Genomic DNA, 144179 nt, shown 5'->3' on the forward strand with positions numbered 1-144179 from the left:
ATATAAGGTGGGTGAGACAGAAGATGCAGCAGTAGGGCAGGTCCTTTGGAGGACTGCAACAATCATACATTTGCCACGGTTCAGAGGATGTGAGGAGATGGTGGACAGAAAAAACCTTTCTGAAGCTCTGGAATGAAAAGTAATGCCTATACATCCTGGAAAACGACAAAGACGCATCACCGGCTTTATTGCCAATGCAATATGTGTACGCAACATTTTCAAAGATTTGGTGCAAAAGCCCAGATGCCCACTGTGCCGATATCTCCTCACATACAAGCTCAACCTGGATCACCTGCAGCTTTTCTTTTCAAAACACGAGATGGAATCAACAACAACCCCACTGCAAAACAGCTCACAGCTGCATACAAAGTGGAAATGCATCAGGTAAAGACTGGAACAGGCAACCGCCTCCTCGGGGAGAAGAGACGTCTTGGGGGCAGTCAGAGCATTGTTTTCAAAGGATTTTGAGAACAACCTCTGGCAGGCTTCTCTTGGGACATGGCTTTGCATCAGCTGCTACGAATGAAGTGCTAAAAAGTCTGTTCCCAGGGCTGCACATGTTAAAAACTACTGTTGGGGACTACCTTTTACACTTCTTTTAGAAAATGGCATCCTCCATTTATTGCAGCATCAAAAGGCACCGTTTAGCGAAACTGCTTATTATAATGGTAATCTTTTCTTTTTTTTAAAGTTGTGTTTATTTGCCAGCAAAGTAAAATCAAGGTTGACGTGTATTTATTCTTAATTTTGTCCATGTAATGGTTATGTGTAGTCTTGTGGGGCTTTGTTTTGTCGGCACCCTGTTGTGGTGAGTGGGACATGCAGCAGACTCGCTCCCTGTGTGAACAACAGACGCCTGTGGGATGCAACAGATCAGCAGCGCAGCCATCGCGAGCTGCACACACACACACCCAGTGTGGCCCAGGCCAAAGACCTTTATATAGCATTTCTGTTCTGTGTGTGTCTGCTCACTTCTGATGACCAATTTTTAACTTCTGCAACACAGGCATGTTATAGATGTGTCATAGGTGCAACATAGTCATGACTTAGCCACATACCAAGGACATACTTTGGCATGTAGCTGGGGAAGACTGGGATCAAACAGCCGATCCTCTGGTTAGAGAATGACCGTTCTACCCCCTCCGCCACAGCCGGCCCTAATAGTGAATAATTCAGAGGGAAATTTTAAAATTAAGAGTGCCTCACTATTCACATAAAATATTGTGATTTAGCGATTAATCGTGATGCATAATTCGATCTTGTGTGCAAAAGCCAATTTTGCCAAGTGGCCAATTTTGGTATTATGCAGTTATAAACATAGTCAATTATAATTTTATCGTTAGTTTTCTAGCCATGGGGATTTATGATGATACAACTTTACCAATTAAATTTGAATAAAGTGACAGCACCATGAACATAGCACATGATTCATACATAACATAGAGCATGACACAATCAACCTGGTTAACTGCCTGTGAGAGAAGGCTGTTAGAAGTAAAGCAAATACTCCTGCAACGAGGAAAAACATTTAAAAATCTGAGTGTTCCTGAATAAAAGGTAATGGCCCATCAGCAGATTATTTATTATGATTGATTGGTGATTAACAGTGTTTCCTGTACAGGTGCCTGGAGTCTATGAGCCTACCAAAGCTGATATTATATTTGTTTATTGGCAGTCTTACAGAGAGCCAATTAGAGCTTTGTGCAAAGAAATGTTAACTTCCCCCTAAAATACTAACGAAGCTCAGAAGCTGAACACACAAAAGCCCCAGGTCAGATATTATTATTCAACACCAGCAGACTACCCAGAGACATATGGGACGTGATGTCATATGAATTATTTAATCTGTTTCTTCAAACCCTCCTCCAGAAGAGCATCCAGACATCCTCACAAAGTGGGAGTTCAGAGGCATTGTCAGGTTTGGTGATAACAATCTCAGACACCTGACACGTCCGCCGCCAGATCCCTCTGTCCGACATTCCTGCGTGTCTCTTTCTCTGTTTGTATCATCAAAGAGCAGCTGGTGGCAGGCGGCGCCCCTTTGAAAGGTGCGTCCGTCCAGCAAAGCCATTTGACAGATGACAGGGAGCAGAGCACACGGTGGCCCGGCCAGCTTGTACCAATTTAATGCTGGCTGCTCCTATATGCAAGTCTCAGTGGTGACCCAGTGACCCAGGCGCTACAGGGCGGGGGGGGATGTTAATAGCTAGGGAGACACAGGTAATGAGGTTATCAATTAGAGGGAAACTTGCTCTCATTTGTCGCTATGTTGTCGTGTTTTTCGAAAAAGGCCTTCTGAGGAAGGGCTAGGTGAGAATTAGTAATTGTCATTTCACTAAAACACCCAGACACCAGCATTCCATTACGGGGCTGTTTTGTTGTGAGCAGATGTTTCCTATGCAGAGAAGGAAGATGGGATTTGCACAATAAATTACCCTGAAAAGACTACAAGTGATGATGGCCCATTATCCTGACAAAGATAAAAAACCTGTATCATAACCACACAGCAGGTCGTTAGGTTTGTACCTTTTATTTTTCATTTGGGTTTTGCGCACAAAGAGCGTTCCTAAACATTTGTAGATGTGTGTCTGCATACGCTTGTGGGTGCGCTGCCAGTGATGTGGTGACTATGAGCTGTGGGGGGGGGGGTCACTCAGTATTCCTCTCAGCAGCTGGCCAGACGCTGTGAGCGTGAGGGTCCCAGGAGTTGAGGAGACAGAAAAACAGGCCAGGTATCTTATTCTCCATCCACATCCCGAGCCTCGGGGCCAATGCATGTATTATTCACGTGGGGAGATGAGGGATACACCCTCGCGTGAGGGATGGCGACGGAGAGGAGAGGAGAGGAGAGGAGAGGACGGAGGGAGGGAGGGGACGGCAGCGAGCCGGGATGAGAGGATGACAGCACTTGAGGGACAAGAGCATGTGAGGAGGCAAATTGATACAAAGGCAGACATTAAGTAACAAGATCAAAAGTGAGCAGACCGACTGTGTGCCGGTGAGCGCCACGCGTCTGTTGCAAACACTTCAGCGTTTGATTTCGCTGATTAACACACCGTCAGTCAGAGGGGAGGAACTAATCAGTGAAACCACCTGCTGTTATGTTTGGCTGCAACATAACTCTCCACGAACACGACTTCAATGCAGGGCTGCAGACTGCGGAGCACAACAACTAAATGCTCTTTTGATTGATAAGAGCGGCTTCTGGAAGAAGTTCACACAATCCTGAGGCTAACATGTCACCTTTTGAAGCAGCTGAAATCAGATCAGCGATGCAGCCGTCACACGCTGCACATCATGCACCCAGTGTGGCCCAGGCATTACCGGAAGTTCAAGTTTCAGACAGGCCAAGCAAACAGCCCATTCTAAACAGACAGGTTTAGTTCGGACACTACACTTGTTACAAAACATTAAACCCAGTAAGTGGTTTTCATATTATGGCTGATTTGTGTGTTCACTTCTAACTGATGTGTCCCGACTGAACTGATGAGTTTTCATTGTTTTCCACCTTCTGCCATTGCAAACAAGTCTAGAGGCTTTTAGCTCCCTCTGGAAGACAGTGTCTTCTTTTAGCACAGTGAAGTAAAGCAGCCTCTCTCTGTTTTCTTAAAGCTTTCCAACTGATTTGCTGTGAATTTCAGCCCAGCGGGTTGTTATTTAAAATGCTTCGTCGGGATTTGTAGATATTACAGATCAACTCTGCTTTGATTGTTCACACCAAATATATTAATGTCTCCAAATTTGTGCTAATGATTTTTTGATGGTAAAAGCCGCACACGGCCCATTAAAATTCTGTCAGGGTTTCAACCATGTGTCTTCCCTCTTGCCCACACTAGCTTCACCCATTCCCACTGTGTCATCTCTTCATCCTCAGGCTAAGCAACAGTGGAGGTCAGTGAGGATTTCTCTCTCTCTCTCTCTCACACACACACACACAACCTCCTTCTTTCTCACTCCACGTCTCTGCCACACACACACAGCCACACAGCTCTCCTAATTGTGAGCACCACACACACCTATCAAATTAAATTAGTACACTAAACCCTCTTATGCTATCGCTCGGGTGACTATTCACCCACTTAATTAATCCAATTCATCAGTAAAGGTATATACACCTAATCAAAACATGTGTGTGGTATCTGGCAGCATCATCAGTATCCTCCCACCACTGCTCAGCAAAGTGTGAAGGGTGAGGCGGGGGGGATGATGAAACATTAATTTGGGTTTTCCTCCTCATTTCATTATCCTCAGTCATCTTGAAACATGACACGCTCTTAAGCCCTGACACTACGGTTATAGATTATATACCTTGTTTTGATCTGAACATGACGACTGACACGCACATCACTGGCTTGGATTCCAGCGGCGACATCATGTTTGTTTAACTACGTGCCGTAGCTGTGCCTCGAGGACGACTAATACAAACCTCGTTAAATATGTGTAATTTGCTGTCTGTGTGGAACCTGCTGCCGAGGATTGTTTCATGGGACAGTTTTAGGAAACCCGTGTGCAGCACAGTTGAATACAATGAATAATTTGGCTTGATTGAAAACCACACACTCCGCACAGAGACTGCTAATGTGCCCGTCACTGTGCTGTGTCTGAATTAAGTCAGGCCCACACCTGGCCTGGAAGGGCAGCTCCAACGACTGCTCGGCATTAATCGATACTGTGAGCGCTGCGAGCCGATGTTGAATATTTAACATTCAAAGCTCATCCCGCCGATGTACTAAAGAAAGGTCTCGGTAAATGGAGGCCTGTTGGTCGAGGCCTCCTCCAGGGTGTCAGCTACCATGCCTGCCTCTTTTTGTCCTCCTCCGCAGCGTGACTTTGCTCAAGGACTTCTGTAACTCCAGTCAACTTCTTCCCCCCGTATACACATAGCAGACGTCCCTCCGTCTCTTTCTGCCCCCTCCGTCTCACTTCCTCCTCCTCTCTCGTCAGGCTCCGTTGGCCGTACAGATGACAGTATAGACTATGGCACCAGTGTATCGGAACCGAGAGCTGAGGAGAGCGATGAAGGAAGGCAGAGGCGATATGAGACAAAATGAGATGGATGGAGAGGAGGAGAGAAAAGAGAGTCAGTCTTTCCCAGAGCCTGTCAGCTTTTTTATTACTGTGATGTCTGAGCTTTTATCACCGTGCACGCCAACGAAAAAACTCTTAAAGCCAACGGGGCGGCAGCTGCAGAGCCGTCGCTGGGTGGCGAGCAGGCCGGAACGCGCACTTGATCTGCGAGGCACTTGTGCATTGCAGGTGAATCAGTGAGACCTCAGGAGGGGTCGGGGGGGTGCTGCAGGGAGGATGGTTCACCCTGCTGACCCCGTTCTGGATGGAGAGGAGGGGAAAGGACAGCTAGTGGCCATGGTCAGTGTCACACAGTGTTCAAGGAGAGATTTATGGACAGGCAGAGGATGAGAAGTCTGTTCGAACCCGGCTACTCCTGCGAAGAAAGCACTGAGGCTCACGCAGGGAAGTAGATGTGTTTCAGATGTTAGTGCTCATACGTTTGGGTAAAAATGGGGGGAGGGAAGAAAGAAAAAAGCTGTGTAAAAGTGTATAACTTGCAAAAAAAACTTTAAAGAATTAAGACTAAAGTTTGACCTTTAATTTACATGGTTTAACATAATGGATTAAATGTATCAGCTGGAACTGTGTGTCTTCAAGAAGTGCTATGATGTGAATTCAAATTTAGCCTGATTTACATACATATAGTAAAGATATGCAGTCATTCAGGGGCAGACCCAGGGGTGTGACCAGTGGGACACTGGCCCCAGCTCAATTCTGATTGGCCCTGAAGTGCCCCTGTCCTGTCAGTAGTCTTGTTTTCTAATAAACTAGTCACTTACGAACAACATTAACAATAAATGTGACAGTTTGTTAAGAATTTTTTTTTCCCAAGCTTTTTTGAAGAACACAGCTGAACAAGGGACAATTTCCCAAATAGCAGGGTGGGTGCAGCCTCTCAGGCAACCTCCACGACTCCTAACGCCCCTACAGGTTAAATACCTGGGACTCGTCAGTTAGAACTGAAGAAGCCTCTTGGATGAGAGGTGAAACGTCTTCAAGAAACTCGACCACGGCCAGCTGACCAGTTTTTTAGCACTTGGATATACTACGACCTGGATAGTGAGAATCTCCACAGATAATTTCAATAAATATAATCAATGAGATGGGGCTTTTCTCAAAGCTATACAGCAAACAAGAAATGCCTTAAATGGTCACCTAACTGAATCAGGAACTGTGCATGGATGTTGGACGTATAATCCGCCTGCAGCTCAACGCGTTCCCCTTCTCTCTTTCACCTCCTCTCAGGTCATCTCTCCAGTGTCAAACATATAATAAATGCTCTTCAAAATAGTCCTTAAAAGAGAGATGTTTGATTTAGTTACCTGAAGCTGCACTTGTCTCATCTCACTGAAGAGGTGCTAAATCTTCCCAAACAATAGAGTGTGAAGCAAATTGATTATTGATTATGATATTGATGTCGAGGAGCCGCTGTAACATTACTAAGTGATGGGGGCCCACTTTTCAAAGTAGCTGTTGCTCAGTCTTTTTACTACCTGAGGGAAGCAGAAACAAGCTGTTAACACACTGCTGACACACATATGTATGTTATTACATTTTAACGATGCAGTTGTATGAAGCAATGCTTTCAGCCCCTCATTGGGTTTAGTCTCATGCACAGAGCTCCACACCATTCCACTGATTTACAGGTGCCAAGAAACGCAGCAATGTGCAGGAATGATAAATATGGATGGCTAACTATGAGATTTGTTTTTTAGATTTATTTTTTTAATGAAAAAGGCTGTGTGCTGTGACTGGAAACAATGCTGATGAGAGCGCTGACAGTGAACCAAAACATTTCAGTTGTGGGCCAGAAAACCAAAGTAAAGTCACAGAGAAAGCCTTTTATGCTCCAGATAAGGTGAAGGGAACTGCAGAACAACTTTCACATACATGTAGTCATGTTGTGTTTACACATTTAACACGAGGGAAAATATTCATCCAGCCCACAGGTAAAGCAGGTTTATATAGAATGAGATGTGCGTCACAGCTGATATAATACCGTACTTCAGTGAGGGCTGTCTGTGTTTAGATCCCCTCCGAGGCCATCGGGGTCAACACTGTCTGCAGTTGATGAAAAGCATTGAAAACTTTGCATGTAAGAGTTCACCAAAGTTGAACCCTTTGTGCTGGCTCTCTAAACATTGCCCACATTTCGTTGGAGTCGATGCTGCGTTCACACCACACGCGAAGCGATTTGTCGCATTGCGTTTCTCGAGCCAGTTTACGCTAATTGGTTGCTGAAGGTCTAATATTTCAACTGGAGCGAGAGAAGCGGATTTCGCGTCTTTGAATCTTTGCATTAGATTTATGTAATGTAACTTTATGATGTAATTTCATCGCGTGAAAATTTGCTTTTGGTGTCAACGCACCAAGCGAGTGCAATAATCACAGCAGTTGGTTTGTAATACACTGCGTTTGCCATTATTAGCGCTGGTGTGACTGAGGCCTATTCCTATTCGCAGAGTGTGTTTTTAAAGTATGAATGATATGAGACTCTGGCTCTCTGTGATTACATTAGTGGGGACGCAGCCCTCTCAGCTTTCATCACATCCAGGATACAGTAAGCAGGCATTCGGTTTCATAAAAAGGTTGACATGACACACCTCGTGTTCTGATAGAAACTGGCACTTAGAGTCTGTCACACACACTCACACACACACACACACACACACACACACACACACACACACACACACACACACACACACACACACACACACACACACACACACACACACACACACACACACACACACACACACACACTTTGGCTCCCACAAAAAAGCAGCCAGTAGATACTATAACACATCATCCTCATCGCAGCCCAACTTGTCATCATCCCCAATGAATATTTAATTCCTCTCCCCCTCGCCGGCCTTCTCATCAAATGTCTGCTATTAATGCACTGCAGACGGCGTGTGCACTGCACCTCCCTCCGCCTCCTCCCTCCTCTGCTCCACAATGACTTGTGTCCTGGCCAATGCATTTTGACTGGTAGGGGTGACTCAGGCCGGGCTGCATGCCACTGGAGTTTGGGGGTGACATGAACGGAGAGGGGTTATATCAGGTGACACACTAAAGCAGCAGAACCCGTCATGATACAGCCACAGATCATTGGTACGATTTACCCAAATCATTCGCATTAAAGAAACTCTGAATAAATTCACTTATGCGCATTTACACATGAACACGTTGGAGGCTTCGAGGAAATGCTACTCATTCACTTTGAATGGGCTGACCTCGTGCAATGGAGAACTGCATTGAGGTTAGCAAAGCTCCATTTTCAAGTGACAGTGCAGCCAGTAGCCAATCAAATCCTGTTTAAATCACACACTATATATAAGGATGGAAGATGCTTCACTTCCTTCCGCTATGAAGAAATGAAGGCAAAATATCATAGATACCAACAGGGACATCTTGCACATTTGGAACAAGAGTCTGTGCAGTAAAGCAATCGGAGGATGGAGATGCGGTCTTGAAGTCCAATCACAAGTCAGTCCCGGCTGTCCATCATGATGTTTCACACCATTTAATTAGCCTCAAATGAGCAATTCAAACCTAATTAATCTGAAAATTGAACAAACATCAGTGTGATAAGAACTACCTTAAGTGACACAAACCATCTTTGAGAAAAATCGTCTGATGTGTACTTTGACTTTTTATTTTGTCCCATCTCCCATCTATTAAAATGGAGGATGCAGGATTTCTGAGCTATAGTACAGTCGGCCACCAGGTAATGATCGAGACACTTTGGCTTCACTTTTGGGGAACCATCATGTCGTCCATCTTTATATAATGTCTATGAAATACTCAAGCCAATCAGATCACATTATGAACAAACAGGTCCCGGACAGGGGGCAGAGTGTGTGTAGGTTTTTTTCTCTTGTGTAATTCTTTAGCATTGCATTAACAACTAGGATGGCACTTCAGAACAAAAGTCGGCAATAGTGTGTGTCACGAGCGGGAAAATGTGATTGGTTGTTATTATGATGTTGCATGATGTGCATCAGGTTCTCCCACCATCAAGCGTTGATGTAACAGGTACATGTGATTTCTGTGTTACAGTGGGACAACAGAACTCAATTAAAAATATTGTGTGTGATATTGATTTTGCTGTTTAATAAAGGTGTGGAAGCTTCTCATGGGACGATTATTCTACACACCAACTGGTTTTAAAAACCTTCCACAATTCAACATTTTGTTGGGGACCTGTTCTTATCCCTCACGGATCCTGATGGGTCCCTGGAATACAATTTGGGAGTCACTGAGCTGCTGTGTGAAGCACACAGGTTGTGTTTTGAAAGCATCAGTGAAGGCAGTCAGTGATACATGTTGAGAAACAGCTGTTCACATAAAACCATAGTAGCATATTAGGAAATTGTATGATAATGATTCCTGTGGGAAAAGTGGTTGCAAAAGAAAAAAACAACAGTTTAGTCAAGAAATGTAAATGAGGTGAAGAAAGACTGGGATGCAGGTCTCCAACATGCAGCCATGTGTTCTGAAGCTGAACGACGAGGTGATTTGATGGAGCCGTTGACCCCGGTGTGCTGCTGTTTGCTTCAGACAGATGCTGAGCCGAGTGGCTCACACTAATTGGCTGCATCTCATCCAGACTAAATGCCAGCAGATGAGCACAGTGCGGAGCAGCCTCAGCTGCCATTAAAAAGCTGTGCATTGAGTATAACTATAGCTCTAAGACAATGGCTCTCATTCACCCCGGAGTGGAGAGTATATGGAGGCACAGCCCTTCCTGTGTATGAGGAACATGCAGCAGGACGGCACTGTCTCAAACTGTGCAGGGGGAAGGGGAGACAGGCGAATGCTAACAGTGCTGAGGGGAGAGGAGAGAAATAATGATGCACAAAGAACCAACAGTTCACCTTTTAAAGCTTCAACTGGAAAGAGGAGACAAAGTGAGAACAATGAACAGCAGAGGAGCAGAGAAGAGTCATATCAAGATTAAATTAGAGGTGATTAAAGTCTTGGTGTGGTTTCCTAAAATCAACACAAAATATCAGCAGCCGACAACACTCAAGTAAATTATTACCTCCACCAACCAGGTTAGGTCTTTCATCTGCATGTGTGTTTGTTTGTTTGTTTGTTAGCAGGATTATGCAACAACTGGACAGATAACCAGGGAACTGGGTGGAGGGATGGGGTGTGTGTGGGTGGTGGAAGAATCAACTCCAGGATGTTTCACTTTCTTTAAAGCAACACTATGTATCTTACTGAGCAACAGCGCCCTCTGGTGATAGATTGTGTTCACCAGCATTGGTCACCGACCGACCAAATGGTTTTCATTTTAAAGAAAAAAACAAAGCTTGAATAATGTGATGACTGCATCGTCCCACTCACTGAACTGACACACAACTGAATGGTGGATATTATGATCAGCGGCCTTCTTTAAGCTGAGGAGCTGCCGCTATAACAAAAAAAAGTGGCGATTTAGTAGCTCTTAGACGGCACTTACCTATAGCACTTTGTAGTTTGGCTTTCTTGAAGAAAATTGTACCTTTCTTGATTGTTGTTGTTCTGGGTTTGTACCCTCATGGTTGAATGCACTGATTGTAAGTCGCTTAGGATAAAAGCGTCAGCTAAATGAAATGTAATGTATAACAAAACCACCAAACTCTGTCGAAATTCTTGATAGTTTAAAAGTTCCCTCACTGAATATCAGACATAAACACATGGTTTTTAATGACTTCAGTCTTTTTAACTGATCTTCAGTTCAGCATTACTCCTGAACTTGCTGGACCTGATTCTGCCAGTTTAAGCTGCGACGATGAGCAAGAACAAGCATTAGGGGATGAAGAGCAGAACAGTTTTCCATTCTCCAAGTCAATGCACCATCACACTACTTTGAAGCTGCTGTTTTGACATAATGGTGCATAGTGTTGCTTTAATATTTAACAAGACGTTTTTTAACATTTTCGTTGATTTCTCAGAAAATAATTCATGGATCTACCGGACTGACATTTATGAGTGTGTGCTATTTGGTGCAGATCCAAATAAAAATCCAGATCTAGTGAATTTATAAATGGTTTAAAAAGGGCAGAAGGAATTATTTTATGATTGAAAAGCGTTTCCTGATGCCATCAACTGATTTTTTTGATTTCATACTCTCCCCCTCTCAGTTCTTTATCTCTTACACACATGCGTTCATAATACATTGCACTTTAACTATTTGGATATAAAACTGATCAGAGAGAACATATCATATGCTGCCAAATGTGAATTTGTGCACTCTGTACAGGCTCCAGTAATTGTAAAAATATCAGCTTGTGGTGTAAACACTGTATTTCATAATAGCCATTGTGGTATAAATTTATCTTGATGAAGATTCACTGGGCCCACACACACACACACACACACACACACACATAAGCGTGTGTCCACCAGCAGTAAACAATATCATTGTGCCTCATGAGTCTTCAGTCATTGTCACAGCCTCATGGGAGGTGTTGCAGTTGGACAAAAACTAAATTGGCTCCTTTTTCCTGCCTTTGTTAAAGTGTTTACATTTTTTATTCCAGAAGCTCAGAATAAGGACAGAGAATTACAGTAATATAGAGACCAACAATCTGATGGAATTAAGTTCTCAGACGCTTGTGTACCACACCACAACTAAAATGTAAATAATAGACTTGTATAACCTGGTACTGGAAACACAAGTCAGGAGCTAATCTGCTCTTTCTGGGTGTTAACGTTAGTCATTAGTTATAAACATGAAGAGTTGATGGCATGTCAAGGATGTTTCTGAATATTTTACTATCTTTCTGCCCCTACTGGTCAAAGTAGACCTTTTTCCACAGCAGACAGAGAAGCAGGTGTAGTTACTGGCATTACAAAGTTCGTGTCCCAATAAGTCATGTTAGTGGAGCTACACGCTTATTTGAACAGAGCTGAGTTTCATGCACTGAAGCCACTGCTGACGTTTTAAGTATCACTTGTGAAAACGTCAGGTATTTATTTCAAACACAAACATCTGGGTTGCTGTGGCTTCTGCTGCCAATCAGGATTTTTCCCATCCCTTTTAACTCTTGAAAACTGAACTGTTCTTTCACATAAGCTGTTTTTGTCCATACACTCTGGTATTCACCTGTGTCTCTTATGTTATCTTCTAACACCAGTGACCCAACAATGAGGTGGAAAGAGTTTTGTGAGGTTTGTTTCCTCCCAGGCATCTCTGGATGTGGGTATTTAAGATATTTATAAGATTCAAGCTCCTTAAGACACTAATTTTTAACCTCTCTGAGCCCAATATCATTAATATTGTTGATGCTCTAATGTGAACTACATTTTATAACATGCTGCTAATTTGACGAGAAGGAAGGTTAAGGAAACTTATTGATCCCTAATTAAAATACCACAATATAACTTTTGTTCTTAAACACTTAAAGAATGAGGAGATGTGCAGAACCTGGCATCTTGATGAAAATATGAATGTCTAGCATCACACTGCCCCCTGGAGCCAAAATCATTAAACTATCAACTTTTCTTCAAGTCAAACTTTATTCATTATCTCAAAAAAAGAAAGAAAAAGGAGTAGATTCTGATTCTGAGCGAATGACAATCCCACCCCGCCCTCCCCATCCCATCCCCACCAAACTAATTAACTCCCCCTAAATGTGGACTAATTGGAATATCTTTTAACTCAGTAAACAGTCGGTGGCCTTTTCATCTTTCACTGAGTGTCGGCCACAACACTGAGCACACGAATTGAATGCAGGGAAATAATTGGGCTCCACAGCATCCGACAGCTGAGCGGTGAGACAGTGAGCTTCGGAAAAATTAAGATTCTGCCTTAACGCTCAGGGTTTAACTCAAGGTCGCGACCGTCGCTTTGTAGATGTTCTCACTCATTTTTTACTTCTGTGGGGATTTTAAATGTTACTTTACCGTGTCGTCCATCACACACTTCATCTGAGAGAATATCATAAAAAAACAAAAACACACACACACACTCTGTAAGACATTCACATCTGATTAGACTTCTGTTAATAAATTAATCAATGTCAGTAAGCCCCCATAGCTCCTCACCCCCCCCCCCCCGTTACCCACAATTCCAGCATCTTATCCACCGTCACCTTCCTGAGCCAACAGAGAAACAAGTCAATCTTGCATCGCACTGAACAGCTTATAAATTACCATCAGGAGTGGATGGAGCGCATTTCAGTGACCTGTGGGTGTTTTACATTGAAGTGATACGGCGGCCAATGGTAGATGGTACATCTTTGGCCGTCCTTCCCACACAGATAGCAGTCATACAGTCGCTTGTTGGTGATGGCATTATAGCAGTCAATGCAGTTTAAGATCAATGGTTCACATTTGGGACAAAAAAGGTTTTGAGCTTGTGAAATGTTGTTTTAGGGCCTGGTCACATCCATGCAGTTTCAAAGGGAACATCACAACGCTGAGATTTGATTCGTATGTGTGACCAGGCCCTAAAATCTTAAGGTTGTATATCAGCTTTTGTCAACCTGTTGAACGTTTTCAAATCCCTGGTAGTTCTGATTAAATCTTATTGAATTTCAGCCGTGTTCTGGACATGGTTATCCACAGTAACTGATCCTAAACCAGGTTAGGACAAACATCAAAAGGAAGTGCTTTCAAAACACTAAAGATTTTTAGCAGATCTAGATAAATTACAAATGTATAAAAATGACTCATATTGTATCAAATATTCTCAAAACTTCTTCGACAATGAGTGTTGTGGGGGAAAAAAAAGGTTCAAAAAGGAAAAAAAAAAAAAAACCTGTAAAATGTCAGCTTTCAGTTCAGCGAACCTGATTGGCTGATGAGGTGTGGTAATGCGCGTCGAGTGGTTTATGTTGAGCTTCAACTTGGGGCCAAATCACATCTTTCATCAGCTAAACAGTTTACTAGCGCCCATAATTAGCCACAGATACTGAGGAAGTTGAACCTCGGCTGACCCAGTGTTTGCTGAGCATAATGGGAGCTGGCGTGTTGTTTAGCAGACAAAGGTGTGGTCTGAAGTGAGTCCTCATGTGCGCCGCGCTTTCTGTCTCTTGGCCTGGCGTTTGGCTTCATCCAGAGCCGCGCTGTCTGTGCTGGCTTGGCTCATGCTCCTCACTCCCTGAATACGATTCACGAACTGCAGCAGGAGCGGGATCACCTGCGAGAGAGAGGAGGCAAAGGGCATCAAACTAAAGATCTCCATGCAGTTTGCAAGTTTGAAATATTAATATATAAATCCCTGAATAATAATGATTCATTTCAATGAATGAATAAATAAGAACTGATTATATTACATGAAAACTAAATGATGCTCAATCTCATTGTTAATTTTAGGATTTGCCATAATAAGGCCAAAGTCCAGTGAATTTTATACCAACTACATGGAATCAGAAACTCAATAGGCGAGTAGGAAAGAGCTCTATGCACATTGAGTGTGGAGCAGGTTTTTACCTTCTCGTGGTTGTATCCTGCCAACAGGAGCAGCAGAGTGAGGGGCAGAGCTAGGTAGGAGCCTTGGGCAATATCCTGGTCAGGCACTTTACGCTGTGGGAAAACACACAGAGGCATTTATATATAAACACAATGAGAGATGAGACAACAACCCAATCAATACTGTTTCTCTCCTCGTCGTGACTCCTGTTGTTCTTTGTCTTTGCAAGAGAAACAGAGGCTGCTACAGAGAACAGCAGATATAACTCAGTTTGGTTTTTATAAAAAAAACATCCGTTTCTTACAGTGGGGTTGAAGGTGAGCGTGATGTGCTTGTGGTATCCGGTGGAGGTGAAGGAGACCTGGGGCAGCGTGAAGTCATACTGGGAGCGGGACAGTGTGGAGTACAGCATCAGAACGTAGGTCTGGAGGAGACGGGGGGAGAGACGTCTTTAGATCTAACAGCAGCATGTCCTGGGTCACAGTTAATTCTAAAGCCATCGACAGATTTAGTGAAACATAAAAGCGCATTAAGATATGAATCAGAGTCCTGCAGGGGTCCATTTTTGCAAACCCGCCTGCACCTGGGCCCGACCCGCAATTATCTTCCAGTCAAACCCAAACCCGTCCCGTGACTCGACCTCTAACCCGTGATTAAACACACGTTCTGTTCTCGGAAAGGTTTCTCACAACTGTTGCAGCACCTGCGCTGCTGCAGCTGACAATGTACTTCCTCCCCGACAACGTGCTGAGCTAGCTTGTGACTATGAAAAGCTAAAACTTTTATTAACAAGCAGCAAAGCCATCAAGGACGTATTCATCACAGGCTAATTTTGTTTTTTATGTCATCCATTGATGTACTGGATGAGTTGTTTTCAGTTTCACTCACATAACTCTTAATACTGAAAGGGCCTAAGGTGGTGTCATAGGCTTTCGCAATGAATCGAATCCTTGCACCTGACTAGGCTTCATATAAGCTGATTCAGATGTTAAGAAAATTGTTTTATTTCTGAATTCTCCAGACAAAAAATATACTTGAGCTCTGACCCGCTGGACGCCCATGTGTATTTAATTTTAACCTGTGAAATCATAGAAACATATTTTATACCCTTTTCGCAATATTTTTGGGGGGGTTACCCACCACGACCCTGCCGTGAATAACCGGTGAATAATGTCGATTAGAAAAATCTGACTTTTGGATTAATGACTACAAGCTGATACCTCTCCGTCCCTGTCCAGAGGAGGGAAGTGGAAGAAGAGTGACTGTCCCAAAGAGACACTGTTGATCGGATTGTCCATATTGTCACTCTTATACAGCTTCACCTGCACAGACCAAACGAAGAGAAAATGGGAAGAAAAAAAGTGAGTAAAACTTCAACCATGTGACCACTGCAGGGAAGATTCAGAGATTTATAAAAATGTAACATAAGGAGAATCAGTCGTACCGACAGTGTTGGGAGGTGTTCAGGTGACGTGATGACGTTCCCACTGAGGTCAAACTGATTGATCTGTCTGAAGGCGATGATGTTCACCCCTTCAATGTCATTGCTGCCGACCTGAGAGTGAACACACGGAGCTGAGTGTACAGATACAACCTTGAACTCCTAATAATGTCGGGATAAAGCTCCGTACAAGTCACACAGTGTGATAATAACAGAGAATTAAGTGGAATTAAGGCATTTCCAGTCTTGCCGGAGAGATTAGGGGGCCTGCACTATTCAGACAAACTCAAATTATGAACTGAGAGGTTTTAACTTGCAACAGGATTATCGCTGCTTTTGTTCTGCCTATAGAAAAGGGCCCATGTGATAAGGCTGCTGATAAGACACAATCACAGGGTTCCCACAGTCATTTTAACAATTCAATTACTAAAGTTTTCATGACTGCGTTACTGCAGTTCAAAACATAAAGGAAAGGACTACGGAATTTACAATATGTTATTGTTCGGGCTGGATATCTGCTCTTTATATTAAAGTGGAGGTTCAAAGTTCGGTCTTGACTGTGGAAACATCAGCTTAGGAAACAATTTCACATTCAGGTGCATTAAGTGGCAGTTCTGGAGCTTTCTGATCGTAACACAGTCATCAAAGTCAAGAATGAACTCTGACCTTGAGCTTTAAGGGTCACATGGATGAGACATTGTTAAAGTGCTCAGACCATATTTACGATTCTGTGACATCTAAGCAAAAAAAAAAGGCTTCTATAGTTTATCTTGTACAACATGCATTTTAGGGCAGCAACTAATAAATATCTTCATTATCGATGCTTCTATCCGTTGTTTTATTACTTGCTCATTCAATTAAATGTGAAAAACCATTCGGCCCTCACAATTTCGTGAGTGACTTCGTGACTTTTTGACATAAAAAACAGCTCATCCGAACATTCCAGAGACTCAAACCAGCAACTATTTACAGAACAGAACAGAAACAATTAACAATAATCAAAATATCTGCTTTTTTTATTTGCCTTTCACTTATCACATGTGAGATTCCAAACTTTTCATTCCATTTTTGCTAAATCCAATTGAACACTGAGTAAACATAAGAATGACTAAATACAAATATCTGTATCATCAACATTTTGCCTTGTTAGCTGAATGATGCTTTAACATGTTCTCCAGTACATTTAAACAGATAGTGAGGTTAGACTCTTTCTAGAATTGCTCCTCCTAATATTAAATTTGTAGCAAATTATTAAAAGTTTATTGAATTCTCTAAAAGCTGAAGGACTGTTTGCACATCTGGACAGCTGTGTGGATCTTTTGTTTCTTACCTCTACAGCTCTGTGTTGAGGTAGCGCCCTCTCGATGTGGTCGTTGCCTTCAGCGCGGAGCTGAATCAGGTACTTGCAACCCGGCTGCAGAGAAACATTAAGATTTACAGTAAAAGGACCCAGGACGACAGAGCACCAATTATTCATGCAATGCCAAATGCCGATTAGACAAGGTAGTGCACCAGCCCAGTCACCGGCCTCTTTCACCAGACACAGGTTGGTGACCACACCAGTGTGATACAGTTTTTGAAAATCAGATTTGAACAGTTTTAAGCGTCCTCACCAGCAGACCCCTGAGTCTGAAGCGTCCCTCCTCATCAGTGACCGTGTCCTCGTTGTAAAGGCTGCACTCTCCCTGACCCACCGCCTCCACGGAAATGTCCCGCTCCGCATCCCCACTCAGAGACTGCACTGCTCCGTAGCAACTGGGGACAAAGGTGCAAGACGATGATAAGACACGTGTGGAGAGGACGTTTCTGGATTCAACAAACAGCAACAGCTAGCAGGTAAGAAAACACTACTGTGTAGAAGTTTTAGGAACTAACGACATTTAGATTCTACTCCAGCTCATTAGGGACGTTTGTTATCAGACCAAAATCTCTTCTGTACCATGACATTAAGCCTGAGACAGAGGGTCAGGCCGTTCAACCTCAAGGAGTCAGTGTGGGATTACAAGAAGATACTGAGGCAGACTAAATACTGAAGAACTGGGACTAGTTCTCCAAGATGATTTCTCTTTGCTTTTAAAGGCAGATACAGGTTCAATTAAGGCCTTTATCTGTTTCCTGTGTTTAGTTAATTATGTCATCATAACATGGCACCGTTCTTTAAAGCATCCCTTGAACGTGTATTTCCTAAAACTTTTGCATAATACTTTACAATAGAGTGACAAAGTAAAAATGGTTACCCCAACTAAACAGGAAATAGCCATTTATGGTACATTTGTATACCTGTACGCCGTCTTAATGCCGGTTATATCGATGCTGAGGTTTTGACCTTCCTCCACAGAGATCATCTGAGATGCCGGCTCAAAGCGGAACTCCTTCATCATGGGTTTGAAATAGTACTGGCCGGGGCTCTGAGGATACAAGAGCAGTGAGCAAGTCATTAGCTAGAGCACAACACAGATCAACACACCCCACGGTCAGCTTTACAGCTTGGTGGACTGATATCTTACACCACAGAAAGAAAAGTACAAAGGTGAAAGCAAAAGAACAAACTGCTGGATCCCTACCAGGTTATTGAAAGTGAGCAGGCCAGTGTCCTGGGTCTGAAGGTTGGACCGAAACTGTCCACCACTCAGAGACAGAAGGACCCCGGAGAGGGGCTGAGCGTCCTCTGATTTGATCTAATGAAGAAGTGAAAGAGAAGAAGAGAATGTGTTATAGCTCGCATCATGATTTGACAAATACTTGACTATCTATCGACCATCATCTATCATCTGAATTTGCCTCTGGGGGCAACGGCCAATATTTTGGGGCTTCTGGTGTAGACAGTGGATATCTTCCATTCCTCGTACACTGTTTACAGTCTAACTCAGGGTTTCCCATTGATTATCTTGACAGTGGGGACCTGCCATATTCTCATTTGTCCTGCCACAGTTTCATAATGAACAAAAGCATTTTTCACAAAACATTTAAAAGATAAGATAACTTGGTGTGTGCAGCGCTATTTGCCGCGTGCTCATGCTATGGTCCATTACGTTTTCATCATCCACGCAGAGTCAGACCTCATACTTTCAGCTGAAATTGTGGCATGCAATGAAGTTCTTTCTCAAAGGGGAGAAAATATCTTTCACTCTGTAGTTTGTGTACCCTTCACTCGGAATCTGTTGCATTCCAGAGTGACCTTCATGCAAATGCAAGTGCGTCCCCATTACTGCCATTCATTGAATTCAGTCTGAGGAAAACGCTGCTGTTTAGTTTCTTTTATCCATGAGTTGAACGTTTCTCAAAGCAAAACACAAACAGTGATACTTTTTTTGTAGGTGTTTTAGTTCAGGACAACATTTTGGCTAATCTCTATAAACAGCCATCTGTATATGAATGAAGCTGATGCATTTCAGTCAATGTGTTTAGGCTCTTTTGCTCTACACACAGACAAATCCTGCTCAAACATGAAACTGGTTTACGGCCCCCAAATCACATCCCTTACCTACAGATTCTGCAAATTCACATGAAGAATATGTTTATAGAGATTAAATGAAGGAAAACTCGCGCAGACAAATCTTGAAAATCATTAAATATCTCAGTCATGGCTCAAGTGTGAGACGCAGATTGTAGAGTCGTGGGCATAATCAGGCTGACAGGTGAGTTTAGTGTCTCTGATGTTCTGTTTCAGATAGGATTTACAAAAGAAGGATAAACAAGGACACACAACTCTTTATAAATGCTACACAGACGAGTTCAAAGCAGTTTGTGACACAGAGGCTGAAAGGGAAACAGACACTGATCATTTGTGCCAGGATCTCATGGTCGCTGCAGATAATTGCAGACGCTTTTAACAAAGGCAGTACAAAGGCGAGGCACTGACACACAGCAAAGCAGGAACCGATTCAACTATCATCAGTGGTATTTTCGCCTAATTATATTTTACGAAAACATTCAGCGGGAACTAACAGGGGCTTTTCGTCATGTCATTCCTCATTCGCTCTAAACCAGATTATCAGAGAGAGCAGCAAATGGGAACAAAGAGCTTTAATTGTAAAGATGGTGAAGGTGAAAGCATCAGCTGACTAGTGTGGGTGTTAAAGTGGCTGGTGATTACTGGGATGCGATACCTATGTGAGTGAGGAGTGTGGTCACATGTACCTTGAAGGTGACACCAGCCAGAGCGAACGCCTTGAAATCTCCCTGAGTTCCCTCCACAGGACTCAGAACGAATCCCTCTTTGCTGGCACTAATGTTGTACTGCCGGTCGCTGTGAAGTGGACCCACACTGGAGCAAAGACAGGAGAAATGTAGTGGTTATCGCTACATGTCTATGAATAAAGTTATTATAAAGCGTAACTGTGACCACCCCCACTTTTAGCACAGAAGTACATTCCCATTCATTTTCTCCATGTTTCTCTATGATGTTTCAGAAAATCCTCATTAAAAGAGTTTTAAGCCAGGCCAACCAGCTACGAGATGAATCGTGACTATGAAACATTTGATTCAGAGACAAAAAATTATTGGAGAATTGAAAAAAAAACATAAAGGTACCAGACTGTACACAATTTTAAGTTAATAGAGCATTAAATCCCAAATAAATGAGAATAACCTCTGATAATGAAATGACAGAAAACAACTCTCATCAAGATCCAAACATTATTCTCTGGGAAAATGGTGAAAAACACCCTGTCTCACAATGTTAAACGGAGTGAAAAAAAAATTCTGGATCCGCACCAAAATTTAATGGGAAGTAAAATGGAACTAAAATAGTGGTATGCAGCATATAATAGTATTTTGTGACTTTTACTTTGTTAACAGTGAATAACTGTTGGCATAAAATCAGAAAGTCAGGTAAGGTTTGATTTTTCCGGCCTTTTCTAACACCAAACGATGTTTGTATTAATTGGATGTGACGTTCCATCCATTACATTCAGCTCACATTTACAACATATTGTCTGGAACGTTACGAACAGCTGGAGGTCAAAGAACATATTTATCTTAATCCTGTTGCCTTATGGGTTAGAATGATATTTACAGTGATGAGTGAATTTTTAAATTTTTCATAGAAACAATGGCAGTAGAATAATCTTTATAATATGTTTAAACTGGATAACAGCCATTGCACTGCCATGCATCCCAAACACAGCTTTATTTCCAATACTTAGCATTTATTGACATGTTGTATTGCATCTGATTTATTTGGCTAAATCAATCAGAACAACAGAAGATACGTAATAATAAGCGGAGATATAAAGTTTATAATATAGATTTCATGATGCAGTTCTCAGCCTCGTTACTCTTGTGTTGCAGTGTTTAGCATCAGGCTCTTTTTAACCAGGCTGCAAGATCCCGTTGGTTTCTCTGGCACAAACTGAGATTTAATTATCTCTTTGGCTGACCTCCTTTAACAGAGCCGTTTAAAACCCATCTCAACTCTCTGGGCCTGAACAGCAAATTATTTTAGGACCAGAGCTTTAACTAGAGCCCACACGTCACTGCTGTGTCTACACTTGCTCTGGCCCTAATGTATTAATGGATTCACCATTTAGTGTATAATGACCTGCTAAGCACTTTTACTCATAGCAGAACTCAAAGATAGCCATTACTGTCAGATAAAGGCATCAACCCAGTAGCTTTACACACTTTTCATCTCCTATTTTAAGGACTAGGTTCTCCTACCTGTATGATCCCTTCTCGTTAGTGGCCACAGTAATGAGAGGAGCAGAGGCTCCTCTTTCAGTGATGGAGATCTCAACACCCTGAAGCTCCGGTGAGACTTTGCCCTCCAGGAACAGACCTGCACGTCCTGCGATGTCCACCAGTCGGCCTGGACAGGACTCTGTCAGAGAAGAGAGTGTGATGAGTCCTCAGGTTGCTTGTTTTTCATGAAACAGAATATCTGGGATTTTATGGTTTCAGTTGATTTTTCTCCACTTTCGCTGTGTAACCAATGATGGTAGAGATACAATATTATAACCATAAGAACAAAATACCTAAAAAGCTGCTATAACAAAAACAAGTACACAGACAAACTTGATAGATTTGTTAGAATGTTACAATGTGTGTGAAGGATTTTACCTCCGGTGATAGTGGCCTCTACTTCAGGTGGGTAGAACAGCAGTTCCTTGGAGGAGGGAGTCACAGTGATCTTCTCTCCGGCCCTGCACAGTCATGTACAGTCAATATTAACTCACTGTATCGTTACATTAATTCAAGACTGAATGAGCCTCTCAGACTTGGGGTGCCATCAACAACATGACAAACTGAAACTGGAAAAATAACACGATTACCCACAAATTACGTTACAAGGATTAAAACAGATTTTCCTTAAACTAATGGGATTGTTACATTATCTGTGAGAACTCAGATTTTCTGTGATAAGGAACACTGCAGGTATCATTAAAACAAAAACCAATGAGAAGTTCAAGTTGTTCAGGCATGACCTCCAGAGGAACTCTGGAGAATTAGGTCTGGACTTTCTCCAGAGGTTTCCATTCACCTATGAACAATGCAGCAGGAGGTTCTCTGCTCAGACACAATCACAACAATCCTTGGGAGGATTCAGGTGGGGGGGGGGAGGTGCAGCAGGCAGAGGGTCTTGCAGAGCTCAACCTTGTTAATTCGATAAGAGTAAAGATGATAAACTGCAGTGAAAACCCTGAGTAACTGACCTGGCCCAGTAGGAAAAATCATAGTGGAATGGGCCTGTCAGCTCATCAGCCTTCTCCTGGATTGGCGGGCTGTCATCCCTCGCACCTCCCTCCTCTTCGGCGGCACGTCGCTCCCGCTCCTGGCGGCGGAGCTGAATCTCTTGCAGCTGCTGCTCCTGCCGCTGCTCCTCCAGGCTCCGCAGGGGACCCAGCACCAGCGCCGGCTCGCTCTCGATGGACGACCTGACAGAGGAAGGGCAGATGCAAAATAAAAAAACATTCAAGCCAGTCATTTAGATTTATGCTCAGCAGTGAATGTTAGTGAATGTCAGAGAAATGTGAGCGCAGCCATGACGAGTCTCACTTGATGGTCACTGTGACGTCCAGAATCTTGTCAGTGGTGATGAGCCCGGTCATGTGATGCCGCACTGCAGTGAGGGTCAGGATGCTGGGAGCCGAGCTGTTAGACACAGGTCAACATTCATTACTTTACATAAATGTATGGAGGGAGGATGACTCCTTTAACCCAGAAATAAATGGACAGAGCATGTGGCTACTTACGTATCATAGGTGTAGAAGTCCTGTTCAAACTGATGGCAGGAGCGAGGGGTGACTTTGTAAACACCTGCACAAACCATTTTTAGTTGATTAATTACTTTGCTCCAGTTTTATATTTAGGTAAGTCTGACACAGACCCTTTGGCTCAAAGCCCTGTGCTCTAACTATACTCAGGGGAACAGTTGGTACCCTGATGTTTTCTTTTCTCAATATGCTAATTCACACTATGTTTAACTAATGAGAGGTGAGGAGAGGGAACCTCACCGGGCTTGGAGAGACAGAAGCGGTTCACGCCCTTAGAAAGGTTGTACATGCCGACGTTCTCAGGTTTGCTGCCATCTTGGAAGAATTCCTGTGCAGAAAAACACTCTTTTTTAGATTAGATTTACAAAAATAACACACACCAGGTACTGGTTCTGTGGTCAAGTTACTGATTACTAACCAAAGTGATGGCATGGGAGAGGGAGCAGCGCAGGATGTAGCCAATCTGTCTGAACTCAACCCCCAAGACGTCAGAATCCAGAATCTCCACTTCAATGGACTTGTGTTTCCAGCACCATTCCTCATGAGAAATACTCACTGAGAGGAGAGAAAGTAAAAGGAAAATAAAAGTGTTAATATTTGTTGTAAAGGATTAAACCTGTCAGACTCGCACCAGAGGAAAAACCTGCCTCAATCAGTGGAAGTTGAGTCTTTCCTCAGGATCCTAATTATTTCCTTTAAGCAAATGCCGAAGGAAGTACACTTCTTGCACAACTCTGGCCTGACAACACAACAAGCTGAGTAAATGTGCCCCAAAGATGCTGTGTGTGCAGTTAACTTGTAGTCACACACATAGATCGTGTGTATTGAACAGTGAGGGAGATAGATGTGGCACAATAAAGTGCAGAAACAACAGCTAAATAATATGAGCTTCCAAATAGCTGCTGCTAAAAACCCAATTATGATCGAAGGACGGTAATTACTAATTGATTTTCCCACAGTCGTTAAGGGAATAATTACTGTGATTTCTTCATGGATTCTGAAACGGTGGAGGAATCAGTTTATTTACTCTGCCTGCTCTGACTTCTTCCAGTCCAAACCTGTGTGCTGACTATGCATTCGAGCTCCACATAAATGATGAGGCACTTCTAGAACAAGAAAAAAAAAAAGAATGCTTACAACTTCTTATCTCTGATTTGTAATGGCTCTACTGAGTCATAGATATTACTGACAGGGCTGTACATTCTTTGCACTGGTGCTACAGATGTTGACAGTTTTGCAGCACAGGTTACAAAGTTTTAGCACGAGTAAACATCTGTTACCATCTCTGAAAACAATCACAGGTATAGTTAAACCCAAACAGGTCTTTGACAATCAAACAAATACCAACCATCAGCTACCAACCCTCTCAGAAGAGAACAACCTTGTGGGGTCATTTGTTGGGGGTTTGATTTATGATGTGAAAATACAGCTTCATTTTCCTGCATTAACTGTTTATAACCAAGTTATGTCGGAGCTCACTAATTCAACGTGCTGAGAAACAAAGGGATAGATCAGTAGGAATCGTGGGATTTAGTGTCTGACTCTTCGCAGACCGGACATGGTTATTACATGACACACTACAACTACCAGTTCGAATAGCAATTTGTCATTCAACTCACACACAAGCAAGTACACACACCCTTAATATCGGTACACACACCCTTAATATCGGTCCACGCACACAAGCAGCTTTGTTTAAAACACACAAAAAACTGTATCGCACAGGTACAACAATGAAAAGTATTAATCAAGTCCTGACCTTTGTATTTCCCAGGAAGAACGTTGTCGAATGAGAAGTTGAGGATGTCATTGCTGCCAGACAGAGCCACCGCCTTTCTCTCTCCCTGACGACTCACTGGCTGCAGGGTTACTGAGAGGTCATCACAGGACGCTAGAGGTCAACAAGAAGACATAAGGTTAGCTTGTGTAAATGCAAAACCATAGATTTAAATTTTCTTCTGGGCTGAATCTGAGTCAAATCCCACATCTTATACTACATCATCTAACATAATTAAAAAACCCACAAGTCTGTTGTATTAATACAGGCGATATGTAACTATGCCCTTACCTAGACAGTAGACTTTTCCAGAGACTGAAGCCATGAATTGGGTGAAGAGGAGGTCAGTGAGGGGCCGGTCCACGAGGGAGACCTCCAGGGCCTGAGGCTGCAGAGCCAGACCTGCTTTCACCTCCGCCTCAGGGAGAGATACCTTAACCCACGGAAGTGGAGGCAAAGTTATATTGTAGAAAACCAAGTGTTTCTAATACTACTTCATACACACTGGAATCAGTTACTTCTCTGCCAATGCAGCCTTAAAACCATATAGCATAATATTTAAATTATTCTAGAGCATTTCTGAATATACAAAGAGCTACAGCTCAGCCTCTTGTCCATTTCATCAGTGTCTACAGATGTAGCCTAATTTGAAATGATATGTTATTTAAGGTTTTAATTCAGAGAATGTCATCCTAGAATCTCAGCAACAATCAGTACTGTTAACTGTAGCTGGTATTAGAGTCTTACATGGACGCTGTAGTCTCCAGGTTTGGCCTGGAAGCAGAAAGCCCCCTGAGGGTCGGACTCGATGGTCCGGCTGGACGTCTTGTCCTGGTCCTGCTGTGTCAGCGTGACCTTGTAGCGACCCTGCTGCTTCATGCCCTCAGGCAGGCGGCTGATGGAGATCTGGCCACACACACTGAACCTGGTGTGGGACAAAACACGGCTTGTTTAGCAATGTGGCAAACTGACAGCACTGAAGCTTAATTTCTGCAATAAATTAAACAATATATAATTCGATATTTTCATAAAATTAAATACCCTGCTGTGATGATGTCAGGAAGTTGAGGCGTGTTGGGGGCAATCTTCACTGTGATTGGCTCAAAGAACATCAGCTCCTTGTTTACACGTATGGTGTAGGTACCAGCTGTCATGTTCTCCAGCCGGAAAGAACCATCCTCCTTGCTGATGACTGCAAGGACAGAGTGAGAAATGTGTTTACAGTTAAAAACACTTAATGCACTTCCACGATTTTCAAGTTGTTTAATTGTTGCTTTGTTAGTGTGGAGTCCTATTGTACTGTTACCTCTGATGTTGTTGTTGAGGGACACTGCAGCGTCTGTTACACCCTCCCCTTCGATACTGTTGAGAACTCGGCCTGTCACGGAGAAGCCCATGACTCGGAAGATTGGCTGAGAGGAGCGACAGAGACAGCATGTCAAGGTGGATTTACATGCCTGATATTAAATTGAACTGTTTAAATGTTCAAACAAAACATGATGGATGGAGATAATGTTATGCTTCACCTCGAGCTTCAAACTGTTGTGCTCAACCTTGAAATTCATCCTGGACGGTGCAACATCAAATGTAATTCTTTCTCCTCTGTAGAATGGCACCTGAAGGGAAGAAGTTCGCAGAAGCAGAATTAGAAACGTGTGAGAGAGACGGAGTCCTTCTCAATGCAGTGTGCAGGATGAAGTTGGAGTTTCATGAAATCAAATAAATGTTTTACATCTGCCACTGAGGTTATGCTTTCACCCATGTCTGTTTGTTTGTTAGCAGGATTAAACAAAAGTTACCGAGGAGATTTCCAAAAAAACTTGGTGGAAGGATGCGGTATGGGTCAAGAAAGAATCCATGAAACTTTGGTGTGGATCAGAGGGTGCTTGCAATTGTTTTCACTTTCTTTAACATTATGACATTTTATGATATTTTCCTTGATTACTCAAAGAATAATTCATGGATATTAATGAAAAAAGTATATATATATTTATGGGTGTGTGGAATTTGGTGTGGCTTGATTGAATTTCAGGAGTCAAATATACTTCTAATAATATTTTTTTTAAAGTTATAATAGATTAAATTGTGTAAAGATATGTATTTGTAATATATATTATATTTACTTAGATAAATTGTATTCCAAATCATTAAAACGTTTTATAATTTGAATACTAAAAATGATAAGGAATGAAATTTCAATGGGATTATAGAGGACAATTGACAGCTCTATTACTGAGGGGATTCTAGTTGATTCTGTCTTTGGTCAAGTTTTTCTGTAGTTTTACATTAAAGGTTCAGTGTGTAGAATTTAGTGAGACCTGGTGGTGAAGTTTCATGTTGCAGCTGAATAGCCTTCACCTCACCCTCCCCTTCTAAACATGAAAGAGAACATGTGGTAGCCGTCAGTTGTCATTAAAACTCAAAAGGTGTTTAGTTTGTCCAGTTTGGGCTACTGTAAAAAAAAAATGGCTATCTTTAAGAGGTACTTTGTCTTTGGACAAGATTATAGTGGTAGTTGCGAGATGTGCCATTTCACTGCTGAATTAAAAACTCCCACCAACATTATGGACTTAAACTTTACACAATGATGTAGAACCGTCCTCCAACATGAGTATGTGGTAAATTAAAGTGAACTGAGGAAGGTGCAAACAGAGGCCTAACCGAAGCATGAGAGACTCACAGGACATAATTCCTGCAGGTAAGCCAGGTTACTTTTATCTCATTAAAAAAAACTCACCACAGTGTACTCTCCGCTGGCCAGAGAGGGGAAGACGAAGGTGCCATCTTCTCTGGACAGAGCGCTGCACAGGTAGACCAGGGAGCTGTCCCCAGAATCTGCCCCTTCCACTGGGGTCATGTTGCAGCCAGTAACATCCTTCAAATCACAACACACAATCCACTCAGTCCATCAACACTTATCATCACTATTATCTAAACTAAAAGGGTATTCTCTAGTTAAAAAACAAAACATCAAAATCATTACACTCTGATATTCTACTGAGAATAAAATCCTGACTTTGGCTGTTTCGAAAAAAACTAGATTCTATGATAGTTGAGAAAGACAAAGAGCAGTAGAAATGAAAACAATAAAGGATAGATAGAGAAGCAGTATGACGACTTCATCTAATTCATCTCCTCAGTTTCTATATTAATGCTTTTACCTCTCTCCTGACTGCGGCTGAGTACAGCAGGAAGGTGACTTCTTTCATGGGCTCTCCATCACTGCGGACCTCCCCCGAGACGTCGTAGCCTCCAACCACCAGATGGTCGGCGGCCAGGGCATTGGCATTGGAGACGTGCACCGAGGTTGTGCTCTATCGGAGGAAGGCAGGGGTCACAACGAACGTTACAGCAAAGGGTCAGAATAATGACAGGGTCATGAGCAAGTTAATTACTGTAGGAGTACATTAGATTATGAGTTTTAAAACCTGCTAACCTGACAGGGATAATGGGTGGATAATGACTTTTCTATACCAAGGTGATGCCAAATTAAAAAGACCACTGAGATTGTGCATTCTCTACAGTACTGACACTGGTCAGACGGAGACTGTGATATTTTGGCAGCCAGCAGAGTGTTATTAAAGACTGACGGTAAAAATTACACACACGGGTCTGATTTTACTAATCTCAGTTGAAATCATCATAATGAGGTAGTTAATTTAAGTTTAATTTGTATCCTCTACAGTAGTTTTTCATTCTTTCTGTGTATGAACAATGACAACAGGAATCTGGCTGTGATTAATTTCTAACTGGGGAAACACCAGTGGATATAAAAGTTAATTTCTTAATATTCTCTTAACCTTTTAGAATATAGTCCCACCAGTGGGAGACTTTGGCCACACTGAACTCCTCCTAATTCTGTATCACTGCAACAGCTGCTGACACAGAATCAATTTAGATGGCTGCAAAGTTTTCTCATCATAAAAAAGACTAATATTCCCTTTTATGAACCAAAACAATTTGGTTATTTGGTAATACTTTTTTATTTTTTTTACCAGATAACTGCCTCTGTAGCTTTGGCTCAGTATCTTTCAAACACCATTGGCTGTATTGGTTTTAAAATATAAAGAGTTACCATTTAAAAGAGACATGGGTTATGACTGTAAAGGGGTTAAAGAACAGTAACCTTTTAATTTTGGTGTAATAATTTCTCAGGACTTAAGCACAAAAATAAGAGTTGTTAAGAGGTTAAAAAATATTTTCCACAACATGAAAACTTAGTAATAAAAATTACTTTCACTTGACTCTTGTGTCACCTGTTGGAAATTGAATATTCAACACAGACTAAAACTATATATTTAAATTGGTGAATGTTTGCTAGAATTACAGATGAACATCCTAAAGATTTATTCTATAGATCACATTTGGATAGTAGAGCTCAGGTAAATGATAAAACTGACAAGAAGCCAAACACTCCTTAAAACAATGGCATCCAGCAGCACCCCAAAAAAACTTTTGTCGCAATGGGAATACCTGAAACAAATACACTAACCTGCTCCAGAGACCAAGAGGGATGGGAAGCTGTGATGTCATAAATTCCAGGAAGTACTTTGAGGAAGGTATACCTGTTTAGCAAGACCAAACAAAAGAAAGGTCTTAAAACATGACACAATTTCAATTTTTAGATTTTTTACTGCAGAAACACCCGTGTACATCAATTGGACAGAAAGGTGAAAGTCACTTACTTTCCTCCAGGCTGTGTGACAACACTCTGGAGTTTCTCTGCTGTTCCCTCTCGGCTCAGTTTGACTTCTACTCCGGCCGGGCCCAGGAGATGGCCCTTACTCAGCACCTGAACGAGACACAGCACATTAAGAGGTAAACACGTGACACAATAGTAAGAGATAATTTGTGATAAGAAAGAGCAAGAAAAGGCTTGTAGAAAGTTGGATACACTATCAGAACAGCTATATTTGGTGTGTAAATAAGAACTGAAAGACCTGGAAAGCTGATGTATGTGTGAGGGACTGATTCTGTCAAACACTGGAGCATTTTTTTTAACAATGCATGAAGCTGCAAGACTTTTAGACATCAGTGAAATTGTTTTGCGATTTAACCACCCTTTTTTGTACAGATTATTTTGAATGGTCTTCAAGTCAAGATAAAGGGGAAGAAACTCCGAAAACATCTCACCGTTCCTAAGACTGAAAAGCCGGTGAAAAAGAAGTTGATGTCTTCCTCTTTGGTGCAGATGTCACTAACTCCATCCACATGGAGGTCGACACTGGTAGGCTCTGGTGAGATTTAAAAATGTACAGACATGTAGAAGAGTCCATAGATGATGCAAACAACCTCTAGCAACAGCTGGCATTATTAAAAGTCATTTTCAGACATGAACTCTGGAGAATGTTCGCACAATTAGGTCGGGACTTTCTTTGGAGTTTGCCTTGCATGCATCTCAAATCTCTTAAGTGGAAAGGTGAGAGGTGGCGCAGCAGGCAGGAGACAGGTGTAACACCAGCGCCGGCCCTTATCACTTAAAAACTATATATTTTTAAGTTTGGCATTCTCACACACAGCCCCTCCAGAGGATGTCCGCAGATTATCCGGGGTTCAGTCTGAAAGCAGCTTAAAAGTGTGTGAATTGTGAGGGTGCAGCTGTGATCGTCTTACCAAAGCTCCACCCAAGAGGAGGTTCAATCTTCAAAACAAAGTCCCCCTGCATAAAAAGATAGACAGGGATTAAAATCAGGAACCGGGTCTGAGCATGAAAACACTGGAGTTAATGATCACCGTACCTTGTCGTAGAGTGGGATCATGAAGTAGCCATTGATGGGAGCACAATCTGTTTGATATTTCAAGGATCCTTGTTTGGTGTACAGTTTAATCTGTGAATGAAAGAGGACACAAGGTTGATCATACTATAATTCATTAAATGCTGGAAGACTAGTCAGTGTTGACTTCTAAGTTAAATGGCCACACGTGTATCAGCCATCATCAACATGAGGAGCAGTCTTTCTGGGATTTAGCTCTTTCCACTAATTACACCAAATGGCGAATCAGTGGGAGCCTGTGAATGAGCAGGGATTAGCACTGATGACCAGCACTTAACGTCTTCCTCGCCCACACCCACGGGCTTAAGAAGTACGAGCAGCCATGTGAAACACTCATGTTGACTATTGATTAACCTGAGGGGTTTTCATTCCACCGTGACTGCCAGCAGAAAAACACACGAATTAGCTAAATAGCAAGCAGCTAAATGTCGTATACAACCTTTGACGCATGTCTACTAGCTGCAAAAAGCTCAATGAGTTGACATATAGTGGTTTAATGGTTATTTTATCCAACGCGTCATTCATTCAAGTGAACCGCCAGCCTGCACCTAACCTTTAGCTCGCCACGGTAAACCGCTAGCCGTTAGCTCGCTGCTAGCCGGGACGTTTGCACTCTCACCTCGATCAGCGAGTAGTTGATCTCAACGTCGGACTTCACGAAGCCGCCGCAGGCCACGACGATGACATCCGAGGACACGGTCCAGCACTGGGAGTAGATGATGCAGAACAGCACCCACAGGGAGCCCATGTCGGCCCGGACTGTAACTCGCAACATGTTCGGTGTGTGTCAGGAGCCCGGAGCCACAGCACGTTCCTCTGGTTCCGCAGCAGCTGAGCTCCTGTCACTGTCCGACCGAGGAGGGGCGCTGAGCGGCGGCAGCGACCCCTGCCGGGCCGGAGGTGCTGCGACTTGACAGCCAGGGTGGAAAAGAGAAGGAGGGAGCCAAGGCAAAAATGAGCTAAACGCAGTTATTCAACTCATTTCAACATTTATTTTATTTTATGTAAATACTCACACATTCAAGAAAGTCATATAAAAGGTACCTAACAAAAACTAAGCATATTTACCCCAAATCGACCTAAAACTACTACTATTACTGACACACCCAACAATCCAAGTTATGTTAGAGCTACAAAAACTACAAAAACTGACTGCAGAATGTTTGATACAGTTTAGTGTTGTGAAATGTACCAATTATTCCAATCATGCAACCTTAGATCAAATAATATCGATAAAAATGTTAGATTCAAAAACACAAAAGACATACGATAAATGCATAGTACGTAAACACACAAGATGTACAAGTAAGAAAATACTAGTGTTAATACTTTTAAAGTGCATGAAATTGAGAATGTTTTTTTCAAACTCCAGTGGTTAAAGTAATCAAGTCCTTCTCAGAAGGAAATGATGGGAGAGAACGTTAAGTAAAAAAGAAGGAAAGGAAAAACACCACAAAAAACCTAAAAACCTCTGACTGCCAAAGATGGTTTTGGTTTAAAAATACTTAGCACTGCAGTTTCTTAATAATTTTATGATTGTCAAGAGAAGATCACTGAAAAGGCATGACGCATTAATGCCAGCTGGTCCACAGAAGCTCTCAAGCTGTAGTGTTTTCACAATAAAAAACATTTAAAATATTTTTTTCAATAAGGCTTTTTTCCCCATTTCAGTACATCTGTCCAGTCCTGCATCTGCTGTGCAATGTAAAGTCTTTTACACATGTGTGGAGGAGTCTGGAGGTGAGTTTGCGAGGAACAGGGCTTCATTGAAATTGTTGGAGAAGCTGGTGTGGTAGCTTGGGCTGCTGCTGCTGCTGCGGCGCCGAGAGTTGGACACCGGAGATACGACGGATGAGATTCGCTGGGCCTGGCACAGCTTCTGGATCAGGAAACGTTTGTCTCGACCGTCCTGGAAAACAAAATGACACACAGTTAGAAGTTTCAACAACAGATGAGATTACTAATGATGACATGGCTTGGCGATCTTCTGAAAATGAATTGTTGTATTCTTGTGTAACGTTACCATGGCGAGCTGCTCCCTTAGCTGATTGATAACTCTCTTGTGAGCTCCAGCTAACGCGATCACATAAAACATGGCCAAACTGCAGACAAAACAGACATTTTGTTAAAACAATATAACCAGACGGAGAAAAAAACAACTGTTGCTAAAAGCTGAAATTTGTGACTGAAACCTACCACGTAACAACAAAGAAGGAGACAGCAAAGGCCTCTGATGAGAGAGTGAGGAGCAGGGTCCGAGCTCCATCAGGTAACTCCTTGACCGTTGTTGTCAGCACCTCCCAGGAGGTGGTATAATTAACAAATGGTCCACAGGCCTGGGAACAGTTTATTCTAGGGAAACAGGGAAGGGTGAATATGTGTAGATGCCAAGAGAATACATCAGCAATACTAATGAATGATTCTACTTTTATCAATTTACTGATATGCAGAAGAAAGAAATTTATATTAAAGTGAAACTCATCACATAAACACTGACCTCTGATGTCATTACTAGCTCTTGAGGTTCTATTAAAGCCTCAGAGACTGAAGTTAAAACTTAATATGGTCATTACTCACTGTGCTACACTGACAGTGACGGGCAGACAGGCCAGAGCTAGACCGATCAGCAGCACGCCAAGGAAGAAGAAGTTGGAGCGAGAAGCCCGAAATGGACGTGTGGCTGGTCTGCAATTATTTATCAGTGATACCTTTGAGTAAAACGGAGAAAGGGAACAGGTTATCAAAAGCTGTATTCCTGGTTTTAACCATGTAAATATATATATATATTAGAGACAAAAATCACCTTCTTAATGTAGAAGATGAAAAAGTATTTGATGGTGCAGATGGCAGGCAGCATCGGGCAGTAGAACGTGCCAATCCAGCATATTGTTTGACCGTAGACGATCTCGAGCACATTCTGAGGAATGGCAAACTCCTGCTGGCCCCACCACTTAGTCAGGCCACATTCCCAGTGGTTCACTATCAGCCTGAGTAGCACAGGGAAATGCAAGGACATTGATAATAGATATGACTGAAGAACACGGAACAGGAAGTTCAGCAAAAGAAAAAAAAGGGTATTACCACCCTGAAGTTGTAAGCCTCTGCCAACCAGTGCAGTATCAGTGTATGATGTATTTTCTTCCAGACTCATATAAGGTCACTGTGATCACTAATCTCTTAATATTTTAGTTAAAGTGAAAAATCTCCTAAAAGGCAGACTTGAGTTATCTTGTTGAAGAAGCCAAAGCATGTTTTGTGAGGCCAGTGTAACCTTGAATTTTGACCATTGTCCACACAAATCGAATCCGTTAATCCGTGGATCCATTTGTGACAAATATGAAAGGATTCTCTTTTGTTGCTCTTAAAAAGGTTCCGTGTGTAAGATTTAGGTAAAAGGGATCTATTGGCAGAAACTGAATATTAAAAGATCCCAGTGATGTTTTCACTAGTGTGTGTTTCATCTAAATTGTACAAATTGTTTTTTTCTTGACCCTAGAATGGGCCCTTTATATTTATATTGGGACTGAGTCCTCTCTACAAAGGCCGCCATGTTTTTTTTTACAGTAGTCCAGACTTGACAAACTAAACACCTTTTGAGTTTTTATGACAACTGAAGGCTACAACAGGTTCCCTCTGTTTGGAAGGCTGGGTGAGGGGTATTCAGCTGCAACATACAACTTCACCACTAGTCACTAAATTCTACACACTGAACCTTTAAGATAACAAGTTCTCGAGGTAAAAAAGGGCTTTGTAGGGTTGCATGACCTTGACCCTTGACCTTAAACCACCAAAATCTCATCAATTCATCTTTGAGTCCAAAAGAATGTTTGTAACTTCAAGAAAATTCCTTCGTTCTTGAGAAATCGTGTTCACAAGAATGGGATGGACAGACAGACGGACAACACAAGAACGCATCTAAAGCCTCTTTTAAGTGACATTTGTGCACAGAATCAGAATAACAGAGGTTTTTTAGCTTTGATTATAAACATGATGATTCTTTTTTATACTGTGGGAACGCAAGGACTTACTTTCTGGGAAACTCCACAAAGATGGTGACTGTGACAATAATAATGAAGTCAAAGATGGTGAGTTTGTACATCTCCTGTCCCACACGGGTCTCCCAGCACTGTGGAACATAGCCAGGACACACAGAGGGACAAACAGAGAGATTTTACACCATATGTGCAATGATATACATCAATGTGTTGAAAACAAAAATGGGTGACAAATGACTGAATAAATACAGGGCTCACTTACCACTGAAAAGCTACCGTATCAAAATAAAATGGGTAAATACACTCTGACTAATGTAAATGTAAAGAGGCGTGAATGATTAATACTCTGAAATTAACTCTTCATAGTTTAAAACCCTCTTAAATCATTGAGCTTTGAGCTACTGTTGACAGGGAGATAAAAGGGAGTTTGCACTGGCACCTGCAGATTACGACAAGAAACCACAGAGTTCTGTACTGGAATAACAGAAAATGACTTACAGAATAAAGCACATGGTTGTAGCCACAGATGCAGGGATCCTCCGTACATTTAGTAATCTGAGACCAGAGAGAGAAGAGCAGCACCCCAATACTGGTCAACCGCATGAAAACACACCTGAGAAGGAGGGAAGAGAAAGAGAGGAAAGAAGGGAAAAAAAGGGCAGCAATTTTCAGCCATTGGTTTCACAGGTAAAGGTCTCCTCACTTCACCTAGAATAACATTTAAATTAGCCTGTGGTGCCTTAAATCCCTATGGAGCCACTCTCTGGAATTATCTTCCACTCTACTAGTTCTTCTACAAAACTATCTTCTTTAAAAAGAAAGAAAGATTAGTGTGTGATTAAAGAATAACCCTCCATTTTTGAATCAATAATCAATAATGTTGTCATTTCCTTGTTATATTATATTTTATTGTAATGTATTGTTTTGTTTTTTTTTTATCTTATTTGTTTTTACTCTCTTTTATTCTTTTTTAAATGTTCATCAGGGAGGTTTAGTTTTCGTCTGTATTTGTTTTTGTGTTAGTTAGCAGGATTACACAAGTACCATACAACTGATTTCCATGACATTTTGTTGAGAGGTGGGACATGACCATTACATTTTGGTGCTGATCTGGATCCTGGAATGTTTTTTTCTTTCTTTTTGTGAGATACAGTGTGAGATACAGTGTGAGATACAGTGTTTTTCTACATTTTCACTGATTTCCCAGAGAATAATTCATGGATCTTGATGAATACAAATCAGGCATAGGGGACTGATATTTATGAGTGTGTGAAATTTAATTCCTATCCAAATAAAATCCATTTGTAGTGAATGTAAATTAATTTCTTAAGGGGACTGTTGGGCCTTGGTGGAGGTATGTGTTCCACCGAGTGCCATTCTTTGTCTGTTTTATGATATTATATCTGTAATATCTACGTAGTTTATATATTTTCATCTGTAATTATTTTTAGTCATGTTATATTGTGTATTTTTACTCACGTATTTTTTTATGAAATGAATATATAAATAAACTTGACTGGCAGTTCTGCTATTTAGAGTGTTTCATCTTTTAGATGATAAGCTCCCATTTTCAAATATAATAACTTTTCCTCATCATAGTGTTTGTATCCTAATGCAATTCACCATCAATTAAAAGTAAGTGGTCAATAAATGGAAATCTGTTCCACCTCATGAGAGTGAAGCGGATCTCGAAGGCCGGGGAGTAGTCCTCGAAATTGATGATGACGGAGAAGAGAAGGGGGGTGATGAAGTTGGCCAAGGTGATAACTATTGAGGGCAGATACTCATAGATGAGATCCACAATGAAATTCTCCTGCAAAAGAGAATAAATTACATTGATTTGATGCCTACTGATATCGAACTAAATTAAACTAACAGAAATAACCATCAGTCTTTTCTGTCAACAGATCAAAAGGTATAAAAAAAGACAATATTAGTGTGAAAAATATAACAAAAAAACTAGACCATTAGAGTTTGATTGGATTCCATTACCTTTGTATTATTCGGTTGTGCTTCCTGGGAGAAGATGGTGGCTACATAAATGCTATAGAAGCAACCGGCCAATACCCCGATGACAAAGAGGTTGAGGATGAGGCGGATCAGGTAAATCCGACACTTCTCTTTGCGTGTGCGATCCGCTATTTTCTGCTTGATCCTCTCTTCTTCCAAATCCGTCTGCAGATATGATTTTAAAATGAGATGGAACACATTTCTGAACAAAGAATACTGCATCAGTCTACTCAACTGAGAAGAGCTTTTTGAAAAGATCCAAATAAAAAAGAGATCTCCAAGAAGAGACATGAAAATCTTATTGAATAGTAACCAATATCTAGATCATAGTAAGAAACAGCTGTAGGTTGCACTGGGTTACATGTACCAATGCAAAAACAAGTTTATTATCCAGATTAAAACAGAGCTTCTCTCAGCAGTGCAAATGACCACTTCTGCCCTCTCTAATGCGATCGACTAACCCTGAGCTCATAGAGCAGACTGCTCCTCTTCAGCCGCGCAGCATTCTCGTTGGTGATGCAGAAGTCCCAGCCGGCAAAGATCTTGTTGCAAAAACTCTGAAAGCGATCCTCATCCTGAACCAGGCTACGTTTGAATCCTGTGGCCGACCTTGAGGAGAGAAGAGCATACTGCCACAACCTGATCGTTCAAATAAATGTATTTGTGTCATGATTTTGGTCTTATCAGTACCTTTTAACGATCCAGATGAGGCTGAGGAACAGGTACGCTATAGTGGCCAACAGGTAGGCTAGTGGCAAATTATAAGTGGCTTTTGGGAAGAGGATTTTGTCCACCTTGTAGTAGCCGTAGAAAAGATAGGTCTGTTCCAGAAAGCCCTGTAGATGAGGCACAGTGAGTGAGTGAGGAAACAACTGTTTTTCTCCAGAGACTGTTAGATGTAAAACATAAGGACTTACTCCACCAGACAGCAGATCTGTTATGTGCTCATGAAAGATAACCAGGCCTCGTCGAGCACTGCTTGGATACACACTGCACACACTGCCTGTATGGAAACAGTTATTTTGTATGTTTGAGAACAGTTTATGCTCAGTTTGTGCTCCAGGTGTTAATACACTAGTATCTTCTCACCATCATTCTGGTTGTAGGTGGTGTTCCCTGAAGCATGGGAGGCGATGATGATGGGCAACATTACAAAGCTGAACATGAGCAGAAAGATGATCAAGTTGAGCATGACCAGGAAGCGCAGGAAGGAGAAGTAAGACAAGATCCCTGTGCCGAACATCCCTGAAGGAAAGGAGGACATAAAACTGAACAACAAAACCAAAGTTTGTCCACTTTCGGAGTATTTCATCATTATGACCATCCCGAATAGAAATCAATAAATGTCTCTGAGGTTAGATACAGTTTTCTGACAGTGACACCATCGTTACTCATCTCTCACCCTCTATCAGGTGGATGTCTCCCCTCCAGAGCTGCAGGGAGCTCAGCCAGTCTTTGGCATCATCCCTCAGCTTCCTCAGCTTCCTGCGGGTGTTTTGCTTCCACTGTATCAAGCTGCTGAGATCTCGAGCCTCCTCCAGCTGCTGCGTCCTGACAGGTTACACAGTCAAATGCATCGCTTGTTGAGAACTTAGCAGACTACAGGCCACCTTTTGAAATTAGTGATTCATGAGCCATTCCAGTCACTTTAAAAACAGAACCGATATGTTTAACATTGACTTTGTAGAGACGGTATAATAGTTTCTTTCCTACTTGTTTCTACGTTTCTCAGCCATGGTCTTGGCCAGTTCCCTGATGGGTCTCTGCTCCGTCTGTGCCTTCTGCTTCTCATCCTGTCTGCTGACCGTGCTCACGCCCCATTTCCCGCTACCGGAGGAGCTGAGCCGAGTTCTAGTGCTGCCCTTTCGCTTGTTCGTACTGGTCGAGGACTTCCTGCGGTACAACAGGGACTGGTAGCTGGGGAGCTGGTCCAGCAGTGGGTTACTGGCGACTCTTCCGCCACGATCAGTGTAGAACACTTGAAGAGGTGAATAAACATGATTAGATCTTACAAAGGTGACGAAATGTTTGATAATTTAGGCTACCATTTAGTCAACAGTTCCAATATGGTTCAAACTGACAGATGAAGTAAATGACTGAATGCAGTGGCAGATGCTACAAATTTGAGGGCAATTCAAATCAATCATTCCATCAATCAATCAAATGAACTTATCAATCACTTAGTTGACTAAAAATGTATTAATGTGCAGCTTTTTTGATAATTAATTAATTGTTTGAGTCATTCTTCCATTAAAGATCCTGGGTCTAGCTTCTCAAATGTGGGAATTTGATGCCTTTGTCTGCCATATATAATAGTGAAATTGAATATTTGGGATCATGAAATATAATTTCATGATCCCAAAAAGCATTTCTTTTCACTATTTTCTTTGTAGACAAAACAATCAATCGATTAACAAACATTTAAAAAATCTGCAAATTAATGTAAAATAACCACAACAGCTAGCAACAGCCCTGATTTAGAACCAAATGTACTCCATGTTTAATGCACGGTAGTCGAAAAAATCAAACCAGTTTTACTCATTTATTCCAAACCAGAATATGCCTTTTCAATTTGTGATCCAGAGCTTTGCTCCATAATTTCTAATTACTCTGGTTCCACGCCTTTGAATAATTTGATTCAAGTAGTTCATCTTTGCCTGATGAGCAAGACATTTTCTGGATGAAGACGGTTTAGAGTACAAAGTTATACAAGTTCCAAAAGAGGGACTTTTGTCATTCATTATTTGATTCCCTACTGATCTTTATTATCTCGTCTGTGACAGAGAACATCTGTATTATTGGGGGTACTTTCAACCAGCTCATATCACAAGTGGATTAAATCACAAGTTGAATCCCAGTGGGTCTATAATCACACAGCATGCAGCCGTACGTGCTGAGGACCGGACAATCAATTCATTCCCTGTGATTTTCTTGCCTTCTCTGTAACTTATCACGAGAAATCACAGGGAAATGTGTGTTTTGGATGAATCAATAGTTTCCTAACACACACATCGCAACCGAGCTGTGACATTACAACACACAAGGAGTCAGTGTGTTGCCAGTGACAGTTGCTCTGTAGGTTTCCAGTGTGGGAAACAAACACTGATCGGGACTAAAGAAACGTGTCTCCCTTGTTTTGAAGTGTTCAGCATCAACTACAGCAACGAAAAGAGCAGACTGAGCGAGTTAAAACACACAGAGGGAAGTTTGAACACGGTCAACAGACACAGACACAGACAAACAAACGAAACTCGGTGTACTCTCATACTTGTGCTTATCTAAAGGTCATTTAGAAACTTTATTAAGTCGCAGGTCAGAGTTGTCCGCCTGTTGTTAGAAGCTGTTCGATCCGAAAGTTGGAGGCTAGCATTATTAGCCTCGCAGCTAATGTTGAAGTAGTTTAGTTTTAATGAACTTATTAGTGAGAACAACAATAGAAACACACATCACACTAACTCCATGTTTACCTGAGTCGACCTCCATCGTTTCCTCCTCCGGGAGAACAGTTATTAGTGTTGTTAATGCTGTAATATCACAGTTAGCGAACAGTGAAGCTAGCAGACCTGGTCCATTGGGATCTGTCAGGAAGACAACACAGACCACTTCCTGAATGTGACCGCAGCTCCAACACGCGTCACCTCCACAGCCTGTGGTTAGTATCCCTCCTTATCTCATTCTTTTATTGTTGTATTTTACCACGATTGATACTTTTAAGAACTACCCTGGAAAATTTAATCTAGATCAATTGAGCGCAAGTTGGAAAACTTGAAAGATGCACAGAGAGTGAATGAATAAAAAACATTACATCCTATTATTATTGCAGAATAGAAGTATGTGAAATATCATTATCAACAACCGATGTTTATTTTCCAAATGATCAATAAACGTAATGTCAATGTGAAAAAGTATAAATAACTTTTATATCAATCATCAACAAAACCCTGTATATGAAAGTATCAATATCAATAGTCTAGATATCAACATGCTTAAGTATCAATAACCTGGATATTAACATAAAATATTACAATCACCTGCATATTAACATACCAACATATAAATAACTTTTGAATAAATCATCAACAAAATAACAGATATTAAAGTACCAAAATGTCAATTTCTGTGTATGAATAACCTGGATATTAACATACAAAAGTAACAATAACCTAAAGTATCAAAGTATCCATAATCTGGATATTGACAAAACAAAATATTAGTAACCTGGATATTATATCAACAATCAACAGTAGCCTGTATATTAATGCTCCGGTGTATCAACATACATAAAGTATCAATAACCAAGATATTGATGGACCATATTATTCTGAAGCTGGATATTAATGATCAACATTTTTTAAAAACCTGGATATTAATGTACCAGTGAATCAATAACCTGGATATTAATGATCAACATAAAAAAAAAACCTGGATACTAATGTACCAGTGTATCAATAATCTGGATATTAACGTACCGAAGTATTTATAACTTGAAAATCAATGATCAACAGTATCAATAACCTGGATTTGAACTTACCATTGTATCTATAACCTGGATATCAACGATCATCAGTATCAATAACCTGCATATTAACATACCAAAGTAACAATAACCCATATATGAACTTGGGTATTAATGCTCAATAGTATCAATAACCTTTATGTTTTTATATATTAATTCATTAATTTAATTGTTATTCATTTGTCCGTCTCTCTGTATAAGTTAAGTCGGTAAGCAGCAGCAGAGGTACAGCCTCTACAGTCGATTGCCCACGGACCCTTGAATACTTGAATCTTAATAAGAATGGCAATTAGATTATAGCCTTAGGGGTTTAATTATTCGTGTCACATCACAAAGTGACCACATGAGATTTACCTGTTGTATATAGGAGCAGTGGACTTTAGCACTCACTTCCTGGTAGCCACACAGTTCTTCCTCTCTCTCTTTCTCCCTTTCGGACTGTGGCTCTCAGGCTGACTCACACTCCTCAGCCTCAATCTACCAGGATTGATAGAAGGAGCTACTTCCACACCAGGTACGCAGAATTATTTGAATACAATGTCATGGGATTTTTTTAATGTATATAATCTATTGGTTGTAGACTCTCATATATTAGTAGTCCCTACTTTATGAGATTATACATTTTCGTTCAGTGTTTCTGTTTGAGAGCCATAGAGCCATGTTACGAAACCAAACCTACTGAATGAATTAATGATGAACAGATGAGGATGGGACCAAGAGATTAAATGACACGATTATGCTTCCCCCCCGACAATGTAGCTGTCACTCTTGAGGAGACAGAGCCACTTAGCCTCTACGTGTGATGCCGCTTGTTTGAGTTTCATCAAAGTTCACATAGCTGGCATCTGAAGCCTTTATTACATTATGTAATCAAGCGAATACTGTTATATTACTCATGGTCGGCGTCTGTTATTGCAACCGGACTATAGACACGTCAACATATTGAAGAGCAGCTGAAGAAGAAAAAGAAGAAAAGAGGATCAACTCTACAAGGATCTCATGACAAGTTACAGCAACGGTGGATTTTTCAACGCTGCTTATCATGACAGCGAGACGCTGGAAGTCGATAGAAGGTTTGTGCTCATATAATCACCTGAAAAAAACAAATATTTAATCATCAATTACTGTGTTTGACTGAGTGCTGTGTGTTGTTTGTACTTTTGGTCAGAAGCCATATACTGTACCATAAAAGAATGAACAGCCCATTAGGAACATGCAGCTGGATTTAGTATTTACACTGGTTTTATTCCAGAATAAAGCTTGTTTCGATCACTTTTGTTCTTAGGACTAAAGAGTGTAAATATTCTTTAAAAAAAAACGTTTAAATACATTTAAGAAACAAAAGCATTAGTGCATTAGTCATTCATGTCTACTCACAAACTTAATCCAACTCTGCCTTGTAGAACATTATATATCTTATCACATTGTAAAGACATCGCCTCCGAAGCAGTCATATCTAATTACAGATAACCTATATCATGAAATCATTATCTGAATTTCGACTTTCGTTTTTGAACTGTTAACCCCCATATTTTTTATCATAAACACATATAGTGTACGAGTTCATTAATAAGCCGTCTGTTTTTAACTTAAAACATTATCTACTCCGTGTGGCCTCTATAGGTATTCAAACAAATCCCGCCATACTAACCCCTATCCTAGGGATGACCCGGCCTGGCAGGGTGACAGGGCAGAGACACATGACGGCTACATGAGTCACATGACGGGCGGTAATGAGGCTTCAGCCATAGTGCCCTGGAGGGGCTGGCAGGGGGAGAGCTGGAGGGGGATAGAGAGCATCCCCATGGGCCTCATTTCAGCGCGCCCTGGGGGCCCTTCACAGCATCATGACCTCAGTAAGTGGACAATCCAATTATGACTTTAAACCTTTGTGTACATAAGGCTGTCTGTATTGTAGAGGGCAAAACTTGTGAGTCTGTCAGGTGACACTGCAGTTCTGTTCCTTGAAGTGTTGCTAAGTGACACCTCTGTTGATACTTTCCACTCTATTTCCTCCTCACTTTTATTTTTCAGACCACAGCACATTTCAGGTCAACCCTGACTCTCAGTATGATCGCGCGCCATCGGTTCGACTTCCTTCTTCAATGTCAGGTAATTGTTAAACTAATCCCATTCTGTAGATACTAGCTTCCTTTGACTGTCAGAGTCTCTTAAACATTGCTGTCGGCTCTCACACTGTTTCTATGGTATCGCTATGGACACAAAAAGTTGTGAAATTAGACAATGATTTAAAGTGAATGTGAAGTTCAAGTTGAACTATTCATTATCAATCAGTAAACTGAGTATTTATTGATGGAGGCCTAACAACAACAAATGACAAGGAAGAAGGGAGGAAAGATGGAATTAGAAATACATTTTTGTTGGTAAATGTTATCTTAATCTGAAAAGCAAACCTTCATCTTTGTATTCAACCCAGGCAACATGACACTGAGATGGAGGGGAATCACAGAGCGGAGGATGAGCATGTTTCCCGGCATTGATCCTACCCATGTAGCGTTCACAGAGGACGCCATCAGGAACGAGATGGAGAATGGTAAGAGCCCGTGACAGGTGTCGTGTTATTCCTGTGGAGTTTGTCACCCGGCCTGCGTTCTGGACGGTTGCTGTTGCTTGTTAAGGACTTTCTTGTCGGTCGTGTGTGTCACAGAGGAACAGAACCTGGTCAAGGACCTTGTTGCCATGTCAACACGAGATCGAATCCGAGCTATCCAGGATCTTCCAATGAGCTTTGAGGAAAAGAAACATATCAGGTGGGTTTTGAATAACAAGCAGTCAAAGGTAATAAACTTCTTTGTCAGTGTCATTCAAGGGACTAAGTTCAACATTACTCCCTCACCCTCTTGGCTTCAGGATGTTGCAATAGATCACAGGAGGAAGAGATCAATGCGAACACACACACACACACACACATGCACATCTCTCTATACTTGTGAAGACACTCATTGACATAATGCATTCACTAGACCCTTACCCTAACCTTAACCATCACAAATATGACCCCTAACCTAAACCTAATTCTAACCCTAACCCTGAAACCAAGTCTTAACACTCAAACAGCCCTTTGAATTTGTGAGGACCAGCCAAAATGTCCCCACAATGTCAAAATGTCCTCACAATGATGGTATTGAACCAAAATAACCTCATAACTATAGATAGACACACACACAGAGACACACACACACATAAACACACTGCTCTCTTGTTTCAACAAGATCTATAGAAACTTTTATGGCACTTTAGAGCGCATTCCTCTGCCAAGGCCAAACAGTCGTAGACATGACTGTTTAGTTCTCACAGTAATGATTTATAAAAAAAACAAAACAGAAATTGTCTGATAATTTAAATTAGTTATTCGTGTTTTGTCATAAAGTAGTTTTTGCATAACCTTACTGACAAATAAGCAGTTCTTGGATAATCTTGCAAACTAACTAACAGACAAATGCTGATAAAAAAACAAAACAGACGGGTGAAATTTAAACCTCCTTGGTGGAGGTAATGATTGCAAACTCAACGGTTGCTGTCTTGTGTTGCAGATCTTGTTTTATAGGATTAATGTGTCAATATCTTACAAGAGGACTTTATTAATTATCTTTACAGGAGCCAAGTAATGGCGTTCAAGTCCTCCAAGCAATCTCGCCAGTTCACATGTTTTGCAGATTGCTCTGAGAGTGTGTCACTGGTGAGTGATTCATCGTTCATAAAACAATAAGCTGTGACAAAATGCAAACAACTCATTAAAGAATGTGATTCATGGCCCATCCTTACATGTCATACATGTTACAGGCTGTTTTCTCAGTTTTTCCGCAGGTGTGGCTACAGTATACGGTCAGCCAGGCAGACCCTGGAGCTGTGGCAAGGCATCATGAAAGAGATTGGTGGCAAGTTTGGCACCAGTGTCCTCTCCTATTTCGTGTTCCTCAAGTGGCTGCTCATGTTCAACATCTTCTCCTTCCTGGTCAACTTTGGCTTCATCACCATCCCGCTGCTTGTTTACGACCCCTTACCCAACATACCTCCAAACGTGAGCTTCAGAGGACTGGAGATACTGACTGGAGCTGTAAGTGGAGGCTCTGATCAAACCAGCTACCTCTTGGAAAGCCACAGCTTTAAAAACTAGCAAAATCCAACTTGGTCTCTTTTAATGCTCTTGTGTTTTAATATTTGATTGACGTTGAACTCCTCCCACTGCAGATAGATTACTGGTTGTTTCCACTGCATTTTGGTCTCTCCAGGGTTACTTCACCAATACTGTCATGTACTACGGTGGCTACAGCAATGAAACACTTGTGGGTCTAGTGGACTACAACATGCAGCTGGCCTATTTCTTCACCATTACGGTCTACATGGTGCTGTGTGGTATTGCACTTATTTTCAGGTCAGTTCAGATAGCTTTGAGAACCCCCCGTGTCTCCACGACTGGGGCAGCCGCCAGCATTTATCTTCACTTTCCCCACTTTTTCTCCTTGTTTTGTTGTAGTTTAATTACAAAAATGTAACTTTCTTTTTCCAATCTCTGTTTAACCTCATGCAGCATGGCAAGCTCCTTTAGGACAAACTATGTACTAGCATCACCAGCTTCAAGTGGCGCATGGCAGCTTCTGTGCAGCTGGGATTTTAGCGTAACCAATGAGAGAGCAGTGAAACAGCGCAAGAACAACCTCTGTGTCCAACTCAAGGTGACTATTACTGCAACTCAAAACGGCAAATGATATACTCACATTAGGCTTTCAGACAGTTAACTTTTAAGAGATTAATTCCATTTTTGCAGGCGCATCACGCGTCTCATAATATTTCATCGCCATGTTTGTCCTCTTGCCATCTCTCCAGGAGTCTTTGTCGGAGAAGGCCCAGAGGGAGCTGCTAACCCTCTCTGAAAAACTGAAGCACTTCGGGGTTTATCTTGGTTCCTGGCTCCTCTCCACTGGCTTAGCTGTTGGCTGCGGAGCCAGCATTTACTACCTCTGCCAATATGAACAGCAGGTACACAAGTCAAGATTGAATAATTTGTTGGATTGTTAAATTGGGATATACTTTTTTTGCTGTGGAAAATAGACTATAGAGAATATCAAATGGGAAAATTTGATTAGTGTTGTTACATTAAAAACAAGTATTCAAAGAAAAATGTCCTTGCCTGCGCAGTCAAGGATCCCACATGTAGATGAACAGCACATGATAATACTTTATGGCATAGTAAAGGATTTTGACTGTATCAGCATCATAAACTTTTGACTTATTGAAAGTGACGTGTCAAGTCATTTACCAGCAGCACTAGGGTGTGATTCATTTCATTGTAACCTATCTTGATCTGACCTCCAGCTGTTGTCTTTATAGCGAGCAACTGATGCTGCCAGCTGGTCTCTGCTGCAGGAGGCAGAGACTCTCCTGGTTCCCTTTGTGGTGTCTCTGATGAATATGGTCGTCCCGCTCTTCTACTCACTCTTCAACAAGTTTGAGCACTACTCCAGCCAGCGGAGACAGATCTACGCTCTGGTGGTCAGGTCAGATAGCATACCTCCGGTTCCAAATCCATTGGCCTACATGAATTAAAGCACATAAGACTAAGGAATAGGTTTATTTTGTTAGTTTAGTATAACAACTGAAAACAGGCATAAACAGTTAGCCTGGCTCTTTGTGAAGATACTCAATATTAACGTGGTAGCCAAAATCTAGTTTATATACAATGTATAAAAGGCATAAAATCTATATGTTGCCATGTTACAAGTGATTATGTACCAGCATATTTGTTGGACTAACCATAAATACACAGTGTTTTTAACACATCTTTGCACAGTTTAAATAAACTAGATGTAGGGTGTTAGTTGAGTTACAGGTTCTGGTAAGTGAAGTATAGCTCTGGCTTCATATTTGGTGCTGATCTATTGAAACATTAAATATAAATCTTTCTCTTTTTCCACTAACAGAAATGTCCTACTCAGGATGTCCATTCTGGGTGTCTTGTGTTATTACTGGATGAACGTGGTGGCTACGAATTTTTCGGTATGTTTGGCATGAAATAAGATGGCATTGTCTTTTTATAACCGATATGTTTCACCATATCTCCCACCCAATGTGCTCCCTGCAGTGTTGGGAGTCCATGGTAGGACAGGCTTTGTACCGTCTGGTCATTTTTGACTTCTTCTTCCTGATGTTGGGATCTTTCTTTGGAGAGTTTCTCAGCAAGTAAGTAACACAAATTGAGTTTAAAGCACATATAACCACGGATGTGAAATTATACTCATCATCTCTTTATTACAGCGTAATTGGGACCACATTACTACCACGTCTGGGGGTCCCCGAGTTCGACATAGCCAGAAATGTCCTTGAACTCATATATGCACAGACACTTGCCTGGTAAGAGCAACTCATTAACACTTGCTTAATTGGACACATTATCTGGTGGCACAGTTGTATTATAATAGAGTATCGTGTTTTTTCTCTCGGCCAAAGTGCAAATATCCTATTAAAAGTTGTTGTACCCGCCATTTTCTCTCCATAGGGTTGGGATCTACTTCTCTCCTCTGCTGCCTGCCATCCAGATTGTCAAGTTGTTCATTTTGTTTTACCTGAAGAAGGTAAATGCAGGTTCATGAGGTTTGGTCACTCTGTACACTGAACAGACATGTTGACACGCTGCCATCAGCAGTAGCAATGCCAGCTTTGTCTGAGCAGCTCCATGCTCCGGAGCGGCTCGTGTTACTTTTGTGCACCTGGGTCAATAATTAATTCAAATCCTTTCATTATATTCACTGCGTGCTTTATTTTGCATTGTGGAAAAGACAGGCAGGATTTTGAATTGTTAAGCTGCCTGTTGCATTGTACTTTCCCAGGCCACATTCGAGATCAATGATTTGTGGAAAAGTAAATGACTTCTTTGTGACTATGTAATTTGACCCAGGCCTGATCTGGTGTTGCTGAATGTTTCATGAACATGCTGAATGACCTTCCAAGCAATGCTATTCAAAAGCTCTGATGAGATTCTCCTGTTTTCTGTTCTGGAGTGAAAAGGGACATGAGCTCGTAGTTTGGGAAACTTCACCAAGTTATTTCAATTGTTTGTTCATGTTTTATTTTTTTTTGTGCTTCCTCAGGTCAGCCTGACCCAGAACTGCCAGCCTCCAAGGCGAACAGGCAGGGCAGCTCAGATGCAAACAACCTTCATCGCCCTCCTCTTCTTCCCTTTCTTCGTGGGAGCCTTGTCCATGGTTGCATACACTGCCTGGAGGTATGAGGACGTGACCTATTTAGACAGCAATATAACCTTTATCGAACATTAGCAGCTTGTTACAGAAAAATATTTCTTAAAGATCATTACCTTCTGAGGAAAATAGTAACAAAACCTCAATAATACCAGTCTTTGATACGTGCTGTATTCTTCACCAGTGAACAAATCCCCCCAAAGTCCAACCTTTTGTTTCGTCCTGCTCTGCAGTCTGACTCCCTCGGAGCAGTGTGGTCCTTTTCGGGGACTCAACAACACCTTCAGCGTGGTTGGCGTCTGGATAGATGATCTGGAGGAAATCCCTGGTTCTCACTGGGTGGTCTGGATCTACCAAAATGTCATCAGGAGTGAGATCTTCTATTTTCTTATCACACTCATCATCCTGTAAGTGCATCGTGCAAGGGATGTGTTCTGTGTGTGCTTCTTGTTGCATGTTTTTCAATTATTATTGGACCTGCAGACCAAAGCAAACACCAAAGAAAAGCAAACACTTAACACAAAGCCTAGCTGAGGCTGATAGGAATGACATTAGTTTTGCAGGTATTTGGTCCTAAACCAAAGTTTAGATTTAAAAAGTCAGCCTCTTGGTGGCGCTATAAGGAAGGGAACCACCAAATTCTTTAGGATTCCACCTCTGGGTTCCATGAACAAAATGTTTATGATAATCCATCAAATGAATCTGTTTTGCTTTAATAGGAATCCTAATTATATTTGTTGATGTTAATTCACCGAGGCAGTTATATCAACACAATAGACAATGAAGGGTGTTGTGTATGTAATACTGTAGTGACCTGATAGGTCCAGACCAGTAAAAGTTTCACATCATTGAATCTAAAACAGGCTTGTCAGGACATTAAGCAGTTGGTCACATCAGTGAATCAGTCATGCACAGTAAATATGGGGCTCCATGGAAACTTCCCCATACCCAGCAGTCACAATGTTGTAGTTCATTTATTTAGATTATTTGACTATGACAGACCAATAGAGACTGGAACACTGCTACTTGTGTTTGTTCAGTAACATTTTTCCATCTTTGTGTCATAATCGTGTTTTTTTTTATTGCCCAGGGTCATCATATACATGTTCTGGCAAGTCAGTCAGGGTCGCAAGGAGTTGATTGGTCTACTGAGACAGCAGATTGTTAATGTAAGTTTTGATTGACATCCGTTAATTTATTTAGTTTGTTTTGTTTCCCTTGGGGAATAAGACACAACCTTAGTTGTACTTGAAATCCGTATTTTAGTAAACGTCTGTTTATTTAATTTCCCGCTATTTTTCAGTTTTTCCTCTTTCGTTTTCTCTGGCCAGGAGGGAAAAGACAAGTCGTTCTTGTTAGACAAGCTCCAGAACCTCCAGAAATCTCAGCCTACTAAAAAACCTAAACAGAAGAATCAAAAAAAGGTTTGCTGTGAAATGTGTCTCATGCTACTTAACCGCCCTTCACCCTGAGATTTGCCTTCAGCCTCACTGAATATTTTCCTCTGTCCTTCAGCCCAAACGACGTTCAGATGTCCACTCCTCAGGCGGTCAGTCCAGCTCGAATGCCATGTTTCAGGCTTTCCTTGCTCGCCAGCATTTCGAAGAGGAAGAAGAAAGACGCAGCGATGGTGGAGTGCCGGTTCCCTCCGACATGTCCACCTCCAGTGCCCTGATGCAGGCCATGTTGGCCCGGCAGAGAGCTGACGACCTGGTTGACGATGTGTACCAGAGGTCTGATAAACACCTGCCATCCTCCGGTGCCCTCACACAGGCCATGCAGGCCAGGCAGAGGGCAGAGGGTCAAGAGAGGGACAACAGCTCTGATGCTGTCATGCAGGCGAGGCAAGCCAGACAAAGAGCAGAGGAGGACAGGATAGATGACACGGGGGACCCAACATCTTCTGTGTCAAATGTTATGATGCAAGTCATGCAAGCCAGGCAGAGAGCTGAGGAAGAGAACAGGAGCCAATGGCTCCCTGCTCAGCCACAAAACCCAGCCCCCCCAGGCTCCAGTGCTCTCATTCAGGCCATGTTGGCCCGGCAGCAGGCCGGGAACGAATTTGATGACGGTTACTGAACTAAGGGGTCTGCAATTATCTTACCATACGGAGAGGACTTGAAGAGAAAAGAGTAACAGGAAAGATTTTCTTTAAGTTGACTGAAATCCGTCTTGTCATGTTGTAATTTAGCATCAGTCAAAAGATGGGGGGATTTCTCCAGAAATGCACTGAAATAAATCCTGCTGTGTTTTCAAAAGAACAAATACAGTTCCAGTAGCAGAGCTATGAGAGAGTGCAGGTTCACCTCTTTATACAACTTTTTTTAAAGATATATTTTAATAGTAAATTTCTCTGTCGGTGTAAGTCTTTATAACAAATAAGTACCATCATTAACTCACAAGGTCTGATTTAGTGCCATTTCTAATGTAATTTCTGTATCATAAACATAAACTGTTAACACTACATATTCAGATATTTCCTGCGAAATGTAGATTATCTCTTGATACTAATGAAAGAAAGGCAAAAGTGAAAGTCTGCTGAGACAATACTGCCCTCTGTAGGTAATGTTCAGCAACACCACAGATCGGATGTTAAGAGGAACTGATAGTCATCAGTCTGATGAGTCAAAATCAAAGATCCATATACATTTAGAAAAATAACTCTGTTCCAAGTATCAACGTCCAATTGCAGAGTGTTTACTTTTATTATTATAATTTTTTTTATTTTGCTGATAACTGTACTTTTACTTTACTACAGTTTTGGTTACATAGGTTTAGAGTAGTATTGTTACTTAAACTCACGGAATAATATATGAATATCTCTTCCACCACTACAGACATCCACCAAAAACAGTGATAAAAATCAATGCCCGTCCAAACAGTAGAAAGTAGAATCTTATTTGTAAGTAACAATATTCACTGTATTTGTCTAAAATACTAATTTTGATGACATTGAGTATTTATTTTCCTCCAATAAAGGCAGAAACAAACCTTCATTCGAATCAAGTGTTCATGTTGCCCTCCATGCTACACGTCTCTAATCATTGATATGTTTAATGCAGGTGTATTACAAATGCTCATTTGAATTTTGGTGCACAAAAGTAACAGACATGAAGTATCAGTTTTCCATAACCTCTCTGTGTACCTATGCACACTTACACTCCACAACCTATTTACAGTTTACAGTAGAGGCTGGAAGTATTTGGTCGACAACACATATGCTTCAGCACAATGAGATGAATAATGATATGAATAATAAAAGTGCCAAGTCTCAGCTTGGATTTGAGTAGCTGCGCATCAATATAGAAAGAACTGTGTGTGAGATAGTTGAAGATAATAGAACATGAGAGTTGTTTGTGACAAATAGCAGCTCCAGTCTGCAGTTTTGGCTGTCGAATCTGTGCTGGTTTCATCTCCAGGCACTCTGCATGGAACCAAAGGTAACAGCTGTCACACTGAACCTGCCATAAATAGCCCAAAAATACACTTTTATTTTGATTCAGAGAGCATTTCACAACAAAATACATCATTAGTTAGTATTTTTGTAATACTTGGCAATCATTAATACAACAGGCCTTTCCTGATTTGACCTGGCTCGCTGCCAGTGAGTAAAGGAGACATGAATACAATTAAAATAGAATAGATATAAAAAGGATAAATATAAATATATTATATAAATTATTTCGATAATAAGTTCAACAGTAGGAACTTTGCTTTATGACAATAACACCTTGCTCTCTGTGACAGCATCTCTACATTCTGTGTGAAGGTTTTTATTCCAATCAGCCTTTTCTGCAAAACATTTATTTTTAAACTATTTAAGTATTGGCTGGTAAATGTACCATACACTTCACTTCCACCTGTAGGTCTATGGCTGATTCCATAACTTTGAGCCAAGTCTTAATCAGTTTTTAGATCCTAAAAATTCTTTAGAAAGCATAAAAAGCCCAACTTACATATCTCTCAAATTGTTCAAAGCAGTTGAAAAATGTGAAATGACAATCTTTGGATGATTATTTATGATATCAGCAGAGTTAATGTCTTTCTACACATTATTATTTGTGATTGTTCACGGCTTTGTTTTTCCCAACAGAGTAAGCTATTTGTATAGTTATGATTCAATAGTAATGATTCAAATTTAACATACATGCAAGATTTCATTGTCACAGAGGAATTTCTCTTAACAGGAGTTGATGATGCTACAGAACACGCTGCCCATACAGCTGGTGACACTATTTCTACAGTAAAATCTTCTGAAACTTGACTTACAGACAGTGGGAGTCACCATGAACAAGAGTGGGGTGTATATTCTTTGTGACCTCTTAAGGATTTTTGAAATAACATTTAATAAGGGCAAGTTATGAATGCCATAGTGAAAATTTAGCTGTTTTTCTCCAAAAAATTCGACATCAAATTTACTTCAAACTTAACATGTGTTGGTTAAATAATAGTTAATGTTGCCTCATGCCAATCATGTTTGTTTTTTTCTGTCAAACTTAAAATCTCCTCTCGTCTCTGTTGCGTTCAGCTGTAGATTGGATGATTCACTGCGACCCTCTTCCTCCCCGTCACCTCCAGTCTCAATTATACATTTCCATATCCATCACGAGGAGTCTAAGCGCCAAATGGACTCTTACATTTATCACATCACATTCATTCCTTATGGTGCATGGCAATAGATTCAGTTTATTTTCAATTAAAGTCACAGGAAACTCAACAGACACGTATGAGCTCTTTTTGTGCACGGACTAAGGTTGACAGCTGCTAAAGAAATATTCAAAGGAAGTGTTAGTTTCTAACAAGCATCTTACTCTACCAACTCAGGTGCTCTGTCTTTAAAGGACTTCATCACTCACAGTTCTTTGGTGACGTGAATCTGGTCTAATCAAAGCTGAGACTTTGCACAACTGTTCATTATTTGATTTCAGATTGAATGTGCTGAAGCTCAGAGCCTGAAGAACGAAAAATGTGTAACTGTCTAAAAACTTCCGGCCTTCACTATATATACTGCATCTAGGCACATCATGTGCAGTTTAAGTATTTCACATTTAATAAACACCAGTTACACCATGTCTTTGTGATTAGAAAATCATTTGCATTGATTTATTGATCGACTGAAACTGAATAAGGCGATTAGCATCTGACTGACCCTCACGATAATGAATGGGTTATACTTTAAATTTACATTGTGGTAAGTTACACAAACAGAGAAAACACCCTTATCCATGATATCAGATCATGTCCATGTTGCCAGTTCTCAGTTGGATTCACCAACTTTGAGCTTGTGTGACTTGAATCCCTACGACCTGTTTCATTAAGGCAGTGTTGAAATGCATCAGATGGAGCTGATGATCCCTTGAGGCCTTCATCCCGGACTGAACACAAAGCAGAGTGGGACAACAACGCCTCCATCCATCAAGCTGCCACACCGAGAGAAACGCCACCACCTATACTGTCCCGTCACACTCAGCACTGTTCTTCCCCTAAAGATGCTGCAATGTCACTCAGGTCCAGAGAGTCAGCGGGTATGGGAGTTTTCCTGCCACTTTTCAGGCTCTGGCTCGGATAAACCTCCACGGATTTGGAGATGGAGTGCACAGAGTGATCTCGGAAGTATCCGAAAGCCTCCCTTGCGTGCTCCTCCCGAATGCTTTGCTCAAAGGTCTTACGTTTGTGCCTGAACTCTATGACGGTCTTCGTGTACGAGTTGAGGGTGGTGACTGACGCACCCATACAGCAGGTGAAGGACGCCCAGGCCATGCTGATATGAAAGGAAGAGAGAAAACAGGTAAATCAGCACATGCTGGAGAATTCTGCTTTGTGGTTAATTAATGCAAAAGCTTGTGTAAATCTAAATTGTGTTTAGGTTAAGTTAAGTTAAGTTAAGTTAAGTTAAGTTAAGTTAAGTTAGGTTAGGTTAGGTAAGGTAAAGGTAAAGGTAAAGATAAAGGTAAAGGTAAAGGTTAAGGTTAAGGTTAAGATCAGTTTAGGTTAGGTTAGGTTAGGTTAGGTTAGGTTAGGTAAAGGGTTAGGTAAGGGTTTAGGTTGAGATTAAAGTTAGTTTAGGTTAGGCTAGGATAGGTAATGGTTAGGTAAGGTAAAGGTTAAGGGCACTTTAGGTTAGGTTAAACTTTATTGTTACTTTATTACTTTATTAATGTGCTGTGTTTCAATTCAGGAGTTGCATCGTCGGAGGCTGCATTTGAAGGCTCCTTCAACCCAAACTACTAATTATACACATTTGAAAAAAACCAAGGGCATTAAAACTTTCTCGCCATGACCAACTTCAGCTCTGTTGCTAGGCAACAGTGATAAGGACGAGACCAGATAGTGACGCCAATCACGGTAATACTCTGTAGATCAGACCGTCTCATTTTGGTTTGGCCTTTGTGAGCCGGGTACGTCGGGTATGTCGAAGGATGTTAATAACATAACAATGTAACTGCACTTCGTACAAAAGAGGTCACGTAGATATATTTGGTGGCTCGTTTAAAACAACTTCTCGAGTTAAAAAGTTCAATTTGTGTTTGCAAAGGATAGAATGGATCACTTTTAGGTCAAGAGCTTTGTTTTTGGTATTCAGCGTATACCTGTCACTTATGTGGTTTCCCTATGATTCCGTTTGCCGTATTAACCACTTTTGACAGTTTCACTTTAAAATTAACATCCAACCCTCCATACCAAGCGACCATGTTAAAAGACTAGATTTTTTCCACCAGATTCTTGTACACCAATTCAAGAATTTCCGGGCTCACCCCTAAGTCACTCAGCTTCCTGAGAAGGTATAACGTCATCATTTTAATTTAGTTTTGACATTTTTCGCTCAATACTTGGACTCTGTGGTTGGTGAGATTAGCATTAATCGCTTTAAGTCCCTCTGCCCCCCCTCGAGCATGCTGGACCACATGTGAGATCACACAATCAAACCATCATGTTTGGTTCTTGCCAACAAAAGGTCAAGAATTGTTTGAAAATGAATCTGTCAGAATATTGAACATATTGTAAAGGAGTGAAATATTATCCCCTTATGCAATTCCAATCACGCCTGTATTGGGGCTTTGGACACCAAAGCCTAATCCTGCCATAACATGGGGCTTTGGGATTTTTTCATTAGAGACACTGATGCTGGGGAGAGGTGAGAGTTGAGCTACAACCGGCGATTTGGGGCTGCTGCATGCAGAGAGGAAATCCTCATCTGGTTTTCTTAAGAGGTGACTTAGCTATATATGTATGTACCTCTAAGTGCAACGCAGTTTATTCCAGTTGCTTCATATGACGTTTATTTCTGAACAATGAGTGTGATCTCTGAGGTGTGTCATACCAGAAGGACCAGCCGTAGTCCCAGTTGTAGGGCCTCCAGTCCGGTGGACCGAGGCTGACGGTGACCTGAAAGACCTGTGTGTACATCACATGAGCCACCATACCGAGAAGACCTGAAATCACACACACACACACACAGCAAGTCTGCTTATTTAGCTTCAAAAACAAATCATGCACAGGGATTCTCTAAAACTATAGAGAGTTTTTTTCCACAAGCATTTTCAAATATGCAAACTCACTGAAATAATGTGATCCCAGTCTCCTACATTCCCGTTCCATTTGTTCATGCTTGTTCATTCTTAAATGATCTGAGATTTTTTATATAATATGTACAACAAATATCATCCTTAATTCCACTGGAGGCTCAGTGATCTCAGTGTTTTCCTCTCATCTGCCACTGATCAAAACTAACAACACTTCATCTTGACCCACTCTTATTTCATTATAATCCTACGTCACAGATTTTGAACAAATATTGTACCACCTCCAAAGAGGTTATATTTTCTCCCCTGTCCATTTGTATGTTCGTTAACAAGATTACGCAAAAAACTACTGGATGGAAGATAGATTTTTTTTGTGTGTATTTTTGAACATTTTCATTAATTTCTCAGATAATGATTTATGGATCTTGATGAATATATTTAGGGGACTGATAACTATGAGTGTGCATAATTTGTGACTTACATAGTGACTTTAATTGTGATTTCATAAGAGGGCTGTCATGTACTGAGTGCCATTCTAGTTTGGTTTTTAATTTATTCTTTACAGAAAAAAGTGAAAAACTGGCTTCTTTGAATGATGTTGGTTTTGTTAGCTTCTCTCTTCTTGTCATGACTTGGGATGGAACATGCTGTGCCCTATATTAAACCACATAAATGGAGAATAGAATCACAAACTCATATATGGCCTCTAATATCAGTATGGTGTGTTACAGGCAATAAAAAAAACAACACTCCACCACAGTACCTGAGAGGACAGTGAAGACGGCAGCGAAGGCATTGAGCTTGAGTCCATCGATGACGTTGCTGGAGTGGACCAGCTCTAAACACATGAGGCTGAAGCCCACCACCAGCAGAATGATGTACAGCATCTCAGAAACCAGCGACAGCCACAGCATCCCTGCAAGACAGGGACAATTGATTGCAAAAAACATTACATTAAATCTAAGGTAGACATGTTACAATTTCAATTCACAGCTCGATATCACCTATTAACAACTCCACAGTCTTTAATTTGCATGTTGCACTAATATGATTAGTCTGATATCTCAGAGGTGCCTCGTGCAGCTAATAAAGGCTGACTGGGACATTTCCAGTAAGAGCGTGGCTGAATTTCAGCTGAGCTCTCCAGTCTCCTACGAGCCGGATTCAGCTTCTCAATGAATCAAGCCAAATGTGACCTGCCAACACCAAAATATCTCTGCTTCCCCTGTCCTCGTTATTCAGATTGGTGGCAAGCAAGCATTTCCCAAAGGACGGATTCAACACAGCTTGAGAATGCTAAGCCTGTGTCCCTCCATTGATTCATGAGGGGATGGTTCCCAAACTGAGAGTGGAGGACTGGGAAGTTACAGACCAAAACAGATACTCTGAGGAAGTAGTTAGAGTACATCGTAATATTGGTCATGCACAGCTCAGTGCTTTAAAGTGACTTCAGTGATTTTACTTTACTACACGTTTAAAATAACTACATGAATATTTATTTTTGCTACTTATTAATTCTTCATACTTTCTTTAATTTGTAAGACTACTATTGTAACAATGATATTATTATGATAAGATTATCACTGTGGTTTGATTATTAACATATTTATACGATTTTTATTACTATTATTATTGCCATAATAAAATTACTAATGTTCTTGAACCTCTCTCTTTACCCCATTTTTTTTTTACAACACACACACACACTGTCATTGTATCTGTCTCGTGTCTTGCAAAGCTAAATGAAAAAAGCAAATGAATCATAATTACATCAAGTGTGAAATCATGTGAGTCCTCAGTGAGGAACAGTTGTTATTTTTTATCCTGATAATGAGCAGTGGACACTCACCTTTCTCTGATGCAGGGGCCAAATCAATGAAACTGCGGCACATCTCACCTGTAATACAAAGAAAAAAGCACTGTCATGACACAGAACAGCAGCAGCAGCTTCTCTAGCCACCGCTTCGTGTGGAATCCTCCGTGCGGCTCGTCAGAAATGAGTGAGCCTCGGAGGGGGACATGCGAAACGTCCAAAAGGTCACAGGGAACCAGATGGGGATTAACAAACAAAAGTGAATGAAGAAATGCTCTTAGTGCTGAACTGATACGGGCCTCGGTCCAAGTCCTAATCTGCGTCTAATACCCATTTTGTGTCCAGGTGTGTTTCACAGGATCGGCTCAGACCGGAGTGTGACCTCTTGCACGCAGAAATCCGCACAGCGACGGAAAATCCAGAGGTAATGAGTTTAAAGCAAAAACAAATAGAGGTTAAATGAGAGGCAAACAGTAGTAGACGCTTTTTGGACTTGTGATTCAGTGTCAGCAGATGGTGTGCTGGCAAGGCCGCGCAACATCTGCTTCTTGTCCTGCTGAATTACATGTGCATGCATAGAGTTATAGTGATAAACCCGAACTGAGACATTCTGCAAGAATAAATAGCGCTGTTATAACACTCAATCCTGCAATTATGCATGTAATGAGAGCCTGTGTGTTAATGTAACAAACAGGATATATCAAATACCAGTGATTCCTGACACATTCCTGCAGATGTGATGTTTTCCCTCAGACGTCTGCGGAGCGCAGCGTGTCGCTGGATTTGTTCTAAGTGGAAAACTTTAATCAGGTAGAAGGAGGGTGGCAACAGCTGTTTTGAGGAAAAACTCATCAAGGCCGCTGTTACATAATCCTTATTAACTCAAGCTGTCTCAGCCCCCACCACGTCCGGCCCCGAAACCCCCTCCCCTCCATCGTACAGCCACTTGATGAGATAAACATGTGCTAGCAATTCCCCACGCCACTAATCTCAGCCTGTGCTTCATTTCTATTCCCGAGCATTGTAAGAAATACGTGTGTTATTAGCAGAGTTTGTGCCGGAGTCAGTAGCAGCGAAGCAGCCAGAGAGGATGACTCCGGTCGGATCACACCTCTGACCTGAACCTTCCTCTTGGCAGCTCACCTCGCCCAGTTCACTCCTTTGTAATTCAAACTTTACTCTAATGAGGTCAAAATCATTATCCCTGAGTGATAATCGTGCACACGTCATTTACTGTTTTCTCCTCCTATTTGCTTAAGCTGGGAAGTAATCACATTCAGCCCCGGGCTAAGTGCTGCACGGCCACTCACTTAACTAACCCTAAAGGTCTGTGGACAATGTTATATGTGGGGAGTGACTGACCCACTGAAGCTGGCGTCTGCTCAGCATGTCATGCCAGATAACACCAGATAAAGCAAGTTAAATGGATATAAGTAGACTGACATTAATGGAGGACGATTATCCTGAAATTGTCATGAAAGGGAATCTAAATAAAAAAAAACTCCATTTGAACTAAGTGTTCCATTATGACAAATGAGGAAGGAAATGATTTGAACCGTGTTTGTTTGGGTCAGTGTGTTGAATTGTGAATGCAGGGTGTTTAAGTAAAGTGTGAGTAATATGATGGTCTGTTTACAAACAAATGAAGACACAGAATGAGCCGAAGTAGGTAAAAGAAAAGTCATATGCCTGCAGAGGAAATTCTAGATGCTAAAGTAATTAATTACTGATTGAGATATTTTTATGATAAAATGCAAATGTTTAGGACTTCCTCTTCTATAAATGGGATCAATCCTGATCAGAACGTATTGAAACAGACTCTTAATGGATGTAAAAGTTCATGAAGTTGTGTGTCGCACAGTGGATGAAAGAAACACACACACTCACTCTCATCGTGGATGTTCTCCTCGCAGGAGAACCAGATGCCGGTGTGGAACTGGCGGAAGAGGAAGCGGTCGTCCCCGGTCTCCCAGCTGTACACCACCTTGTTGGGGTCCGTCTCGTTCACTCCGTAGTCGATGCACTGGTGCGTGCGCAGCTTGCTGCACTTGGGCTTGGGGACCCTCTGCGTGCCCACGCACCAGTAGGTGGTGATGAAGGCGGTGATGGAGAAGAAGAGGGCGAAGAAGTTGAGGCTGACTGACAGCAGGTTCCTGCACCGGCGACTCGACTTCATGGTCCGCGAGGAGGAAGGTGCAGCGGCGCGCGCACGACCAAAAAGTTCATGGGCGCGAGGTGGAGAGGACGCACGAGCCCCGGGTCTCTCCCAAACGCAGCGGGCGAGGTGCGGGTCCCATTTGGCCCCGCGCAGTGTCCAGATGTGTCCAGATGTGTCCACGGAGGCGCAGGACGCACAGTGAGGTCCGCTCTGAGCCAAAGTGTCACATCTCCATCACCAGTACACACGCGCTGTCCCACAAGCGTCCTGCAGCCGATGGGACGTCACGGGGAAAGGATTTGACACTCAGTTTGTGTCAGGGCTAGATCCCCCCCCCCCCCCCTCTCTCTCTCTCTCTCAGTCATTAGGATGCCTCCCTCCCTCCCTCCATCCCTCCATCTCTTACAAACAACTTATCAGCGTTTATGAGCCTGTGTGTGTGGAAAACTTACTACTTCTACAAAACTTCTTTTTTTCTACTACTTTTGTCGCTAATGATCTATTTTGTCATTTTTATTTTTCAACAAATGTATTCTACTTTATCTTTTAAATATGTTTTGAGGTGCAGGAAAGTAAAGAAAACTAAACTACACTAGATTTAAAGCTGTAATGAAATAATAGCTGTATCTTAAATGTCCCTTAATGCAACTCAAAGTGACTTATGATAGACAGCCCCTGCATCCCGAATGCTCTATTGAACCCGACACCTTTCCACTGATACAAAACAACCACTAACACCGGCTAACATTTGGCTTTATGTCTGCAATGGGAATGTATATCTGCATTCACTACCAGGTCAAATGACTCTGCAGTAGACACAGGTTTTTATAGAATGTGGCTCTGACCAGCAGTGAGGGAAACATGACACCTGGGTGAATGCACTGATTTCTTCTTCTTCATCTTCTTTATATTAGCAGTTTAGATGCTAAGCTTTTGCGTGAATTTATACTCTGCATTTATCTTCCGTGCTGTGGCATGAAATAGCAATGAACATTTAGGACTATCTGTAAAAAAAAGTTCAGTCTGAAGTTGGATATCAGGATGACCCTGATAACATCATTGGGGTAAGCCCTTTTTGAAGTTAATACATTAGTAGAGCATGTTGTGTTATATAATGTATTTATAGTGGTGTTTCCACTGTTGTGTTTGAGTGTAGCCTGGTTTTAGAAATTCCAATTTATCAGTGATGCATCAAAAAATTATTAAATATCCAGTAAACTAGAATAATAAAGGCTAGTACAGTTGCCACTTAGGGTTGAACTTATATATACATATATATATATATATATATGTGTGTGTGTGTGTGTGTGTGTGTGTGTGTGTGTGTGTGTGTGTGTGTGTGTGTAAAATATGTAAAAATGATCAGAACAAATGTGTATTTATTGGTCTTAAAGTGTTAAAAGCTCTTGTTAAATTCAGATTGTGTTTTTCCTGTTAGCGCTCTCTTTCATTTCTGAGTGTCGTCTGTTTTCAGAGAAGCTGACCTGCGTTAACTTGCTAACAGGGAGGTCACGGAGAGGATGATGAGCCTTCTGCTGCTCCTGACCAGACCGATGGTGGCCTGTGGAGCGCCGGGCACTGAGACGAGTAGAGATGACTCTGCAGCACTGAAAATCTGCAACAAATCTCTTGTGTTGTGAACTGTGCTGAGGCACAGAGGCATCGCAAATTTTGGCATTTCAAAGACATTTCCCATGAGTGCTGCGATTCTTCGTGTGAAAAGGAGCTAAAAATATAAATCATTTGAGCCTCTTGGCAAAACGTGTTTACAACCCACGAGTAAACGAGGCCAGATAGGCCTGACATCTCTGTTACCTCAGCAGATTGCCTTCCTCTTCAGCACCGGGGGCTTAGCCACACTTCAAAACATAACTCTGAAAACTGACAAATCAGGCCAAGGCTCTCCACCACAAGTGTCTCACATACTGTTGAACAAGCTGCTGGTGATACTGTAGGTAATTAGCACCTTGGCAGGGTGCTGTGGGTGATCAATGAATCAGAAGGAGGTGAGCTGGTGCAATTGCACCTCCCACTTAAAATCTCTTGTTCCACATATATTATACAGGCTCATCTGCACAAAAATAAAACATTAATGAACGAAAATGAAAATGGTTGAAAACATTCCAGGAGACGACCCACTGAAGCACTGCGGGGCACCTCAACACTCGCCGCTCTGTGAGTAAACCCTCCCACTCAACCACTACAAGCCTCACCAAGTGCTCTATGACCTCAGATCAGCCGCTGGTTCTTGCCAGCAGCTAACAAGTGTCTTATGGAATATCAGCAGCATATTGGAAGTCAGAATACTTGGCTACAGTCGGGTAAACACTGCTTATGACGTCCATGTGGACGGTGATAGGCTGTCTCCTGAGTCTGTGGCAATAACAAGAAGTTAATCCTTGCTCTCAATTTAACACATTTTAAGTCCTGTGCTGCCGGATGTTCATGGTTTCTGATCGTGACGTTTATTTTTGACTTAAGGATCACCACTTACAGAACATTCAAAGATCAGGGCTTCTCTCTGAGAGCAAAACAGTGATCCATCTGTTTCATTTACACCCCTCTCCACTATGACACTGTTTACAGGCCGACCTGAGAAACTGACCTGACACACAGTTTGCTCAAACCTCTGCAGGATACTAATTAAAAAAATTAAAAATTAACACTGAGTGCACAAATGACCTCTATGCTAATCTCATCACTGGCTGACTGTTAACTTAAAGCTGCAACTGGATTTAATAATAGATTGTTAACCACCACACAGAGGTGCAGTGATTAGCACTGTTGCCAAAAACATGCAGATTGGGGTGATGTTAATTGGATTTCTAAAGGTCGGTGCAGGTGTGAATGTGAGAGTGAACTGTTGTTGGTTGGATCTAATAATGTGAAGGCGGTTGCTCTGAGTGATGAAAACAGTTATTCTCAGCTCTTTCAGGCGTTTTCCTGTTGGTAGCTGTTTTGGTTCACTATCACTGCTGCGGAGTGGGTGCCTATTGTTGGCTTTAAAGTTTTAAGATGCTTTCTGCTTTGAGCACCAGATGGACACACGTATGGTGTTTAACTGCTGAGAAAGAGCTGCGCACCAGACAGGACTGCAGCCACTGATTATTTTATGTTTGGTTACATTTTGCAAAAGATTGATGCATTTTCTGTTGATGTAATGCATCATTTCCGATCTAATACTTAAGCAGATAGTTTTTTTTTTTTTTTTTTTACCATATTGTATTTATTTTAAATGAATGAAAAATCCAAAGAGCCTCAATATTTATTATTGGACTTTAACATTCATCAGCTGTCCAGAAACATGACTCCTATTGAAACACTGTATGTTGATTCATATCTGTTGGATGTGTAAATAAGCAACTGCCTCCCAGAGTGTGATTATAATTTAAAAGTTGATGTTTTCAATGCTGTGTTCAGACAGTAGACTGTAGTGTAGAGTATATAAAGATGGAAGATACGTCTCCACTACCTCCTGCTATCCAGACATGAAACCACACTATCTTGGATACCAACGTTATCTTGACATTTGGAGTCTAGGCAGTAACAATTGGGATGGAGCTATGGTATCATATAATTTTAGCATCAAATCAAAAATTCAACTTACTGAAAAGATTTGCACTAGAGTATACATCAATGTGATAAGAGCTACGTAAAATGACAGAAAGCATTTATTACTTTTTAGTTTGGTCCGTGTCCCATCCACTAAAACGGAGGATGTGGGGTTTATGACCTATACTGCAGCCAGCCACTAGGGGGTGCTCAAGATGCTTCGGCGTTACTTTTGGAGACGTTTTCAGACGTGACCTGCAGAGGTTCTCGTGAGAATTGGGTCCGGACTTTCTCCGCAGTTTAACTTTCACACATGAACAACGCAGCAGGAGATTCTCTGCTCAGACGCGTTCACAACAACAAGTCCTCAGCACAGTTCAGGTGAAGGGTGGAGCAGCAGGCAGAGGCAGAGGATGTAACCACAGCCTGTATATAAAAGGATGTAACGGATTCATTCCGCTGCGTGGATCACATGTTTGTGTTTACAGCACATCAACACTTTCTTATCACCACAAACTCTCCTCACATCTTCGTATATGACACTGCTTTTTCATTTCCAGAATTTAGTTTTTTACTTTTGCGTCTGTCGCTTGTTATAAACATCATCTGGAAACTCTGGAGGATCTCCGGAGTTCAGTGCATGTCTCAAAGAAGCTATGTTGTCCATCTTTATATTGAGGCCATGGTTCAGAAAGCTTGGTTAAAAAGTGTAACTTTGGATTAATGGATCAATACACAAAGCCATCACTCTTCAATAGCTACATCCAGTTGTCTTGGTTTAAATGGTTGAATTTGCAAATAGTTTTCCTCACAGCTAACAAGAACATATATTCCTTTCCAATGAAACCATTCATTTACTGCTCCTTTCCTCTTTGCAGGATTGCTTGTAAGTTTGGTTTCATTTTATTGTAAGTTTCTGCTTCCCTCTTATTGTCTTTGGTTGTGATGTACACTTTCTATATTCAGCTCAGCGAAATCTGCACTATAAAGATGATTAATATCGGAGGATTACAAGAGGATGGTCCTGTGGACTCACAATTTTAATATACTGTACATTCAAAACTTTGCATTAAAGCTCTATAATCTTGATCACTGAAGTGTCATCAGTCTACAGTTTTGTGTCAGTTATATAACAATGCTATGGCAAATTCTATATAGAAATCTTACATAAGATATCTGGGACAGAAGCCAGAATGGATTTCTCTGGCCGCCGGACGTGAACTGATCTGTTCGGATTTGACAGGAGATAATAAGACGACACGTTTCCTTCCAGCTTTGCCTAAGCCTGAGAATCCCATGGATGTGAGCATCATGAATGGTCACTGAAGCATAAAACACAGCAAAAGGTGGGTTCAGAGAAATTCCTAATGTTCTTTTGTTCCTCTGTAGATCCCGGCCGCAGCTTTTACATACCATACAACACCGAGATTAAAATGAAGACATGATTATTTTCTCTAAATGGGATCATTTTTATATCCATGTGCACCACAGCCTTAAATTGTGTAGACACACCACTTTCCACTGGAAAATTAAGGGATCAAAAAAGGAGCTGCTGGTATCGTACAAGGGTGTCCATGTCAAAAGAGATTAAGAACCATTGCATCTCTTTATTTAGCCTTGAATACCTTCGGAGCATATGTGGCCTCGGAGTGCAACACTGTACGGCCTAAGCTCTTGATAGACACAGACTTCATTTGTATTTCAGTGGCAACTTCCGCTTAAAGCTGCTAAGAGTAGAATTTTCCTCTAAACAGATAGCCCGTACGGATTAGTCTTCATAATCTGCCATTCACTGATCCTCGAAATCATACTGTCTGGGCGCTCTGGAATCAGCTTACAGTGACAGTAGATGGTGTGCGAGTGGTTTTATGATTGGGATTGTGTGCTGTGTGGGCTTTATGTAAAGCAGTGACGAATGAGAAAAAGACAATTGTTTAGGGAGAGTGCCGCTTGCAATCTGCACAGAGGATGTCACCTACTGCTGTAAGAACACGCTGCGTGCCTGTCTCTCGTATACGCTCTCACGAAACCAAGCGAACCTGTATCGCGAGGCGGTGACACTGAGGCCTTTCCACCTGCTGCACTAACAGATGCCTGGTGGTTGAAGTGAGCATCTCCGGTAAACTCTTAACCTCAATGTGAAAATCCACTTATTTCATATCAGCTAAATAGACAAGGTGGCCCCAAAGGCATGTGTGTATATATACAAAAACAAGCGCTGTGTATAGGATGTGTGAGGTCAGACAAGACAGACATAATCTGTTTCCCCGTGTTCTTTATATAGATAGCTTTAAGAATCCAGACAGGATTTAAATCAAACAACTGTCACTTGTACACAGTCCTACAGTATATTAAAGTTTGATTACAAAGACACTTGGGCAGTCATTGGGTGACAAATACCAGATGGTGAATGAGTGGGGACGAGTGGACCAAACTACTGTTAAAAATAAATCTCAAAGTTCGTCATTGAAAGCAGTCGAAGTGATTGACTTTCAATTCTCAGAACAGTAATCACACATTATTCTTCGCAATTCTTCTTGATAACATTTTAAGACAAGTGGGGTTTTCTTTTAAACAAGCTATGATTAACAAGCAATCGGTGTGCAGACCTGACAAGCTCTGCGTGCGAACATTTCTCCACCAGCATCAGAGGTACCATTATAATTTATTAATGAGAAAAATGCCATCTTTAGCTATAGACAAAGCGAACACATTAGCGTTGCATTAAACAGCACCTTCAACCAGGTCTGATGCAGTAGACACATGTATTGGGACAAACAAACAAAGAGAAGACATTAAATTATTTGTCTAATCATTCTGCATGTCAGAGGTGATATCAAATATAAAATAGAAATAAAGACTTTTTATATTGCTTTCATTATGACAGCTTGATGCAGGAGTATCGGAGCCATTTTTCATAATAACGTTAGAAAACGAGTGGAGGTTTTCTCATTAGGAATGTTCCTTGCGTGACGGCAATGTCACATGACTCGAGAAAGAGCACTCTGGGGTTTGGCTCCTTTACAAAGAAAAGGGGGAAATGTTAATGGATCCCGTTGTCAGAAGAGGAATGTCGTATCACTCCTTTCTGCTGTGGTGCAGTAGAGGCGTCTACGCAGAGCTGGAGACTGCCAGCTTCTTCAAGTGGTCCATGAAGACCTGCAGGCTGACGTCGTCAGTGAGGATCGGGGCTCCAGTCTCCTGTGGAGGCACAAAAATAAAGGTGTTGAGCGATTTACTCACTTTACAAACTTTTCTTTCACTGATCTCATTATCGCTAATGAATCGAACATGGTTATCTCTAAAGGTTAACTTGTCTAAGACCTCGCTCTCTTGATAATCTCATTCTCAGACTGCCAGAGGTGAAGAGTAAGATATGGTTCGGCTCTTCCTTGAACCAGCAGATAAGAGATTAATGCTATTGTCCTTTTTCAATCATCCCCATTTAAAGCAGAGGTTAGCTGATCCAAGACCTGCCTTTGCTGACAGTTTGACTTTAAATCTTCTGTGTTGTCAATACAGTTTTTAATCCAGGCTACAGACAAATCCTGAGATTGTATGGTTTTCTGAAAATATTATAGTACATATTCTTAGAAATCAGATGATAATCCACTGAATCCTATCATTTTTAGATAATCTGGAGAAAAGGTATTACCCTATACATGTTACATATATCCTTTAAGAAAGCTTTATGAAAATAGCGAGTTGTAGCTGTTCTGTACCTGTCCCCAGGCGTAGAGGTTGTTGTGGGTCTGTGATGGGTTGACCTTGGAGAGCAGAAAGCGAGCCTGTGAGCCTCCATGCTCCGTGTCAACGTAGCGCGGCATGGGGAACCGCGTCTGCAGGATCTCCTGGGCGTCGTCCAGAGGAGCCAGCAGCAGCTGTTTGAAGTTCTCGTACTCCGTCAATTCCTGGTAGCCTGCCTTTCGCCATTGGGCTATAGTCTGGAAATGAAGAGGAAAAGAAACAGCATTAAGACGTGATTGGTGAAATCTAAATGAATACTCGCATTTCTAGTCAGGGGTCTGCTGTCTCACCTCTCCATGGTAGATAACCAGCTGGAAGAAGGTGTCCATGAGCAGGATTCGATCTAGCAGGATGCTGCTGCTGTCCAGGAGCACCGGCTGAGAGGGACAAATACATCCAGGAAACAGTTGAGTAACATTTAACACCAAACACTTCAGCACTGACAGACATTTCCTCTAGACACGGTGAGGAGGCTTCAAGGAAAGGAAAGCTGGACTCGTCTATCATGAATAGTAATGGTGTGGAGGTGTGAGGCTGACCTCTGGTGGTCCATGGAAGGAGTAGGAGTAGAGGATGGGCTGGATCATGATCAGGGACTGGGTGAGGTCCTGTCTGACAAAGTGGTGCCTGTAATAGGACGACTCATCTGGGCTGTTGTTGAACACCTGCAGGAAGGGCGACCGCCGCAGGTGGAACATAAACTGCAGAGGAAATAAAAGACAAGTTATTAAATGAAAAATCTGTTTAATGTCATATTTTTGTTAAATACTGCAAATCTTTTATATTGTGGCCACTGTGTTATAATTACAGGGTATTAAGTCACATTTTAATCTGATCGATAGAGACGGCAAAACTGCAGTTACTAGGAGTTAGGTTTACCTGTGGGTAGAGGGACAGAGACTCTGACAGTTTGAAGGATGAAGGATCATCTTTATTGAACTGGCCGAACTTTTGACACTGCAACCAAGGGAGACAAAACATTGTTTAAACACTGAACAGAACAGAACAGATAATAACCTGGCACATCATGCAGCAATATAAAAAGAACATTCATAGTGCACAATCCTAGCGATGCCAAGTATGCATTATTCCTCTCGTCACAAAGCAGGTTTTCTTTTGGGTGTGTCACTCACCAGGCGGATGAGCTGCCTGTCGAGCCAACGCAGGACATCAGGTCCCTCCTCCGACTCGGCTCTGAAGACTCCCAGGCGAGCCATGAGCACGGCGGCCGCTTCTTGGTCGAACGACGACTCGATGTGCTGAATCTGGGACTGCGCATCTGCCCAGCTTGGGTAGGGACAAAAAAAAAAGAAAAGAAGAGAGGGAGGGAGGACACAGAGATGCGCAGGTTAGTATGGGTGAGGTATGAATGACGCACATGCCAAAGGCGTCGTCAAACAGGAACGTAAAAGTCGTTTCTAGTGAAGCTAATATTGATTCTAGACGTCACTCTCTTGAGTAAATATCAGACTCATTATAAGACTTATTTAAAGTGACAGGTAGAGTGGATATTCACGTGAAGGAACTCACTTGTATTTTGTAGGTACAGTCTTATCTGTCATAACTTATTAAAGGTCCAGTGTGTAAGGTGAAAAGGATCTATCATAAATTGAATATAAAGTAATCCTAGACCCCGTACACACCTGGTATTAACATAGTGGTTTTTGTGATACATCGCAAGCGGAGAGCTCTAAGTACAGGTGTGAGCGGTGTGGTGTGGTCTGGGCCTCATGTGTCCACATTCTTTTAACAGTGTGAACGTCCTGGGCCACGTATGAAGGACCTCTTACTCAGCGATGCCCTCTGATTCGCTGCAGTTTCACTATGAATCAAATGTATTTAGTCTCTTCTCGCTCGTTACCACTGCAACAATGTCAACACTGATCACCACGTAATTATCGATACTTTCCTTTCAATACATTCACAACAACATAAAAATCCCTGGAGCGTTCATGTGAGGCGTATAGAGGTCGGACATAATGTATGAATTCCGCTGCGTAAATCATGAGAATGTAACTGACTCAGACATTTGGGTTTTCACATACAGCCCTTCCGGATAATTTCAGGAGATTATCTGAAATTCAGTGCATGTCTGAAAGCAGCTAAAGTTGTAGCTATACCAACAGTAAAAACAGAGTCTTACTTCCTGGCGATGGTGGTGACTCGTATCCTTCTCTGTGTATTGGAGTGCTGGTACTGGGTTACAAACTGGATCGCCCCTCGGCCACCTTGGGGGACTGGTGCATTGTGCTGAACACACAGATAACAGTGGAGAACGTTAGAATTCAGTTGACAACCATTCCTCTTTTGTGTGAGCAGAACAAAAAGGCCTTCTACTACAAGGAGTAAACCACACAAAAAGCCACTGTTTGTAGAGTTTACAAAGCAAAGCCTTTATCACACTTCTTCACTTATTTGATGTAATCAGTGACAGTACTTTCATCAGAGTGCCATAATCCTGTCAGCTCAAAAAGCTATATTCAAGTTAATGTCCTTTACCTGATTGACCACTTCAAAGTAAAGGCCCAAAGTGGTGGAGGGGGTGAGACTGCACACTTTCCACTGGCTCGTGCCACCGACGCCCATCTCCTGCACACAACAGAGAACGTATTGTGATCAACGTTGGTAACTAACAGCTCTCAGATTACCCAATGGCAGGGGAAGGAATCTGATCTTAATGTCCCACTTTTATCAGAGGCAGTGACTCACGTTCTCTGAAACACAGGAGCCTTTGGAGTTGAGTGAAACGCATGGTCCGATGGCCCCGCAAATCTTCAGCTCCCTTGACGTCTGTGGAAACAGAAAATGACAAGACTTAAATTCAACTTCTCCAATATCTTAACATTTAAAGCCAGAATGTGGCATGTAATGATAATATATTACGATAGAAAATCGCATTTTTACCTTGACTTCCATGACACCTCCAAAGGCCATGCGGAAGTCGCCATTGTAGTCTTTGCTAAAGACTCTCTGGAAGGTCTGCTTGAACAGCGAAGTATTGAAGGAGTCTCCCATCACAATGTGGCCCCTGATAAAGCACAGCTTACGATTAGTACCATAAATGATGCTTAAGAACACACAAGACAAATAACTCCACACCCTTCACCAATTAAAAAAATAAGAGCTGACGCACCCGGTGAGATTAGATAAACACTTCATCTCCAGAAGTCCAGTCTGGTCCAGGGCACAAGCGTAGATATCGATACTGTGGCCATTTACTGCTGCGCGATTGGCCAAGGCTTCATGATACTGTTTGATAAAAGACATGAAACACATTAATGTCAATGAATATAGCCTCTGTGCTTACTGCAAGAGGGACTCGACTTTAACCGGTGGACAGTCAGAGATTTTATAATAAGAAAAGGACATTTTTGATGGGAAGATTCCACTTCGAGGTGAACTCTTATAAGAGGGACATGCACACGAGTGTTCACCTTGGTGGCTTTCTTGAGGTGACGAGCATTGTCCTTCTGGATGTCGTGCCAGGAGCGGATGGGAGTTTTCAGCTCGTCGCCCACCACCATGCCAGGGCCCTGAGTGGGTGGCCCGCCGATGAACAGCATCACACGAGCCCCTGTGTTGGGGAATGTTCCCTGTGGGTGAGCAGAGGAGGAATCTGGGGTTAGTCAAGGGAAAGTACTTCTGTTTTAACAATGACACAAAGTAGTTCTACTTGATGTAGATGCTGACTGTGTTACAGCACTTTACTGCTCATTAACCAGAGCTTTCACAGGCAAGAATTATCCATCAGTAGGTTTTGTTCTATAACATTTGTGCTGAATCCCGGTTTTCATGCTGTAAATATTGAGCTCTGGTGGACAACTGGCCTAGTTCTCAATTTACCATCTTAAAGAGGAGTGTAGGGTACTGTATATGAGACTGTACAAATACAGCTCGAGTTTTAAAACAGCAACCAAAGCCTAATTATAATACATCTTTATTTTATTCAGTCATTTGAAATGATTTTGAAACTCTTAACACCAGCTGAACAGAATGTCCTGTGTGGGTAGAATTATAAAAAAGGGCAAACCTGACAGCCAACACTTAGGACAAAGTCCACAGTCCAATAATGTGGGAAAGTTCAACCCACAATGGCACATTGGAAATAGGCCAAGCAGTGACATAGCTGCGAGAAGCCTTCAATATAATGTTACATTTAACAGCCAGTTCTACGTCAGCGCTGATTCATTTCTAAAGGATCAAAGTCTACTCATTAACGGAGAACACTAAAATACACAAGCCTTATATGTAAAAATACCCATTTATTGAGTCAAATTCCCTCTCTACAAATCAGTGAATCTGGAGCCAAATTTATTCTAATCAGGCCTCATCCTATCCGCTGAAGGAGAGTAGAGTGGGGGGGAATGATCTGTTGCACTATCAGTTATATAACCATGCAGATTAGCAGTTGGAGAAGAGAGGATAATGATGGCAGAGGGAAAAGACAGAAGGCAAACAAGGAACCAGCTCTAGAACAGACAAAGTACATGTACTGTTCCTGCAGCAGATATTTATCAGACATTGTGTGGGTTTGTGAACAGTTACATGTGACACGACTGTCTGGAAGAGGCTAAAGGTCAGGTTACTGTGAAGCACCTCAATGAATGACTGCTAACTTATTTGTATCAATGGCATATACACAATATGTGTGTGTGTTAGTAACCAGGTTAATCGAGTTAATCGAGTTAAACCAAAAATGAAAAGTACAATATATCCGCAGTCCACTTCATTATTTGTTCTTCTAAAAGTGTGTGTAATGTACCTCGAGCAGGCCGACAGCAACAGACAGTGCGACACCAGTGGAGCGGAGTGGACGTTTGCCCTGAGGGACGGGCCAGGGATCCCTCTGAAGTTCACCGAGCAAGTCTGTCAGATTCATATCGACCCGGTGCACAGGCTGCAGGAACCTGGAAATGAGAAAACAAACAAACCCATGTTGAACAAGAAAAAACACACAACTTCAGTTTATTGACAAAGACAAATTCAGAGTGTTACTCTATTTACCTGCAAGAGGCTGCGGTGTCCTGAGGGGCCAGTGGGCGTCCTTGCTGTGCTGATGCTGCGGGCTTCGTTAAACCTAGCATCTCCTGAAACACAGACACAAAGGAAAACACACATTATTGAGTTGAGCAGAGAGTTTTCATATCAGCTTCAAATATCAAAACTGCTTCCATTTTCTGAAAGAATACCGAAGGCATTTAAAGTTTGTGACCAGATACCCAACTCGGTATTTTTCATATTCCTCCCATTCCAAATGCCTTTGCCCCAACCCACCTGGATCTGTTTGGCGGACAGGTCCTTTGTGCCTCTGAACACGTAGCTCTTGGCGATCCCCTCACAGCTGAGCTCATGGACCTGGACCATGCGTCCGAATGTGATTAGGCCCACCAGGGCATTGGGTGGCAGCAGGCTGAGGGACATCTGCAGGGACTCCTTGAGGGCCTGAAGGTCCTCCTCTTCCAAACATGTGTCCACCACATATAGGAAGATCAGAGGTGTTGGCTGTCCACGCTGTAAAGAGGCAGGATGGAACGGTTACTAACTGATGAAATCATGAGCATCATTTACACAAACTTCATAATATTCAGTGAAACAGTGGCGATCATTCATTTATTGTTTCATTCTTTTATTCTGCAAATTGAGGATGAATTCTAAATGTATATGTTTTTAATGTATGCACTACTATTACTCCTGAAAAACATGTGCATTATCGATGAAGTTACACTTGTTAGCCACTATAGTAGTTTGACCCCTTATTGGTTGCAAAGCCAAGGATGTCTGTGTGTAACCTTACTAATCTTTATTATTGCCAACTGTATTATATCAACTTATCAAAACATGATATAATAAAAGGCAAATATCTGTCACGAGTGGACAAGTGCACATAATAAGTATATGATCTATTTTTCCAAAATCTTGTGCTTGCATCATGAGCCTTTAGAAAAACAACCATGAGCGCAGAACAAAGACAACCCTGTTGTTAGATGCATGATGTGTACAGGGTGACACTGCACCCATTGATTAAACCAAGGGCTTAAATATAATATAAGAAGTATTTACCTTTATAGGTTACTTATGGAAATCAGTAATATTCACCTTTGCACGGTACAACTTCAGCACAAGTGGTACTGAGGTCAGAGTGCAGATATGTATGTAGTATTTACCTGCACTATGTACTCAATGGTGGAAAACTGCGGCATGAGTTCAGCTGGCTGGTTCACTTCTGATATGCCTGCATAAGAGGGAGGGAACTGCAGAGACAAAGGGAGAACTGGGTAAACCAACCTGATAAAGGAATGTAGTTGGTCCACATTAAGATATTCAGGCTCATTCAAGTCTATGTAATGACAAATATGAAATAGAAGCGTTCTGTAGACGTCAGTACTTACAGGGTTCCTTTGAAAGCAGAAGTTGCACGCCCATATTTTTGCCCTGAAGTCCACTTGACTGTAAAAGAGGGATTAAAATGTTAGTATCCAACGGGCAGGTGTGTTTACAGTTCTTATATGACACACTTAGAACTTCTAAAACATCAGGAAATGCTGACGTGTAAAAAACACAGCACAAAATTAAAATAATCAGCTAAATAAATGGTTTAAAACAATTCCAGTGTTTCCCATTAATTCATATGTTTGCATTTGTCCTTCGATGGCACAGTTGGTTTTAGCCGCTGTAACACACACATAATGACACATTACCTGCACACACACTCAACTATTGAGAGGCTGCAATTCCCATGTAAAAAAGAGAGCACAATTTTACCCCGAGCCCAAATAGATACTGTTTTCTGGTGTTTGAAGCTGAAAAACAAACATTCAAACATACAATGCAACATCTGAAAACATGTATTTTTTTTGTTTGACTCACCACAGTGGGTTAAGCACTGCCTTGCAGTTGGCCCGGCTGCACAGAACTGGTTCGTATTGGACCGGTGGCAGGTCGGGCCTCTCCTTGAGGGGTGTGAAGAGGCAGGAGACCGGGGCCACCAGCCTGGTAGCTTCCAGACGGCTGGAGGGCCACAGGTTCCAGCTGAACCTAACCCCATCCCTGTCTTCATTCTGTTGGATGAACTCCTGGTAGGTCGCCATCACAGTGCTTCTGGAGAAAGAGCCCAATACACCAACAGATGAGGTTGTTGGTCCGATGGAATAACTAGATGCAGTTGTCTTAACGTGTCCCTGCTTCTATCTGTGTGTTCACGCTAACTACTCGCACCTTTATACAGGTACTCCCTCCTCTCCTGAACTAAAATAGGACACTCCTGAGCTAAAATAAGACACAGATGTTCGAAAGCATGACGCACAGACGTGTCATTGGGAAACCTGACAAGCATGTTCTGATGACGAACAAAGCAGAGGAATCCTAGCAGTATTTAGGCTTCTCCTTCGCCTTAAGGCGTCACTGACGTTCCAGACACGCCAAAAAAACATCACCAGGCATCTTGTTGTAGCAACAGTTCACACTCCCTGTTTCTCACCATAATCAGAGGACTCTATACAACAATATTTATGGAACGATTAAAAAAAAAAAATGTTGCAATCACTTGTCAGCTTGGCATAAGATGCAGTGAAAAATATGTTTGGCCAGACAACTGTGCACCTGGTTGGACTGCAACTACTGGCTATTTCCAATGATCAGTTATTCTACAAATAATTTTGTCAAGCAAAAAACGACCCGTTAGTTCTATTATGTAAGAAAACATACCAATTGTGAGGGATATTTCATAATCTCACAGATCCCGAGGTGACGCTGCCTGATAAGCAGTTCACAGTCCAAAGATTTTCTGCTTACTATCACATGAGATGGAGAAAAACAGCAAATTCTCACTAATAAGTATCTGGGACTTGAAAATGTTTGCCTCATTTCTCAAAAGAGTTGGTGTAAACGCTGTATTTCAATGAATCAAATAAATGAGAAAAAGTGAGATATTGCATGTGACAGTTACTCTGTATGTGATCGGAGGAAAGGGATTTCATAGCACCCAGAAACAAAATAAAGTGCCAAAAACATTAATCTTGGATAAACACTGTATTGAGTCATAGCTGAAGGCAATTGTGAACTTTGTGTTTACATGTGCATTTTAATTTAAAGTAAACATTGGCTGTTACTTCGACTTATGTAATACAAAAAGCAAATATCTTTGGGTGGTGGAGTGATGGTTGAGCAGATTAAGCGGTTTAAAGATATCACCTTCCCTTTAAGAGCTTGAATGGAAAATAAGTAAATAAATGATGATTGTTTTGTTGACGTGTATCATCTGATGTGACCTTTGATCGGCCAAATGAAGGAGTCGTGGGGGCATTGATATTGGTTATCTCATGTGGGGAATTGATTTCCCCGTTTTCCCCAACGAATAATAGAACAAACTTGTGAATTTCGAATCTAATCTAATAACAGAAAAGCATCCGTCAACTTCAGGCAGCAAAATGATCCAGGTCTACAACACAGGCAACAGGCCACGTATGATCACCGGTGGTGAACCGTGAGGGTTGTGGTCCTGAGCAGCTCCTCTACTCTCATTTCATTCATGCAACATCATTTTAACTGTGTGTACAGCCGCGTGGCATCACACTACACAATAAACGGTGGTTTCGACGCTGCTCTGGGGCTCTTGAAGCTAAGATGCTACGTTGAATAGCAGCCGGTTGGTTAGCTAGCGGAATGTAGCATTGACCCACTTCCTGCGCCTCCCTCAGCACGAAACCCGGCGGCCTACTTTCCCGTAAATGTGAATTAGAGTTCTTACCTTTTACTTTATGTTCCCTCGGGAGTGGACAGTACAGACGGAGTAATCTCTCCCAAACGAGCTAGAGCATTTGGAGGGGAAAGGCCGGCGGGTGTGGAGATGGAGGCAGAAGGACGTCGGTCGGTGAGCGGATCACTCCCTCAGCCGCAGTCCGCACTTTACTACACTGACGTGTACCTCCACGGTCTCTCCGCTCCCATTGGCTCGTCTCTCTGTGACTGCTGTTACGTCACAGATGCGAACAGGAAGAGGGGGGTCATGGGAAATGTAGTTTTATCCCTCTGAGCTTTCTTAACACGTCGGTAGATATCGGCGATGACGTCATTGCTACTGTTTATTGCGCGTCCTCTGACTGCTGATAGAAAGTAAAGTAGAATACATACATGTACTGTGTTAAATAAGACCTATTGTCTACGTAGGCCTTTAGAGGGGAATATGAAAGTTATATTGTAGAGTTATGAGAATAATAAAATGTAAGTTATTCATAGTTAAAATACACATTATTCTCAAATTATAAGCAATACATTTCATATTTCAATCTAATAGCCTATATGTAGTCAAGTGGACTTGATGTATTTACTAGGCTACTTAAGAAGACCTACAATATTACTTTATCTGAATATTTCTACTGAACCACAGGCTATCAGAGGGAAATATGAAAGTTATTGCATATAGTATAGATCAGTCATTCCCAAAGTGTGGGCCGCGGCCCCCTGGTGGGCCGTGAAGCCACTGCAGGTGGGCCGTGAGAGGTCATCAGAAAATAAATGGATACAAAAGTTTCAGATTTGTAAGTAAGCGTTGATTACCACCAAACATTTATGATTGATTTAAAAAAAAGTAATCATCACAGGTAATGAAACAAAGTTGTGAACTTTGTTGTGAGCTGGGTCGAGCAAAGATGGAGCCGAGGAAAGCTGCTGATGACGAAGGGGAATCAGAAAGTCCAACTGAATCATTCCAAACTAAAAAGAGGACTCAAGTGAGGACCTGTCGCTGGCCCAGAGGACAACCCCCAAGCCTGTGTGTGTGTGTGCGCTGAGATGCTAGCTAACAAGACCCTGGGACCATGTAAAGTGCGCCGGCGCCATTTAGAAACTAAACATGGACAATATTTATTCAAGCCTCGAGCATCTTTTAAAAATACGCCGAGAGAGCCTTAAGTATATTTGGTTGCGCCTCAAATGTGTTTTTCTTCTCCCGGATATTCTTGTTCTGCTCTGTTATACAAACAGAAAGAATATATTTTTAACAATCCACTATTTGCACCTATACAATTATTTTTGCTATAAAAGTCCTGTGTGTGGATCATATAGTTGTGATTAAAGGTGTGGGTGGGCCGCACACATTTTTCAGTTTTCAAATTGGGCCGCGGCATTCTTAAGTTTGAGAATGGCTGGTATAGATCATACAAACAATATAAGTTAATAGCTACAGTAAAGTCAATGTTAATCTCATTACTATAAGCTATAGCTTCCATATTTGCCTCCAATAGCCTATGTAGTCAAGTAGGCTAAATGTAGACTACCAAAGAAAGCCTATACTTTATCTCAATATTTGTACATTGGCTGTTAGAGGGAATTATGAAAGTTATTGCTAATAGTTATGAGAATTATACAAAATGTTACTTATTAGTAGTTACAACAAAGTTAACATTGGTAATAACGTTTCTATTCTAATCTAATAGCCTATATGACATATTTACCATATGCTACTTAAGAAGAACTTCAATATTACTTTATCTGAATATTTCTATAGGCTATTAGAGGGAAACATGAAAGTTATTGCCTTTAGTTATGAGAATAATACAAATTTAGTTAAGTTAATAGTTACAGTAAAGTCAATATTATTCTCATAACCATAAGATATAACTTCCATATTTCTCTCTAATAGCCTATGTAGTTCAGTAGGCTAAATATGTAAGCTATCTTACTTTATCTGAATATTTGTACTTCCCTATATAGTCTATTAGAGGGAATTATGAATGTTATTATAGACTAAAAGTTATCAGAATAAAATTTCTTTATTTGAATTATGAATAGACTTAACATTTTTTGTATGTGTTGGGCAAATTCTTATTCTAATATTTGGATATCTCAGTCAAATAAGTGCTGCATGTCAGCTTTACCAATTACACAAAGTCAAAGTGAACTTTACTGTCATTCAGACCATAGAACAAGAAGTGCACATCAGAACGAAAATGCGTTTCTCCCAGACAAATACAGCTAATAAAGTACCACAAAAATAAGAACTATGTCTTAAGTGGGTTCATGTTAACTTGAGATACAAGTTAACATGAACCCTGTTGCGCCCCATCAGCATGTGTTCTGCATGTGGCCCTCTGCTACTCCTGGTCATGCTGCGTGCAATGCTCTGCAATTTATGGTGGCCTGGTAGCATATAGTCTACTTTAAACAAACTATATTTCAGTGACTGCAATTTTATTGAGGATGGTCAACCGTTTCAACTGGATGTTACACTACAGTGCACCTTCAAAAACACGGGATGTTTTCCCAGGTTACCTATAGGTTACAGTGAATGAGTAAGCTACTTATGAGAAGAAGTTAAAAAGCAAGAATACACGGAGCAACAGTGGGCCAATTTGATTTAAACAGAAAAAAACCTGGCTGCTTGCTTTTATATGCTTGTAAAGTTGATTAAGTTTTTGAAGAAGTACGATTTTTTGGGAGGAAACGATGCAGTCCAAATCAAAACACCAGTGAGAGTTATGGGACTCGTTGAAATTCAAGTTTCCTGCTTCAATTCAATCTCAAGTAAATCTGAACTCAACATTTCAGGCTGCTTGTTTGGAGAACTTGTCAACACTGGGCGGCGCTGTAGGCAAGTTGTAACTTTTGGTGAGGGAGGCACAAACCCCTTGGAGGGGGAGAGCAGAGGAGAGAGAGAGAGAGATGGAGATAGAGGGAGGAGGATGGGAGGGGCGGGGTGGGAGTTCCTCCTCTCTCTCTCTCTCTCCCTGTCTCTCCCTCGCAGTGCGCTGAACCCCCAGGTGTGTGCGCTCCTCTCTCTTCCCCTGCGCGCACAGGGCAGATCTCTGATGCCCAAACCGAGGCGATAACTCCCAGCGCCAGTCTGCTGCATAGACTCTGCTGCGAGGATGTTGCAGTGATAGACGGAGGAGCATCATCATCTCCCCCCCCCACCCCCATCAGCTGCTTCCTCAGCCGGCATCGTCAGCTGTTGCTCCACAGCAGAGAGAGAGAGAGAGTGGAAGTCTCGGGAGCCGCAGAAAGAACCGGGAAAAGGGACAAACTATGCGACTGATTCCCGATCGGTAACCGTCTTTCCAGCCTGAAAAAGTCGAGCGGGGAGCGGATGCGAGCAGAGGTCGCCGACGAGCCTCTGAGTATTTTCTGCCCTTTGTCGGTGCCGGAGGAGCCGTGCCCATGGAGAAAGCCACTCCGCCGCCCCAGCCCCAGCTCCAGCTGTCGATAGCCAAGACGGAAAGTCCGGCGGAGGACATCTCCGGGCTCACGGACGAGGAGCTGTTCAAGTGGTCCAAGGAGGAGCTGGTGCGGCGGCTGAGGCGCTCCGAGGCCGACAAGATGAGCGTGATCCTGGACCACGGCAATCTCATCCGGGAGGTCAACCGCAGCCTCCAGCTGCACCTGAACGAGATCCGGGGGCTGAAGGTGAGGTGCACGGCGGAGGGGGCGCGCACTGGCTGAGGGATGAGATCATAGGTTTGGAGCGCACCTGAGAGCGCGCATAGCGGGAGGCATGTCCAACTAGAGAGAGAGCGCGTCGGCAAATGTGAGGAGAGGTGGTGTCATTGAAGTTCTTGGAGCTATTGTGTAGGCCTGCATGAGGATCTGACGTGAATGAATTTAGAGCCTCTGTGCACACAGGCCTGTATGCTTAATCTCAACCCAGAGTTATAGCTTTCGTTTAACTTTTGCTGTTGAGGTGGGATCATTTAGGCTTTTGAAAAATCAAGAGGAGGGCATCTTTGTGACCAAAACCAATGACAGAATACAGCCTATCTCTGCCATTTAGCTTACAAAACACAGGGCAAGTAAATGTGAAGCAGGCCAGAGAGGTATAATACTAAAAAAGGGGGGCATCTCCCTCTGTAAAGCTCTGTTCACATGCCAGGCCTGAGATCTGGAGTCCAGACCTCTCTCTGTCTGTCTTCACACACACACACACACACACACACACACACACACACACACACACACACACACACACACACACACACACACACACACACACCTTTTACATTCCTAAAAAAAGATTGTGCACACGGATCTACAACATGTGCAGGGGTGATTTGCCCTCAGAGCAACGTGGCATTTGCCTTGAGAAAATTCTCCTTTTCAGCAACCTTCACACGCTCCTTTCTTTTCCTGCACCGCTAATAAAAGGAATATGGCACAGTGTCCACAATGTTTACAGTTTAAAGCCGAAAACACAGCCGGAGGTGGCCTGAGATGAAGCACATGGGGATCATTCGCCTTTTCTTGGAGACCTTGTCACCTCTCCGCCCATCCAGGCTGCCTAATTACACAGAAAAGGCCGGAGGGTATGAAAGGGAGAGCGGGAGAGAGATAGGGATGGAAAGGGCAGGGGAGAGTTAAATCATTGCAGGATGACAGACAGAGCCGAGGAAGGTATGCTTAAGTAAATGTTGCATAAAGTGTTCAAGGCGTATGATTTCTCTGGCCTAACCCAGTCTGATATCTGTGTGTGGTCTCTCCATCTCCGACAGAGCATTCTAATCCACATTATGTACTCCACATTGAATGGTACAGTCAATGCTTTTATGGGAAAGACAGAGAGGATTAGGATTTCATTTCATCATGATTGCATACAGCGTTTGACTGATATCTAAAAGAGCAGTAAAGTGGATTGAAACGGGACAATGGCTGCAGCGATTTACAATTAATGGAAGACAAACTATTTTGTTTTGTACGAAAGGACACATTTGTGTTCCTCCTGTGCTGATTAGCATTGTCTGAATTTACGATGCTCCCTAATGCTTTTATGCTGAATGCCTCATCTCTCTTTTCCTCTTGTGTTTTGCCTACTCCTCCTCCCAGGACATTAACCAGAAGCTGCAGGAGGACAACCGTGAGCTGCGGGACTTGTGCTGCTTTCTAGACGATGACCGCCAGAAAGGGAAGCGTGTCTCCAGGGAGTGGCAGCGCCTGGGACGATACAGCGCCAGCATAATGCGCAAAGAGGTGACTCTCTACCTCCAAAAACTCAAGGAGCTGGAGCTGCGACAGGAGGAGGTAATCCGCGAGAACATGGAGCTGAAGGAGCTGTGTCTGCTGCTGGACGAGGAGAAGGGAGTGGTGGGTGGAGGTGGTGGCGGCACTGGAAGTGGAAGTGTAGGGGGTGCAGGGATGGGAGGGTGCCGCAACTCAATAGACAGCCAGAATAGCTTGCTGCTGGTGCCCGGGCAGGGGCTCCTGATGAGAGATGTAGGGGACGGGAGTAGCACCTCCAGTGCTGGGAGCGCCGACAGCTCCGACCACCCTCATCATAAGCAGCCTCACCTGGCTGCAGCAGTGGGTGGAGTTGGGAGTGCTGGGGAAAAAAGGAGCCCTGAGCTTCTACATAAACCCAGGTGTAGCAGCATCAGTGGAATAGGAGGCGACAGGGATATGTCCAGCCCCGACCACCCCACTGGGCGTCACCGGAGTACAAGCCTGGAGTACCCGTACACCCTGCCCCAGCTCAGCCGACCCCGCTGCGGCTCCATATCCGTGCCTGACCACAGTCGAGCCATACGAGGCCTCAGCCCGGAAAAATACGGGAGGAACGTGGGGCGCCGCAGTCCAGAGCAGCACCCCAAGCACCACAGCTCTGACCTCCTCCTGGGACAGAGGCAGCACTTCCTGGGCCAGGGGGGCAGCGGGGAGCTCTTTCAGAGGCACCACAGGAGCAGCATCAGCAGCACAGGCTGTGGGAGCCCCGAGCCCCGACAGGCACATTTAGGGACAGTCGAGCATCACGAAAAGGGCTGCGTGGTCCCGGGGGGCAGCCCCGAAATTCACAGGCACCAGTACAGTATGAGCCCTGACCATGTGAAGTTCAGCAGCCCTGTGAGAGATGGGCAGAGGAGGCCGGCTGGAGACGAGCTGTCACCACACCACCGAGGCATCTACAATGGAATGAATGGTAGGTGTGTGTGTGTGTGTGTGTGTGTGTGTTTGTGCATGATCACCCTGTGTTTTGAGCTTCTAATTAACCTTAACCCTCTTAAAAAGCCCAAAACATTGCACACAACCCCTCAAATGCAGCAAATGTTGCAGCATCTTTTACACAGACAACTTCACATAGACTAAACCCACACAGACACACAAACTGGAGTAGCAAAAGTTCACACAAAAGCCCTCAAGGTTTTTTCTAGTTTATTGAGTTCTCTCTGTAAAAATATACAGGAGAATGGAGACATTGTTTCTTATTTCAAAACTTGTGATCAGAAATCCACTTATGCCCTATTTCTTTTTTAATTGAGAAATATAAGATACTCCTCCTTGTTCCGACTGCTGCAAAATTTACAGCATTATTGATTTTTGTTGGCGTCTCAAGAGGAATGTGGGTTGGCTCAGTGGTTGAGAGAGAGAGAAAATAAGGGGTTCAGAAATATTTATTTTATGTTCTTGTGTTCTGTGTTTAAGTTGAACAGATTCAGCTCGAACACACACACACACACACACACACACACACACACACACACACACACACACACACGTCACATGACTTTTGAATTACCTCCAGACCTCTTGCTGCTGCCCTGCCCGTCTCACTGAGATCAGTGGGAATTAAGGTCGTCAGAGGGAAGGAGGAATATCAAAGTACCAACTTGGCTACTGTTTAAATACCCCACAGAGGCTGATAATGATTTCTGGGGGGAAAAGTGCTGAGTGGCACAGAGTCAGGTGAAGCTAAAGGACAAATTCCTCAAGGTGAAATATCAGCCTGACTTTGCAATATGAGGCAGAAATCGCAGGAGAAAGAGAAACAATGTACACAGAGCGCAGTAAACCCAACACTTACAGGAAGGATTGCAGTTACTGTCCCTCTCACGATGGTACGTCCGTGCAGTTATCTGAGAAGTGGTGCTATATTTAATGAATGATCTGTCATTTAGGCCTATTGATTATTTGGATTCACATGTTTCACTGTAAATAGACAAGTACGAAAGCAAAGACGTGAAAGAGTCTTCGCCAACATTAGATGACGATCTGTTTATTAATCACAGGCAGTACTACCAAGTGTATAAAAACATGTGAATGATGTCAGAGGAAATAACCCTGATGACGTTGTAATGTCATCCTGTCTTGATTTGAGAGATTTAAAAAAAAAAAAAACGTTTTTAACAGAAAGCCTCTGTTACAAACTGCAGTTGTGGAATTGGGTTTATATCTATGAATTTAATTAAATATGAGTTTTTACCAGTTTTTAAGAGGGGGACATCCTGTGTTGTCGATTTGCCACAGTTGCATTGCGTTGCTTGTGTAACAGTAAAAGTTGATCATAACGGCACGGCCGCACATACGCAAATGTCTCAGTGGCAAACCTTTGTCTCTTGTTCACTTCCAATCAGCGCAAGCGAGGGGGCGAATAAAAGATTTGCTTCCTGTGGTGAGGCAAATCGCAGTATGGCTTTGTGTGTACACTATCTTTGGTGAACTTTGACCCTCAAAATTTGCATTCACGTATGTGTGAATGACAGACAGGCCCTAACTCAACTTTTCAGTGGAGGCACCAGCCGATCAAATTGTGTTTAAACAAACACTGAAGCGCAGGCAGGCAATAGCCAATCAAATCCCATTTCACAATGCAAAAGTGGAGGCAGCTGGTGAACCTGGTGTGTGTTCATCTGGTTCTTTACCATTGTAATTGATTGTTAGCAGGTTCTAAAGCCAAATATGTTACGTGTCCTGAGCATGAAACTGTGATGATGATTGATTGTGCCGGCACAAAGCGTCGGGCCCGTCCACTCTCAAGTATTAACGCAGCGTGGATCCTTCATAAAAGTTGGGTTACCTCTGCTGCTGCTGCTGCTTCATTTATGACCACTCACTTTGAAAAACGATTTTTGTGAGTTCATAATTATGAAATGAAAACAACAGGTCGCTGGATGACCCCTTTAAGAACTTCACAGTAGCCTCAGAAATGACAGATTAGCGGGAAACATGCTCTCTGCAGCCATTTTGCAATCTCTACGGATTGCACTGGATTATTATAAGGACACACACAACTTTGATTTGCATCATCGTTGTGTTTGTTTCTATTTTAGCTCCCCGTGTAGCTCTGTAAGAGATTTCAATCTTGGTCAAAACTGAAACCCATATGATGTCTGCAAAAGGCCACGCCACATTAATGCCTCACAAATCCTTAATTGGAAAATGTTGTGAGTTCACCGGCCATCGCTGCCCCTGGAGCCTGGTGGTTTGCCAACTGTGGCATAACTGCTGTGAACTTAGCTCAGAGTGAAATGCAAGCACCAAATGTATTTTAACCAGGTCCCTAAAGACATAATCAATCATCAATCATGTGTGTGTGTGTGTGTGTGTGTGTGTGCATTGTCTGTCACAATGGCTGTTTATCGCTATGGTTTCATGTCCCCACAGGGCCACCGTGACTCCATTGACCTGACAACTTTAAGTGTCACAACATCATATTTACAGTTAGATCAAAACATGCAATCAACACTTGGCCAGATGTTGGAGATTTTCCTTTTGTGGAATTGAATTCATTCCTCAGACTTTACCAGCTGCCTGTTGATGGATTAAAATCACTAAAACATCACTCAAACTAACTGCGGTGCAGGCGATAGAGAAAATACAGGATGAGGAAGATGAATAGATGTAGCGAAAGACATCTGTGAGATAAGAGAAGTGAAGAGAACAGCTTTGTGGTCATGTCCGTGTGTGTCATCCCCTGACCCATCCTTTCTGCCATGTCCTTTTTTGGATGAAGAGGGAATTTAATTCCTGTGACGATGTAGTACATTCCACTTGCTTGGATTATCCCCTAAGCCCTTTGCACAGTATTATTTCATTTTTTTATGTATGTGCTTGTGTGTGTGTGCGTGTATAACTGTGTGTGATTTGGGTGGGTGCGCTTTAGTGTCCCCATCCAGGGACAGTGCAGTGGTGTTGGGTTTTCATTCAGACAAATGAAAGTCTCATGTTCATGTGACACCCAACAGTGTTGAAGCTAAGGCCATTTAAATTTCTGTCAAAATCCAAAATGAAAGCAAAACAAGACGGTGACCTCTGCCGCCTTTAAATACAATCTGCTGTTGGGTCTGGTAAGCTTATGACACATGTTCTGTTATATCTGCAGGCGGGAGACAGGAATACCCCTAAAAGCACTTTTACTCTTGTTGTGTAAAACATGACATGAACTGAATATGATATTCAGTTCATCTTCTGGAAGAAAAAAAAAGCCAGAATACGCTTATCCTCTCCACTCAACAATGCCTGATCCATAAAATCCTTGCAGAGTGCAGTAACTCAAAAGGCATTTGGAGAATACAAGGAGGACTAAGTGCATAAATTTGAGATAGAATGACTGCACGTCACTTTGGAGTTTTAGACTAACAATAAATGTCGTCTTGCCTGTATAAAATAATGGGCCTGTAAAGCCTGGTAATACTGTGTATGTGATGTTGAGCTGTATAAACAATGCCACCTTCATCTCAGCGATGACCCAGATCAAAAACATCAGCCTTTCCCTGGGACAGATTCCCTCTCAGTGACAGATAATAAGCTATTACACTGCAGTCTCCTGACCCAGACTGGAGGGGTGATTTTTCACTAAGCCTATAGGAGCGCTGCAGTGCAGAGGGTCCTTTTTCAAAAAGAGGAGACAGTTAATCATGTTTTCTGCTTTAGCAATCACAAGTTCTGCATATTAGTTTAAGCTGCTCAGATGATCGGGAGGAGAAAGCAAGGCCGCTTGAGGGGGAAAAAAATACTATAGTGTGTGGGAGAACGTCTGCCCTTGTGATGCCAATGAATGGGACACACACACACACAGACAGACACACACAGACACACACACACACACACACACACACACACACACACACAGACAGACACACACAGACAGACACACACGCACACATTAATGTCTCCATGTCTTCAGAGGACAATATATTGAATCACATTCATTTACCCAAACCTAAATCACTGCTTGCCTAACCCTTATTTTATTTAAATCTAAAGCTAATCTTAACTCTCCCCCCTTCTTAAAGTCTTTCCCTTACTGATTTATGCTAGTGCTTGCTTTTAGCCCCCAAAGTTTGGCCCCCACAGTGTGAGTGTTTTCCCCCATACACATCATATAAAGATAGACGATGCAGCTCCACTTCCTCCTACTATCTAGAAATTAAGCCAAAATATTCTGGGTATGAAGGCTGCCATCTTGCGCTGATGATATAATATGGAGCCACAGTCAGTGTAGTAGTGATCGTGATGTGGAGCCGTAGTATCGAGGTCCAGTCGATAAATGTGCTTGACCAATTGTTTTTTCACCTAATTCACCTTGTTTTTATATCATCAAATAACTAATACAACCCAACCTTACCAGAGAGATTAGCACTTGAACATATACCAGTATGATAAGAACTACCTACAATGACAGACACCATCTTTGACAGACTTTTTAGTTTGGCCCATGTCCCATCCACTAACATGGAGGAGGGTTTATGACCTATGTAGATGCCAGTCACCAGGGAGGACAATCAAGACGCTTTGGCTTCAACTTTGGAGAACTGACATGTGGTCCATCTTTACATAGAGTCTATAGAGTACACAGATTGCTGAACTATGTATTTCAAGAATTTCATATAGACACGCACTTGACAGCTATCGACTAATCATTATATACATGATTCTGTCTCTCAGCATCATCGCCAAGGCCAAAAGTCAGCATCCTCACCAGTTGACTCTGAAGACCTCGTAATAAAGGAGCATGTTTGATGTAGTGCAATGCAGTGCTATATATACATTTGATTGTATTTACATGAAATAAGAGTAGAAATTAAAATCTGGAAACCACGAAACACCCCATGTAGGACAAACACATTTTCGTCATCATTTTAAAAAAAATTTTAAACTTGGGAGACACATTGAGCTGGAACCCTCATTTTCAATGGTGCTGAGGTACAGCAATACAAATATATATATATATATATATATATATATACTAATATAAGAAATTAAAATTAAAATAGAACAATACATAGCAATTAAAATAAGTTAAACGTTTCAAGTACAATGAAGAAGTAAAAATGTATGAAAGTGAATGACAAAAAATGAATAAATAAAACATGCAGTTAAATTAAAAGCAGTGACAGTTACATCAATGGTATTGTCAATTAACTCTCGGAATTGCCTCAACGGCGACTTAATGAAGTCAGATTAGATGAAAGAATATATATAAACAGCACTGAGCCACACATCTATAAATGGTAGAAGTATAATATTGTTTTAAATAAAATAAAACAAAGATAAAAATGTGGCAACAAGCAAACTATGCTCCATTAAAGCCGGTGAAATTCAAATATAGAAAATAGCAAAGGTTTAATGAAATTCTAAAAGGTAATATGGAATGAATATTGGTAATTAGGAAAATGTGAAATCTGACAGTTACTTGTGGTCATAGCTCACTGTATAAAAACATTTGTGGACAGGGAGCAGATTAGTGCCATGCTGCGCTCATATTTTTCACTTTGACATGACAAAAGAGACTAAGAAGTAACCATTGAGTTTGACAAACGCAGCACTATCACAGGTAATGAGTTTAAAGCAGCAGTAAAGAGCAGGATAGAGCTTTTAACATTTGCTTTTGGACAGGGGATGAAAAACACCCCTAAAACTCTTTAAATATCAAGCACTGCTCTAACTACAGATATATATACAACTTCAGCATGTGGAGAAATCTAACCCTGACAGGCCTGTCGTGTTTGTTTACAGTCGCCAAGCTATGATTGGGCAGTCGCTGTTTGTGGGAGGGGTTTGGCGAACAGTTATTTATACAATTGTATTATTTTCTGTCACATTAACTGAATCTTTGAAATAAGCGTTTGCTGAACTTTTGCGTCTTCCTGTCTAACGCCATTTGCTGTTTTCTGACTGGTCGAGAACCGACAATACGCTGTCAGCATGGTTCCACAGCTTCTCTCTGTTCTCGAGCATATAACATATCTGATTGCATTAGCTAAGATCAGCGCCCTGTCTCATTGATTCTGTTTATCTTCACAATCGTAAGCATCAGTTCAGACTAACCAGCTCCTGCGGCTGTTCTTTCAAAGTGCTGCTGCCTGTCAGTGCAACAGGAAGTCATCACTGAAGCTTCGGCCTGAGATAATGTTCTCCCCTTCCACTGTTACTGAGAAAGCCGGGCTATCTCACTCTTCCTCCTCTCTGCGTCCTCCTCTCTCCTTCCATCCTAATTGGCTGCCAGTGTAAACCACCAGCTGTCTGACAGAGAGAAAACTCTGATTACAAAGCCCTCGTCTTTCTCGAGGAGGAGGCCGGAGGATGTGCTGTTTGCCAGGCTGAGCTGAGGGTTGAGGAAGTCTTTGAGTGGATTACTCGTTATTCTCCTCCCCTCCTTCTCATTCTCTATCTTTTCTTTGCTTCCTTTTCCTCTGACTCTACTCCATCTTCTTCCTTACTCGTCTGCCAGTTGGGCGCTGGGTGGAAAAAGCATCCCCTCGACAAATTGCGGAGCCACGCAGCCTAAGCAGCATCAAGAAACTCAAATGTTTGTCACAGCTGCATGGCATGAAAAGGATTTGAGGGAGGAATAAGCGGCTGTAACTCAAACGGATTAGTATTATTACCAGAACGCTGCATTTGTATTGCCAGTATATCCCAGCTTTACCTTTCATTACTTCTTGAACCTGCTAAAGGTTACATCCACATTACATTTCCTTTGAAAACACATCAACTCTGCTGCGGATTCTTCTGGCGTCAAGTTTTTAGTGCAGCTAAAATGGAGAAACGCTGCTGACCTCGAGTTAGTTTGAAAGCTCCGGGGCAGTGTTGTAGTCTGGATGTGCTGAAATGGAGAGGTTTGGAAACAATGACGTAGAAACTCATATCCGCTTGCTGATTGGGTCTTTTCAGTCATGACGTAACCTTCGTGATTTGTCAGGCTCCTGTCACATGGCCCACTTCCCGAAGAAAACAACCAGCACTAGCCTCGGTTAACAGTGTAGAACGCAACATGGATACTCAATAACAAGCGGTGATGATACAACTGTGTGTAGGAGATGAGCTATTATTTGAGCAATCTGCAACAATTCCTGTGTTTAGCTGGACTGGAGTGAGACGTGCATGCCTTCTTGTTTACATGTGCATGTGCATGTGCAGTATACATGGGTGGTCACGTGATATGCGTTTTCAGGCGTGTTATATGCACAGGGATTCAAATTTATTCAGAGCCAAAATGGGCATGTGGACAAAGGTCCTTTTAGTTTGAAAAACGCATTTTCAAATGAAAACTTAGAAGTATCAGTTTGACTTGTTCAGGGACGCAATCCTGAGTTTCTTTCAGCAATGTTCTCGTGTTTTATCATCTAAAACTGTGGGGGAACGAGAAGAGGTTAAAAAGACCCAGAGATATTCAGAACTGAGGCCTCTAGAGACGTGCCATTCTCATGGTGGATGTCTTTATCACTGCTCGGCAAAGGGTAAAATGTTACTTTAAAATGCTTTCATGGCCTTTGAATTTGTAATCACACTTGAGATCAATTATCCCAAACACCTCGGCAGCTATTAACGGAGGAGTGCATGATTAACTTTTTGTTTATCTGCCTCTGGTGTATATCATTGTCATTTTTAATTCCAGCTGTCATCACCTCCATTCTCCTCCTGGATGGAGCTGTTTATTACCTCTTTGCTGTGTACTACTCACAGAATACAGGCTTATTTTTTGTCCTATATTGGTAATTTCAGCCAAATAATCTCTACAAGAGTAATGTCTATGGGAGGTGGAGTGGGAAATGTGTCTGACAAGAGAACAAAGATTGTTTGTAATTATAAATAAGGGAAAGAAAAGGAAACCGATTATGTACAGCAGATATATTGTGAGACTGCACAGTACAAAGATGCTCCACCAGTGTTCAAATGTTTCTCTAAAGAAAGATAATTCAATCAGAACATGTCGAGCACTTAACTGTTGTCGGACGTTCCCCAAACACCCCCGCCACCATCTCCCGCATCAGCAGCTCCTAAGTAGCTGTGTGAGTTATGAAGTGAGGCTTGGCGTGTACTAGCGTCGCTCCAGCCCAAACCCTGGAGGAACATGACAAATGTTCCTCAGAAGCCCCAGTCATCCAGTAGACACGCAAAACCCAGCGGAATGGAGAACAATATTTGTCCTCTCACGTGGTGCCAACGGGGAACGGCCCACTGAGCTGAGAGGAAATTAGCTCGCTAGGCCAGGTAATTAACTGGAAGTTGAATGGCTGCCATGTACGAGGGCAGGACCGGGCCCTGAGGGGACCTACATCAGTCCCAAAGTCACCAGCGGTAACCACATTTAGCGTTGTTGCATTTGCTTCAGCTGCAGCTGTGGTGTCATGCTGGGAGCTGGCAGTCGCAGGGTGTCAGGTGAAGGGGTCGGGGGGAAGGAGGAGAGCAGAGCCGGACCGATGCAGCTGAGTGGATGTGCTGCAGGCACCTTTTCACTGCGCTGGATGTTTGGCAGCTTTCAGGTGTTTTACTCTGTGTGTGTTGTTGTAAGAACTAATGTCCAAGGTTTTTTTTCAGTCATACTTGAGTTTCATGAGTTATTTAAAGCCAGGCTGAGTAATTAGACTATGGAACATTAAGAGAACAACAGCAGAAGATAATGCCAGAACCTTAGCTCACCACTGTACGACTCAATAAGCACCTTGTTATGTAAATGTTTTATTATTTTTTTAATAAATTCATTTCGGACAGTGCTGTAATATCTGCATAGATTCATGTCAATTTTAAATGAGTAGAATTGGGCCCATTTTAAGTTGTTTAGCAGGTTCCTCGCAGAGTAAATAAAATAATTTCGACCTTTGCAATGCAAGAATAAACATCGTACAATAGCAATCAGACCAGAACTTGCACTCTTTATTTATAATTTCCATCCATCCCACAGATAAAAATTTACATATAACGTTGAGAAATGTGAATCCCAACTGAATGTCTCGTGTTTCTTTGCCTGTCCATGCTTGCTTGTTGTAAAATAAGCAGCGCAGTTTGGATAAAAGATGAAATTGATGAGAAAAATTATAAGGAAATTACCTGTCACATTAAGTGAACCCTTGCATTCATGATGGTCATTAATGAAGGCTTCAAAAGAAAAGTACAGTATGTTTTTAAAAATCCCAGATACAAACTTTGAGAAAATAGAGAACTTTCTTCACAACCTTTTCAACTCACTTCTGGCCTCCGGCAGTGACAGCGCTCACTTTGGTTTAGCAGGTGCGGCTCTCTCTCCGCAAATGTTTCGCCTGGTCTGAATAAAGCTGTGAGGGATATTTACATAACAGGCACAAAAGCCGTCACTTTGGATGAAGCCAGTTGGACTCACAGGCATAAAATGTGTCCTGATGATACCAACTTTTAATTGGTCTGTTGTGCGTTTCCATCTCATGGTCAAGCGGCAGTGACGAGCTGCTTTTGCTGCTGTCATCGCTGTTATAGTTTTTATGGCCCCACCATCTGTTACAAGAGGGATAGAGAGTGTGAACACAACATGTCAGAAAGCGCTGCAGCTGAGAACATCGTAATCTCTCCATCTCCTTACACCCAGGATGTAGTTATCCATTTCCTGGGGCATAAATTTATCTGCTGCCCATATTGTGCATTATGTGCATTTGATGTAATGTTTTCTCTGATGGGACTGACAGTGAGGCGTGTGCACAGCTCCCATTACTGCTGGATGAATGGGCTTATCTTACCCACGTGAAGCGATTGGCAACGCTGTCATTATATTTCCATCATTATCTCGTACCAGTTCTCTTTTAGTCTTTGAGATATCTTCTCGGAGATGTTGTAATCACTTTCATTACCCCCCCGCTGCTCCAGACTGACTGGCTCATTTCCCTTACTGTTACAGCAAAAGGTGCATTTACTTACCCCCCACATGTGGCTTTCTGAGAGCTGCAGCTGCAGGTACAACATGAAACTGCAGAGAAATCCTGGGTCACCTCGATGACCATTTTCTTTGCAGGTATTTTGATTTTTAGTACAGCTCCTCTAATTGCAGGAAGATGAATCTCAGGTAGAACCAGCTTTTAATTGACATTTCTTAATATTCTAGCTGCATTCATGGGCTGTAGGGTTTTTAGGAATCCTGAATAACAGTGCTATAACTTCTTTAATGTGAGAAGAGCTGTGTGAAACGTGTGCAGTATTTTAAGAGCAGAAAAATGCAAATCCCTCCCCCCCCCCCTCCGATGTATACCCAAAGGCACTGCACACCAGCGTTAATGTCAACTCATCCTTCAGGCTCTACGTGACACAATATTACCTAAAATGTCTATGCGTTGCATTGTACTGGTGCAAACTGCCCCAACAGTTTTTATTATTTGAATATCTGACAAAGTGCGTGACTTCTATCTAGATGCAACGAAAGGTTGTTGTCATGAAGGACGATCGAGGCAGCAACAGTCTGATAAAGTATTAACACGTTTGAAAGGCTTGTGGGAAGTCGGGCGTCATTAAACGCAGATCCTAAACGAGGCAGCAAAGAACTCCGGGATGCCTAAGAGTCGAACATCATGCACAGCTACAGTGAATTACCAATAATGTATCTCATCCCGGGCCATGGGAGCCACACAAACTCATAGCCCAATCCTCTACATGCTGTTGTATTATTCATCAGCACTGAGGAGTGATGGGTGGTGACATGTTAAAATAGGACAACAGCAGTTTATCTTGCAAACGGCCGCTTAAATATTTAATTCACCTTTGAGAATCATGGCGGGAAGCGCACCGCATCAATGACTATTCTGACCCTTGTAGATTGTGCAGGGATCCCGTGTGGGGGGGGGGGGGTAGCTTGAACACAAGAGGAATAAAGAAAAAACAGGAGCGTTAAGGGCTGATGGTGTAACAGCGCTCGCTTCGATGAGTCTTTCTGACAGTGAACTGTTTGTTTTTTTCCCCCTCACTATGTTGATCTCTTTTGTCTAAATATGACGTACACACGCGATGTTAGAGCAAAGATTTATAGTTTTAGCACCCATCCATCCATCATGTTAAATGAGCATGTGTATGATTACTGCTAAACATAAGAATTCCTGGTAATATTCACATTGTGAGGCCAGCACTCCATGCATGAGTTTACACGTGGTTGCATGGGTAAGCTTTCCCTTTTAGATATAGACGCGTATCTCTGTCCCTTAGATCGGAAAGGGAAAAATAACTGCACATCCAAAACACACACACACACACACACACAGAGAACACACACAGACACACACACACAGAACACACACAGAGAACACACACAGATCACCCTCGTAGGCTTGATCAGTCCACAGGGCACCAATTATCCAGCTCTACTCCAGTGAGTTTCATAGCCTCATCAGTCCACAGTCTCCAGTGTGTCTCCAGCCTCACAGTGAGCCCCCTAACCCTAGCCAAGTTAAATCCTGCTCCTACCTGCTCCGTCACTCACTTCATTACTGTGCTTGTATAGACATTTATTATTAATTACAGCAGCATGACAGTTTTTGCTCTCTTTTTTTTGCATTTTTATCCTCTGCATAGTTTAATGTGACAACGAACAAGAGTTTAAATGATCAACATTTTATTAAACAACAATAGGCAGAGAAAATAAGCCCATATATCAGCATAAGAACCAAGATCATTTCACATTTTAGAGAAATACACTTATGAGGACATCAAATTGGCAAAAAGGGCAAAATATGTAGGCCTGTCCACACTATTGATAAGTGCAGTCGTTTCTTACACAAAGTATTTCCATATTTTGCGGGAAAATGCTTGTTCATATTCTGTCCAGGTTAGATTGGCACAAATCTCATGTCTGTGCATTAACCATAGTAACCATCGTTTTAATTCAAACAAGATATGTTTGAATTAGTAGACATATTTATGAACTTCTGACTCTCATTCACAAGACTAAACAATGATGAGTTTACAGATGCAAACCTTTGACAATATTTCAGTTTGTGCGTATGTGTGTTGTGTCAGCGCTTGTCTGCGCGTCAGCACGAGAGAAAGAGAGGGGGGGGGGGAGACAGAGATAGAATGGAAGAGGGACTGAATGAATGAATATGTATATTTATTTTTATATAAATATAAGAAGTGCCAGTTCCTAAGTTGATAATTTATAGAGTTGAATGAATTCTCGGGAGGCAGACCATATTAGCAAAATACAATTACAAATCTGCCAAAAACAACTAACGATCAAGGACCAATCGCCCTCGTTGCTTGACAACATCACAGCAATACCTATTTATGCCTGAACTACTGTCACAGTGCATTGACTTTAAACGTGGCATATTGAAGGCGAAAGAAAACACCAGGCTCTATGTATGATGATATATAAAAGATATGTGTGAGAAATCCTCAGGCATCCATAATGTTTGTGAGTTTGGAAAACCCCTTGATTGTCTATTATAAATACAGAAATACAGGCCACCAGGGTCTCAGATCAACAGTTAACACAAAACAGTCTAATAGCTAATCAGCATGTTGTTGGTACAGTCTAGTGCAGCAGAAATTACCAAAGAGGTGCAATTCCCCAGACCTGAAGTATCGACTGAGCCTTTCTGTGAGTCACTGACCAAGTGCTGACTTGACTCAAGAAGTATCCTGCACATTGTTTCCTCATTGTGTGTGTGTGTGTGTGTGTGTTCTGGCCACCCATACACTCTGTATTTTGCATTCAGGACTTCCCCTCATGCACCAGAGTTGCACACGGCAGCAGTGGCTGCAGCTGCCTGCAGGGACGATAGAAGACAAGTCTCTCTCCCTGCCAGGCAGCCACTGCTGACTGACTGATTGACTGACTGTCTCTGTGATTGTCTGACTGACTGCGAGCTAAACGGAGGGTCACTGATCCACCGTGCATCTCCACAGGCTCTCCTGCCCAGTCAGCCTGAATTATTTATGTGGCACATTTTTAGGAGATCTGAGGGAATGGCCATGTGAAATTACCTTGCATTGATCCTGTAAATTGAGAGAAGGAGAGGCGGAGGGGGTGGAGGGGTGGAGGACTGACAGATTAGAGAGGATTGAGAGATGAGCATCCTGCTGGAGAGCGGCTTCATGTGTTTACTGTCTCCATTCACACATCAATAACAACTTGATTACTGGTTTTAACAAATTATGCAGCAGTCATTCCTAATTTTCTTTCAGAACTGCTTTATTGTTAACACTTGGATCGTCCTTGAATCGTTTGGCACATGTTTCTCATCAGAAATGTGATTTTTTTTTTTTGAATGGCCTTGATTATCCACTATAATCTGTCCGATGATGAGTTTTACAGGGTTAATAATTTGTGTTCGGCTGCAGAGAGCAAAGGGTTCATTATTTGTAACAGTGATTTATTCGGTGTGGGAGCAGCTTCTCCCAAACCAATCTCACAGATATCTTTGTGAGGAAATCTGCAGTCTTTCACTCCAGCTCTGATGTACAGAGGTGGAGTTTAAGGGAGCTTAGGCCCCACATTATATCGGAGTAATCACATTATCTCGATACTCCTCCTCTGACCCACAACCAAACCCCTTCGCTCTACACATCTCTCCCATCCGGTTAAATCCAATTTTGGTTTTAACACTCTGCCCGTAAGTGAATCAACAAATGCCATCCAAGTGAGCTGTGTGTGTTCTCACTTTATATCTGTCCTTGAAGAGGTCACAGAGCGAGGTTAGGATTCAGAAAGAGACTGATCAAGTTCACTTTAAAGGGATTCTCCGGATTTTGGCATATGGCTGGCGCGTGCGGTAACGGGACAGCTCCATCACGAGACAGCCGTTTGTAATCTTGTGACCTGTGAGTGTGTGACTGCCGACCCAGAGACTGCAAATCCATTTAAGCTTTTAACTGCTCTTGTGCTTGAGCGGTCAAGGTTTGAATCCTTATACTGAGAAGTGAGTTAACACGATACGTTGAACCCGAAACTGCCCTCGTATTATTCTTTCTGTACGCACAGAAATGTCAGAGTGCCCATAGTGTCAGACGGAAACAAATGACAATGCAATGAGACCAAAATATCAACCGTTCTTGAAACTGATCTGGACGTCTGGATGTCCCAGACAAGCTCGGGAACAGACGGACGCCACCCTTCATACAGCAGGGTGACGACATAGTCCTCCCAACATGTGTTTACTCTGGGAAATCATCTGGAACACATCTGAAAATAATCTCGTGGTGCAGAGGACACTTGGTCTAATATTAATTTCCGTCCTAATATAAGCAACATGAATTACTGTTTCAGAACTCTGGCGTCAATTAAAACCCACATTCACAAACTGATGTCACAGTGTTCATCCATCAGAACATGGTACGACACAGTCCTGCTTTAAATGAACCATCTAGATATCTATCAGCTACACTTCACAAGGCGAGGGTCACATGACAGACAGCCGAAGGTGTCAGCATGCTACTTTTAGGCTGCCTTGTGATAAAAACACACAGCGAAACACAACTGTAAAGAAAGCTGTTTTCAAGCATGAACTCCGGGAAAAAGTCTGGGAAATTGGATCTGGACGTTTTCCAGTGTTTTTCTTTCCCTTAGTGGAACGCAGCAGGAGATTGCCGGGGTCAAACATGTTCACAACAACAGGAACATGTCTGGAACATTCAGGCGACGGGTGTCACCTGCAAGAGAATGTAGGACGTGTTTTTGTTTCACATCCGGTCTAGTCTTCTTTTTGTTTATTTCGGTTTTGCATTAATCGTGCGTTAGGAACCTCATTTTCATGCTGTATCTCACTCACATGGGCTCATTTGGACATTTTACAAGGCGGCTTATTCGGACATTTGTGTTCTCACATTCAGCCCCTCTAAAAAACTTTCAGGAATAAATCTGGAGCTCAGTGCATGTCTGAAAGCAGCTGAAGTACAACACAGCTGTCACTGGAAAAGAAGGGGGAAGTCCATACTGCTGCATTATTTCATTCCTAAATACAAATTCAAGTTTAAATTGTCAGTGAAACATTTATCAGGTACAATGCACATAATTACTTGTAATCAGATTTCTATTCAACACATTTAAGCATCTCTTCAATGAGAATGTCTCTCTGCTCAGACTCCCTCTCTGATAAATGATCAGACAATGACGGCGACACATAGAGATCTTCAGAGAAAACACAACTTGTAGGTTTGGTTCAAGGAAAAAAAAAAGAAGAAAACCTCATTCAAATACCAATGAGAATTGACCAATGCACACTATATGGCTAGCTTGGTTACCCTCGTCTGTCTCATGACCCTGGCCTTGCACGTTGTGGCTGTTGAACTGTCTACCATTAGTGTGTTTAGCTAGATTTATAGTTGCGTGTTAGCTATGGAGGCTACACACACAAAGCTCCTGTAGCTATGCTGGTACATGCACCTCATCACCTCAAACGATGGTTCCACGCGGAGAGCATAAGAATGTGTGGGCAGCTCGTGCTACTTGTGTTTTTTTCCTATTAATAATGAGTTGCGTTCACGTTTGCAGTAACGCACATCTTGCATCAAAGCCCTTTGTGTCACTCTCTATTATTGTGGATGAAAGTATCAAGCATGGTTGCAAATTCATGTGGACATTCCAGACAAGTCTTTGTGCTGAGGAAGCATTTGTGTCTTATGAAAAGCATTATCAAGTATTATCAACATAAATTCAGAGCAGACTTATTGTATCATTTGATGCCATTTTTTCCCAGCATCAATCCAAAACCACTTCCGCAAACTGCTGGGCTGCTTTTGCGAGACCACTCTATGTTTGCATCGATCCATCAGATGCATGTTCAGACAAAGTCCTGCCTCCAAATGTATCAGCTAAATAGCTATCAGCTACACATCCTGTCCACTTTTAGTGGGTTTGTGTTTGTGTGTTTCCGAGGAAGCCAGACGCACGTGATCGTGTGTTTACTGGCCTCTAACAGGTCTATAAGATCTGCTTTAACCGTGAAATCAATCCCATTCTGCACGCCCTGACCTCCAAATGAAAATACCCTCCAGCAGCCCACCTCCGCACCACCCACCCCCGACTTCTTAAAAGGAGTTTTCATATCTCTCACTGCCCTCTTTGCCTCTTCCCCCCTACGAAGATAAACAGAGAGAGGGAAGGGGCAGGTGGAGGTGAAGGTGGCCTCTGGAATCGCTCGCAGAACTCGGCGATCACAAGAGCGTCATGAATCTTTAATGTGAGACGTTGGTGCGCCAAGGAGAGGAAATGTGCTGAAAACACGATTATGGACTCATGGGAAGGAAACGGTCGGTGGAGAGAGAAAAGGAGACAGAGAGCTATATCAAGCAGGGGTGCAAGGATAAAATAATTGTTTTGAGGGGCAAAGGAGGTAAAGAAGGATACCATTTTTTTTTAATGGACTGCTTAAGGCAAGGGTGTTTATACTTCTTTAAATATATAATATGTAATTCTTCGACCGATGTTATATATTTTATTGACTTGTTCAATCCCAGAGAAATCCCCAGGTTTATTCAAGGCGATTGCAGAGCCCATCGGCTTTAGTGGAACGGGTCGAACATTTCGCCCCTCACAAAACACAAACACCCATACTTTTTGTGACTGTCTTAGGTCAAGATGACATTTTGGCTCATCTCTATGAAAAGCTATCTGCAAATAAATGCAGGTAAATTAAAAGCCCTGCTCTCCACACAGAGTTTTTACCTGCGGGCATCAAAGCCTGCTCAAACGTAATTTCAAACTAGAAACTGAAACCAAAGGGCTTCTGGCCCCAGAATCTTGTCCCCCACCTACAGATTCTGCATATTCACACGCAGAATCTTTTTTACAGAGATCATATTCAAGGTAATGGAACCTTGAATTTTAGTCACCTTGTAATTGTGTTGTATCCACCTTACCCATAGCTTTGCCTGTATAAACATCCGGGGCAAACAACGTATGACGAAGGAAAAAACACTCTGCTAGCCATTTAGCCAGTGCAGTTTTTTCCTTCCCCTGTTTGTATTGGTCACTCATTATAGTTCACCATTATTCACTGTCTTTTGTTTTTGGAAATGCACAGGGGAACCAAGCAACCCAAGAAGATTATGTAACAGGAAATGGTGGTGAAGACAGCAACTCCCATGATCCCACGCTGCTTCCCAACATCATCAAACTAAGTCTTTGGTTATTGTTTTGACTCAGAGACCCCTTGTGGTTGAAGTTTTGACATATTGTACATACTGCTCACAGAGTATGATTGCAATGTCCGCTACTTCAAAAAAACGTCTTTTTGGACAGCAACATGTTTTTCCCTTGGGACACAAGAACTGGAGGAGCAAAGGGATCTGTGGTCAGAGGTGTCAAGATAGAGTCAAGAGGCTGCCTTGTGTTTAAGGGCAGTAAAGCTGAGTGTGATAGTGTGATGTCTTACACTTGAGAGAGCATTACCAGTGGACCAAGCTGTTCAGTCTGTCACTCATTAAACCAAATGAATCCTTGTTTTCTTGCCTCACTGTCTCCTCCCTCTGTTTCACTTTATCTCTTAGTCTAAGATTTGACACACTTGATGATTAAAGTGGAGATAAATCTGTCTGGCTGTGGGTGTGCATGTTTCTGTGTGGCTCTCATTTAGCCACCCTGTGAAGGTTGTTGCCGCTCCGCTGCTGTCACTTGCACCATTGCAGCACAGATTGAAACAGACGAGGGGGAAATGCGGGAAGAGTTGTAAACGCGGCTTCACGCGACACAACACAAAGTGGAGGCCATCTGAATCTCCTTTTACTTTTACTTTACTTTTTTCCATGTGATGCTTTGCATTTGAAGTGTGTCTGATGAGATGAAACATAGGTTCGGTTCAGACCTGGTATTAACATACATCCTTAGAGATCCGATCACAAGCAGAAAGCTCTCTGCACGTCTGCTCCCACCTGGTATTGAAATGAATCCTGAATGTGTCTCCTGCCACCACTTATAATCGGATCTTCCCCACTCTACGTTTAAGGGACAGAATGAATGAATGTGCACTGCTGTGAGGAAATATTTGATCAAGTTAAGAAAAGTATCAATCGTTTCATGGTGATCAGTGATAATATTGCGGCGTTGTTGTGGCCACATGTGTCCGGGATAACTCAGGATAGACGATATTACCAAGTCTGAACTGGGTCATAGAAATACATGTATTCGTGCCAAGCGAACAGTGTAGATGCTGCACTTAAGTCATTGACGAGCGAATAAACTATTAGTTACAACACTTGACTGAATTTTGAACAGAGACAGTCCTTTTTCCTAGCTAAGCTAATCACCTCTGGGCTTTGTCTCCATACTTAACATGCAGATGTGAGAGTGGTATTAATGTTCTCATCTAACTATGTGCAATAAAAGTTATTTTCCAAAATACCATACTTTTTTCCTGCATTTATTTTTGTTAGTTTTTGTGTTGTGCAGTCATTTCTCTAAACCAAACATATTCCCAGTTCCACCTACTATTCCCGCTCCTGCAAAAACTGCTCGCACTCCATCAGCATGTTTTATGTATGATTCATATCCCCCTTGTTTTGGCAGTGTGTAAACAGACAGACATCATTATAGATTAATGAGAAGCTCTTCTTTTGTCAAAACAGCACATTTGAAAGTCTTCTAATCCTCCGCCTCTGTCCTCTTCTCTCTCCGTCACAGCTTTGATATCAGCCGGCTGCTGCACTAACAACTGTAGAAATGTCAAGTTATGGGACAGGTAAGAACCCACCGCCACACTGATTCTTCTTTACAAACCCCATAAGTGTTAATTAGAGTCTTTAAAAGAAGACAAAACGGCCTGTGAAGGTCGTTGTGTGCTCTTTCCACAAGGGTCCATAATCCTGTAATTAGCTCCCATTATTCTATTTAACCATAGCGTGCTTCCTGCAGCTGGAGTCTTGAGACTTATTTACATTTTATTGTTGGGCTGGGGGGGGGGGGGGGGGGGGGGGGGGTACATGTGATTTATATCAACAGTATCTGAGGGGTTTCACTCTGATCTGATCAGTGGGTGATCTACAAAATACATTCCGTTGTGATCCCGTGTCATTGCAGGGTCGTTCTATGACTTAGTCCGATGCAGCGGCCCCTGATGAGTAGTGTGTTTGCATGCTTACTCTGGCCCAGGTGTAATCACAGTGGGTTTACATTGAGACTACAGAGTTAGAGGTGACCCTTTCCTGTCCCTGTGTGCCATCCTACATCTTCAATCAGGCCCCAGCGGGGGGGCGAGATGGCTGTGTTAATATTTAATGACTGCAAGACAAGACGTCCCTGCCCCCCCTCAGGGATAGCCATGCCCCACCGGCCATTCCTGTCGCAGAACGCAGGCACTACCGTGTTGTGTGTAACGGCACGCACATTGTCACTATTGCTCTTGCAAGTATGCCGACTTGTCCTCTTCCTTCCTTCACATTAGTATTTTCACCCCGTCACTCCTGCGCCTGCAGTTTTTTCAGCCCACTCCCAAACACCTTCGGGCAAAAAATACCAATGACTCAGGTGAGGAGAGGAAGAAGGTGTACTTTATGTCAGTGGATGATTTGCGAGCTCAAGGATGTGCTAACAGTGCAGACTGAAGTCGGGTCCCATGGCTTTCCCTCAGCTCCCTGCTGTGCTGCAGACAGACACAGGAGGAACAAACGATCCGTCACCGTTACACAACACGAAAAGTCTGGACATCGCTTTCATTCAAACTTTCTGCCTCCTTCGGCTGCAACTAATGTCGTAGCTAATGGCTTTATTTGTCCTTAATAAATCATTTGCTAATACTTAATGGGCCGTGAACAGCTTTTGGGGTGATTGTGAAAAATCCCCGTGCCCCAGTGGTGTAGAGCGTCTGGATCCATTTATGAAAAACTTATTAAGATTTACATCTGCAGACTTAATGGATTATTGTAAGAACACTCAAAGGTGACTTTCAAGATTAGAGTCAGTGTTTGTGTTGGTTTGAAAGGCAACGTGAATAAGCATTTTCCACAGACAACATGTTTACAGGTCACAGTGAGAAATGCAGGTGGAAATAATGAATTTTTATGGTTGAATCCATTTAACCGCTTCAGGTTCAGGGTCCCGGCAGGTTCACACCGACTTAATGGGACACTTGAATGGAACAGGCCCGTCATCTGGAACACATTACTGACACTAATTCAAACATCTGCTGTGAAAAAAGAGAATTAGGGTGGAATCCTATCTGTCTGTACAGGTAACGCTTGATTATTAATCAGCATGAAGTCGAGTAATCCATTGCCGTGCAGAATATCAGTGGCATCTTGTTACTTTGCAGAGGAATTATCCAGAAAAGGTGCATTGAAAAAGGTCAGAGTTCATCCTGTTGAAGCTGAAGTTCCTATTAAAACGAGACGTGTAATCCTAACTTTATTCCTCTGAAACAAATATCCTCAGGCTGGGTTTATACCAATCAGTTCATGAGAGAAAATTGGTTAATTTAAATTTGCTATTACATTTCAAACTCCTCAGGAAATACCTCAACACAATCCCCCCAAATTCTTCTCTTATGTTTCCTCCACAGATGCATTTGTGAGTTCAACAGTAACACTTATAATGCATCTGTTTAGTATCAATATGCAGTACATAATAATTTAATAAATAGTGTAGGACACACTAAAATATACTTATAAAGAGACTAAAGGTTGAAGTAAAGAATTGTTATTTTATATATAGTATATAGCAGTGACAGAATTTGGGCATGATTCTAATGAGGAGCACCTTGGAAAACGTAGTTTGTGACTGATGAATGATTTAGACCCAATCTTTGTTATTGACAAAATTGTAATTTTATTACTGTCTATGAATCATTACCACTCAATTTATTGAAGGATACTTATCATTAGCTAGAATCTGTAAACCTTTACAAAGTGTGACCTATAGTGCCATATTTAGATTTTGATCGATATGTTCATTTTCTATTTGTAAGTTTGTAGAAATATGCTTCTTTTCTGTACAAAATGTAAACTCACCTACAGTTTAAACCCAGCTATTCTGTGGCTCAGGTGTGCCACAATTCCTGTACTCCCAGTCTTTCCTTTAAAAAAATCAATCAAGGACCAACGATGCATCACATAATTCACGCCGTTCTAATGACTTCTCCTCTTGTTCTCCTTGTTTCCCTGAACAGCTTCGATGCCTCCTCTTGACCCCAAGTTGGACAGTTATGCTCCTCAACCAGAGGAGGGGTCGCAGCAGTACAGCCCTCCTGCATCTCCGGCCTTGATAGACACAGGGGCCCCTGGGTGCCTCTGTCCACAGCCCCACACGGTCTGTCGCCCATGGCCTCATCCATGTCGGCAGCCCTGACACGGCATGCCTCCATTTTCTTTGTTTCTACATATCGATGTGTAAGCGGAGGGGAGTGTCCTGAGAGAATGCTGTTAGCGTGGTTGGTACAACTCGTGAAGACTGCCACACCTAAATGGATCAGAGCGGATGTCTCTCCCTGCCAACTGTGACACAGCTACCTCCCAGAGAGCACCCATAGAGACGGAGGGTGGGCGGGCCGCGCTGGGGATCGGTGAGAGGAGATGGAAAGGGGCTGTCCCCTGTTTACAAATGTAGATCATTGGTGGAGAAGCACAGAAATGAAACTTTCTACGCCCTGCTGTTCTAAACTTTATCTATTTTGCTACACACATCTCTGTCTCTCTTCGATCTAGTCCCACTCTCTCCCTCCTCTCTTTCATCCTCAGACATTCCTCATCCAAAATGTATAATGAGACTGGTGTAATCCAATGTTCTGTCTCCCGGTCTCTAAATCCAGCCGATCACACGATCGCCATCGTATCCTCCTCCTTCCTCGTAAATTCTTTCAGCCATTTCAACTGAACTTTAAAAAAAAAAAAATCACAAAACAAAAAACACAGACGTCAAAGATGATCAAAGTGAAGAAAAAAAACCTTTTCCTGTGTCTTAAACCAACATGGTCAACATTACTAGCTGCTGACAGATGTCTAGTTCGATAAGATGCAATGTTCAGGTGTAATTCTTCTTTTTTGTATTTTCTTCTTTGCTCCCTTCAAGCGCCTATATTATAGCTGGGGAGAAAATTATACATTTCTCCATGTTGTTTTTTTACAAGGAAGTGAAGTCCAAGTAAAAAGTAGATTATTGGATTAGTTTTCTATATATCTATATCTATATATATATATATATATAATATGATTATTATTTTTGACTTACTGGTATTAGAACTATTATATTAAGATGCATATGATATATATATCAAATAATAAACAGACTTCTTTATGTAAAAGTGCATCACTTGTTCAGGTTTTATTTCAGTGTGCTGAAATGAGATGGTGGTGAGTGTGTGCTGAACTTTCACCTGCCGGGTCAAAGGTCAAGTTGGACTCGTAAAGCAAATTTTAGGGTCAGAGGAAAAATCCATATGTCATGTAGAGCAGCAGTGTTCCAGCCAATCAGCAACAGGGGTTAAAAATAAACGTCCTCAGATAACGTCCACCACCACGACTGTTGTAGCCACTGGAAATGCTATTTTCACAGTAGCACTTCAAATGCTAAGTGTTGAAGCACCGGAGAACACAGGATTCAAGACAGTCACTGCCACTAGTGGTACAGCGGTAACGGTACATCAGTGTCTGACTGTCTGCTTATTTAAGGGCAGACAGACTGATTCTGGTCATTGAACGGGTTTTGTAAATCAAAATAACAATAATGAACTTTAATTGTATAGAAGCTCAAAGTGCTTTACATACAATATAGATGAAAATAAAAACATGTTAACATGTAACGTGTTACAATACAGAGGGTTGATTGGGTTTATAGTTAATGCTAATGAATGTAGTGGCTAATTCCAACTTGTCAGGTCAGTGGTTACCTTGGTAATGGTCGTGCATGAATGGGGAGGGTGGAGCTTCTGAAGGAGCAGTGAAGGGAGGCGGGTTTATGTTGTCAAACCTCAGTCGATCAGTCGATCCCTAGAATCAATAACTCCACCTTTACGGCCCTGTCCCAATGCCTCTCCCTTGGCCTAACCCTGAGATATGAAGTGCCCTTCACTGTCCCCCTCCAAACGGAGCCTCAAGTGAGAGGGCTGGAAAATCTTCCCCTAGGAATTGGGACCCCACTCACTACGTCATCAGCAGACCGCCAACGGTATTACAGTGACAAACAATATTGTATTAACAACTGTTATCAACCAACATTATAATAGTGAACACATCTGACAACTGCAGGACACATGGGCACAGATTGATCTATTGATCAATACACAATCAGTCCGCATGTTTACATCAGTTATTTGAATGTCCTGTCCATAGAAACTTCTTTCTTTGTATTTTTATTTCATAAATGGAACATGTTAGTAAGGAACGTTACACATTACTCTCACTCAGACTGATTAAATGCTTGTTTTGACGGTGTGAATAGCAATTTCCCTGAAACACTTGTCACAGCAATTAAAATAAGATATTACTCTGGATTTAAAAAAATGTCATACCTATTTTGAATTTCCTTCTACCCCTTTGTTTTTAAGGGGGTCGTAAATACACTACGGTTGAAAGGGTGTTTGAAGTGCTAGATGGCCGCTACCCCTTCATCACATAGAGAAATATATGCAAAACAAATGGGTAGGGCCAAGTGGTGAATTGGGACAGGGCATAAGTGTGTAAATACGATTCCAAAAGAGTACAAATCTACTTGAACCAAAATAATCAAGCTATAGCAAAGCTGGACACCACATGTTCAACGTGACACCACCACATGTCCCCCCCCCCCGTCTCATCCTGCCAGATCGGAGACAATAGGAACAACATGGAAAGAATGTCCTGTTAAATCACTGGAACTGTAACAGAGGCGTCTTCCTTCCTCTGCACCCATCACCTTCCTTCACATCCTGACCGAGAGCCTCAGTCCAGCTGTGCTCTGACATCTGCCACCACCATTGTGGGGGGGTGTTTATGGGGACAGGTTAAACAATAGGGATGATGATATTCTTTATTTTTGTTATGGTAAACAAATCCCATGAAAGCAAAACCAACGGTGGAATAGTCCGTCTCATACTTTCCAACTTCCCAAAAGTCTTACATGTTCACTGAAGATATAAATCTTTTTAAAAAGGTCACAAATATTACAGCTGGTCACTGTTGTTTTTGAAAACGTTTCTCAGTCAGGATTTAAAAGTGCAAATTGCAGGGGATTACTTCCAACTGTTTATTATTACACAGTTGCTACTATGGCAGCAGGATGGTGGATGTATGCTAAACTCAAATAAACTACCGTGCCTGTGTTCATTGTAACGAAGGGACATATCATCCAGTGTGACGGTAAATGGTTTTGTATTTATATAGCACTTTCCTAGTCTTGATGACCACTCAAAGCTCTTGACAGTACACTTACATTCACCCATTCACACACACATTCATACAGTGCATCTATTAGCAGCACTTTTTTTTTTGGTTCTATGAGGGGCAATTCGGGGTTCAGCATCTTGCCCAAGGACACTTCGGCATGCAGATGGGGAAGACTCGGGATCGAACTGCCGACCTTCAGGTTGAGGGAGGACCGCTCTACCCCTCAGCCACAGCCGCCCCGGTGCATTTGTAGTTCAAAGGAAATCAGATATATCAGACCTATACTAGACAGAAATCTATTCACAACTGATTTCGGTGTTTTCAAAACAGAAAATATCACCGAACTTTAATGTCAGCTTGGGACTAAATGGTTTGGTTCGGTGCCGTCTCCAGGAAGAAATGAATCAAAGTCACTGCAAGGTCACAAATGCCCACATGCCTTAGTGTGTGTGGTGTGTGTGTGTGTGTGTGTGTGTGTGTGTGTGTGTGTGTGTGTGTGTGTGTGTGTGTGTGCTTTGTATTAGGCCGTCCACTGGGTCAGAGTATTATTTAGTACACTCACAGTACCAGTGAGAGCAAACGGAGGCTGATCTGGTATGATCTGATTGCTCAGAGTGATTAGGGCTTACTTATTTGCCATGAGAAAATCTCTTTAATTAAGTTCTGGAGCTGTGCTGGTATTTGAATTCACTATCTTGGCACTGCAGTTTCATATTGTCCTCCTATGGGATGCCCTGCTGGGGGAGGCATCTGTGGGGGAGTTATAGTGGCTGATTGAACTGAGTGATCACCTTATCTTCAATGAAACCTCTGTTTATAGATCTGTATGATTAGAGGGACGTTGCTTAGATGCAGAGAATAGGGCATGTTGTTATTTCACATGCTGTTGTACACAAAGGACAATAGAGATGAGAAAATATATGAATCAGTGCATTATTTTTAGTGTGTGTAAATGTGTGTATATAGTGCTATTATTGCAGTGTAATGCAAAAGCCCTGTGTTTGTTTTCACAAGTTTATCGTATGGGTCTCAACAGATATAGCCAGTGTGTGTGTGTGTGTGTGTGTGTGTGTGTGTGTGTGTGTGTGTGTGTGTGTGTGTGTGTGTGTGTGTGTGTGTGTGTGAGTTTGTACAAGCATCCGGCAAAGGTGCACATGTGTGCATTTATAAAGAAGTATGGAGGTAAATATGTGTGATCTTGTGCGTGCTGTTCAATATGCAGAGTCATGTGGGTGGTGTGTGTATTCCAGTCAGCCAGACAGAGGCAGGTTGATGAAGACACACCCCTGCCTGGTTATCCAGGAAGATAAAGGAGAGAGAGAGAGAGAGAGAGAGAGATGTTATGAGAGTATGTTAATGCTAATTTGGGAGTACCTGTGCATGTTGTCCCTCCTTCATGAAATGTATGTACAGTTAGAGTGAGAAGTGTGTGTGAGAAGTGTGTTTTAAACTGGAGCTCATGTGAAAGTGAGTGAGAGCATGCAGCGCCACTGATCTGCTCTGCTGCATTGCAGCACATCCTGCCCATCCCGAGGTCGCCGTCGTTCCCCACCAGGGCACTATTCCAAGGTCGCAGCAGGTCAATCCTCCCCATCTGCATACCCAGCCGCTGCGAGGGTAAATCTGTAAACACCACACCAAATCTGTCGGCCGTTAGAGCCACGAGACACCAGTAACAACCCGAGCTGGAGATAACCACACTCAGCCTCTATGCTCGCTATAATCTATTAGAGCCACAGACAGGGCATGTAATCTACCCAGATGACCGGTCGATCAACCAGGAAAAGCGATCAACACAAGATGAACTACTGCTGCACACACATTCTACATGCAGAGACACTTTGACTTGGGAGCTTTGAGTCTGCTGGAATGTACTGTCCATCTGTTGAGGATGAGGACTTCCCTGGGAATCGCCAAAAGGCATCTGGAGACACAGCTTTATAACATTTTGGGGGGCTTTTTGGCCTTTATTTGATAGGACAGAGGTTAGTGGGGAAAAGGGGACAGAGAGAATGGGGGATGACATGCAGCAAAGGGCCGCAAGCCGGAATCGAACCCGAGCCTCTGCAGAGGCGTAGAGCCTCGTTATAGGGCGTAAGCTATACCAGGTGAGCTATACGCCACCCCACAAACTTTAAATTTGATATGAAACAAGGATATTATTCTTTCATTGTTATTGAATTGAGTCGTAGAAAAATGGAAATAAACACAATTTAGTGCTTTAAAATGCAAATGAAAAACAAAAACAGACCCAAACATAAAATATAGTTGTAATTCCATGTGACTACACTACACAAAAACACATTCCTTTGTAGGTAGAGATTTCATATCAGTAAAATAATCTATGTTCATAGGCAGAATCAAACGAATAAAATATTTTCTCTTGCTGCCATGGATACAAGTCATTGTTCAGTCTGAGCACAGAAACACTGAGAGCAACAACTACAAATTTGATGGAAGAGAAGATATTTAAAATACAGTATGAGAGGCTGGCCTAACAGGAGAGCAGAGGCAAATTCATGTTCAACCATTTTTATATTTAGTATAAATATGCATGAATCACACATGAATGTAAACATGCTCCTGGAATGATTCATTCATGATTCATGAGAAATTAAAAAATATGTTATTCAGCGCAGTTGGACAACGCACAATCTAATTACAGAGAAGTTTATGCTGTATTAAATGATAATAACACTTTCTTGCAATGTGGGTAACATTGCATTTACCAAGGTCGAGGCTAATATCTAGTAATGTGCTAGTAACACATGTGATCAGTTGCACCAGCAGACTTCAAATTGTGTCTATACAGTGTCTGTTGTAACCTGTCCCTTTTTGTTGCTGTCCTACAAAAAACATGTAAAATATTATGTAATATTATCATTATTATATTATTCTGATAAATATTGATTGTCGCCACTTTAATTTATGTAATGTCAGTATTTACAGATTCATGCTTGCAGTTTAAGTCACAATACTACCACCCCCCTCATTTTCTCAGTCAAACAGGTATAGCTTGTAGATTAAGTACGTCATGGCACCTCACAAAAAAGGAATCCAAAGTATCTTGATCGCCCCCTGGTGGCTTGCTGAGACCGACTCATGATTGGTTGAGTATGTGTACTTGGTGGACATCCCTACCGTGGCTCCATCCACTACTGCACAGACTCTGGCTCCAAATGACATCAATGGTGCAAGATGACAGCGTTGGTGTCCGGCTAATGTGGGTGGAATGTATTTCAAAAGTGATGACCAAAAATAGGAGAATGAGACCAAAGCTGAAGTAAACATTGTTAAAAAAAGTTGTAATAAAACTGTCCTGAGCCACCAAAACCACTGTGTTTTCCAGTTTCCATTATTTTTCTGCCATTACTGACACAGACTGAGAGAACTTGGGCATAGATCAAACAAAGAGCACTTTGGGAAATGCGACAGTTGTGACAGTTCACTGACTTACCTTCTGACCGTGTCTCCTGCCCGATATGGCTTCAGGGAGCTGTTTGACACGGAGCGGCTTGTTGTGCAAATACTCAGCTCAGCTCATCAGCCAGGATATTCTGGGTTTTATTACATTTGCGCAGCAGGAGGATTTCAAAGGGCCCGTCAATTTGTCATCTTAATACAACAGAAACAAACAAATAGATCCCCCTCCCTCCTATGTTTCTATCTAACGCAGCAAAGTCTCAAATTTCCCTCATGTGAAAGAATCTTGTTTATTTACGTAAATAGACAGCACCCCACTGAGCTCCAAAAATGTGAACCGCTACAGATAGGCCAGTGCAAAACTACACAAGGAAAAATAACCAATCCTTCATGACACTCTTACTGTTGGCAGGCAGACAGAAAGAAAGGACGAGCCTCCTCTGGGGGCAGTGATTTGTATAAAAGCACACATGCGTTAGCTCTGGACAGGACTTTGATTGTTTTCCATATCTGGCACCTGAGCGGCAGCCAGTGCAAACATTTCTGTGAAGTGATGAATGTCTCTGTAATGCTGCGTCTCAGGTGAGGATGCGATGTGCTTCATCTGCGTTCTGTAGGTGATCATGAAAGCACAGCTCCTTTGTGATCCCAGCCAAACACTTGGCTGTAAACACAACATCAACGCGGTCTCACAAGGAACAGTGTTCTCACCCCATGTAGGTCAGGACAATCACGGCGAAGTGACATCATACATACAGCGTCTTAGACTCGTTTGCTAACGACCCATCTCTAGTACAATAGCAGTTAATTACATCCTCTAATGACTTCACACACTAAGGCTAATGGCCAACAGAGATAACAGATCTCTCATTACCCCTCTGCACACATCTTGGAACCGAGGACTTATTAAACAAACTGCGCACACGTCATTGAGGGGACATGTCCACATTTATATGGGTCCTGCTACGAAGGGGGAACAATAAATCTGTCATTTAGCTCTGGTGCCATTAAAACACATGTTTCACTTGTGAGGTAATTGCACTCTAATGTGACCGCACTGTGCGGGTATTGTCCTGGTTAAGACGGCCAGGCAACTGTCATGGAAACTTGGCTAAGTGTTTATTAGGAGACAAATGATGCTCATATTCAGGATCATAAACTCTAGGTTGTTTGTTTATACCCTCTCATATGACCAGACAGACAGTTTCCTATAAGTCAGCACCACAAACAGTGACAGGAGATAGTGTTCGCCTCTGTCCACTGTGAGGTTTTATCTACTTGATTTCCAACACATGGTTGATAAACTAGTAAAGGTAAGTAGTCAGTAAATAGTGATTAAACATAATTTCAGAACAATAGAAAATGCTGTCAGTGCATTTTAATGTTGTTTCGTTCAGCCTCTGTCTGAATCATTTGGTTTTAGCTCCTGTCTCTGTAAGGCCCCCCTCTTTATAAAGCCCAGTCTACTCTGATTCGTCAGCTGGCCTACTCTGTTCTGATTGGTCAGCCTCAATTTGCGCGTTACCTGGCTTTATTAGGAGGCAGACTAGTTGCTAAAGCTACTAAACATTTGCAACTTTGCAGACATTATACATACACAAAAAAAACATATAACACACTTGAGGAAAGAAAAACTGAACTTTCACTTTTTATGAAAAGTGCCTTGAGATAATGTATATTATGATTTGGCGCTATACAAATAAAATTGAAATTAATCCAGCTTCAAGGTCCTATGACACTGTTTTACTTTTATACATGTAAAGCAAGAAATATTTGTTTTCTGTAGGTTTGGTTTCTTTTAAAGCCTCAGATTGTTGCTATTACAGAATATTTTTACATATATACATATATACAGTATATATCTTGTAGAGTTTTTACCACTAGCAGTGCCATTATGCATTGTGTTAATATGTGGTTATGTTAGTTGTTTTGTTTGTATCAGCAAAGAATTGATCATATACACACAATTTAGAAAAACTGAATGTAAACATAACTTTTGTTTGTTTACTTAACTCCACAGGGCACCTTGGATTTTTGTTATTCTTGATATTTATTTGATAGCAAAATGTTTACGGTAGCCTACATTTAATATATATGAGTTGTAGTTTTAATTTTTTTTAATTTTTTTATATTAATTTCCAAGTTTACTTGGTGTTGACTCTATATTACGATGTTTAATAGATTCAAAATAAAATTTGCTCCACTTCGATTTCTGTGACTACTTGGAGTTCTGGTCCTACTTGTTTAAGTAGGGTTTAATTCCAGCAAACCTAACCCTCAGAATGACATAATAAACGTATCTTCCTCTCCTTTAAAGTGTACTATTTTCTTCTATGGCAGAGCCTCGGCCAAGCTAGGAGAAGAATAACAACTACAACTATTTTGTTTGTCATTCAGTAATGCTAACCAGCCACTAGAGCATACGACAGAGGCAATGAGGCAGCACACAAACTCATGTAATGCGCCTTTGGTGACTCTGTCATGCTCACTGATGGACAGATGCGTTGATTGATTGATGTGCACGGACTCGAAACCACGGAGCATTCATTCTGTGTGCAATTGCAATCTCTGTGTAATTAGCATCTAATTTACCAGAGGCAGCAGCTAATTATGCAATCAGTGGAGGTACTGCCTGCTTTCTATGTGCATCCGGCAAGAGAAGAAGAGAAGAAGAGCTTAAAAAGGTGCAATTCATCGGTGCCATTTACGGGAAAACTGCCTCTGTCATCCATTTTCCCCGAAGACTTTATGTGACGCGCTCACACCGTTGTCAGTGAGATTTTGTGGAAGAATAAAGAGTAATTCAATTTTCTCTTTCTCACCCACCTGCACAAGCTCTACCTGAATTTCAGAGATGGAGAATTTCCCCCTCACACAAACCCTGAGTAGGGTTTTCTGAACCTCTTAAACAAGAAAAATAAAGGATCATAATATGGTATTTAATCTATGAATCATTTTTTATGATCTATTAGTGTTAATGAGGCCTCTGTTGACATCTCAGAAAAAAAATGTTAACGACTCAAAGAAACAGGGAAAAGAATTCTTTGTTTCTTTGAGTCGTTAACATTTTTTTTCCTGTCTCCTGAGATGGTGAGCAGAGGCAGGATTGGTGGAGCGAGATGTTGGAATTAACACAATGCTGATGTGCAGTGACAGCAGTGGTGGTAGGCGGAGGTAGGAGCTGAACTCAGAGAGAGAGCCAGGGCTGACTCACGTTGAGGCAGTGGTGAGAACGTGAGAAGGGACCTGAACACTGAGCTCCCACATGGAACTGTCTTGACTTTACTGACCTCTTTTTCCTCTCTACTCTTTTATTGATTTATGTTTTTTACGTCGATACATAGTCAACTGTTAACGCTCTTTGTCCCATCTCATTTTGGTCGCCTTTTTAATTGCTGTTTGTTAAAGTAACATTAATAAAACTTTAATAATTTACCTCATCTGTGAACATGAGTCACGTCAGGTAGATTTTCATCTGCAATGGTGTTAAAGACAACAACTCCCATGATCCCACATTGCTTCACCACATCATCAAATTATATCTTTTGTTATTGTTTTGTTTGAGAAGTTACATATTGTACATTTAAGCAAATGAAAGGAATGAGCATTCATCACAATTGGTGGAAATTGGCTTACAGTAGCTATAATCACTGTTTCTAATAAAAAGACAATTGAACTGATTTAGTGTCACAATTCTATAACACTGTCAAGATGGACATTTTAAAAAAGATTTCACATTTTTCTGCAGAATTAGAGATATTGTCTTTCTTTTGCTTTGTCATTTTCATCTTCTTAGTAAAACCCAGTCTATTCTGGCAGCAGTGGTCTGAAGCCACTACAGCCTCAGGAGGAGCTAACAAGCGGCCTACACAGATCTCATCATCTCACTTCTTTCTGATTCCACATGCCCAGATTTTATTTCTAAACTTGAAGTCTCTAGATCCAATCATTGCTGCCTTAAAGGGATAGTTCACCCAAAAAATGAAAATCCACTCATTATCTACTTGCCACTATGCCGATGGAGGTGTGGGTGAAGTGTTTGTGTCCACAGAACACTTTTTTCAGGCGTAAACAATGTTGCAGCAGTATCCAATACAATTGTAGTAACTGTACTGTACTTCTTCAAACAGAAATAAACATAAAATGCCTCCATACTGCTCCTGTGGTGTCTTCCATGTGAGGGAAAACTAAGGCATTGGACAAAGCTAACGTGAACACACAGTGAACATGGAAAACACATTGTGCTGGTTGGTGTAAAACATTTTTCAAGAAGCAAACTAGGACAGAGCAGGCAGAGGGAGACTCAGCTGGACGTGAAGCTAAGTGGAGGAAGTGGATGTGAGTTCTCTGCACCGCTGGGAGGCAACAAACAGCACCTGGTACAATGGCAGATTTGTATCCTCTGATGGAGGAAGAATGCCTTTTCCTTGATGAGTTGCTGCTTGATCCTCTGCCCATCCTTCACACATCGCAGCGACTGCACCACATTTACGAGGAGAAATGTGAATCTCAATGTCTGACATTATGACTTTCCATCTATCTCTGTCAAAAATCAAATTAATAGAAGGCAGCCTCTACCCGAGCAGTGACGCCAGCAGTAAGCCATGCTACCCAGCTTCACACACACATGCCCGAACAGACAATGCAATTATCATTTGATCGAAATACAACCAGAACATTTAAGAGCCAAGCTGCGGATGGATGTGTCCAGCTTTTTGCCCACTTCAAAGAGATGACAGATGCTTTGGTCTGCTTTCTGATAAGAGGAAACTCTCTTTTGTGTTTCTCGCAATCTTTCCATATTCCTGCTCAATTCTCAAAATGAATGAAAAGACTAAAACTGGTTTAAATGGTCGCTGGTGATTTGGGTATCATGAATTTATCATATGATGGGTAAGTAATTTAATGATTCCTATTTTACACCAAATGTGGGTGTGTACACACGTTTTTTTTAAATATACCCGCTAAAAAAGGAGATTGACACTTTGACAGTATCGTTAGAGGACATTGCCTTTCAGGTTTTTTCCCATGGTGCATCATGTTCAACATCACAAATGCATTGAAAAGGGGAAAGGCGCTCTCTCACCTCGCTGTCTTGCAGCATTAGCGTATTCCCTTGGCTGTCATGTTTCTATCACTGCCAATCGGAACCGGAGCCATAAAAAAGTAATTTGACAGATTGTATTAATTCCCACTGCAGACAAAAGCCAGATGTTAGTGGAAGTTAGTGGAGTTTTTGACCAGTGGAAAAGGGGCTTAAGATGCTCGTGTGTAACTTGAAAGTGTTTCTTTGGTGTGCGATCGTCAGCAAAATTTAATCTAAAGACAAAATGCTAAAAGCAGTCGGGCTTAGCTCCTCTCTTCACAAAGATCAGGCACAAGGATGCAGCCATGGGCTTGAACGGACACGCGAACACATAAGATGAGGTGAGAAATAAAGGCCCTTCTTGGATTGATTCACTCTATTAGTTTAGCTACAGGGCTTGGGCTCCAAATAAAGGATGAGATGACTCCTTGGGGATCTTTTTTGATGACTCTGTCCCCTCCTATTCTTCACCACACTGACATTCCAAGTCCCCCTCTTTTTCCCCCCCTGTTTTTATGATCACTTTAGAAATAGCTCGGCCCGACAACCATTTGCAGAAGCAGACCACTGCCGCGCTGCCTGATTAAATAAGGCAGAATCCAGTAAGTGAGAACGGATTAGACATCCACGCTTTGCATAAATATAAAATGTTTAAATTATAATTATAGACTGTTAAATATGTCAATTAAATCATAAACAGTTAGATTACTGCATAATCTCTGCAAAATGAGGCTAAAGCTGAGCCCGTTCTCAATGAAGCAAATTGCCTCCAAGAGCTCACAGTGCTGGACGCTCATGCTAATGTGCGACATGTCGGAGTGTGTTGGGGCAAAAGGACAAACTGAGAGTCCTTCTTTGTAACCAGAAATAATGAAGCTTGCTCAGACGTTGAATTCAAATAAACACTGATGTGAGTGCACACTCCCTCCCCATCATACACACAAACACAATAATCTGTTAATCTGCAAGCACGTCGATATGCCATTAGTGTCTGTGGAAAGGAGAGGATATGGGTATCGTTCCTGCGAGACCATCAGCCCGACAAATGCTTTAGGCAGATTTGCTTGGGCTTATCCCTCCTGTTGATGGAGAGACTCTGAGACAGAGGGGCAAACGGGGTTGGACTGAATGAAAAGTGAGTTCAAAGACGACTGAGAGACTGAATGAGAAGGAATTTTGGCTGTAACATATCAGCAGGTTTGCAGCTGCAAAACCCTGCAGAGAAAAATAACAAGATTTGTTTTTTAACTTGAATTATTCTGTTGATTCTCTGCAAACGTCTGAACCTGCATTGAAAACAAAGACCCCTCTGTCTAAACAGACTATTCCGTAATCTGAAGAAATCTGCTAGCAACAAACAAACCCATGTGGCAATGATGTCAGCAAAAATGGTTTGAGAGGATTTCAAAATTCAGGGGGAAAGAAGAGATTTCAAGGAGATCATATTCAATCTCGGCAGGTTCCAGTTTGATTTGTGGGACAGAATGAAAAAGCATGAAAGCCATGAAATTCACCAGTCATGCTCTGAGAATGACCAGAAGATCAGTGTCAGCTAAATTAAGGGTTTAGTAGTTCCTTGATGTTCTTAGTGGTCTGGTTGAGTAAAGCCATGAAAGGAAGGGAACAGGAGATTAATGCAGGGAGGCCACAAGTTATATCACTTATGTGATCATGTTTTTTTTTCATCAATTTTGCTTTCCTTATTTGCATTTCCACTGCTTTTCAGCTAATTGCTTTTCTTTAAAAGATTTAACAGAAACAATGCAATATACTATTAATAATTATGTTTAAAATTAGTGTATAACCACCTTAAACTAAGGCCATTTCCAGACATGACCTCCGGAGGAACCCTGGAGAATTGGGTACGGCCCTTCTCCAGAGGTTTCCTTTTACACGTTCACAACAACAACGAATCCTCCGTTGTGATCAGGTGAGTGGGGGTGCAGCAGACAGATGCAGGTTGTAATAATAATAATGATAATCTCACTCACATCGACACCCACATCTGCCCTTATCACCCAGTTCTCTGTGTGTGACACTGCTTTTCCCTGCAGGGATATTAGTTTTCTTTTCGTTTTTATCAGTCTGCTGTGTGTTAGAAGCATCATCAACCCCGCCACTCGCTTGCTGTGATTCCTGCGGAGGATCTTCTGCGGTGTACTCACATCAGCTCCTCTGGAGTTTCTGCAGACTTTATACTAGGGGGCAAGGTGGAAAGAGTCTGCAGAAACTCTGGAGGCTCTCACTCCGACATTTGTGCGTGTCTGAAAGCAGCTTCTATCTATATTTCAGAACACTGGCTCTGCTCTGTGTGTTCTTTTGCATCTTTATGGTCCCTGAAGGCCACCATATGATACCACTACTACTACACACTGAACCTTCACACATATAAACTCTATTTATCTAATTATTACATAAAATAACTTTGTCCCATATATCCTGATGAGATACTAACTGATGAATTGGGATAAAAGCAAAGATTCCATTTATTCCATTGCACTCAATTCATTTCTATTCTCTTCAGGTTCAGAGTTACCTTGTCTATTAATGTGAGGCCACACTGGAGGAAACATTTGTCAAGAATAAAACAGTGTGGATGGTGTGAAACAGTGGATGACGTATCAGGAGCTCTGGGACGAGAATCAGGGAGGCTGAGACACGCTGGAACAGCCCTACTGCTGCCCAGCAGGCCTCGGCCTCATTAGAATCAGCAGCGGTTTTCATTCTGAGGGTGTGTCTGTGTGTGTATGTGTGTGACAGAGTGTGAGTGTTTGCTTGCACTAGCTGGGAGGCCCAGTGGGCAGGAGCAGATGCTCCCATCCTCACACTCAAACTCCCCCAACAGAGTGGGTTGTCTCTCTCTGAGTAAGGCCTTTTTTGCTTGCCTCTTCTTTTTTTCTGTCTCCCTCTCACTTGACTATTCAACCTCTGATACTATGACATATATATATATATATATATATATATATATATATATATATATATATATATATATATATATATATATATATATACTGTATATGTATAGTGCACAAACACTGCTCTTATTGATATAAATCAACTCCTGTCAAACTCGTGTCTATTATTTGGTCTTTCTACAGTATTTCATATCATATAATTTTTTCCTTCCTGTCAGTAATCATTTGTATTTCCCTCACTTCTTCTCAGCAGAGGGTTGTGCACTGACCCATGACACTTGTGCTCCCAAGCAGAGCCAAACTGTGATGTTTCCTGCCTTTCTTCGAGCCGTGCATATTCCTCAGTTATCTGATTGGCTCAACTCACACGGCCATTGGAGATTTTCAGTTCAGTTTTTGGTCATTGTTATGACACACTGAACCTTCAAACATATAAACTCTATTCATCTAATTATTACATAAAACAACTTTTTAAAACTCATAAAATGTCCAATATATCCTATTGAGATACTAACTGATGAAGTGGAATAAAAGCAAAGATTAATTTTATTCTATTGCATTCAATTCATTTCTATTCTCTTCAGGTTCAGAGTTACCTTGTCTATTAATGTGAGGCTACAATGGAGGAAACCTGGGAAGAAAGCAACACAGAGGACAGACTATGTTATGGCAGCTGGAGCCAGGAACACTCAACAGGTTTTGGCAATTACATTTTTTTTCCCAGAAAGGGATTATAATAATCACACTGTCCCTTCCGTGGAATAATCTAGACAACCCTTAAACGTCTGGTTATTCAAACCATTCCCTCAAGCCAACCCTGTCACAAACAGGACTGCTGCTCCGCCTGCTTCATAGACTCTTATCCCAGTTGCTCACAGTGTGTCACCAAGCTGTCTTGACAACAACAATGCCCCAGCTGAGATGTGTGCTTGAAAATAAAGCTTATTGGGCAACACGGTTGCTAAGGAGCTATCTCCAGCCAGACACATCGATTTATTCTTGTGGGTATCAGTCGATCAGACATCAGAGAATAATGTGATGTTGACACTGATAACGCCGTGCACTATTAAATAACATTAAAGCAGGGACTGTTCCACAAAGGGGTAAGACTCCAAAGCTGGAATACAGGTGGCGCACACATGCATACATTACACTGTACGGTTTGTACACCCTGTCCATGATCCTCCGGTATGACTGCCTCCTTTTCTGCTCTTATCTCCAACGAGAAGCTTTGTCATTTTGTCTGAGCAGCAGTGCAAACATTCCAGGCTAAAGGGCCTTTTCCATAGACCCATTTGGCTCCACATCGATTAAAGACCCTGCCACCCTGATGGGCGATAGCAGCGGCAGGAGAAGGGAGGGATACGTCAGGAGGTATAGGTCCCGTGACGGAGCGACTAGGCTCGGACAGAAATCTAAACTTGGGTCACGTAGATGAAGACGGTTGCAAGAGGAGGAGCGCTGAACCTCGACACCAGTAAATATCGGATGCAGGCTGTTTACTGACCTGTCAGAGAGAGGTATTGATTTCCCCGTGTGTCCAGTCGAAAGAGGTAAACAGGAGAACAGGACGAACGCAGCTTCATGCCCACGAGTACCTGTGGATCAATGTGTGCAGGCAAAGTACATTGTTCTTTCACGTGGAAATAAATGGCTGAGCTGTAAGTCATTTTGGTGACACTTTTATTTTGAATGAAAACATGTTTATTGCCACATCTGGTCTGCCATCTGTAGCCGTTTAATGGGGATGTATCAAATGAAGATGTAGTCAAATTTGAAAGGCGATAGCGAGGAGGAACCTTGTATTAATGGTATAGGAAACCATGATGTGATGTGACCTTCACCTGAAGGGTCGCCATGAGATCACACTGCCAGACTTCATAGAAAAAGCCTTCATGGCTCTGAATCTCAAAATGTACCAACCATAAATCACACAAGGTAATGAGAAAAAAAACGTCCTCTCGTCTCACTCTTTGAAAGAAAGTAGATTTTCCTCAAAATGATGAGTGATTGCTTTAAATAAAATGACTATTGTGTAGAAGACCTGAAAATATTTTATAGTATTGCCTCTGCGTGGAAGTTTATTTATTTGTATTTCACAGAATGTGGATTTTTCAGATTCCCTCATGCAAGTCATTCCTTCTATAGTTAGTAACAGCAACTGTTCCATTTCGGCAGCAGAAATTGTCAAACTCTAAAGCAAGAGCTGGACAACAGTCTAGTAAATTTATGGAGGGAATTTAGACAAGGGAATACTTGGAGAAATGTTGGAATATACAGGAATATGTGGAGTGTATCTCCTGCAGGATGGTGCACGCCTGTTTCTCCACAGAGAGAGGAGTCTGGAGGGTCTGCTAAAACAGGCCAAGCTGCTCTTAAAATGGCCACCAGGGTGGGAGATTTATCACACCACCTGCACACCAGTAAAAAGAGATCATTTGGTCCCCCTCCTCCATACATAAAGTGCTATGTAATACTGGGCAGCATATCATCTATCACAGCACACTTTCTGCCACTTCATTCTACCCTTTAGATCCAGACACGGTAAATGATACATTTTCATGTTACTACATAACATGAAAATGTATCATTTATAATTCTTTTTTTAATGCATCAGTACAGATGTCTTGTTGGACAGGAGTCAAAGTGATGGTTATCGTACTATGTCAGTTTCAGTTAGAGTCAGATTTGCATAACTGCGTTTCAGGTCAGGTATGCGCTAACATGGGGGCAAGAACATGGAGGTGGGGTGAAGCAGAACACAGGCTTCGGTTGGGAGGCTCCGAAACACCGACAGATCAAACAGCGTTTGTGTCTGTGAAGCAAACAGCGGCAGACAGGCCGTCTTAAAAGAACACACAACATATCACAATAGCAATCCCGCAGGTTGAGAAAGGCAGCTGTCTGTATGCATTTGTCCATATGTCCCCTTCAGTGTCGATGACACCACGGCAGACTCTTGTAAATGAGGCTGTTGCCGCAATGTTTCGCAATAACGCTGATATTCGCAAAGCTTGGGTTGAAGTGTGTCAGCCTCTGTTTGAATCACATGGTATCCTGGAGGACTTTGCTCGAGGATGTAACAGTCGCTGTGTGGCTCCGGATGCAGCCGCACGAGCCGCTTATAATCCTTTAAATAGAAGTACTTGTGGAGTCGTTTTTGACAAAAGTGTGACTTGACATGTAGTGTGAGGACACACACGCACACACACACACGCACGCACGCACGCACGCATGCACGCACGCACGCACGCACGCACACACACACACACTCTTCCCTTCTATTTTCAAACACACCCTTAAATCAATGGCATGATTGAATTTGGTTCTTCCTTTCTTGCTCGTCAAGGGTCCAGTTGATTGGACTTGGCAAACACAATGTGGTGTGTGTATGTGTGTGTGTATAAAGCGAGTATAAATGTGTGTGTGTGTGTGTGTTTTGCATCACTATACACACAGCAGAGTGGCGACTCTGATTTGCATTCTGAGAGGCTCTCCGTTCCCCGGAGCCAAATCAAGGCAAACGGTCTCCACCCATCCTGACGAATCACTTCCAATGGGGTCCACGACTCATATGGAAGTCAGCGACCATCAGTGGAGGAAATCGCCTCCAGCTGATGTGTACAATTAATCTGGTGATTTAATGTGATTCAGACTTACTCTTTGTTAATGGATCATTAGATCGCTGTGCATCCCCTCCGACCTCTACAAAGTTCTTGTTCTGTGGAATTACACAGTCAGACTATGGAATCGTTTTTTAAAGAACAATATGAGAAATAGAGACATATTTTTTGTCATGAATATGCAATGAAATCCCTGAAACATGTATTTCAAAGTGCTGAGTTAAATTTGGTGGCCAAATATTCTTTAATACCATATATATATATATCTGCTATTATCTCTTGCCAGTCTCAATGTCTGTGTCATGTAACCGCTCTGACACTGACCGAGAGAGATAAAACTGAGCAAATAAGAGAAAAAGAGAAGAATCGTGTCACCCCCCCCCCCCCTCTCCCTCTCTCTATGACTTTGCAGTTTTCTCCTTATTAGTGGAGGCGGACCTGCCAGCGTGCTGTCGGGGACAGCGGCGGCAGCGGCGGCAGCAGCAGAAGCCCCAAAAACTGCAGCCAGAATCTCTAATGAGAGGTCTACAGAGATAATTGATGGCGATTTTGAATTTGCTAGCCATTACACGGGCCTTGAACACTTTGGTTTAGTGAGAATTAAAGATTCAAAAGGAATGCATTTTGTATCAATCAGGCCAACAACCCATGGGAGAGGAAAACGGGAGAGAAGAAGGGAGTGGAAAAGAGAGGAAGAAAGAACACAAAGTGGGCATTTATAGCTCTGAAACCGGCAGTGGAGAAGGAAAACAAGATCGGCTAAAGCTGAGGTTGTTTATGACTGAACTGTAGCTCCTTTTTTAGTAGCTGTGGTGTTTCCAGGTTTTGTCTTTACTAGTGTATCAATGTTAATGATACTTTGTAAAATGAGAGCGAGAGTTCAAGCAAATATTTGGAAACTGATATTTGTGCTTCCACAGATTTCTAACTCTTCACTAAATCACAATAACCTTTTTATCAAGGATCAATATTTTTCATTTTTCCCCCCAGTTTTTTTTCCATAATTCACAGATAAAAAACACTGTTCAACCTGCTTTCCTTACTCAAATAATATATTAATGTATAACACACAATCTAATTTCTCAATTTCACTTGATTTTGTCTTTTTTTCATCTACTTATGTCAGAAAAATCATAAAATCAGATTGATACCTGTTTCTAATCAGAATTTGTTGATTGACTGGACTGTATATAGACGGTCTCTCTTGTCATCAGCTCTCATGTGTAAATAGAAGAAAGGAACACAGTGTCCTGCTGATGGCCGTCACGCAGACCGCCATTTAAATGATCTACTGATGGGCGGAGCCGGGGCATCAGAGCAAGCTAATAAAAACAAGACTGACAAATTAGCCTGTAAAGTTGTTGTGGGGAATATTTTACGAGCAGTTACATATTTTTACATCCAGCAGATTGAGAAAAAACATATTTCTTTCTTTCTGTACAACTGGTGAATGGACGAAGTAAGATCAATATTCACTCTTCTTCTCGTGAGACCTCTTTTGGCCTCCCTCGTAAGGGAGGTAGCTGCACACACCATCATCCACTGGGCCACTGTGGTCATCACTCAATTTGTCATTTGTTACTATGTAGGTAGTGTAGAGTACAGTTTTAAAAAATTGCTTTACACCCAAGACAATACAGTTATACTACAGGCAGTCAAACCAAAACAATCAGCTGAAAGAAGTACGATAGTGCACAAAGCTGATAGATAATCCTCTGTGAGTTTTATCACTATCACCAACTGCTACTTATTTTACACGTAATCTTTTGATTTAATATTTTAAAAAGGGTTTGTAAAGCTTTGATCAGCAAAATTATGAGATATTGGGATATCAGACTTTTTCCCACTGAGACAGAGGTCTGTGAATCTACAGGACAAAGAGTGTAACCATGGAGACTCACAGTATTAGTTGGGTGGACTTTCTATCCTTTGAACGTTTGGTTCCTGTAACACTCAGTGCAGCCTTTGTTTGAGCGGGTAAGCCCGGCTCCGCCGTACCCACAAAAAGCATTTCCAACTAAACTTCCTAAGCCAAAAGAAGCCTAAATTACCCTTGTGACCTGCCTGAGCCCACTTTGATAGATAAACCCTTTACGTAATCATCTTAACATGATTAATAGACTGTGAGAGCCTTCTAAGAGGTGACTTTTGTTAACCTTTTATGGGTATTTCCCTTTAGAGGAGCTCTAAGAGGCTTGGCTATTGTCTGTTTCTCCATCAGGGCGAACACTGCCTGCCAGTGTTGATATACTTGTATGAAGTATTGCCTTTTCCTGAGGGAGGGGGTGATTAAGTCCATAAACTCAAACATATTTCCCAGTAAGCACATGAAGAGAGCACGTGTAGTTTATTGTCCTCCAGAGGAAGTTTTTGCCACAGGCAGGTCCAGGCGATACGTGTGCATGTTAGAGTGCATCCCAGAGACATATAATACTGATATATAGGATATACCGATATATTAATACAAATATACAGTTGGTTGATACGGACAAGAATACAGCAGTTACATCAAGGTTTGGAGTTGTTTTATGTGTGCGGTTGTTATACGTACAAAACATAACACATAAGTGTTTTTGTGTACATAAAATGTAGAAGACATCAATACACACAGAGCCCACATACACAACCCCGCATGTGCACGTACATACACACTCACAGAGCAGGCGGTGACAGCAGCAGGTATCCAGTAACAGTGCAGGGCTGCATGGATAGTAACTACTGCAGAGGCCATTTGACACCTCCTGTATGGAGATGCAGACGCAGTGCTCTGGCAGTGGACTGAAACATAACTCAAGCTGCATGAAATACATACTGCACAACATCAATGACTCTGAATATTTTCTTTACACCAATACAAACATGGACAATGTTTACAGCTTGTCATTTGAAATTGGATAAGTCATATAAAACTTGGCATTATAGGCAATAATGCAACTTGCTATTTTGTCATTTCTAAATGTCAGTTAGACCCTGAGTATCAGAATGCAGTAGGTTTTATCTCAAATGAAAAATGTGGCTCTCATCATTGCTCTCTGTATCAATCTGTCGGAGGGACATCCTCAAATCAAGAAGAAATGTCCGTCTCATGTTATTCAGTTCTAAGATCTACCATTAAAACCACACTTCTCTTCAGTGTTGTGCATGAACCAGTTCATATTTGTTTGTGAACACTGAACTGAACGAATCAGTTTACATATGATGAACGTGAACGTGAGCTCACGTTTGTTTAATCATCATCGCATAGGTCATCATGTGACATAACAGGAGAGAGAGAAAAAATGTGTGTGTGTGTGTGTGTGTGTGTATGTGTGTGTGTGTGTGTGTGTGTGTGTGTGTGTGTGTGTGTGCCCTCAGACTCCTCAGACTGGGAGTACACACACAGGCCCCGGGGCTCCGTCCCCAGTCACTCGCTCAGAGCGACACACACAGTGAGATAATAGGAGCGTTAACGTGAAGCAGCCGGTAAGTTACTTTGTTGAAGAACAGTGGAACAAAATACTGAGTTTCTCTCTGGTCCTCAGCTGCTCAGTGTTTAGAAGGTTTGGTTTGTCCCAAGCTGGAGTTTCCTGTGTCCTCCTCCACTCTCCTGCTGACCTGCTCTCACTTTAACTCATAAACACCAGCACTCATCACAAGTTATTAAGACCTTATCAGTACTTGAAGTAACTTAGTGTTTGTTTGATTCGCTCCAGAATTCATGAGGCTGCATTTAAACATCATGAAAAATGAGTCCTCAACATTTTGTGCTCAGTAGAACACGAGACGTGACGCTCACAGTCAGGACTCAGTGTTAAAGTGGCCGGAGGATCTGGATCCATGATCCGACACCATCGATTAACAAATAAACACACAATCTCAAGTTTGTCATCTAAATCAGAACCATCCCAAGGAAAAAAACGGAACAAATGAAACTGAAGTAGTTTATTTTTGGAACTGTGAAATTTTTGAAAATGAACTATATGCGTGAACTAGTTTCATCTGTATGAAGTGAACTTTGAGCTAGTTCTTTTTAAGTGTGAACACTGCTTTTCTTCTCTTATTTAAAACGAGACACTGCAGTAACTACATCCTCTTAAATATCCACTACACTCACACTAATGTTGGCAGAAGTGAACTCAGGTATTCTGCACCTTTCAAATGTAATGAGCTTCAATCTGTCCTGCAACTACATTCCACTTGGTGATTCTAAATCTTTGTTATCTGATGTGTTCCACCATTCTTCCCTCTCCTTGTTGTGTTGCTTTTATTTATTAACTCCTTCTTGTTTTTATTTGCTGATTGTGAATGTCGCCTCTTCTAGGGTCTATCTTGAAAAAGAGATAATAAATCACAATAACATTAAATACAAATAAAAAAATAAAATTTTACAATAGGTGGCATTTCCTGAGATATCATATCAGGTGATACTGGACATGATGCATTGAATCATAACAGAGCTCAATAGGTAAGAGTTGTAATCATGAAATAAGGGACAGCACCTTCTTTATTGGAGGAAAGGTGTTTATTGCATGATATTGTTGCACTGATATCCTGCTGAATATAAATATAAAAATATCTTGCACTGTATTGCAAGAACTCCAGTGATTCAGCATTGCTCTACTATAACACCATGGGACTCATGATTGACAGTTAAAAGACAGGATCAAAGTCAATAAAGCAGAACCGGAGATACTTCAACTTTTCTATTCCACCGATTCCTCTACCTTGTCAAAGGCTATACAGGATTTTGATCGCAGATTTTGATGCTTGCTTCATCGCAGTAGCGAGAAGGTCAGCGGAGCATGCTCAACATTTTGTTTACCCACTGCAGTGACCTCGCACACCGAGCTGCTCTTCTTGAAAGGGAAAAGATTGCACCACTGACAGTAAACATCAATATAATAGCAAAGTGAAGAACCACTAAGCCTATCGCACACACACACACACACACACACACACACACACACACACACGCACACACGCACACACGCACACACGCACACACACACACACACGCCAGTATCATTGAAGCAGTGCAGCCACGTCCACACCCACGTGACCACAACATGATGAGGCCCGGCTAATCCAACTGGTCATCCTCTGGGGTCAGGGCTGACACACATGTCCAGCATCCTGACAGTGATTTCCCTCATGTGCTGTTATGCAGCTGCCACCTCGGTGTGTCCCCACCCACCCCTCCACCCACACACAAACACACACAGACAGCCTGACAGGTTGACAGACTGTCGCACAGACAGACGGACAGTAAGACAGGCAGGCAGACTGACAGACAGATATTTCCCGGCCTATACTACCACACCTGCCTCTACAGCTTTGCTGTCTCCTCAGCTTCCTCGGCTGTTGAGATAAGCGTCTTCCTCCCCATTTAAACCCTCACTGTCGAGCAGACTGGCTTCCCTCTCTGGCTTGCTAAGAGATGTTTTACCAGCAAGCTGTTGACTGTAATTTGCTCTGGCTGGCTTAACAGCCAGTCGCTTGTTGATTGTCTAACCCCCTGCCTGCCTAACCGACTCCCTACCCAGCTAAAAGAAAAGGCGTCTGGCTCTACACCTGCACAGGGACCTGGGGAATGCACAGCACCAAGCCCTTTAATAAGAATATGCAGACAGGCACCTGCGGGGGCAGCTACTGAGAGCCACTGCTGGGCCTCTGGGATCAAGGGATTACTGGTGGTGATGGGAGACACAAAGCCACTGACACAGGGATTCATTCTCTTTTTGTCTCTGTTTGCATACAAACTGAATACTTATTACTGCAGTTGTATTAAAACAATCTGATCCTGAATGATACATCTCAACAGCTATTAGATGAATTGTCATGAAATCTGTTACAAGATATTCATGGTTCCCAGACGATGAGTACCCATAACTGGTGATCCTGTGGTGCAAAATAAACCCAGATTCAAGAGCTGCTGCACCTTCTAATGTTCCTACAGTTCAGAGCTAGTGGGAAATTATGCTTACCTAATGAATGTTATTATCTCCACCAAGGAGGTTATATGTTTTCACCCATTTCACAAAATTAAACAAAAACAACAGAATAGATTACCATGAAACTTGGTGGAAGTTGTATGTGTCAGGGAAGAACCCCAAAAATGTTGGTGCAGATCTGGATCAGGGGGCGGATCCAGTTTTCCACATTTTACCAATTTTCCCAAGGAATAATTTATGGTTCGTAATGAAGAAATCTTTAAGGAATTGATATCTATGAGTGTGTGGAATTTGGTGCAGCCTGATTGGATTTAAGGAGACTGTTGGGACTTGGCGAAGGGATTGCACTCTACTTGGAGCCTTTCTAATTTAACCTTTGGTCAAAAGTTAGCTGGACAATGTTTTATACATTGAGGTATTTTGTGTTCTTTTTGTGATATGTAATTCAAAATCCTGTGTTAGTTAGTTAGTTTTGTTAGTTTTTGGTTCGGTTTCCACAAAAGTAGCTGTCAGTTAGTGGGCGTTAATACAAAGTCATCTCTGCATAAAATGCAGTTTAAACGTACGATCAGCCGGTGCAGCTGCCCACTACAGTGAATTGTAATCTGCTCGGTTCAAACAGAAACAGATTGTTACAAACTTTACACCCTCGCTAAGCATTAACATCAAACCTCAGGTATTTAGTCTCTACCCAGGATGAGAAATCAATGTCCGACTGCTGTCTGGTTTCACTTGGCTGAGAGGAGAACATTTAGGTCTGCCTGACAAACACTAGTGTTCACGCCTGGAGCTCAGGCACAGACACAACTCACAACTTGTTCCTGTGCTTCAGCACCAAGTCGGAGGTTATGTGTGTTATGAGTTTAACGCCTAACGTATCAGAGAGAGAAACTTGGTATTGTTGATTTAGAAAGAGACACTTTTATGTACCTTTGTTTGCTGCCGTGTAGTAGAACATAATGTTTGTGTTTTACACCAGCGTGACGCCTCCACCTGACCCAAGTCTTTATTTTATGTTTTTCCTCCAGTCATCATTATACATTTACACCCATGGGAAAATATGGATGGCCAGTGGGCAATGACACAAAACACAAACAAAACACACACACAAAAGCACACACACACACACACTAAGCTTATTGCATGCAATGATGAACAAATATTTTCTTCACCATAGGGAATTCTATTTTGTTTTATGAAAGTGAAATGAAACAATACACAAACACACACACACACACACACAAGTGATGAGCCAATATTGTCTTGACTGGGGGGAGCTGTGCTTAATAACTTATTGAGGGAAAGTGTTTCCATGTGGGTGGAGGCAACTTTTCTCAGAGTGAACCGTGGGTGGAGATATTGGTGTCCTGCAGCGTCCACACAGATGGAGAGAGAGCAGAGGCAGAGAGAGAATGAGCCGAAGCGGCAATAGGTCCGGAGATTTGTGAGCATGAAGGAGTGCTGATGAAACACAACACATCATCATGAACACATCGTTTCAAGCTGCCAACAGTTGTAAAGAAAGGAAACAAGCATGTGCATTTAACTTCCTTCCCCCTGCTCTAACCAGTCATCAAATGCCTCGCAGTACAGTAAGTAAGTAAGCGTGTGAACGCAGTCATTATCCCGTGGATCATTAGTAAAAAGTGTCACGACACGCGACCTGCAGTGTCCCGCCAGATCAAAGCGAGGAGGCAGGATTTGACAAGTGACGCAGAGGAAGCTTCAAAACTCCAACTCACCATGACTCACTGTTAACTGCCCCTGGGGTGGCCATGGCTGTCACTCAAAGTGGCTCCCAATCAATGCAACTTCAGCAGACATACTTGATTATCGCTTTAATGAGAGGGCCCCGATTGATTTCCATTAGTTTATCACAGGCCTGGACGCCCCAGGGACCTGGTTTAATTTTCTTGGTATCCATTTTCCCCTAAAGCTGGGTCATAACATGCCACTTATTGGTGAATCGTGGTTAGAGTCAATGAATCGGGATGACATGATTATATCTGGGAAAGTTTGTGTTGCTAGGCACTGGCACAGGGGGAATAATATCATAATACATTAGAAATGCTAAACAAAGATTTTGTAACCTGGCATTAGTGTCTTCAGCAGTGTCTCCAGCACTCTGTAGGCTAATCAGCATGTACAGTATACGTTCATATACATACATCCCAACTGTTGTCACATTTATATTCCTCTAAATATTAACACAACCTGACTCTGCAGAGGGATCCTTTTAAAACTAAAACAAATTGCCAGTCATTAAAACAGTGGCCGGAGATACTGTACATCACAACAGCAAAAGCTGCATATATTGCTTTGTTTTTAATAGTAACTTGTATAAAGGTCATTGTAATGATTTGGTTATTATTTGCAGTGTCAAGACAGTTGGTACTTTTTTCTTAGTGTGCAGTCATCCCAACACAATGCACGCTGCTGTAAATGTAAAACACCACTGTGGTAGCTCCAGAAACCCTGTCCCCACCCCTCTGCCCCTTTCCAGTGTTTCCAACATCTGGCGTTCACACTCACGTCTTACTGTGATTGGTTGGTTGTGTAGAGGTGAGAAAGTAGGATGGGTGCAACACAATGAATATCTTCCAGAAGAGAGTATCTGAAAAAAGGGTTGTTCACCACAACCTTTATCAACCTGGCCACTGGTCAACCTCAGGTAGCGCTGGAAATGCCGGACATCCAGACGCGGCTCCTAGAGAAGAATTCCCCCGAGCGCTGTCCCTCACACAAGACAGCGCTGGCTTTTCTGGTATTTCCACAACAGATACAATGCAGCAATTGTAGTCACATTAGCCAGTAGTCCCCCTCTCCTCTTTTGCAGAAGGGAACATTCGCTGGTTGCGTTTAATCATAGTGCGAGTAAACACAAATGATTCTATGGCCAAACTCGCATGAGTAAATTCGCTTTGTGTTTGGGGTGAAGTGTGCTTGGGCTCCCTGATTGCTGCACCAGCAGTGTGTGAATGCTTTGTGACAGAAAACCTTATAGCATATAGTAGCACTGTATGAATGTGTGTGTGAATGTAGCTTGTAGTGTGAAGCGCTTTGATTGGTCAGTGAGACTAGAAAATAGCTTTATAAATATAGTCCATTTACAACTTTGATATAGCAAATCATTTTTCTGATTTGAATTCCTCCGTTGTTTACAGACGTACTCACGAACTACATGTATGTCATAACCTATTTTTTTTCCAATCTAAGCTATTTTCTTGGTACTTACAGATGCCTGTAAGCAAACGCATGATCGTTCATAACGGTCTGCTGTAGCCTACCCACTCGCTCTAATTGGACTCAGTTCAGCACAAAACAAGGCGTATACCCTTTACAGAGGGTTAACAGCTCAGCAGCCACCTTCTCTATTTCTGACAGCCTTATCACATTGTCATTGTTTCTGTGGGTTTCCTGCGTCTTTTATTCAGCTTGTAATCAGGAGCTAATCACGGCCGAGCTGATCTCTACAGTCAGCAGCTGCTTGTGAAACCACATGTGTTAAGTCCTGCATATGTCATGATGTGTGATGTGCAGGCTGTGGAGTTATTTAAAGGTACCTTTGAAGGAACTGATGACTAATTATCAAGTCGTTACAGGTAATGAGGGATTGATTACATTTTCAAGTTTCTTGCCCAGCACAGTCCCCAGATAATATAATACTTCCTGTCACCACACCCCCCCCCACCCCACCCCCGGCTGACAGCGGTGAGGTATAGCCCACATATCATCTCCTCTCGTCATCTGGACCGCTCCAATTGAGTCACAGCCTCAAAACTGACTGCAGTGGGCATTTATGTACGGTACACAAGCCCTGTCTGCATAAATATGCATTCAAAGTGCATGTATGCGCATGAGGGTTTGCATTCAACTCATATCTCTGTGTGCATTATGTCTCTTCCTGCAGCACCACCAGAGCTACAGTGCAGACAGCTGGTGAGTTAGAGGGCTCGCAGTCAGACCTCTGAGTGCTCTCTGCCTCCTCCTCCTCCTCGGGATCCATCAGCGCTGTGAAAGAGGGATGTGAATTTGTCTCTTTCACTCAGATTTATTGAAATTATGTACACTCCACTGTCTGCTCTTGGCACAAATTTTTAGACTGCTTTTTAAAATAAGAGCGTTTTGCTGCTCGGTGGCTGCAGAGACAGGATTGAGGGAAATGTTGCGTGAGCTCAGAGTGTAAACACTGTATAGTATATAGTGTGTGACATGCAGATATGTGCCGTCTTCAGAAAATGAAGGTAAAGCTTGATAATTAGTCTCCTGATCCTATGTGAAGGGTTTTCCCCCTCCACATTAAAAACCCATGACACTCACTTTTCTCTCATGAGAATGATGCTTGACCTTATAACGCAGTCATTTACATACAGTTTCACCTCCGGCGCTGCAGCTGCACCTTTCATAGGGGGTTTCTGCTCGTCAAGCTGATGGGTGATGGGGATGTCGGCAGCACCAATTGGTCCTCGCAAGGACAGCGGGGCTGAGGAAGACTAGTTAATAAGCTTCAGCAGCGCTAGAGGAAGAGTCAAACTGAAATTTATTCATGCTCCGTATGCAGGGTAATTAGTAACAAATTGTTTACAATAATGTCCCGGCTATTTTCAGTTTGAGGACGAAGCAATTAAACAGGAAAGTATAAAGAAGCTGAGCTCTATAGGGACTACATTATACATATGTGTGCAATAATGGGGGTGGATTTTGAAATAATAAGATTGTGTTTCAACAAAAGATAGTTAAGTACGCACAAAGAGAAAATTGTGGTGCAAATGAGGATAAAAAAGTGTCTCAGTTGGACCAGAATCTATCACACAAAAGTGTATTAGTACTGAAATAAAGTAATTTCTACCTTTTGATAATTGTAGTGAGGAATGATAAATTAATTATGATAAGAATTATGGGAAAGACTATTTATAACATGAAGGAGGGTTATTTATTGCTGCTTCTTTCTATTCTTACTTAGGAATTTCCACTTTAATATCCTTCCTTTTCTCTCTAATGAATTCTCACAAAAAGCTTTTTTTTAATATTTAACAGTCCCTCTTGTCTCAGTTCTGAATCCGGACCTGAAATAACAAAAATATGGTTCTTATTTTTCCGTCAAGGTGGAGTGAAAATCCAACCCACACTCTTGTTGTCTCTTTGCAACTTTTCTGCCTTTTCTATGGTGGCCCTGAGGGCTCAGGTCTCTGCAACTTAACACAACATATGCAAATACGCAAAACACACGCAAACATTGTTACCAATCCGACAACACCTGCAGCACTTAGAGAAAAATAAAATGCTGAAAATTGAAAAGACACAACCATAATACAGAGATGCTGCGAGTAGCACAGACAACAATGGAGACATTAAAAAAGAAACAGAGCTGGGCAGTTTCCATGGTTATTAATGAAGTTACTGAAGATGACTATTCACTTGTGGTGGATAATGAGCTGAAAAATAAGTTTAATTTTCCTTTCATGACAAATTCTGATCCCAGGACTCAGACCTTATTGCACATTCCTGCAGCTCGTCCATTTTAGATTGAGTTTTCTGTATTTTCAGCAGTTGCTTGTGTGTTTTCTCATTGTGCAGCTTTATCTCCAAATGATGCTGGTGTGTGGTCAAATTGGTAAAGATGTTTACAAGTGTTTCGTCTGTTCACATGTGTTTCCTGAAGTTGCAGTCCCTGTTGACCTCTCGTAGAGACCCGACCTTTCCCACTTTTAGTGTTTGTCTTCACCAACTTGCTATGGTTCCTGCCACTGATTGATATTTAATGTTCACTGTTTTTGGCTGATGGTTTCTTCACTAACGGTTTCAAACAGTCTTAAAACTCAGATTTTGATCAACCTTCATCTGGCTCTCAGCAACGGCCCCTATTTGAGATCTACTTAGGCTTCAGAACGTTTTTGTCAAGGTTGCTAAAAACTCCAATAGTGTTCTGTTTTAAATATTTGTTCATCCCAAATATGTCAGGTCATTCAAAACAAGAATATTCTGTATTGTTATTATGCAGATGACGTACAATTTGTGACGACCCCCTCCACCACCTGGGCCAGGTGTGCTCTGCCCTTTAAAAGGCCACATTCATGCCTCTCTCTTGCACTCCCTGTGGGACGAGGTTGACTCTCCCTGACTCCCGACTGCAGCATCCTCTTCTGTTTTGTTCACGGACACACCTTGTGTTGTTGATTGTAATTTATTTTTGTGAAATAAATATCTGTAAGCACAACAGTCCACTCGTGTCACAATCTTTGAGCCGGGTTGTGACAAATTTCATATTACCAATTTATCTGTGTTATTGCATGATGCCAAGCAGATGCTGAAATAACGAATATATAAAACATTTTAGGATGATGATTCTATTCATATTCTCAAATTCTGCCTGTCTATAACAAACTATTTTCCGCTGCAGCTCAAAACAAAAGCTCCAAAGTAAGAAATTGTGCTGATAGAATAAGTTTAAAAAGATTTTATTTCCGGACTATATTCTATTGCATTGTAGTCCAGTGTCTGTGGATTTGTCTAATTTAAAAACTGCATTATTCACTAAATGACTTACTGGATCTTAAGCACTTGCATCTTAATAAGCTGTTGTAATATGCATGAAGGCCCACTCTGAACATTGCTTGTTCATCAAACTCAGACAATCAATGTCTGTAACTTTGTGTGAATCCCCTTTAATTCCGTCTTAAAACTGTCTTCATAAGAAAACCTCTGTCAGAGTTTGACAGGATTTCTGTTGCATCTCTTCTCTTTTGTGTTTGCAGTTGTTCTCTGTGAAATCCTTGGTAACTCTGTAATAAAGCGCTACTGTAAATACAGCTTTTAATTATGTGTTACATTATCATAATTGCTGCCATCCCTCTCCTCTCTCATGATAATCTTGTTCTCTAAACAACATTTGTTGTGATCTCTCCTCCTCTCTCCTCCTCCTCTCTCTGCCTCCTCTTGGGATGTTTGTTGTTACTGAGGAGGATGTCGTCCTCTTGGTGACACCTAAAGGAGGATGACCCCATCTTCAATAGCCGTCCAGCCAGTCCCAACCAATCACAGAGCAGGTTGGGTTGAGGGCATGTCTAGATAGCCTGTCTGCTGTAATCAGGGTCCTGACACTGCACGCAGGCAACCTTGACTCCTCCCCCACCCTCCACCACCTGCCAATGCTGGTCCCACCACACGCTATTGTAGCATCTGAGTGAAGGTGGAGAAGTCGATTTGTCTACACACAAAAAAACTCACCCTCAGTCCTCTAGTTGTCAAAGGGAGGAGTTCTCGGATAATGACGATGCTAGAGGAGAGTTAGTGTTCGATTGCATGTGTAATGATTTAACACCAAAAGTATTTTCCACTGTAAACAAAAAATGTCAATCATATACTAAATAAAGGTTGCATAAACATTGAACTACATGTCTTTTATGCCCAAAAAGCCATGAGCGTTGCATAACTGAGCAAAAAAACTGAAGTGAGATCTCAGTGCAGCTGGAGACTTTTGGATGTTTTTTTTTTTAACCATTGGGTGGGAAAAGCTTTCCATATAAAAACTGAAGAATTAAATATTGTTAATTGTAGAACTAGCTATGGACATTGCTATATTGTTTTCATCTTGTCCTCTAAATGCAAATTTCCTAAATACCTTTTTTAGATAATTTGAATGAAAAATAAGTTCAATTAACACTGTGTGCAATGTCACAATATTAATATTTTATGTCATTAAAGTTTCTTATTCTTTTACTCAATCTAGCAGCTGAAGTCATTAAATAGTCATGAGTTTTTTTGCTCAGCCCATTAGCCGATCATTTGAATTGAAATATTAGTTTGCAGTTTGTGCAAAGTCTCCATGGGTCCAAAGAATTATTTATACTGGGAGAATTTAATATCCACCTTTTATTCCCATGACTTTGGGACTGACTTCCAAGTATTTTAGGGCTAAAACAGAAAATTATCATTTTCAATATTGATTAATTTTCCACTTACATTCTCAATCAATCATTTGATAAAGGCCTATAACATTTTTAAAAAACAACACATTTCTCAGAGACCAATATAATGTCAATTTCTTGTTTTGTCGAAACAATTTTTCAAAACCAAGACATATTTCATTTACAATCCAAGTCCGACACTCTGCTCCATCAGTCACCATTGCTGCTCAAGTGCAATTCACTAAACAGCGAACAGGAGCAAATAATCAACAGAAGAGCCGGAGCTATAGTGAATGTATTATGTATTACTACCCTAAAAATAACTAAAACTATTATTCAATTATCATAGTAGTTTCTGACAAATTTTCTGTTTTTAATTAATTAATTAACTAACTAATCTAATCTAGACTACACTGCCTAAATACTGCTGAAGATCAAGCATACACAAGCACAGCTCCAGAGCTGTTCTTTAACAAATAGTGTGCTCTGTGCTGACCTGGGCTGTGCAGTGTTTTTCTCTTCCAGTGTGGTTGAGTCGGTCGGACTGAGTCAGTCCTCTGCCCTTTGTGTCTGAGACACAGTGTCCTGATCTTTCTTCTCCTCATCCTCAGCCCACAGCCAGCTCTCATTACGACACAACACACTCAGCGCTGAGCTCTACTCTGACAGAGAGGTCACACTTCCAGAGAGCATGTTCCAGTCAACGTTTCACAGCTACATACTAACATACAATTGTTTCGGTTGAATACTGTCTTTTTCGTTGCCGGAGTGTGTTTCATGAAGGTGAGACATCCTACATTTCTGTGAACACACGCCATTACATCTTCAGCGGCCGTTATTTCCAGACACAGAACATAGGCTTTACAGGTAATTGGCTGAACATGGTGCGGGAGCTGTGCATCTCACTTTGCTTCACTCACTAATGATGGCTTTCTCTCTTGATATGCGGTTGGTCGGTGTGTGGCGCGAATTAGATGGATCTCAATCTTAGAAAGGTCGAAGCCACAGAAATCTGTTGAGAAGGTTAACAACGAGGACAGTGGGCCCTTAATTTTTGTCTGCAGTCCCTGATTCGTTTCTCCAACATCATCCATGGTCAGTGAGAAAAGAAACAGCCAGAAACAGCCATTTTCTGTCCACCCACTGAGCTCGGCTCGGACTGTATTGATTTCTGCTCCAGTGGGCGAGAGTGAACTCCCACAAAATGAATGACCAGAAGAAAAGAATATATATTTTTGTGTGATTGAGGGCAAAGGAGATCGGCCTTAGCACTGAGGTAGTGGTGCAGCTCGACAAAAGTGCACTGTTCTGTTCAATTAGAAATTAATCTACAACCCCACCCCCCCACTCGCCTAAAAAGAAATCCAACCTGTTAAACAGACATAAAAAATCCATTGAAGCACTGAACCATAGCAATTTATAGTGGAATGAAAATATGTGGGCACCCCAAGTGAAAATAACTGTCACTAAGAACAGCTAAGCATGTTAAAATAACCTTATTAAAATAAACTTATTTTCATAAAGTTAAAGACACATTTCTCTAATTTATACATCCATCCATTATCTTCTGCTTATCTGGGTTTGGGTCGTAGCCAGCCAAGTTTGGCACGTTCCTCATCCCAGCCACGCTTTCCTGCTCTTCCTGGGGGATATTGAAGTGTTTCCAGGCCAGCTGGGATATGTAATCCCTCCAGCGAGTTCTGGGTCTACAGCGGGGGTCTTCCAACGGTTGGGCATGCCCCGTAAACTCCCAACAGAAGGCGCCAGGAGCCATCCTGACTAGAGGCCCGAACAACCTCAACTGTCCCCTTTTGACATGAAGGAGCAGTGGTTCTACTTCGAGCTCCCTCCGGATGTCTGAACTCCTCACCACATACCTCGAGGGTGGAGAAGGCTCATATCAGCCACTTGTCGAATTCTTTCAGTCCTACCCTGAGCTTGTCACTATATGTGAGGGTTGGAAATGTTAATGAAAGGAATGATTGACTGTCATAATTCTTCAATATGATCAATTTATATTTCCCAGAAATAAAGGTCAAGGTGCATGACACATAATAGTTTGGGCTCCCTGCATGATTCCCCCCCTTGGCAAATATCACAGCTTTTAAATACTTTTTCAGTTCTTTGAGATTCTTGGACAATCTTGAATGCAATTCTCTGTTGAGGAGTCTATCCACAGATATTCAATGATCTTTCTGTCGGGGGACGATGAGGGCAATGGCAAATGTCTTTTACATTACAAGCAGTTGCTCCTAAGCGGTTTCCTCATCGCCTTCTTCTGCTTTGTGCATCAGTTATTTAAGTTCACAGAGTGCGAGGCAGCTGCTTACAGGAGGCCACGGCTGCTGATTGTTGGGTTGGAAGAGTCAGACTATTCATTAAGCTCTGAAATTTGCCTCACCTGGCATTTTTGTAAAACATAAGTGTGAACGTGACATAGCTCAAACAGATCTGCTGTGGTGCCCAAACTTTTGTATGGTGCTCCTTTGCACCATACAAAAGTTGGTTGCGTAACTCCTTATTTGGATCTATAGGATTTGGGAGTGGGGAGGGTGGAACATTTGCTATGTGAAATTATTCAATGTGCAATTTGTACACATTTTAGGAACAGGAATTAACTGAAACATTTAATAAGCAAACAAAAAAGGGGTTAGGGTTATATATAATAATATAACAAAAAAAAGACTATTCTTGCTTAAAATGTTTAAAAGAAACTTTGTTCCTCATGGAGATCTGTTCATTTTGACGAGGCACGTTCAAACTTTTCATGTAACACTATTGTGCTTGATTCTTATACATTGTGTTGGCATCTCTACAGCAGCACAAGTACAATGGACTCAAGTGAAATCATCTTGTTGCCATATGAGCGTACAAATGAGTCCTTTAGGAGAAGCAGAAAAATGACATCTGTAACCAGGAAATATCAAAGAGTGACTTATCATGTGGGAACATGCTGGTTCCATTGCTTTACATACATGGACAAGTACGATTATCAAAGCACACGATAAGGCTTCACATACAACACATGCATATCTGATTTACATGTTATTCCATGTGGATTATAAAGCCACAATGAGAAAGAGAACATGAAACTCACTATGTTCTGGTGTAGTTAAAGGACCTGTCCTTCCAGAAAGTTAATCTCCCTGTTTTGTGAATGTGTCTCCTGTATTCTCCGTCTTCTCACATTCTCTTCCTCACCTCTCCACTCCTATTTATCTCTATTCTCTCTCTCGTTCCAACCCACTCATTCAGTCTAATACTTTAACAGAGGAAACATTGTGCATTCTTCAGAGCCGCAACGCACCGATCGGTCCTGACACACACACACAAACACAGCCCCACTCTGACGGGGGCGAGGAGTTGCTGTACCCTCCGCTCCACCAGCCACTAGCCCTGCTCGTGTGCAAATTCAAATGTCAGCTTCCTTTTTCTTCAAAGGCAATGTCGGCTCGGGGAATGAGTGGGCTCTTTAAATCAGGTAATTGTTTTTGGCAAATCCTTCTATTTACTAACTATGACGAGTCAACCTAAGCCACTGGAAGGTTCACCGCAAGGAGGGACACACACGAACACATGGAACATGGACACTTAGTGAAAAACTAGATATATTGGATTATTGTGCGGTTTATCATTTGTGAGTTTAGGATCTTTTTTAAAACTGCAATAAAGGGATAGTTCACTATTAGTTTTATACCAAGTATAATGGTATTTATACCAAGTTTTTAGCCTAAATGTCCGATGATGTGTGTGCACAGACCCTCGGACACACCATTGTGTAGCCACGTCTGCTAGCTTAGCCACTTCCAGTGGACTTTTAGGCTAAAAACACGATGTAAATGACCTCGTTTCGAGTTGGATACGATTGTCAGGGCTTACAGACACTTGGGTGACAAGTGTGTTTTTTCTGTTGTTTTATTACGTCTGACGTCTAGGTCACCATTGTCTTCAATTGTATTGGATTCTGCTGCAACAAAGTTTACCCCTGAGACTCCAGAAGTGTTTTGTGGACTCACACACTTCACCCAACCCTCCATCGGCATAGTGGTGATGCATGTGTGAACCCAAATGTCCGAGTTGGAGCCTTCGGAGTTACTGCAGACTTTCTCCGCCTGGCCCCCAAGTATACAGTCCGCAAAAAGTCGGGACCATCATATTCACTGCAAGCGAGTGGGGGGGTTGATGACACTTCTAAAACGCGACAGATGCAAAGAAATTTTAAAACAAGAAAAAATACAATATCTGAGAGTGCCATACATGTAAAAGACGGACAAAGATGTCAAGAGAGTTTGTGGTGCCAACCCTCACCTGAATTGTCTGTGCAGAGAAACCTCCAGCTGAATTGTACATGTGTGAAATCCAAACTCCAGAGAAAATCCAGACCCGATTCTTGGAGTTCCAGGACATGTCTGAAAACGGCTGAACACATGAACTCAGACTGACCAGCACGCTCGGAGTGTTTCTTTTACATCAATCATGGAGATCTTTATTAAGTGAAACAATTCAATCAGTCTTGAAATTCAATTATGATAATGAGTTCTAATTATTTGGATGTGTCCCTTTTTCCATTTCCCTCACTTTTTTATGTGCTGATTAGTTCATTGAAAACTTCATCAGGTTCAGCCGCTGAGTGAAGCTGCTGCTGCTGTTCAATTATAACCTCAATTGAAAGTCAATGCAAAAGAACTCATTCATAAAATAGAACCAATATATTCAGAGAATTACATTAAAGTAAATGAATTACTATGTTGTGAAGAGGACATTCTCTCCCACACACACACACACACACACACACACACACACACACACACACACACACACACACACACACACACACACACACACACACACACACACACACACACACACATCCTTGTAGCAGAACTAAAAGGCCAGCAAAGTTGTGCACCATTTGCTTCCCCTCATCAATAAACTGGATTAATATAATTTTCTCTCGCACAGCCACGCACATCGTGATCCATCAAACCACATATCACCTCATCCATTCCTCTCCCCTGGTGCTGCGGCAGACAGGTGATGAAGTTCGAGCTCACTCATAATCTTATTATTGCAGCATTTCCCTGCTCTGGATCAAGGCCAGAGCACATAATACACAAATAAAACAAGAGACAGACGGACTGGAGAGAGGAAAAGAGCCATGCACCCCGCCTGGTTCTCACCTCTCACAAAGCTCCGATGGATAAAGATGAAAGATAGTCCTTGACAGTTAATGACCATCCAGAAGATTCATATCAACTCATATTCTCAGCAGCAATGGTTAAATTTCAAGGAGAAATTCCAAAACAGACGCACGCACACCCACGCAGAAAAATCTAACTTCTCCAGTATTTTTATTTCCTATTGCCTGAAGAAGTCACATGTGTAACATCCATCCATCCACTCTGTACTGCTTATCCTGGTCACAAGGGGGGCTGTAGCCAATAGCTGACTTTGGTTGAGAGGCGGGGTACAACCAGGACAGGTCACCAGCATAACACAGGGCAAACATACAGAGACAAACAACCACCTATGCTCACTGTAGAGTTTCCAATTAACCCAACACACGAAACGTGAACTCAACACAGAAAGACACTGGCCGAATCAGGACTCGACCCCATGGACCTTCTTGCTCTGAGGTGACAGTGATACAACAAAGTCAATGTCATGTGGCCATCTTCCATTTACTACACTGTCATGAATATTGCTCGATAAGCAACTAGCTATGTACCACAGGATTATAACAGTATTAACACTTCATTCTACAGGTACTTGATTTGACTGTATTTTTTAATCATTAGTTTATTTAAGCCTCGATTTTGACATCTAAGCATGTGAACTAGAGTATAGTCAAAGTCAGGGGAGATCATTGTTTGGAAAATAAACTATATAAGGCAACTAAAGACTTGGTTACAGAGAGAAACCTGTTTCTGTGAAGGTTTTGGACATTTGAACTGTGGTGGTGGACATAATTGTGACGTGCAGAACTGTCCAACATGCACATAACTCTGAGGGATATGGAATGAGGATATTTCTCTAATAAGAAGTTATATGATTCGAGCAATGTGTAAGAAGTATGTTGTATGTGGGGTTATCTGACATTCACTGGTAAGAGAAACTGCATAAATTGGGGTTAGCAGTGCAAACTGATAATTATAGTAGTGCTGATGTGTGAGTGACGTGGACGGGAATCTGACCTTGGGTGTCATGTGCAATTAGGACAGGACAGATATGGACAGAAGAAGAAAAGACGGAGATCCTCTGTATTGGCACCCGACAGAAAGAGAAGAAGAGGTGGTGGAGGGCCACTCCCTGGACCGTAGGCTGTGATTTTAACAGCGTACACTTACATGGAGACAGACAAACCCAGCCTCACAGTGGAAGGCAAAGATAGTAATAGAGGAGCAGGTGCAGACGGACAAATGAGAGACAGAACTAAACACATGACGGGGCATCACTCAGGCAGACTGAGAGGAAGAAAGGTGTGGGGCAGGGCTGTGAATTTACTGTGGTTTAGATGTCATCTGCTGAGGTTACTGTTGCATTGCTGGCAGCGGCAGTGATCACAGCTCAATCAGCCCGGGCTCCAGCCGAGTGTCACTGCCAGGGACCAGCCATTCGTTATGGCACTCCAAATGGATATCTGGGCCGTGCGGCAACCATAAATTACCATTACCCCTCCCTTTCATCTCCTCTCTCACGTTCTTTATCTCTTCCCTGCCTTCCTCTCTTTCCGTTGTTTTTCATCTCTTGGATTCTTGAGGTTTTTTTCCTCCTCTTCTGACTTCTCTACATTATTTATCCCAGATGGAGCAGTTTGGCAGTAGATTCGTAGAACTGCAGAATAAAAGAAAAGAAGAAAAAAAAGGTGGAAGTTAAACAATTCGGATGGAAATCCATTGGCTCTGTGCGGCTCCCAGGAGGGTTCACCAAGCAGTCAATATGTTATAACCAGGATATAAGTACTGAGCAGCATGGGGTTTGTGAGGCTGCTTCTGAAAGCAGGTCTATGTTCAGGTAAATCACATGAGCTCATCACTCCTGGGAGAGAGATACTGTGTGCTCATCAGAAAAGCTATATATCCTGGCTGTGTGTGTGTGTGTGTGTGTGTGTGTGTGTGTGTGTATGTGTTCTGTCATAGGCCACTTCTGGGGACACATTTCTGACTAAAGACCAGTTGTTCGGGGGGAAAAAGCTGTGTCCCCCATATGGTAATAATCCTTAGGTCACTGGTTAAGTTTAGGTAGGTAATGGTAATGGTTTGCATTAGGGTAAGTCCCAAAGGAAGGTCTAGGGAATGTCTAGGGAATGTCCCCATATGTGATCTCTGTGTGTACCTGTACTTATATCTTTGTGTGGACCATTTTGAGTAAAGACCTTACAGAGTGAGGACATTTCCAATTTTTCAAAAGCTGTTAAAGGGTCGAGACTTAGTTTTAGGGTAAGAGCTCAGGGTTAGGCATTTAGTTGTGATGGTTAAGTGTGTGTGTGTGAGTGAATGTGTGCGTGCATGTAGCTGTGCGCACACATTCACTGCAGCCAAGATTGCTTGAAAGACCATTCCAAAGAATATCTCATCAGAGGACACGTTAACGTAACAAATGTGACACATGCAAATGTTTCCATGAGACAAACGTGCACACTGATGCACAAACACTCACACACAATCTGTGCACTGCGGGCGTCTCCAGCCCTGAAGGACAGTTCTGCTCTGTTGCACGCTAACCCTTAACCCAGCAGAGTGTGAATCATAGTCCAGCAGTCAGGTCACTTAACCCTCTGTGACTCCGCCCGCACATACATTCAGACAGACAGACAGTGGGCTTCAGCTTTGCTCTATGTATAGTTTCTTTATGTCCAGGGGCCGTTCAGAGAAGATGAAAGGTGGCATCTCTTTATTTGGTTCTAATTATGTACATTACTGCTTGAATTCAAAGCTGTTGTAAAACTGAAGCAGAAATTCTGCTGCTTCTTTTAAGAGAGTTTCTATTGTGAGACATAATTAATAGTATTTATTTTAGAAATGTGGACTTAATTTGCAGCTCAAATATTCTTTGAAAAGGATGTGCTGATATGTTTTCAATTGATTCCAAAATCCAATCCTGATGTTAAAGGGGTTACGTCTTGAAAAAAAAGGTGAGGACTGATTAATCAAAGTTTTGAATTAGACTTTAATTAGACAGATAGGCAGGTAAATCAGGGGGAGGTATCCAAAGAAGAATAACGTATTCAGTCGTGACATGAATCTACAACGTGTTTTCGGCAGAATGTTTATGCTTGAAAATCATGAGCTTTTACTTGCACAGCCATTCGAATAAAGCGAATGGAAAACTCATCAGTGATTCTCAGATGAAGCTCTGACTTGATCTTCGCAAACGCAGTCCAGAGGTCTCTCTGAATCAGACGTCTGTCCGGGTGACGGAGGCTTTCACATTTACATGCAGCGAGGCCAGCGTCCATGCACGGCACTGAGTCACGTTTACATGCCCCTGAAGAGGTACTGTTCATTCTGTCTAGTTGGACAACATCTCTCCAGGGATGTGACCTTAGCTGCTGACAAAGACTCTGACCTTTGCATCACATTGTCTCTTTACACATCACGTAATACGACATTACAGTATTAACAACTACCTGAAGCAGCTATTCACACAGTAACACACTATTCTAGAATGTGGCCATACCTGTTAAACAGGGATAGAGTGGTTCTTGTCAATGAAATAAAATCTTTCACCATATCTGCCTGTGAATTCCTCTCTATGCCACACCTGCCCACTAGGTGCCCTCGGTGAGTTCTTCACCCCAGTGTATCACCTTGGTGCTGTGTGAGTTCCCACACATCTGCTTCCCATCAACTCCAGC

General features: G+C 42.0%; 5 protein-coding genes across 7 annotated transcripts; 2 read left to right on the top strand and 3 right to left on the bottom strand.

The window, feature by feature from the left end:
- Window positions 1–13790: 13790 nt before the first annotated feature.
- On the bottom strand, window positions 13791–40340 carry nomo (nodal modulator). Its single transcript, XM_034586923.1, is given in 48 exon segments — window positions 13791–14209; window positions 14503–14595; window positions 14787–14906; window positions 15703–15804; window positions 15927–16037; window positions 17254–17337; window positions 17537–17678; window positions 18204–18331; window positions 18488–18601; window positions 20064–20190; window positions 21585–21744; window positions 21984–22066; window positions 22577–22798; window positions 22920–23015; window positions 23117–23180; window positions 23378–23465; window positions 23556–23692; window positions 24897–25028; window positions 25206–25347; window positions 25662–25839; window positions 25956–26106; window positions 26221–26326; window positions 26441–26530; window positions 27652–27789; window positions 28076–28228; window positions 29407–29479; window positions 29600–29706; window positions 30048–30148; window positions 30528–30573; window positions 30653–30742; window positions 31308–31473; window positions 31475–31527; window positions 32409–32597; window positions 32712–32790; window positions 32885–33040; window positions 33266–33396; window positions 33492–33675; window positions 34717–34814; window positions 35182–35296; window positions 36351–36496; window positions 36676–36858; window positions 37155–37302; window positions 37384–37529; window positions 37611–37696; window positions 37783–37938; window positions 38096–38244; window positions 38407–38671; window positions 40161–40340. Coding segments are annotated over 48 exon segments (5976 nt in total). The 5' UTR covers window positions 40177–40340; the 3' UTR covers window positions 13791–14077.
- Window positions 40341–41651: 1311 nt separating this feature from the next.
- On the top strand, window positions 41652–51644 carry tmc5 (transmembrane channel like 5). Its single transcript, XM_034596349.1, has 21 exons — window positions 41652–41723; window positions 42139–42282; window positions 42833–43065; window positions 43244–43321; window positions 43647–43763; window positions 43878–43980; window positions 44828–44909; window positions 45027–45287; window positions 45463–45605; window positions 45762–45906; window positions 46058–46210; window positions 46562–46728; window positions 47152–47227; window positions 47313–47410; window positions 47486–47581; window positions 47727–47802; window positions 48319–48452; window positions 48660–48833; window positions 49517–49595; window positions 49758–49850; window positions 49942–51644. Exons 2-21 carry the CDS (start codon window positions 42209–42211, stop codon window positions 50503–50505), a joined length of 2946 nt encoding a protein of 981 aa, XP_034452240.1. The 5' UTR covers window positions 41652–41723; window positions 42139–42208; the 3' UTR covers window positions 50506–51644.
- Window positions 51645–52874: 1230 nt separating this feature from the next.
- Window positions 52875–60202, bottom strand: LOC117768273 (germ cell-specific gene 1-like protein). The gene is made up of 5 exons (XM_034596500.1): window positions 59650–60202; window positions 57799–57846; window positions 56713–56865; window positions 55748–55859; window positions 52875–54187 (listed from the first exon to the last, which is right to left on the bottom strand). Exons 1-5 carry the CDS (start codon window positions 59936–59938, stop codon window positions 53893–53895), a joined length of 897 nt encoding a protein of 298 aa, XP_034452391.1. The 5' UTR covers window positions 59939–60202; the 3' UTR covers window positions 52875–53892.
- A 5528-nt stretch (window positions 60203–65730) lies between these two features.
- On the bottom strand, window positions 65731–76176 carry sec23b (SEC23 homolog B, coat complex II component). 2 transcript variants are annotated; one of them, XM_034592062.1, is made up of 19 exons: window positions 75966–76176; window positions 74087–74317; window positions 73609–73666; window positions 73384–73470; window positions 72494–72730; window positions 72224–72306; window positions 71982–72126; window positions 70654–70812; window positions 70353–70468; window positions 70124–70247; window positions 69929–70009; window positions 69719–69808; window positions 69363–69469; window positions 68353–68506; window positions 68099–68176; window positions 67759–67920; window positions 67510–67596; window positions 67195–67416; window positions 65731–66673 (listed from the first exon to the last, which is right to left on the bottom strand). In XM_034592062.1, exons 2-19 carry the CDS (start codon window positions 74305–74307, stop codon window positions 66584–66586), a joined length of 2301 nt encoding a protein of 766 aa, XP_034447953.1. In that variant the 5' UTR covers window positions 74308–74317; window positions 75966–76176; the 3' UTR covers window positions 65731–66583. The 2 variants fall into 2 exon arrangements, with proteins under 2 accessions (XP_034447953.1, XP_034447954.1); XM_034592063.1 differs by having other exon boundaries at window positions 74087–74314; window positions 75966–76147.
- A 2737-nt stretch (window positions 76177–78913) lies between these two features.
- Window positions 78914–104373, top strand: ccdc85al (coiled-coil domain containing 85A, like). 2 transcript variants are annotated; one of them, XM_034594724.1, is made up of 4 exons: window positions 78915–79618; window positions 81029–82115; window positions 100767–100824; window positions 103246–104373. In XM_034594724.1, exons 1-4 carry the CDS (start codon window positions 79373–79375, stop codon window positions 103262–103264), a joined length of 1410 nt encoding a protein of 469 aa, XP_034450615.1. In that variant the 5' UTR covers window positions 78915–79372; the 3' UTR covers window positions 103265–104373. The 2 variants fall into 2 exon arrangements, with proteins under 2 accessions (XP_034450623.1, XP_034450615.1); XM_034594732.1 differs by lacking the exons at window positions 100767–100824; window positions 103246–104373 and adding an exon at window positions 99172–100186 and having other exon boundaries at window positions 78914–79618.
- The last annotated feature ends 39806 nt before the right edge of the window (window positions 104374–144179 follow it).

Source organism: Hippoglossus hippoglossus, chromosome 1 (genome assembly GCF_009819705.1).
Source record: "Hippoglossus hippoglossus isolate fHipHip1 chromosome 1, fHipHip1.pri, whole genome shotgun sequence".
NCBI classification, from domain to species: Eukaryota; Metazoa; Chordata; class Actinopteri; order Pleuronectiformes; family Pleuronectidae; genus Hippoglossus; species Hippoglossus hippoglossus.

Coding starts and splice junctions, on each gene's coding strand:
- LOC117768273 (XM_034596500.1), bottom strand. CDS start 59,938: ATGAAGTCGAGTCGCCGGTGCAGGAACCTGCTGTCAGTCAGCCTCAAC. Junction 56,866..57,798: donor GGCCCCTGCATCAGAGAAAG/GTGAGTGTCCAC, acceptor CCTGTCTTGCAG/GGATGCTGTGGCTGTCGCTG. Junction 55,860..56,712: donor CGTCTTCACTGTCCTCTCAG/GTACTGTGGTGG, acceptor GTGTGATTTCAG/GTCTTCTCGGTATGGTGGCT.
- tmc5 (XM_034596349.1), top strand. CDS start 42,209: ATGACAAGTTACAGCAACGGTGGATTTTTCAACGCTGCTTATCATGAC. Junction 46,729..47,151: donor ATCTACGCTCTGGTGGTCAG/GTCAGATAGCAT, acceptor TTCCACTAACAG/AAATGTCCTACTCAGGATGT. Junction 49,851..49,941: donor AACAGAAGAATCAAAAAAAG/GTTTGCTGTGAA, acceptor TCTGTCCTTCAG/CCCAAACGACGTTCAGATGT.
- sec23b (XM_034592062.1), bottom strand. CDS start 74,307: ATGGCGACCTACCAGGAGTTCATCCAACAGAATGAAGACAGGGATGGG. Junction 70,010..70,123: donor GAGGTGTCATGGAAGTCAAG/GTAAAAATGCGA, acceptor CTGTTTCCACAG/ACGTCAAGGGAGCTGAAGAT. Junction 69,809..69,928: donor GCTCCTGTGTTTCAGAGAAC/GTGAGTCACTGC, acceptor TGTTGTGTGCAG/GAGATGGGCGTCGGTGGCAC.
- ccdc85al (XM_034594724.1), top strand. CDS start 79,373: ATGGAGAAAGCCACTCCGCCGCCCCAGCCCCAGCTCCAGCTGTCGATA. Junction 79,619..81,028: donor ACGAGATCCGGGGGCTGAAG/GTGAGGTGCACG, acceptor TCCTCCTCCCAG/GACATTAACCAGAAGCTGCA. Junction 82,116..100,766: donor CATCTACAATGGAATGAATG/GTAGGTGTGTGT, acceptor TCTCCGTCACAG/CTTTGATATCAGCCGGCTGC.